This window comes from Equus asinus, chromosome 4, assembly GCF_041296235.1.
Source record: "Equus asinus isolate D_3611 breed Donkey chromosome 4, EquAss-T2T_v2, whole genome shotgun sequence".
Classification (NCBI taxonomy): domain Eukaryota; kingdom Metazoa; phylum Chordata; class Mammalia; order Perissodactyla; family Equidae; genus Equus; species Equus asinus.
Genome location: NC_091793.1, coordinates 24,511,550 through 24,652,520, shown reverse-complemented (window position 1 = coordinate 24,652,520; position 140,971 = coordinate 24,511,550). Strand labels below are relative to the sequence as shown.

The 140,971-nt window shown below is 50.0% G+C and overlaps 1 protein-coding gene across 3 annotated transcripts; it reads right to left on the bottom strand.

Annotated features, from left to right (window-relative positions):
* Positions 1 to 31,084: 31,084 nt before the first annotated feature.
* Positions 31,085 to 122,188, bottom strand: MYH9 (myosin heavy chain 9). 3 transcript variants are annotated; one of them, XM_044780369.2, is made up of 41 exons: positions 121,960 to 122,188; positions 92,086 to 92,437; positions 86,912 to 87,068; positions 73,342 to 73,369; positions 72,460 to 72,553; positions 68,272 to 68,364; positions 67,671 to 67,734; positions 67,042 to 67,140; positions 66,474 to 66,617; positions 65,506 to 65,601; positions 64,498 to 64,616; positions 62,920 to 63,072; positions 61,754 to 61,927; positions 60,236 to 60,409; positions 57,894 to 58,008; positions 55,553 to 55,746; positions 55,068 to 55,189; positions 54,212 to 54,281; positions 52,192 to 52,352; positions 51,147 to 51,255; positions 50,296 to 50,427; positions 49,405 to 49,611; positions 48,781 to 48,918; positions 47,663 to 47,786; positions 45,525 to 45,696; positions 44,508 to 44,720; positions 43,993 to 44,137; positions 42,488 to 42,694; positions 42,175 to 42,279; positions 41,774 to 41,926; positions 40,310 to 40,558; positions 38,953 to 39,165; positions 38,600 to 38,812; positions 38,101 to 38,262; positions 36,920 to 37,048; positions 35,862 to 35,950; positions 35,639 to 35,762; positions 35,101 to 35,309; positions 34,401 to 34,509; positions 34,140 to 34,312; positions 31,085 to 32,636 (listed from the first exon to the last, which is right to left on the bottom strand). In XM_044780369.2, exons 2-41 carry the CDS (start codon positions 92,416 to 92,418, stop codon positions 32,519 to 32,521), a joined length of 5,883 nt encoding a protein of 1,960 aa, XP_044636304.1. In that variant the 5' UTR covers positions 92,419 to 92,437; positions 121,960 to 122,188; the 3' UTR covers positions 31,085 to 32,518. The 3 variants fall into 3 exon arrangements, with proteins under 3 accessions (XP_044636304.1, XP_070363048.1, XP_070363049.1); XM_070506947.1 differs by lacking the exon at positions 121,960 to 122,188 and adding an exon at positions 121,429 to 121,580; XM_070506948.1 differs by lacking the exon at positions 121,960 to 122,188 and adding an exon at positions 106,487 to 106,605.
* Positions 122,189 to 140,971: the final 18,783 nt, after the last annotated feature.

Below are 140,971 nucleotides of genomic sequence, written 5' to 3'. Positions count from 1 at the left end.
GAGAGAACGCTGCTGATTTCTGCCCCCGCCGATTTCTGCTTGGTGACAGATCATTTTCTCTCCGAATGGAAGACTTTTGTAGGAAGGCCAGTGTCATGGCCACTCAGAAAGTCTGAAAACAGAAAGCGAGTCCTGTTCCTGCTCGGTTCCTGTGCAGAGCAGCCCCCATGGACGGAGGGCGGAGTGTGAGCCAGCACTGTGCTGGCACCTTCCAGTCTTTCCTATTTAATTCTCACCTCAGCTCTAGGAGTTATCAACTCTACTTTACAGATAAAGAAACTGAGGGAAAGGTCCCCCACTGTAAGTCATGCGGCTGGATTGCTGTTGGACTTTCCTGCTTTGGCCCAGGCAGAAGGGGCTGGGAGGGGGCCTGGACCACAGAGGCCACCCTGACCCTCCCATTGGGGCCTGCTTCTTCCTGGGCAAATGTCCATGGGGCATCATGGCCACGTCCCCGCCAGCCTTTGAGGGAGGACAGAAGAGTGCTGGGTATCAGGACACACACTGCAGTGTGTTCTGATAATCACCCCATAAAGTGGGCCAGGAATGTGGCCTGATTGTGCACATGAGGAAGCCGAGGTGAGGGGAGAGGCTGTGGATTAAACCCAGAGACTCAGGGGAGGAGCCAAGACTCAAACTTTGACCTTTGACAATTATTGAAAGGTATTTTTTTGTCCACTTCTGCTTGTTTAAATTTGTTTCGTGTTGTTATTTCTGTAACTTCCCTTCTTGATTCTTCTCCCTTTCACTCTCATGACTGCTTGACAGCCCAACACAACCACTGGGAGATGCAGAACTCAAGCCCGCACACGAGCTGTGGCCCTGTTATCGTAAGGACCCTCTGTTGAGAATGCAGAACGGACCCCAGATGGACATTTGTGGACTCATTGAGCACACTCTTATGGTGGAAGAGACAGGATGGGGGCTGCAGGCTCAAATTGGGGTGAAAATAAGGTGGCTTTTGTCTCCAGGGACATGAGCTGGCACCCCTTTTGGAGATTCTAAAGACCTAGTGACTGTAAAATAGTGACCCCAATATCACAAGAAGGGTCACCCAGTATGACTGCAGCTCCAGAGTCAGGGTCTTGGCCAAAATCCTTGGTCAATAAGCAATTTCAGCCCACTCTGAAGGCAATACCCAATCAGTGGGAAAGTAACCCAGAAATTGCTTAGGAAGGTGTCTGGCAAATGCCACCAGCATCACCTGGTGAAGCTGGAAGAGTCAGCAGCCAGAGGTACAGGGCCACCACCCTCACCCCACCCCTGACCCACCCAGTCTCTCTCCATCCCATGGGGAGGTGTGCATGGCTCAGACAAGCTGGACATTGTAAGCTGTGTGTTCCAGATTAGGGACCCCAACTCCTTGTTGTCTTCCCTTTGTATAGGGACAGTGGGAGGGGGAAGGGAGCTTGAAGCTGAGCATGTGACAATGGGGACTTCTGAAGTCGTCACAGTGGCTAGTGGAGACAGACATCCTAGGACTGCGAGCACAGGGCAATTGCACTCCATGCAGACAGCACCTGGGGACCTCATGGGATGTGGACGGGGAGCCACTGGTGTCGACCACTCATTGCCAGTCTGCCAGCATCATCCAGTGGACAATCCTATTGTCCTTTCAGGTGGTAAAATTGGGCCCTGAGTGAGTAACAACCTCAGGAAGGCTTAGAACTAAGTATAAAGATGAGAAAGTCAAACCTGTAATCTTAATACTTTTATATCAAGACAAACGTTTTCATTTTAAATGTACAGGTATTCCTCGCCTTCAGAAAAGTTCGCTTTTATGAAAGATGTAGATTAGTATGGTAACTGCTTTTTTTGTTAAAAGCAAAAATCCAGGGAAGTGGCATAATGCGAAATTTTTGAAGGTGGGGGATACTCCTGTTTGAGCCATTTCTGCTTATGAAAGACCTCATAGGAGCGCTCTACTTTCGGATAGTGGGGGAAAGCTGTAGATATAACGTTTAAGAGAATTGGACACATTCTCGGAGTTAACACAGCTTGGATTCCAATTTAAAACAGGTAGTTAAGTAATTGATGTAGATTAATGATTTTAAGTTGAAAGGCACTCTACTAAATACTAAGGGTGTTGCAAACAAGCTCCAGCCCAGAGAGGGAGCGGCCTCAAGTTCAGCAGATCCCGAAACAGGAGGGGTGAGGAGTGGCAGGTTGCGGTGAAGAGGGGGCTGTGAGAGCCACACCAGCAGACGTCTCTGGGGCATGTGCCAGGGGCACCACCAACCTTTAACCCCCTCACCGTCAGGACACCAAGGAGATTCTTGTATGGTGTCACTGTTGTGCTAAAGTATGGCCTTAAAAATAACAGCATCTAGCCACTATGGAAAACAGTGTGACAGTTCCCAAAAAATTAAGTATAGAATTAACATATGATCCAACAATTCCACCTCGGGGTATATACTCAAAAGAATTGTAAATAGGGTCTCAAAGAGATGTTTGTTCACCTGTGTTCACAGCAGCATTATTCCCAATAGCCAAAAGGTAGAAGCAACCCAAGCATCCATCTATGGATGAATGGATAAGAAAAACGTGGAGTATACACATAAGGGAATATTCTTCAGCCTCAAAAAGGATGGAAATCCTGACACATGTTACAATGTGGATGAACCTTGAAGACATTATGCTCAGTGAAATAAGCCAGTACAAAAAGACCAATACTGTAGGATCCACTTCTATGAGGCACCAGGAGTAGTTGGAATCATAGAGGCAGAGAGTAGCCCGGTGGCGCCAGAGTCTGGGGGAGGAGGATGGGGAGTCAGCTTACTGGGTGCAGAGTTTCAGTTTTGCAAGATGAAAAGAGCTACAGAGATGGATGGTGGTGAGGGCTGCGCAACATTATAAATGTATTCAACCCCACTGACTGTAGGCTTAAAAATGGTAAATTTTACATTACTTATATTTTATCACAATACAAACTTTAAAAATACATTCTAAAAAGCCCAATCTTGGGCCAGCCCCATGGCCGAGTGGTTAAGTTCATGCCCTCCGCTTCAGCAGCCCAGGGTTTCGCCAGTTCAGATCCTGGGCGCAGACATGGTACCGCTCATCAGGCCATGCTGAGGAGGTGTCCCACATGCCACAACTAGAAGGACCCACAGCTAAAAATATACAACTATGTACCAGGAGGCTTTGGAGAGAAAAAGGAAAAATTAAATTAAACAAAAAAACCCCAATCTTTGTGAAAAAACAGCACCTGAGCCCTTCATATTTTGCAAGGCATTTTCACCCACATAATCATATAGGTTACAACAGCCCGGTGATGAAAACACTCATGGTCCCTGCTTCACAAATCAGAAACTAGTGTTCAGATGAGGTGAAATGACTTGGCCCCCAGTGTGGGGAAGCGGGGCTGGCCTCTCTGATTTTTGTTTTGTTTTGTTTTCTGCATCATGCCATTTCCCCAGAGGGAGAGAAATCGTTAAAACCCTCATGTATTCTAAATATCTAATTTTCTTCCCTAAATTCTCTGTCTTGGCTTGAGGTGGGTCACAAAACTTCAAATACCACTAGAGTTGGCTGCTCAAGTCTCACCTGGACTATGAGGTGAGCCGGCGACCTGAGTCCCTGGTGGCTTAGGGAGCCAATCTGGCTGAACCCATGATGACTGCCTGCTACCAGTGCCATGTGTCAACACGCTCCTGAAACAGCTTCCCTCCTCCAGGGGGTCTGAAAAGCTGCCTTGAGATGCTTCCATCACAGAGCGCTGCAGATGAAATTCTGCTTCCTCCAGGCCTCCCGCTCTTCCACAAGCTGGGGGAATCTGGGGCTTATCAGCTGCAGAAGACTTGTACTTCTCAAACAGCCACATAGGGGATCAGCCCCACCTTTCAAAGCCTCAAAGAATTGGGTGTGCCCATGCCCGGGGCCAGCCCTACTCAGCTGCAATCCTGAGAGAGCTGACAAGAGCCTTCCAGGCCAGAGGTCTACAGCAACTGTAAGCCCCTGAGCCTAGCAAACCACCATGCTGGGGCCTACTCACTTAACAGGAAAACTACAACAGAAATGTGCTATTAGACATTACAGCCAGCTGTCCTGGGGTCCCCAGACTTGATAAAGTGACTGAAGGGTCCATAGCAGCCACACCTAGCTGAGCATTACAACCAACTGGCCAGGTGTACAGCCTAGACTCCCTGGGCAACTCCAGCAAAAATAACCCTGCCACAATAGAAGGATACATGCAGCCAACACAGGGGGAACTCCTTCAACATTAGGAACTGGTGACAAGAGGGAAGCACACTGTTGGGCCTCATAAATCTTCTATTACATAAGGCCATCTCTCCAAGATTGAGAGATGTGGTTGACCTACTTAATACATAGACATAAGCACAGAGAAAGAGGCAAAATGAGGAGGCAAAGGAATACACGCCAAGTAAAGGGAATAGGAAAAACTCTAGAAAAAGAACTAAATGAAACAGAAATAGGGGCTGGCCCCGTGGCCAAGTGGTTAAGTTCGCGCGCTCCGCTGCAGGTGGTCCAGTGTTTCGTTGGTTTGAATCCTGGGCACGGACATGGCACTGCTCATCAAACCATGCTGAGGCAGCGTCCCACATGCCACAACTAGAAGGACCCACAACTAAAAATACACAACTGTGTACCAGGGAGCTTTGCGGAGAAAAAAGGAAAAAATAAAATCTTAAAAAAAAAAAAAAGAAACAGAAATAAATAATCTACCTGACAAAGAGTTCAAACAAAAAGTCATAAAGATGCTCACTAATCTTGAGAGAAGAGTGGATGAACTCAGTGAGAACTTCAACAAAGAATTGGAAAATATAAAAAAGAGCCGATAAGAAATGCAGAAAGAATACAATACTGGAAATGAAAAATTCACTAGAGGGACTCAATAGCAGAGTAGATGATACAGAATAAGAGATCAGTGAGCTGGAGGAAAGACTAGAGGAAATCACCCAAGCTGAACAGATAAAAGAAAAAAAATTTTTAAAGAATGAGAACAGTCAAAGAGACCTCTGGGACAACATAAAGCACACTAACATTCGTATTATAGGTGTCCCACAAGGAGAAAAAAGAAACAAAGTGACAGAGAATCTATTTGAAGAAACAATAGCCAAAAACTTTCCTAACCTGAGGAAGGAAACAGACATCCAGGTACAGGAATCACAGAGAACACCAAGCAAGATAAACTCAAAGGGGCCCACACCAAGACATATTATAATTAAAATGTCAAGAATTAAAGATAAAGAGACAATTCTAAAAGTTACAAGAGAAAGGCAACAAGGAAGGAAAGGAAACATACAAAGGAAATCCCATAAGGCTATCAGCTGACTTCTCAGCAGAAACCTTACAGGCTAGAAGGGAGTGGCATTATAAAGTGCTGAAAGGAAGAACACTCTAGAATATAGGTAGGTGGAATGCTCTACCCAGCAAGGTTATCATTCAGAATGGAAGTAGAGATAAAGAGGTTTCCAGAAAAGCAAAAATTAAAGTTTATCACCAGGAAAACAGTCTTACAAGAAATGTTAAAGGGACTTATTTAAGTGGGAAAGAAAAGACCATAAATAGGATTAAGAAAATTTTCAAAAAAAAAGCAATAAAGTCACTAGTAATGGCAAAAATACAGTAAAGGTAGCAGATCAACCACTTATGAAGATAATATGAAGGTCAAAAGACAAAAATACTAAAACTACCTATTTCTGTGATAAGAGGGTAACAGATAAGAGGGTAACAGTAACACACACAAAAAGAGGCTAGATATGATGTCAAAAACATAAAATGTAGGAGGAGGGGAGTAAAAGAGTAGAACTTTTAGAAAGAGGTCAAACTAAAGAGACCATCACCTTAATATAGATTGCTATATATGTAGGTTATTAGATATTAACCTCATGGTGATCACAAACCAGAAGCCTATAATAAATAAACAAAAAGTTAAGAGAAAGGAATCCAAACATAATACTAAAGAAAGCCATCAAAACACAAGTGAAGAGAGTAAGAGAAGAGAGGAACTACTAAAACACCCAGAAAAAAGTAACAAAATGGCAGTACATATGTACTTATCAATAGCTACTTTAAATGTCAATGGACTAAATGTTCCAATCAAAAGGCATTGGCCGATTGTATAAAAAACCAAGACACATATATATGCCACATACAAGAGACACACTTAAGACCTAAAGACACTCACAAACTGAAAGTGAAGGGATGGAAAAAGATACTCCATGCAAATGGCAATGAAAAGAAAGTTGGGGTAGCAATAGTTAGACAAAACAGAGAAAAGTCTATCAGGCAAAACAGGTCAGACAAAAGAAGGGCACTACACAATGAGAGGGAACAATCCGACAAGAGGATATAACATGGAAATATCTATGCATCCAACATAGGAGCACCTAAATATATAAAGCAATTATTAACAGACAAAAAAGGAGAAATAGACAGTAATACAATAATAGTAGGGGACTTTAAAACTCCACTTACATCAATGGATAGATCATCCAAACAAAAGATCAATAAGGAAACATTGGCCTTAAATGACACATTAGACCAGATGGACTTAGTAGATGTGTACAGCACATTCCATCAAAAAACAGCAGAACACACATTCTTTTCAAATGCACGTGAAACATTCCCTAGGATTGATCACATAGTAGGCCACAAAACAAGTCTCAATAAATTTGAGAAGATTGAAATAATACCAAGCATCTTTTCTGCCCACAGTGGTATGAAACTAGAAATCAGCTATAGGGAGAAAATCAGAAAGGCCACAAGTGTGTGGAGATTAAACAAGATGTCACTGAACAGTGATTGGGTCAATGAAGAAATCAAAGGAGAAATAAAAAAATACCTGGAGACAAAAGAAAATGAAAATATGACATGCCAAATTTATGGGATTCAACAAAAGTGGTTCTAAGAGGGAAGTTTATAGCAATACATGCCTGCCTCAACAAACAAGAAAAATCTCAAATAAACAATCTAACAGTGCACCAAAAGTAACTAGAAAAAGAAGAACAAAGCAAGCCTAAAATCATTAGAAGGAAGAAAATAATAAAAATCAGAGCAGAAATAAATGAAATAGAGACTAAAAAAAAAATAGAAACAATCAACAAAACCAAGAGCTTGTTCTTTGAAAAGATAAATAAAATTGACAAACCTTTAGCTAGACTCACCAAGAAGAAAAGAGAGAAGGCTCAAATAAAGAATATCAGAAATGAAAGAGGAGAAATTACAATGAACACCTCAGAAATACAAAAGATTACAAGAGAATACTATGAAAAACTATATGCCAACAAATTGGACAATCTAGAAGAAATGGATAAATTCTTGGATCATACAAACTTCCAAAAATGAATCAAGAAGAAATAGAGAATTTGAATACACCAATCACCAGTAAAGAGATTGAAACAGTAATGAAAAACCTCCCAAAAATAAAAGTTCAGTACCAGACGGCTTCCATGGTGAATTCTACCAAACATTCAAAGAACACTTAGTACCTAGCCTTCTCAAACTCTTCCAAAAAATTGAAGAGGAGGGGAAGCTTCCCAACTCACTCTATGAAGCCAACATTACCCTGATACCAAAACCAGACAAGGACATCACACAAAAAAGAAAATTACAGGCCAATAACACTGATGAACATCAATGCAAAAATCCTCAACAAAATACTAGCAAATCAAATACAACAATACATTAAAAAGATCATACACCATGATCAAGTGGACTTTATTCCAGGGATGCAGGAATGGTTCAACATCTGCAAATCAATAAACATGATACACAACACTAAAAAAATGAAGCAGAAAAATTACATGATCATCTCAATAGATGCAGAGAAAACATTTGACAGGATACAGCATCCATTTATGATAAAAATTCTGAATAAAATGGGTACAGAAGGAAAGTACCTCAACATAATAAAGGCCATATATGACAAACCCACAGCTAACATCATTCTCAATGGAGAAAACTGAAAGCCATCCCTCTAAGAATAGGAACAAGACCAGGAGGCCCCTTCCCCACTCTTATTTAACATCGTATTGGAAGTCTTAGCCAGAGTAATCAAGAAAAATAAATAAAAGGGATCCAAATTGGAAAGGATGAAGTGAAACTGTCACTATTTGCAAGTGACATGATTTTATACACAGAAAACCATCAAGAATCTACTAAAAAACTTTTAGAAATAATAAATGAATATGGTAAAGTTGCAGGATACAAAATCAACATACAAAAATCAATTGTGTTTCAATACACTAACAACGAAGTAGCAGAAAGAGAAGTTAATAATACAACCCCATTTACAATTGCAACAAAAAGAATAAAATACCTAGGAATAAATTTAACCAAGAGGTGAAAGACCTCTACACTGAAAACTATGAAACATTGTTGAAAGAAACTGAAGAAGATACAAAGAAATGGAAAGATATTCTATGCTCTTGGATTGGAAGAATTAACATTGTTAAAATGTCCATACCTCCTAAAGCAATCTACAGATTCAACGCAATCCCTATCAAAGTTCCAACAACATTTTTCACAGAAATAGAACAAAGAATCCTAAAATGTACATGAAACAACAAAAGACCCCAAATAGCCAAAAGGATCCTGAGAAAAAAGACAAAAGCTGGAGGTATCAAGCTCTGTGATTTCAAAATATACTACAAAGCTATAGTAACCAAAACAGCATGGTACTGGCACAAAAAAGAGACACTTAGATCAATGGAACAGAGTCGAGAGCCCAAAAAGAAATCCACATATCTGTGGACAGCTAATTTTCGGCACAGGAGCCAAGAAGATACAATGGAGAAAGGAATGTCTCTTCAATAAATGATGTTGGGAAAACTGGACAGCTACATGCAAAAAATGAAAGTAGATCATTATCTTACACCATACACAAAAGTTAACTCAAAATGGATCAAAGATTTTAATGTAAGACCTGAAACCATGAAACTTCTAGAAGAAAATATAGGCAGTACGTTCTTTGACATCGGTCTTAGCAGCATATTTTCAAATACTATGTCTGACAGGGCAAGGGAAACAATGGAAAAAATAAACAAATGGGACTACTTCAAACTGAAAAGCTTCTGTGCAGCAAAGGAAACCATCAACAAAACAAAAAGACACCCAACAACTGGGAGAAGATATTTGCACACCATGTATCTGATAAGGGGTTAATATCCGAAATATACAAAAAACTCATACATCTCAACAACAAAAAAACTAACAACCCAATTAAAAAATGGGCAAAACATCTGAACAGACATTTCTTCAAAGAAGATATACAGATAGCTAACAGACATATGAAAAGACGTTCAACATCATTAACTATCAGGGAAATGCAAATCAAAACTACAGTGAGGGACCACCTCACTCCCGTCAGAACGGCTATAATTAACAAGATAGGAAACAATAAGTGTTGGAGAGGATGTGGAGAGAAGGGAACCCTCATCCACTGCTGGTGGGAGTGCAAATTGGTGCAGTCACTATGGAAAACAGTATGGAGATTCCTCAAAATATTAAGAATAGATCTACCATATGATCCAGCTATTCCACTGCTGGGTATTTATCCAAAGAACATCATAATATGACTGTGTAAAGATACATGCACCTCTATGTTCATTGCAGCATTATTCACAATAGCCAAGACTTGGAAGGAACCTAGGTGCCCATCAACAGACAAATGGATAAAGAAGATGTGGTATATACACACAATGGAATACTACTCAGCCATAAGAAATGATGAAATCCAGCCATTTGTGACAACATGGATGGACCTTGAGGGTATTATGCTAAGTGAAAGAAGTCAGAGGGAGAAAGTCACATACCATATGATCTCACTCATAAGTAGAAGATAAAAACAACAACAAACAATCACATAGAGACAGAGATTGGATTGATGGTTACCAGAGGGGAAGAGCGGAGGGAGGAGGGTGATTAGGCACATGTGTGTGGTGATGGACTGTAATTAGTCTTTGGGTGTGAACATGACAAAATCTACGCAGAAATCAAAATATAATGAGGACACCCAAAATTTATATAATGTTATAAACCAATGTTATCACAATACAAAAATAAATTTAAAAAAACCAGGAAATTGACATTGACACAACTAACTACATTACAGATCTTACTCATATTTTACCAGTTTTTTGCACACACTCATTTTTATGTCTTTATGACAGTCCTAAAATATTTTATCACATGTACAGATTCATAGAACTATCCTGAAAATCAGCATACAGACTGTCGTGTCACCGCAGAGGAACACCCTCATGCTAACCCTTTAGGGTCATACCTTCCCATGACCTCCCTAACCTGTGGTATCCACTTATCTGGGCTCCATCTCTATAATTTTGGCATTTTGAGAATATTTTATAATTGAAATCATGCAGTATGTAACACTTTAAGACTGCCTTTTTAAAAATTCACTCAGCATAATGCCCTTGAGATGCATCCAGGTAGCTGCGTATATCAATAGTGTTTTCCTTTTTGGGCTGAGTAATCCTAGACTCCTAACGAGAGAGGAGTTTGGAGGCCCCTCCTGACTGTGCCAAGATGCCCTCCAGAGCCCCCGAATGTTGTTCCCCTCCAGGAACCAGCAGCTCCAGGCATGACGCCTGTTACATGTCACTTTGCTTTCTGCAGGAAGACACCTGGGTGTGGCTGCCTCCCCTCTGCTCTGTCCTTCCTCCATCTGGGCCCCCCCCCCCCAGCCCCTTTTCAGAATACACTCTCTGAACCTCTTTCCCATTCTTGCTTTCAGCTTCTTATTTTTAAAATAACATTTTAAAAAATTGAGATATACATCACATAACATGAAATTCACCATTTTAAGGTGGTTTTAGTATATTCATTATGTTGTTCAAGCATCACCACTACCTGATTCCAGAACATTTCTATCAACCTCAAAGATAAACTCACACCTATGAGCAGTCAGTCCCAATCCTCCTCCACATTTGACCTGGTCCTATGACCCCTTCATTCTCATTTCTTTCCATCTATTACACCTGTGAGGTGTGAGTGTTACCAGGTAGGCAGAGGGATGGGGGCAGCAGTCCTTTAGGTCTTCTGATAAAAGAGCAGACTGGGATTATTTGGAACTGAGTTTGGAAACCTGAAGTTGTTACTCATTCATGGGCCACAGTGTAGGGATCACCTGGAGGGGTGGCCACTCAGGGGCAGGATCCTGGGAGAAGTCAATGTCAAAGCCAAAGACCATCCAAGCAATGGTCAACCCAAAGGGGCTGGACAGAGAGGCAGAGTGCAGGAAGAATGAGGAGACTTGAAGCCAAGGGAAGGAGATGAAGCCTAGAGATAGTCATCTGGATTAGTTAGGATATTGATGCTGAGCTGCTGTAACAAAGAGTCACAAATCACTAATATATTGACTCAAACAACACAGAAGACATTTATTTCAGATGTTAAAGTCCAAGCTGCTGGCCAGTTTGGGAGGTAGTTGGCTTTGCTTCCAAAAGTTGACCAGAAGTCCAGTCTGATGTTTCTCTGCCGTCCCCAGGGAGTTGTTTTCTTCCACGTGGAAGCTGGCTCTCATCCCGACATTCCAGCCCAAAAGAAGGACAAAGGAGGACGTGGAGCACAAGAATGTCCCCTTTAAGGACATTACCTAGAAGTTGCACATATCATTCCCCTCACCTCCAATTAGCCAGAATGTAGTAATGAGGCCACAGGGAGCTCCAAGGGAGGCTGGGGAGCCATGTACCCAGCTAAAACTCAATCGTTTCTATGATCAAAAACAAGGAGGATAAAAATGGTTAAGACAGTCAACTTTATCTTATGTATAGTTTACTACAATAAGAAAAAAGTAAAAAAAAAAAAAACAAACAAAAAAACAAAGAAGGGAGGAATGAAACTTTGGGGACAATCATCAGTCTCTTCCATAATTACTAATCCAGAAGAGCCAAGGTGTCTCTTGGAAGAAAAGTAAAATAAAATATTACCTGATCACTATTCAAAAACTATTTTCAAAAAATATGATAAGTGTAACATTTGGTCATCATCCTTCTAGACTTATCTCCACTGTGGTAGTTTTAAAAACTTCAACAGGAAACTAAAACCTTTTTATTTTCCCAACAATCACCTTACCAGGGAGCAAAGTTCATTGACAAGACCCCTGCCTCATCTTCTTTCTCTTTAAATATCATGTTGGCATGTAGAGGGGAGATGCTGTGACATAGCACCAGATGTGATCTCTCTTACTTTTTATATATATTTTTAAATCCCTTGATGAGGCCTCTTTGAGTGTTTCACCCAAGGCCTCTCACATCCCAAGAAGATCACAACAAGAAAATGAAGATAGAAATTTTTCACTTTTGTTTTCACAACCATAGTCTGGGTGCAAGATTTGCAATTATTTGGAAAAACAAGCAAGTAGGCAGAATTACAGATGAGGATGTCTCTAACACCACCAATCAAATTGTTAAAGGAGAAAAGCCACAGAAAGAAAACTCCAAATTCTGTGCATAATCTCTACTCCAGTGTCTGGCTGATCCTGACCGCTACATGCATTAGGCAGACTAAAAGCAGTCTGAAATGAGATGTTAGCTGCCGCTCATCACAGACAAAAGACATTTGCAATTTAGGTTTAACCAAGTTCATTGCCTGCTAATGAAAAGAAAAAAAGACCATCATTGGAGGAACATAAAAGAATCCATAGTCTCTTCAATGTAAATTGATAATGTCCAGGATACAATAAAAAATTACTTGACAAAGAAAGAGCAAGGAAAATGTAACCCATCCTCAAAAGGAAAGACCATCAACAGAGGCCAATGCTAAAATGATGCAGATGTCGTAATGTACAAAGGAAAACTTAAAGGCAGTTATTATAACTATGCTTGATGAGGTAAGGAAAAATGCCCTGGTATGAAGAGGAAGGAATCTCAGCAGAGGAACAGAAAATACAAAAAGGAAGCAAAAGAAAATTTTAGAACTGAAATACAGAGTATCTGAAATTAAAACCCGGGGACATCAGAATGATGTCAGTGTCATGGCAGAGTAAGTTGTTCCCTTAGTCTCTCTCCTTTAAGTTACAACTAAATGGACATTCATTAACCAGCAGAGGATTCCTTCATAGCACAACAGGATGTCTGAGAGATACATGCAGCTGTAGACCTCAAGGTGAGGGGACTGGATCCCCAGGGAGCAGTGGAACTAGTGAGAACACCTCTCCCCCACCCCAGCAGCAGTGAGTCAGGTCCCAGATCCTCACACAGCAGCTGGTGTGACTGTAAGAGGAGGCAGGGAGACCTCGGCCTGCACAAACGCTTTCAGAGTTGCAGCCCAGCCCACAAGTGTCCCCACTGTGCTGTAGCAGCCTGCTGGTAATAACGCTCTACACTGAGTGGCAGTGGCTTAGTCCCTGCAAAGGTGCTTGACTGCTGAGCACAGTGATGGCTAGAATGCATCCCGCCCACTCAGAAGGCACTTTTACCTGTGGAGCACAGCAGCCCGCAGGATCCACTGAGTGACATCTCAGCCCCCATGAGGGGGTCACTCGCTCCCAGCACAGCATAGGCAAGAAGGTGTCCTGCAACTCAGAAAGTGCCCCTGCCTGTGGAGCACAGCAACCTGTAGGATCCACTGAGTGGTGGTTCAGCCCCCACATAGCTGCTCCTCCCACCTAGAGTGCCACAACTCAGTTCGTTCACTGCTGAGCACAGAGGCTTCATATATGGTGCCCGACCCACCCTCCCAGTGCAGAGGCCCCGCCCACATGAGATCAACATGCATAGCAGCTGTGGCCAGCCCAGGCAAACACAGAACAGCCCTACCCGCACGATTTCCAGCAGATGGGGCAGGGTCACAAAACACAGCTCCTGCTCCCCCACGGTGGTGGCAGGTGGAATCTGTGACCTGATATTGCCACAAATGCACCAACAAAGGATCAATTCACCAAAACCACGAAGAACCACAGCAATGCTTCAGAGCAGAAGGAAAATGACAAGTCTCCAGAAGCCAATCCTGAAGTCACAAAAATTTACAATCTAAAAATTCTTCAAGAAATATCCAACTCAATCAGGAAAGATGATGTGAGGATTATAGATATTCCAAAGAGAGAAAAGAGGGAGAAAGGAGAAGAGACCTAGTTCAAAGAAATAATAGCTGACAATTTCACAAACCTGGGGAAAGACCTGGACTTACAAGTACATGAAGCCAATAGAACTTCTAATTACATCAATGTGAAAAGATCTTCTCCAAGGCATATAATATTAAAACTGGCAAAAGTCAATGACAAAGAAAAAATATTAAGGGCAGCAAGGCAGAAGAAAATAACCTACAAAGGAACCCCTGTCAGGCTTTCAGCAGATTTCTCAGCAGAAAACTTAGAGGCTAGGAGAGAATGGAATGATATATTCCAAATACTGAAAGACAAAAACTTTCAGCCAAGAATACTCTATCCAGAGAAATTATCCATCAGATATGATGGAGAAACAAAAGATTTCCAAGATTAAAAAAAAAAAAACTGAGGGAGTTCATCACCACTAGACCTCCCTTACAAGAAATGATGAAGGAAGCCCTCCCTACCTGAAATAAAAAAAGCAAAGGTTTACAAAGCTTTGAACAAGGAGGTAACTAGACAGACAAAATCAGAAAATTGCGGCTCTCTTTCAGAACAGGTTATCAAACCATTAATTATAACATAAGATAAACAGAAGGAAAGCAGGGGACAGCCCTGTGGCCAAGTGATTAAGTTTGTGTGCTCTGCTTCAGCAGCCTAGGGTTTCACTGGTTCTGATCCTGAGCCCGGACATGGCACCGTTCATCAAGCCATGCTAAGGTGGCAACCCACATAGCACAACCGGAGGTACTCACAACTAGAATATACGACTATGTACTGGGGGGCTTTGGGGAGGAGAAGACGGGGGAAAAAAGGAAGATTGAGAACAGTTGTTAGATCAGGTGCCAATCTTTAAAAAAAAGAGAAAGAAGAAAAGCATCAAAAGTAACTATAAACACTTCTATTTAGTCACAAACTCACAACACAGAAAAGAACAATTTGTGACAACAATTACTCAGAAGGGGAAAAGGAAAGGAGTGGAACATGATTAGGCTGAGGAAGCTAAGAGGCTGTCAGAAAATGGACTATCTCATCTATCAGATCCTTTATACAAACCTCACGGTAACCACTAAACAAAGAAACAGAATAGAGCCACAAATCATAAATAAAGAGAAAACAATAATAGAAAACCGCCAACTAAACGACAGTCAGAAATATAAAGGAAGAGAAACAAGGGAAATATGGAACAACTGGAAACAAGAGATTAAATGGCAGTACTAAGCCCTCATATATCAATAATTACTATAAATGTAGATGGATTTAACTCTCCAATCAAAAGACACAGAGTGGCTGGATGGATTAAAAAACAAGACCCAACAATATGCTGCCTCCAGGAAACAGATCTCAGTTCTAAAGACAAACACAGGCTCAGAGTGAAGGGATGGAAGACAATACTCCAAGCTAATGACAAACAACAACAACAAATAAATGGAGGTGTCATGATACTTATATCAGACAAAGTAGACTTCAAGGTAAAAAAGACAATGAGAGACAAAGAGGGGCAGTAAATAATCATAAAAGACACATTCCATCAAGAGGAAATAACACTTATGAACTTATATGCACCTAACACAGGAGAACCAAATTTTATATAGCAACTATTAACAGACCTAAAGGGAGAAATTAACAGCAACATGATATTAGTAGGGGACCTTAACAACAAACTTACAGCAATGAATAGATCATCCAGACAGAATATCAACAAGGAAACAGTGGCCATAATTATATGAAAGACTAGACCAGATGGATTCAATAGATCTATACAGAACATTCCATCTTGAAACAGCAGAATACACATTCTTCTCAAGTACACATGGAACACTCTCAAAGATAGACCATGTGTTGGGAACCATGGCAAGCCTCAATAAATTTAAGAAGATTAAAATCATGTCAAGCATCTTTTCCAACCACAATGCTATGAAACCAGAAATTGACTACAAGAAAAACTGGGAAACCCACAAATACGTGGGGACCAGACAACATGCTACTGAACAACTATTGGATCAAGGAAGAAATCAAAGGAGAAATTTAAAAATACTTGGAGACACATGAAAATAAACATAACATACCAACTCTTATGAGATGTAGGAAAAGTGGTTCTAAGAAGGAAGTTTAGAGCAGTACAGGCCCACCTCAAGAAACAAGAAAAATCTCATATAAGTAATGTTAAACTACAACTAACAGAACTAGAAGAAGAAGAAAGCACGAAGTCAGTAGAAGGAGGTAAATAATAACATTTAGAGCAGAAACAAATGAAATAGAGACTAAAAAACAGTAGAAAAGATCAACAAAACTAAGAACTGGATCTTTGAGGAGATAAACAAAATTGACAAACCCTTAGCAAGACTCGCTAAGAAAAAAGAGAGAAGGCTCAAATAAGTAAAATTAGAAATGAACAGAGAGATTAAAGTGAATTTTGCAGAAGTACAAGAGACTATAAGAGAATACTATGAAAAACTATATGCCAACAAATTGGAGAACCTAGAAGAAATGGATAAATTTTTAGACTCATATAACCTACCAAAACTGAATCAAGAAGAAATAAAGAATCTGAATAGACCAATGACAAGTCAATAGATTGAAACAGTAATCAAAAATCTCCCAAAATACAAAAGCCCAGGACCAGATGGCTTCTCTGGAGAATTCCACGAAAGATTCAAAGAAGATCTAACACCTATCCTTCTCTAACTATCCAAAAAATTGAAGAACACGGAACACTTCCTAACGCATTCTATGAGGCCAACGTCACTCTGATACCAAAATCAGGCAAGGATAGCACAAAAAAGGAAAATTACAGGCCAATATCACTGATGAACATAGATGCAAAAATCCTCAACAAACTATTGGCAAACTGAAAATATCAATACATTAAAAGGATCATACACCATGATCAAGTTGGATATATTCCAGGGAGGCAGGGATGATTCAACATCCATGAATCAATGTGATACTCCACATTAAAAAAAAGGAGGAATAAAAATCACATGATCATCTCAATAGATGCAGAGAAAGCATTTGATAAGATCCAACATCCATTTATGAAAAGAACTCTCAATAAAATGGGTATAGAAGGAAAATACCTCAACATAATAAGAGCCATATATGACAAGCCCACAGCCAACATCATACTTAATGGTGAAACACCAAAAGCCATGACCCTGAGAACAGAAACAAGACAAGGGTGCCCACTCTCACCACTCCTATTCATCATACTACTAGATATTTGGTCAGAGCCATTAGGCAAGAAAAAGAAATAAAAGGAATCCTGTTTGTAGACAACATTATTCTATATATAGAACATCTAAAGAATCCATCAGAAAACTATTGGAAACAATCAACAACTACAGCAAAGTTGGAGGGTACAAAATCAAGTTACAAAAATCAGCTGCATTTCTATACACTAATAATGCAGTAGCAGAAAGAGAAATCAAGAATATAATCCCATTTAGAATTGTAACAAAAAGAATAAAATATCTAGGAATAAATCTAACCAAAGAGGTGAAAGACCTATACATTGAAAACTAAAGACATTATTGAAAGAAATCAAAAAAGATATAAAGGAATGGAAAGACATTCCATGCTCATGGGTTGGAAGCATAAACGTAGTTAAAATGTCCTTACTTCCTAAAGCAATCTACAGATTCAATGCAATCCCAATCCCAATGACATTGTTCACAGAAATAGAACAAAGAATCCTAAAATTTGTATGGAACAACAAAAGACCCCGAATAGCCAAAGCAAGCCTGAGGAAAAATAACAAACCTGGAGGCATCACAATCCTTGACTTAAAAATATACTACAGAGCTATAGTAATTAAAACAGCATGATCCTGGTACAAAAACAGACACACAGTTCAATAGAATAAAATCAAAAGCCCAGAAATAAAACCACACATCTATTGTCAGTTAATCTTCAAAGGAACCGAGAACACACAATGGAGAAAGGAAAGTCTCTTCAATAAATCATGTTGGACAACTGGACAGCCACTTGCAAAAGAATGAAAGTAGACTATGATCTTACAGCATACACAAAAATTAATTCAAAGTGGGTTAAAGACTTAAATGTAAGACTTGAAACCATGAAACTCCCAGAAGAAACTATAGGTAGTACATTCTTTGACATCTGTCTTAGCAGCATCTTTTCAAATACCATGTCTACTCATGCAAGGAAAACAAAAGAAAAAATAAACAAATGAGACTACATCAGAGTAAAAATCTTCTGCAAGTGAAAGGAAACTATGAACAAAACGAAAAGACAACCCACCAACTGGGAGAAAATATTTGCAAATCATATATCTGACAAGGGGTTAATTTCCAAAATATACAAATAACTCATACAACTCAATGACAAAAAATCAAACAACCTGATCAAAAAATGGGCCAGAGGACATGAACAGACATTTTTCCAAAGAAATTATACAGATGGCCAACAGGCACATGAAAGATGTTTAACATCACTAATTATTAGGGAAATGCAAAATAAAACTACAATGAGATATCACCAAACACCTATCAGAATGCCTATAATTACCAAGACAAAAAATAGAAAATGTTGAGGAGGGTGTGGGGAGAGGGGAACCCACACACTACGGGAATGCCCCGATGGAGAACAGTATGGAGATTTCTCAAAGAATTAAAAGTAGAAACACCATACGACCCAGCCATCCAGTACTGGGTCTTTATGCAAAGAACCTGAAAAAAACAACCCAAGGAGATTTATGCACCCCTTTCTTCATTGCAGTGTTATTCATAATAATCAAGATATGGAAGCAATCCAAGTGCCCATCAAGTGACAAATGGATAAAGAAGACATGGTATATACAATGGAATAGTACTCAGCTCTATAAAAAAGACAAAATCGTCCCATTTGCAACAACATGGATGGACTTTGAGGGCATTATGTTAAGTGACATAAGCCAGACAGAGAAAGATGAACACCATATGCCTTCACTCATATGTGGAAGATAAACAAACACACGAATATAGAGAACAGATTAGTGGTGACCAGAGGGGAAGAAGGTGGGGGTGTTGCCAAAGGGGTAAATGGGCACATATATATAATGATGGATAAAAACTAGAATATTGGTGGCAAGCATGGTGCTGTCTATACAGAAACTAATATATATAATAATGTATGCCTGAAATTATGCAATGTTATAAATCAATATGATCTCCATAAAATAACTGGAAAAAAATTGATAACATTTAAAAAGCTACAGAAAGAAAGAAATTAAAAACTGGAATGTTTGGGAGTGACGTCAGCATCACGGCAGTGAAGGTCACTGAGAAATCTTCTTCCTCCCATATACAACGAAAAAAATCCCGTACTCCAAGAGAGGACATCCAAACTCAACACAATAAATGTCAGAGAGATCCACGCAGCCATATGATGGAGAGTAGAGAGGCTGCAGCCCCCCTCAGAGGAGCTGGAACCGGGCAAGAGAAATCTTTGCTCCCTCCCCTAAAGACTGCAATGGGGACCCCAGAAATCCTCCAAGAGGGAAGGAATGGGGGAGGGGATGGTCATTCAGGGGAACTTAAAGGACTGCCTAGGGCCCTCGCAGCCTAGAGGGAAGCCCTCTATTGAGCTGAAAGCTTTCACAGCGGATGACCTCTTCAAGCCAACACCCCAGGAGAGCAGAGGGAGAAAGCCCCGAGAACACGCAGAAGAAAGCACCCTTCCCCCACCCGCCCAGCAGGGCTCCAGCCCCTAGGATTTCAGCCGAAATCAGAGGGCTCAGAATATGGGCTCTTGACCCCCACCCAGTGGTGATAAATGGTAACTGCAACCTAATAACACAAGATGTGAGAAAAACAGAGCCTCTAGCAACATCAAACACTATATTAGATCTCCAGACCAGAAAGAAAATGACAAGTACCCAGAAATCAGTCCTGAGGACGCAGAAGTATGTAATCTAAATGACAAAGAATTCAAAACAGCTATCATCAAAAAACTTAATGAGGTAAAAGAGTGTGTAGAGAAACAGTTCAATGAGTTCAGGAGCTACTTCACAAAAGAGATTGAAACTACAAAGAAGAATCAAGCAGAAATATTAGAGATGAAAGACACAGGGAAGAAATAAAACAAAATGTGGATTCCCTGAATGCTCAAGCAGACACCGTAGAGGAGCGTATCAGCATAATGGAAGCCAGACGTGTTGAAATGCTCCAGACAGAGGAGGAGAGAAAACTAGGACTAAAAAGAAATGAAGAAAGTCTCTGAGAAATATCTGACCCAACAGGAAATGCAACATAAGAATTATAGGTATTCAAGAAGGAGAAGAGAAGGAGAAGGGAGTAGAAAGGTTGTTCAAAGAAATAATAGCAGAGAACTTCCCAAACCTAGGGAAATCCATATGGAAGAGACTGCCAGATCTCCTAAATATGTCAATATAAAAAGACCTACTGCAAGGCATACAGTAGTAAAACTGGCAAAACTGAATGACAAAGGAAGAATATGCAGGGCAGCAAGGCAGAAGAAAATAACCTACAAAGGAACTGCCATCAGGCTTTCAACAGATTTCTCTGCAGAAAGCTTACAGGCTGGGAGAGGCTGGAATGACATATTCAAATCATTGAAGGACAAAAACTTTCAGCCAAGAATACTCTATCCAGTGAAAATATCCTTCAGGTATGATGGAGAAATAAAAACTTTCCCAGACAAGCATAAGTTAAGGGAGTTAGTTTGTTGCCACAAGACCCCCACTACGAGAAATCCTCAAGAAGGACGTCATACCAGAAAAAAAAAAGGGAGAAAAGAGTTACAAAGTGTGGAGTTAGGAGTTAAATAGACAGACAGAATCAGAGCAGGATAGCAAATACTCATGTATAGCATTAAAGACAAAGGGAAGGAAAACATCAAAAACAAAGATAATCTCGTCATTTTAACCACAAACTCATAACACAAGATGGAATAATATGTGAGAAAAACAACTTAGGAGCAGAAGAGGAAAGGGACTGAATCAGTTTAGTCTAAGGAAATTAGAGACCATCAGAAAAGGGACTTTCTTATCCGCGAGATCTTGAATACAAACCTCAGGGTAACCACTAAACAAAAAAAGCAGAACAGAAACACGAATAATAAATAAGAAGAAAACAAATAAACATGTTAAAAACTACACAACTCGATTGGTAGACCAAAATACACAGGACGAGAAACAAAGGAAATGCAAGAGAACTGGAAAACGAGTGATAAAAGGGCAGCATTAAGCCCTCATATATCGATAATCACACTAAACGTAAATGGATTGAATTCTCCAATAAAAAGACAGAGTGGTGAGATGGATTGAAGAACAAGACCCAACAACATGCTGCCTCCAGGAAACACATCTCAGCGCCAATGATAAACACAGGCTGAGAGTGAAGGGATGGAAGATGATACTGCAAGCTAATGGCAGACAAAAGAAAGCAGGTGTTGCAATACTTATATCAGACAAAGTAGACTTCAAGATAAGACAGGTAAAGAGAGACAAACAGGAGCAGTATATAATGATCAAAGGGACAGTCCAACAAGAAGAAGTAACACTTATAAGTATCTATGCACCCAACACAGGAGCACCAAACTACATAAAGCAACTATTAACAAGCCTAAAAGGAGACATTAATAATAACACAATAATAGTAGGGGACCTCAACACTTCATTTACATCAATGGATAGATCATCCAAACAGAAAATCAACAAGGAAACAGTGGAATTAAATGAAAACCTAGACCAGATGGGCTTAACAGACATATATAGAACACTCCATCCAAAAACAGCAGAATACACATTCTTCTCAAGTACTCATGGAACGTTCTCAAGAACAGACCATATGTTGGGAAACAAGGCAGGCCTCAATAAATTTAAGAAGATTGAAATAATAATGAGCATCTTTCCTGATCACAATGCTATAAAGCTAGAAATTAATTACAAGAAAAGAGCTGAGAAAAGGACAAAGATTTGGAGACTAAACAACATGCTATTGAATGAGCAATGGATCATTGAAGACATTAAATACTCACTATTAAAGGAGAAATACAAAAATATCTGGAGACAAATGAAAATGAAAACATACCATACCAACTCATATGGGATGCAGCAAAAGCCTTATTAAGAGGGAAATTAATGACAATACAGGCTCACCTTAACAAACAAGAAAAAACCCAAATAAGCAATCTCAAACTACACCTAACTGAATTAGAAAAAGAAGAACAAACAAAGCCCAAAGTCAGCAGAAGGAGAGAAATAATAAAAATCAGAGCAGAAATTAATGCTATTGAAACAAAAAAAGGCAATAGAAAGGATCAATGAAACAAAGAGCTGGTTCTTTGAGAAGATAAATAAAATTGACAAATCCCTAGCCAGACTTACAAAGAAAAAAGAGAGAAAGCTCAGATAAATAAAATTAGAAATGAAAGAGGAGAAATAACAATGGATACCACAGAAATACAACAGATTATAAGAGAATACTATGAAAAACTATATGCCAACAAAATGGATAATCTAGAGGAAATGGATAAATTCTTAGACTCTTACAACCTCCCAAAGCTGAATCAAGAAGAAATAGATAATCTGAATAGACCAATCACAAGGAAAGAGATTGAAACAGTAATCAAAAGCATCCCAGAGAAGAAAAGCCCAGGACCAGATGGCTTCCCTGGGGAATTCTACCAAACTTTCACAGAGGATTTAATACCTATCCTTCTCAAGCTATTCCAAAAAGTTAGGGAAGATGGAACACTTTCTAACACATTCTACAAGGTCAACATCACTCTGATACCAAAGCCTGACAAGGACAACACAAAAAGGAAAACTACAGGCCAATATCGCTGATAAACATAAATGCAAAAATCCTCAACAAAATATTGGCAATCCAAATACAGGAATATATCAAAAGGATCATGATCAAGTGGGATTCATACCAGGGACACAGGGATGGTTCAACATCCGCAAATCAATCAATGTGATACACCATATTAACAAAATGAGGAATAAAAACCACATGATCATCTCAATAGATGCAGAGAAAGCATTTGACAAGATCCAATAGCCATTTATGATAAAAACCCTTAAGAAAATGTAGATAGAAGGAATCTATCTCAACATAATAGAGGCCATTTATGAGAAACCCACAGCCCACATTATACTCAATGGGGAAAAACTGAACACCATCCCCCTGAGAACAGGAACAGGACAAGGATGCCCTCTATCACCACTCTTATGGAGGTTTTGGCCAGAGCAATTAGGCAAGAGAAAGGAATAAAAGAAATCCAAATAGGGAGTGAAGAAGTGAAACTCTCACTGTTTGCAGATGACATGATCTTATATATAGAAATCTCTAAAGAATCCATTGGAAAACTATTAGAAATAATTAGCAACTACAGTAAAGTTGCAGGGTACAAAATCAATTTACAAAAATCAGTTGCTTTTCTATACTTTAATAACGAACTTACAGAAAGAGAACTCAAGAATACATTCATTTTACAATCACAACAAAAAGAATAAAATACCTAGGAATAAATTTGACAAGGAGGCAAAGGACTTATACAATGAAAACTGTAAGACATTATTGAAAGATATAGACAATGACGTAAAGAGATGGAAAGAGATTCCATGCACGTGGACTGGAAGAATAAACATAGTTAAAATGTTCATACTGCCCAAAGCAATCTACAGGTTCAGTGCAATCGCAATCAGAATCCCAATGACATTCTTCATGGAAATAGAACAAAGAATCCTAAAATTCATGTGGGGCAACCAAAGACCCCGAATTGCTAATGCAATCCTGACAAAAAAGAACAAAGCTGGAGGCATCACAATCCCTGACTTCATAATGTGTTACAAAGCCATAGTGATCAAAACAGCATGGTACTGGGACAAAAACAGGCACACAGATCAACGGAACAGAACTGAAAGCCTAGAAATAAAACTGTACATCTACGGACAGCTAATCTTCGACAAAGGTGCCAAGAACATACAACGGAGAAAAGACAGTCTCTTCAATAAATGGTGTTGGGAAAACTGGACAACCACATGCAAAAGAATGAAAGTAGGGGCTGGCTCAGTGGCTCAGCAGTTAAGTTCGCATGTTCAGCTTCGGCTGCCTGGGGTTGCCAGTTTGGATCCCGGGTGTGGACATGGCACCACTTGGCAAGCCATGCTGTGGTAGGCGTCCAACATATAAAGTAGAGGAAGATGGGTACGGATGTTAGCTCAGGGCCAGTCTTCCTCAGCAAAAAGAGGAGAATTGGCAGCAGTTAGCTCAGGGTTAATCTTCCTCAAAAAAAAAAGGAATGAAAGTAGACCGTTATCTCACGCCATACACAAAAATAAACTCAAAATCGATCAAAGACTTGAAGATAAGTCCTGAAACCATAAAACTTCTGGAAGATAATATAAATAGTACACTCTTTGACATTGAACTTAAAGGGATCTTTTCGAATACCATATCTTCTCAGACAAGGGAAACAAAAGAAAAAATAACCAAGTGTGAGTTCATCAGACTAAAGCGCTTCTGCAAGGCAAAAGAAATGAAGATCAAAACCAAAATACAACCCACCAATTGGGAGAAAATTTTTGCAAATCATATGTCTGATAAGGGGTTAATCTCCATAATATATAAGTACCTCATAATACATAAGGAACTGTTTTGTTTTGAACAAGAAAAAAACAAACCGCCCAATCAAAAAATGGGCAGAGGACATGAACAGACATTTCTCCAAAGAAGATACACAGATGGCCAATAAACATATGAAAAGATGTTCAACATCACTAATCATCAGGGAAATGCAAATCAAAACTACACTAAGATACCACCTTACACCTGTTAAAATGGCTATAATCACTAAGACTAAAAATAACATGTTGGAGAGGATATGGAGAGAAGGGAACCCTCATACACTGCTGGTGGGAATGCAAACTGGTGCGGCCACTATGGAAAACAGCATGGAGATTCCTCAAAAAACTAAAAACAGAACTACCCTATGACCCAGCTCTCCCACTACTGGGTATCTACCCAAATGACTTGAAATCAGCAATCCAAAATGACATATGCACCCCTATGCTGATTGCAGCACTATTCACAATAGCCAAGACATGGAAGCAACCCAAGTGCCCATCGACTGATGAATGGATAAAGAAGATGTGGTATATATATACAATGGAATACTACTCAGCCATAAAAACGACAAATTCACCCCATTTGCAACAACACAGAAAGACCTGGAGGGAAATAAACGAAGTGAAATAAATCAGACTGAGAAAGACAAACATCAGATGATTTCACTCATATGTGGAATATGAACAAAGACATGGACAAAGAAAACAGTTAAGTGATTACCAAGGGAAGGGGGGTGGAGGGTGGACACAGGGGGTGAAGGGGAGCACCTATGCGGTGACAGACAAGAAATAATGTACAACTGAAATTTCACAATGATGTAAACTATTAGGAACTAAAAAAAAAAAAAAAGATAAATTTCTCCTAAACTACTAGGAAAGGAAAAAATAAAGGAAGGCATGGGACAAATTCTAAATGTAAAAAGTAAGTACATCTACAGAAAGTTTGTAGAAGTAAAAACTCTGAAAAAAGAGTTTTATGTATGGTCAAGCTGTCTAAGATTAAAATAAATTCAATTAAATAAATGAGTTGATATCAAAAGTAAGTTAAAAACTTTAAAATTTGGCTTGCTCTCTGCTAAAAGGATAATGTTCATTTTTTTTTTTTAAGATTTTATTTTTTTCCTTTTTCTCCCCAAAGTCCCCCAGTGCATAGTCACATACTCCTCATTGTGGGTCCCTCTAGCTGGGGCACGTGGGATGCTGCCTCAGCGTGGTTCGATGAGCCGTGCCATGTCCGCACCCAGGACTGGAACCAATGAAACACTGGGCCGCCTGCAGCAGAGCGCGCGAACCCAACCACTCGGCCATGGGGCCAGCCCCTAAAAGGATAATCTTCTTGAACTTTCGGTTTACACAGATTACAAAAGCCTATTTTTTTCTTTACTTTTGAGTGAGTCTACTTAAAAGACAGAAAATCTATGTTTTGTTAAAATAATTTCCTACGCTTAAAGAGACTGAGAAGTCTATCGTGGTTTTCTTTTTTTAGGCTGTTTCACTCTCTCTGTTTGACATGTCCTGTTGTCACCTGGATTGAACGGATAACCAAACATTATTTTCTATTGGACCAAGTGTTTTAAAACCTTTTGATATTTTTTGATAAATTTCCCCAAGGTTCATATCCTAAGTAAAGTCTTTCTTTTTCAGGGTTTCCAGTAAGGTCCTGGGGACTTCTCAAAGAATTTGTTCTTTCTTTCTATAAAGAGGGAGATATTAAATTAGTTAGGCTTATTTGGTGTGTTGTTACATTTAAAACTTATCAGATAAATGATAATAAACCTTCCTAGGTTATATTATGTGGGTAAATATTAATATAAGTTGTTCTTGATACCTGCTTCCTATCTCAGAGTGCTCCAGATATCTGTAGGAGACTCCCAAAATTGACAATAGGGCCTGCTGCCAGTTCTGCACAGTTAGTGGAGGCACCCTTCAGGGTGTTCAACACCCGAGATATGACAGAAGAAATGAAAGACGACCAAAGGGGCAGAGGCAAGCTACTCTTCTCACAGTGGCCCTCCAGTCTGCTCCAGTTAACCTGAGGGAGAAGAAAATGTCACGGGTGAGTGACCCTGGCCCCCAGCATGGGACCAGAAGGCCACCACTGAAGTTGGGGCCTAATCAATGTGCATACTGCAGACAGGAAGGACATTAGAAATGGACCCATCTAGACCAACCCCAGGGAGGGAAGGGATCGGACAAGACCAAGCCATGGCTACTTCCCATGACTACAGATGAGATGGGACGGGGCCGTGGGGCTCCCCGGTTGGCTCCAGGCAACCAAATCCTTATCTCCCCTGACGAGCCCTGGGTGACCTTAGCAGTGGGAAGAGAGCATGTTGAATTTTTGCTCAAGACTGGACCCACATTCTCAGGGTTGAAAACCCAAAAGAGAGACCTTTCTAAAAGAAAATGTGACATAAAAGGGGTATCAGGGAAAGGATAGACCAAAAGGTTTCTGGAGCCCTTAACCTATGAAACCATACCTGTAAGAATGGAATTCAAGTAGAGAGACCACTGGCCTCCGGTAAAAATAATATCCCCTAAAAAAAGAAGCCATGAGAGGAATCCTTCCTGTGATTGACAAACTTTTAAAACAAGGATTAATCAGGCCATGCAGACCCCCATACAACACTCCCATTTTACCCCTTAAAAAGCCGGGAACAGGGAAATAGATTTGTTCAAGACCTTAGGGCTGTCAATGAAAAAGTCTGAGACATACACACATCTTGTAATCCTTACACCCAGCTGGCTCATCTCCCTGGGGATAGCCTGTTTTATACAATGCTAGATTTAAAAGATGCTCTCTTTGGCATGCCACTGGACCCCAAATCCCAGGAGACTTTTGCCTTTAAATGAGAGGACCCAGACTCCCACCAGAAACAACAGTACTTCTGGACTGTCTTACCTGAAGAATTGTAAAACTCCTTGACAATTTTGGGGGAAATCTTGGGCCAAGATTTAAGGCACTTAAAATTAAAACAGTGTGTTACAGTATGTGTTTGACATCCTAATGGCCAGTCCTTCTAAAGAAATCACTAATGAGAACCCTATTAAACTTCTTTGTCAGTAAGGGATATAACGTGTCTAAGGGAGAAGTGCAGATATCTAGAGACGGTAAAGTATTAGGGGTTTATTATTTCAAACGGACAGCGCAGCCTTCCTCGAGAGAGAAAATAGTGATATATGGACTTGCTCCGCCAAGAGCACATAGGCAGCTACGAGGATTCTTGGGGATGGCTGGCTTCTGCCACATGTGGATCCCTAATTTTGGGTTGATTGCTAAGCTTCTCTATGACAAATTACAGGGGCCAGAAACGAATCTCTTTGAGTGGGATAAGCTGTATGACCAAGATTTTGATAAGCTTAAAAACTTACTAATGGAAACACCTGCACTGGTCTTACCAGATCTGAGAAACCATTTGACCTATACATTCATGAAAGACAAGGATGAGCTCTTGGGCCGGCCCCGTGGCCAAGTGGTTAAGTTCACGGGCTCTGCTGCGGCAGCCCAGGATTTCTCCAGTTCCAATCCTGGGTGTGGACATGGCGCCACTCATCAAGCCACACTGAGGCAGCATCCCACATGCCACAACTAGAAGGATCCACAAGTAAAAATATACAACTACGTACCAGGGGGCTTTGGGGAGAAAAAGGAAAAAAATAAAATCTTGAAAAAAAAGGATTAGCTCTAGGAGTATTAACCCAAATGTTGGGAGCCTTGAAAAAGAGTGGCAGCCTATTTCTCAAAGCAGCTAGACATCACGGCGAAAAGATGGTCCCCATAGTTGGGGGCTGTAGCTGCCACCTGCCTATTAATCAAGAATATGAACACCTTGGAGCCATGCCTGGTGACCCACAGACTTACCTTAGGCTAATGCGGGAAAAACTCCACTCCTCTACCGGCCCCTATGTCAATGCCCGGACTCGGAGGGAAGTAGTCACGGAAGGTGGACCTTCGCCCCACGCCGCTCAAGAATGACGAGCAGGATAAAACTAGAGGAGGGTTCTCTCACCAGCCATAAACCCTAACCTGCTTTTCTTCTCTTGCCTAAGCTCCAACCATTTTTTTCTTGTCTGTTTGACCTAATTCTCTTGTCTGGTTAAAAGGTGCAAATGTTCCTTTCTCTGACAACTTTGGGGTCTTGAGCTTATGCCGTTTCAGCTGTGTTCCAGGAAGAAACTCTAAATGACAACCACCCTGGACCAACCACTCTGAACCAGCCCAGACGGATCCAGACCACAAACACAAGAATGACACCTGCACAGACAGAGAGTTGTACTAAAGAAACCTGTCCTCATTAACATTGTAAATTCTCCTCCTCTGGGAAAGGCAAAGCAACCATTTTTAGATTATGTGATGTATGTAACAGCATGTTTTCAAACCATGCATGTGTGAGCTTATGCCTACCTCTACATGCAATCATGAAACTTCCCCTTTGAAGATTCATTCCCTCCCCCAAATAAAGGTACCCGCCTCCCATGTTTGGGGAGCTATAGCTTTGTGAAATTATTCCGTGATCTCCATTGCCTTCATTGCATGCTGCAAATAAAATTTCTGCTTTGTGTGACCACTTCTGGTGCAGTTCGATTAGCTTGCCAAGAGGAGGACTCCCATCGGTCCAGTAACAAGAGAAGCAGAGATGCAGGATGAAAGAGACATAGAGTCTGTAGCATCTGAGCAAATCAGAGAACAGCTCTCAACCTCAGGCTGCCCACTCTCTAGATCCCAGTTTTGGGAGGAAACAGCAGCAAATGCTGTGGCTGTCGCCTGGCTCCCTGAGAGGCCCTGTGTCCTAAAAATGCACTCCCATTTCCCTCCACTGGCTTGGCTGGGTTTCTGCTCCTTGCAGCCAAAGCTTCTTTCCAAATCACAGGTCTCTCCTAGCCTGCCTCACCTTCCCAGGAGGATGGATCTTTCTGTGCTGCCAGACTCTTCTTGGGTTTGAAGGCGAGGTGAGCCTGAGGCAGAGCATGTGGTGTGGGTTACTGGGTAGAGTGAAGGGAATTTAGGGTTCTCAGGAGCCTCTGGGGGTCAGAGACGAACAAGGAAGGGAGATGGGAGGTGGAGAGACAGAGGCGCCACAGGGCCCTGTGGACATCAGGACTGACCAAGAGCCGCGGGGATGTCTAACACCCAGATCCATGTGGTTTGTGTGGGGAGATAAATCCCCCTCCACCCAAGTCTTCTGGGTACCTGCACTGCCTGGGAAATCCTGTGTCTGCTAGGGTGGGATTGATGGGAAGCGGCTGAAATGCACACCCAAGCACGGAGCATATGTGGAAGCAAGAGCGTCCAAACCCGGTGCTGACTGAGCAGAAGCGGGAGCTCGGAGCCAGCTGGCAGTGCCAGGAGGCTGGAAGACCACCTGAGGATGCTCAGAAACCTTGGGGAGGGAGCTCCACACTCGTCACCTAATCCTCCTGACACCACATGTGGCAGTGACTGTTACTCCCATTTACACTGCGAGTCTCAGGCCCGGGTCACCAGGAGGGAGCAGAGCTGGCACTCAAACTTGAGGCCACCTGAGCCCAGCCCTTAAAGGTGAACCATAGTGAGGAATAAGCCCAGAGAAGCAACATCCCTTGTTCAAAGTCACAAGAAAGTGGTGGAGCTGGAACCCAACCCAGGAGCATCCGATGTGACAACAAACGTGGACCAATTTTGTAGCCCGAAAACTCCAATGACACTGAAAGGCAGAAGCACCCAGAGCCCTCCAGGGCCTGGCCCCCACCTACCTCTCACGTCATCACCCGCTGCTCCTTTTCCCGGGGCCAGAAGTGCACCTGCTCAGAGCTGGAAGGGTCGGCTGAGGGAGGCCCAGGGAGTGCTCTGTTTAGAAGCACGCAGCTTTCCTCAGCAACCGTGCTGGCACGCAGGCCTGCTGCTTGAGTCCACGCCATCTATCAAGTGGGTGCCACATCCCTTCCCTAAGGAAAGCTTCTCCCCCTCGCCCGCATCCTGCAGCTGCAGAGACATCTGTCTTCATTGCCCAGGGCCTCGCAAGGGGCCTGGTTCATGCTCAGCCTTTGTTAACAGAACGAACAAAGCTCTGGCCTTTCCAGGGAGAGCCTCCTGTCTGATACCCACAGGCCTGGGCACTGCCTCCCTCTTCCCCACTGACACAGCACTTGGGACAAACCTCTGCAGGGCAGGCCTTGCGTTGTTTGCCGATGAAGGAAGTCAGCACCTGGGCCACGTGTCTAGCCCCACAGAGCAGGTGCTCAATAACCGAAACGATCCAAGGTTTACATAGACACTCTTGGCATCCTTGAATCTGGCCCAGCCTGCCTTTCTCACCTTTTCTGTGTGACTACCATCCTCCACCAAAGCCTGTGCCTCAGCTGTGCAGCACTATTGGAAGCTTCCAGAAGATGCACAAAGTAGGTGCCTGCTACAGAAGCAAACACAGCCCCTCCCCAGGCCACCGTCTCCAGCAGACAGACACCACCACAGGCACGGCTCGTAGCACATGGTACTCTTTATTGTGACGCTCAGTGGAAACATCTGTAAACCAGCTTACTGTAGTGGTGACAGCTGCGACACATGCTAAGGCACTTTCATTATATAAAAAAAGGGATGGGGTGGGAGCTCCATTCACTCCTTTGTGACAGCAACTGGGACCTGAATTCAGAGCTTTTTAGGCATATGTAGCTTTTATATATCTTCATGATTTGTTGAGAGTTTCTTTTTAAAAAAAAAAATGCTTTCTTTGCCATAAGTAAGTCTAAATGCAGCATATACAAAACAGGAATGCAGGTAAATTCAGCAACCAGTGTAGACCAGTGTAGGACAAGCTACTCTCTTCTAAACACGGTTCCAAAGGAAAGGCAGTGATAAAGACCTGGAATTTTATCATTTATTACAAGAAGGGGAGAAAAAAAGAAAACTTTTTTCCTTTCAAAAACACCTGCGCAGATGGCGGATTTTTAAACTACAGAGTCAACGGTGCAGATCAACTACCCTCGGGCCCCAGTCCTAGAGTAGGTTCAAGGTCATGTGGGAGGGCCACTGGCCCTTTCTGATGCTCTGGCTGTCAGACTTGGGACAAGTCCCTTAACCATTAAATATATTTGGTCCCCAAGAGTGTTGGGAGAAGCCACTGCTGGCCTTTCCAGCTTGGCCCCAGGCCCTGTCTGCTTGGCCCAAAGGCCTCGCGGTGCAGGGCGGGCTGCCCTCAGCAAAGGAGGGACGGGGCCATCATTGCACTTGAGACGGCTGAGAAGCAGGAAGGGGACCATGGCACTGCCCACAGGTGCGGGGAGGAATTCCCCTCCCTCCCCGCCCCAGGATTCTGTGCCCTGCACAGAGGTGGGATCCCTGGGCCTGCTCTTTCCAGACCACCCAGAGCCCACAGGAGTGGAGGGCCGAAGGGGCAGAGGGTGTGAGGTCACCGCGTGTGATTGCCAACAGCAAAGAAGGGGGAGGGGGAGCTGGTGGCGGAGGCAGGAGAAGGTGACGACTCTTCTGGGGTGTCGGGCTATGGAAAACTCCTTAGTCTCAAGAAAAATAGATTCGTAGAAAACTCTCTTGCCCATCCCCGGTGGCCTGCCCTCCTTGCCTCACCATCTTGTGCTTTTTGGCAAGAGAGGGCCGAAGATCCTGCTGGTCACTCTGTTCCTGGGCAGGAGCCCAGGACCCTGACTCTTTGGTATCAGATTCTGGGGGTGGGAGGGGAGCAGTAGGGGCTGCAGCAGGGGAAGCCAAACGCCCTCAACAAGGCCTGGGGGGCGTGCAGGGACGTGCAGGCCTGAGGTCCCCTGGCCTACGGGGATGGGGTGGGGGTCACGGTCACAGCAGTCCCAAGAGGGTGGAGGGGGTGCTGCAGGGCTAGGAAGGGGAGGCGGAGTCGTCCGTCGGTCGGTCGGTCCATCCGTCTCAGGCAGCAGGCAAGAGGTTACTCGGCAGCTTTGGCCTCAGCCCCGTCGGCCTTGCCGTCCATCTCCTCGTCGGAGCCGTCGCCTGTACCTTTCCGGGCCATCCGGCGGGGCACGACAAACGGCAGGTCCCCACGCCTGGGGGCAGAGGCAGAGGGTCAGCAGGGCCGGCCAGCGTGGCCGCAGTCAGCTCACACATCTCGAAGGATCCTGAGAGGGAAACCTGGCACCTCATCCCCATGGGGAGAAGTGGTGCGGGCCCTGGGAGCCCCAGGCTCCAGGTGGGACCAGACGCTCTCAGGGAGCAGGTGATTAAAGCTGCCTGCTTTACCCAAACAGCAGCAAAATCCATCAGGGAACCTGGGCTGATTCAAAGGGGAAAAGGCACAAGAGGAGATGGAGTCGCCTTCCACAAAAAGCCACCCTCTGCTGAAACTTAGTACAAAACAGGTGAAACCAGGTGGACAAAGACGGGCATCTTGTGCCAATCACACGTAAGAAAACTGATACTAAACACCGATAGAATGTCTGCATCGTTGCTTTTATGCTTAAAAAAAAAAAGGATTGCTGGGGCCGGCCCCGTGGCCAAGTGGTTGGGTTCACATGCTCTGCTGCAGCGGCCCAGGGTTTCGCCGGTTCAGATCCTGGGTGCGGACATGGCACCGCTCATCAGGCCACATGGAGGCGGCGTCCTGCATGCCACAGCTAGATGGACCCACAACTAAAAATATACAACTGTGTCCTGAGGGAATTTCGGGAGATAAAGCAGAAAAAAAAAAAAGATTGGCAACAGTTGTTAGCTCAGGTGCCAATCTTTAAAAAAATAAAACGGATTGCTGTAAACTATTATGACCTCGATTAACAAAAAAAAAAAAGGACCACTAGGTAGGGCCAGCCTGGTGGCAAAGCAGTTAAGTTTGCATGCTCTGCTTTGGCAGCCTGTGGTTCACGGGTTCAGATCCTGGGCACGGACCTACACAATGCTCATCAAGCCATGCTGTGGCAGCATCCTATGTACTAAACAGAGAAAGATTGGCACAAATGTTAGCTCAGGGCCAATCTTCCTTACAGAAAAAAAAAAAAAGACTGCTGTGAAAAGGAGGTAAGAAATGAGAATCTTGGAGAAAAGGACCCTCTGCCTCAACCATTTAACATTTCCTGAATGGTAACACTCCCTTGAGAAATGCAAGAAGGCCTTTCGTTGGTACAGGCACGGTGAGATGACGCCAGGATCCATCACTGATGTTTACGAGGCACCAAATACGTGCCAGGGACTTGCCGGGTTGCCTCAAGCCACTTCTAGTACAAAAAACCCAGCACAGAAATGTTCTCATCAGGTTGAGAGCAGCCACAGGGACGGACCTTTCAGATAGGACGGGAGTAAATTACCCACGGTTTACTGTCTGTTCAGAAGGCTGGCCCACAGCCCGGGAGGCAAGAAGAACCCAGGAAGCGGCAGGTCACCCTCTGACCAGCACTTTCTCATCATCAAGCTCCTTGCTCGTTGACATCTAGTCGATAACCAAACCCAGTCTACAGGAGCGTAATATTCTGCACTGTGCTTTTCAGAACAAACTACCTTTTCAAAGGAGAATCACGTGAAGGAGCCGGGGGAGACAGCGAGCGGGGCCACAGGCTCACCTGAGCTTGTTCTTGAGCGAGCTGACCTCGCGGTTCATGGCGTCGGCGGTCTCGGTGGCGTCCTCCAGCTCGCGCTGCAGTTTCCGGCGGGAGGCGTTGGCCCGCTGGGCCTCCTCCTCAGCCTCCTCCAGCTGCCGCTTGAGCTGCTTCAGGCGGGTGGACGCCTTGTCGACCTGCGGAGACGTGGGACCAATGGCCCCAGTTAGGAGCTCTGGACGCATGGGGCCCACCCGGCCCGTGCTGCCCTGCCCTCGAACACACCTGGTCCTTGTACTGCTCCGCGTTCCTCCGCTCATCATCCACCTGCAGCAGCACGTCCTTCAGCTTCTTCTCGGCCCGACGCACCTGCTTGCAGGCTGCCTGGCGCTCCCTGCGAGGCAGACACAGCGGCTCAGGGAGACACCTTCCTTCAGAGGGTCTGGCCAGCAGACCGCAACCTGGACCTCCCATTCCGGGGGCCTCATGGTATTTGCCCCATAGGGAGGCCTTGAGGCTAAGGAGGACCATCTTTACTGAACACCCGCTGTGTGCTCTGTCTCTTAGAGGGGCGCTGTGATCACCCCAGTTCACAGATGAGGAAACTGGGGCGAAGGGAAGGGGTACATGTCAAAGAGCATACAAGTAGGTAGGAAAAGGGAAAATTGAGATTTGGGGCCCTGTGGGACCCCCATTATCTCCAAAGAAGTCTAGGTCTTCCTGAGCCCACAGATCAGCTATCCAGCTGGGCGGGAACCCCCGCCTCTCTGATTGAGGCCTCAGAGACAGTCATCAAAACCCTCAACTTTAGAGGTGGGCCATGGGCTCCGATTCACACTCCACGGGGCCCCAGCAAAGCGAATGAGGCTGGAGGAAAACAGCTTCTGGGACTCAAGGACAGAAAGCTGGATCCTGACCGGGACCCAGGGACAGGACGGCAGAGGGATCTGCAGACTGCTGCAGGTGACGGGCAAGGGGCACCTACTTGGTCTCGTTGTCCAGCTGCTCCTCCAGCTGTGCGATCTTGGCCTCCAGGGCGGTGATGGAGGCCTTGTACTTGGACTTGACGGTGCCCTCCATCTCCTGCAGCTTGACCTTGAGCTCCTTGTTCTGGCGCTCCAGCTGCTGCCGTGCGTTCTCGTTCTTCTGGGCATGGCTGCGCTCGAGGTTCAGGTCGGTGTTGATCTGGTCGATCTGTGGGAAGAAGGGCTGGGTGACCTCAAGGAAAGCCAGGGGCCCTGGCTAAGGGCAGAGCGGGGAAGCTGGGTCCTGCAGAGCCCATGCTAACTCCAGGCCCCCCAGAAAGGGAGCTACCCAATAGCATGAGTCCAGAAACTTCTTAACATCTGAGAGAAACCACTGGGAGACCTTTACAGGGGCCAGAACATTCTCCCCTAAGCACTCAGGGAGCAGGTGGCTTCCGCCAGCTGCTGTCTGTGGGGCCTGCTTCACTGGGGGGAGCTCAGGACTGCAGCCAGGAGCTACAGGGCAGAAGGAATGCGCAGGCAGTCCTGGCCGCCCACCTGCAGGTTGGCCTTCTTCAGCCGGTCGTTCACGAGCTCCGTGTTGCCCTGCTCCTCCTCCAGCTCCTCCTCCAGCTGGGCGATGCGGGCCTCCAGACGCCGCTTCTCCTCCAGTGCCAGGGCTCTGGGTGGGGGCAGGGAGATGTGAGAAGGGGCCAGTCCCAGAGGGGGGGCCCGCCCCGGCCCACCTCCTCGCCAGATGAACTGCTGCCCCGAGGCTCACCCTTTGCCACTGCTGTTGGCAATCTCGTCGGCCAGCTCGTCCCGCTCCTGCTGGGCCTGGCGCTTGGCACGCTCAGCAGCTGCCAGTTCCTGCCATGAGAACCCAGAATGTGACCCGCAGGGGCAGCCCACAACCCTGGAAGCCCACTTCTTCCATTCCGGGTCCTCTGCAGTGCTGTCCTCCCCGAGCCCCTGGCCCTCTCCGCTCAAACCCCTTCTCAGGCCTCCTCCTCCATGAAGGCCTTTCTGATGAGCCCCCCTGGCTCACAGGGCTAATTCCCCTCTCTGAGGTCAAAGCTTAAGCACCACATGTTTACAAACACCCCGTGTCTATGTGCTAGGAACCGAGCTAGGTGCCGGGATATTAGAGATAAAGAAACCATCCTGGCCTGACAGAGGATGCTGGTCCCTCTGCATTCTGGGTAGACCAGAAGCTGGGAGAGACGAGACAGAGATGTGAGTTCAGGCCAGAGCATGAGGGATCTGAGAGCCACGCGGAGGGTGAGGCAGCCTCGACAGAGACCCACATGTGACCGTGGAGGGAGGAATCACCCCAGACCCAGGCAGCAGAGCACAGGCAGGCAGGCAGGAGCGGGGGAGGCCTGGATGTCTGGCTCAGACAGGAACAGAACCCGCGGACCAGTCACCTCTCTCTGTAGGAGACCGCTTGGAGACCCTAGGGCACGCTTCCATGACATGCCTCGTGTGGGGGACAAGGGGATGCTGGGTGCACGAGCATCAGGGATGGACGCCCCTCACCAGGTCTACTTCACAGCAGGAGGTGGGGACACCACAAAGCCTCGTTTCATGTAAGGGAGCTGGCTGCCAATGGTGACGATTTAATTCACACACACATTTAAACGCACCAGGGAACCCTAAAACCTCGTGAAACCCTGCAGGGAACTGTTACAAAGCAAGAACCACCCCCAACTCACACCGGGATTCTGGCTAGTTTGTTTCCAGCCCTGCCTGGGAGCTCGAGCCGGCCAGGGGGAAGCCCTGGGCTGCCCCTGCTGGCCAGAGGGCAGCGCCCCCGAGCACCCCACAGCCCTGGCCCACCTCCTGCAGCTGCATCATCTCGGCCTCCATGCTCTTCAGCTTCTTCTCGTTCTCCTTGGCCTGCGCCAGGATCTCCTCGCGGGAGGCACGCGTGTCCTCCAGCTCGCGCATGTAGTCCTTCATCTGGGCCTGGGGGGAGGAGAGGCGTGGTGCCACCACCCCAGCCACCACCCGTGTCTGCCCTCCACCCCTCAGAGGGACACCCGCCAACTGAACTTAGCTGTAAGAGGGCAAAATCATAACGAAAGACAAATGTCTCTTTATCCTACACCATTTTTACACTCTTGATGGTTAGGATTTACAGAGCATGCTTCCGGCAGGGCTCGTGACTGTGTACACATCAGCCAAGTTTCCTTTCGTTTCTGACTTTCTACAACTTCCTGTTGACTTGAATCATTCCCAGCGCACACCCACTCCTCTGCCAGGTTAGTTCCTGACTATATGGCAGGAACACGTTCCCTTTGGAATTTTCCTGGAATATGTTTTAACCCTAAAGATCCTTGTCAAATAGTGTTTTTTTCTTTTGCAGACAAAGCCCACGTTGGGAGTCCCCATGTCAAAGGGTACGTCTCTTGCTGGGACACGACCAGATGGTACCAGGTGGAACGGCCACCAGCCACCAGGGCATCTCTGCCCTGTGACCTCGCCAACCACAGATGTTTCCATTCATTCTCATTGTTGCTGGTGTCCTGGGTATGATGCAGCATCTCAGAGCTGTTTTTAATCTGTGTTCTCCAATTATTGGCAAAGCGAAAATTTCCCAAGTACGTGTCCCGCGCTCTGGGCTGCTTCTCTGAACCATCAGCTCAGAACCTTCCAGCATCACCCAGTAAGGCGGGACTGGGTCAGACCCGGGTCACATCTGGTTTATTCAGGAAATGTGCCAACAGTGACTGTCTTCCCTAACTCCACTGGACATCGCGGTTTATGGTCATTTCTTTGTTTCAATGGACTCAGTCACTGACCTTATTCTAAGTTTGCTTTCAGACTACTTTCTTCCACTCAACCTCGGGACCTGAGTCTCCATCTGTGAGATGGGGCTAAGGCACCCAAGACCCTCCTTGGAAACGGGAAGGCGGCAGTTCCCAGCATCCACCGGCCACCCCACTGGCGTCCCAGCCCTGTGCTGAGCCCAGCACTGCCGTCTGCAGCCAGATCCGGTTTGGTCCGGCCTGCCTCACCTGCAGCTTCCGCAGCTGTTTGATGGCTTCGTCTCGGTTCTTGTTGGCAGTGTCGATGTGGGCCTCCAGGTCCTTCAGGTCCATCTCCAGCTTCTTCCGAGCGGCCACAGCCAGCGAGCGCTGCTTCTTCTCATCCTCCAGCTCTGCCTCCATCTCCCGCACCTGGGGAAGGTGCCAACAGCTTGGGAGGCTGGACCCACACACAGACCCTGCTCCAGCTCTGAGCTCAGGCAGGCTTGGTCCACTCCAGTGGGATCCATGAGGCCTCCAGGGACTAATGAGGATTACTGACAGTAAAAACCCTGATAGAGTGAGTCACTGACTGCCCCCCTGGACAGAAGACTGGAACGTAAGGACATGGAAGAAATGGTCAAGAAGCCTGCCACACCCAGGTAGAGGAAGGAGAGCAAGGAAGCCTGCCAGAAACCAGGGTGGTCCCTGCCCGCCTCTGCCCGCAGATGGAGGTGGCCCTGTCCGGGGCAGGGAGGGCTGTCCGCACCTGTCTGACCAGCTGCTTCTTCTTCTCCTCACTCTGCTCGTCGCGGCCCTGCAGGTCCCGCTCGAACTGGGCCTTCATGGCCTGCAGGTTCACCTCCAGCCGCAGCTTGGCGTCCTCGGTGGCCTGCAGCTCATCCTCCAGCTCCTCCAGCTGGGTCTTCATCTCCTCCACCTGCTGCTCCAGGGCCCGCTTGGACTTCTCCAGCTCGTGGACCTGCCACCCGAGGGAACCCGAGTCAGGAGCAGAGAGATGAGGGGTCCCAAGGTCCAGGCCTCCGTGCCCACTCACTCCCTGATCCTCCATGATGTCCCCACCGGGCTCCCTCCCGAGCACCAGCCGGGCTCCACACTCACACTCTTGCCGACGTCGTCCTTGGAGCTCATGAGATCCTCCATCTCCGTGCGGAACTGCTTGTTGAGCCGCTCCAGCTCCGCCTTCTGCTCCATGGCTTCCTCCAGGGCCCGGGCCAGCGACAGCGCCTTGGTCTCCTTCTCACGCGCCTCCGCCTCGGCCCGGTCACGCTCCTCGGCATACTTGGCGGAGATGGTCTTCTCCTCGGCCAGGAGCTGGGATAGGTGGGCACCATGAGGCTCAAGCAACGGGCTCTTAGAAAGCACTCAGAGCCTGCTGACCTCAGGCAGGCAGAGCATCCGGACCAAACTCCCTGAGGAATAAGGGTCCCAGGTGCTGGGTATGGGGGGGGGGGCGGGGCACGGACACCAAGAGGAGCAAGCACAAGGTGGCTGAGGGGGCGCCCAGAGGGTGTCCAGGCTGACAAGTGCTATCCAGCACATCCTTCATAACCAGATGAAGGCAGAGGTCACCTCTTTCACCACACTTTATAGTCTTTGTCTTTATCACTTAATAATAATGATCCTTTATGATACAGTGCCCCTTCTGTGAGAACCCACAGGAGACGTCACCATCAGAATCTGGAAAGGCTTTGGTTTTCCTAAATGACTGGCTGGTACTTGCCTTGAAAAGAATGTGAATCTGGCTGCTTAGAAGCCCAAAGCCCATTTGTGGCCCTCCTCTAAAGTCAGCTTAAATGCCCCTGGCATCCATCCTCTGAGCAGCCCACCTTCAGCTGGATCTTACTTTCCCACTTTCCACTCCCTTTGCACCAATACCTCATTTATTCCACAGACCTATTTCCGAAAGGACCAGACATTAAATGCTTTAGACTCTGCAGGCCATGGTCTCTGTAGCAAGGACTCAAGTCTGCTGCGACGGCACAGCCAGCCAGAGCCGACAGCTAACGAAGGAATGGAGCTGAGGCCTGCACGTCTGTGTCCACACCCGGCAGTGGCTGCACATGGCCAGTGTGCTGACCCTTGATTTATTCTATCTTTCTACCCCACTCCTGTGTCTCTATAAGCTGCCTCAGATCTTTCAGAATGAAGAAGAGATATGAACACGTAAATAAAAATCAAAATGATAATAAAATAGGTTTGTGACAAAAAATTTGAAAAATATAAGAATCCAGAAAGGGGGAAGCTCGCTTGTATACCTAACATATGAAGATGCCCTGTTCCAAGCACTTTCTTTCCAGGCCCCTCAACGAGCAGGAAACTGAGAGGCACTTCTGAGCGGCTGGCCCCTCGAGGCCTCCTCCCCAGCTGGGTGAGGAGGTGGTGCCAGGAGTGGCCTTTGCCTGAGGCCATGGCATCTTTGGAACAGAGGAAACGAGGTCCAGGCCGACACACACACCTGGTCGAACTTCTTCTGCTTCTTCTCCAGGTTGGAGACACTCTGCCGCTGGTGGTCCAAGTCCACGAGCAGGTCATCTAGCTCCTGCTGCAGCCGGGTCTTGGTCTTCTCCAGCTTGTCGTAGGCGGCCACCTTCTCTTCGTAGCGCTGGGTCAGCCCCTCCAGGTCCTTCTGGAGCTTCCTCTTGGCTTCTTCTGCAGTCTCCAGGCACCCGACACCGTCCTCCACCTTCTTCTTCATGTCGCTCACCTGGACAGGAGCAAGGAGTGAAGAGACACGCAGGATGGCAGCTGTCCAGGTAACGGGCCTACTACCCCGTGAACGGAGGGCCAGGGAGCCCACCCAGTTATGGAGACCTCCCTCTTCCACTGGGGCGAGAGAAATGGCGTTTCGGCAGAGGGCACCCGCCTAGCCTAGCGTGTGGAACCCAGGGGAAGGCCGACCCTGGAAGCTAACCCCCACAGGTCAGCTTTGGAAGGTCTCTCAGTAGTGACTTGCGAAGCCTCTTGTTTCACAAAGACTGGGGCCCACAGAGGGGAGCCTCCTCCATTTCCCTCCCCAGGCAGCAGGGCTGGGGCCCTGTCAGGAGGTTTGTCTGCTGGAGGCAGGAGGACCACAGGCACCCATCCTGCAGCCCCTCCCTGCACCTGGACATAGAGCTGCCACCACGTGCACGTGCTGGCTCCCCCACCCAGACTGGGGAACACCCTGCGCACCCACCCCAAGCTGCTGCGGATCTTCTGGCCTGGAACAGCGAAGTCCCAAGACAAGAACTAGAACAGGGCTCTTGGTCTATTTCTGGCCGTGGACCCTCTGATAGTCTAGAGAAGACTAGGGACTCCTCCTCATAATAACATTTTATCATTACTAACATTAATATTTTTAATATTTATATTAATTTTAACATATTAACACATTAATATTGATAACTTAGTATTAACAATATTAATGAAGTCAGATGTACAGTAAACTAACATAGGCAACAGCAGCTGCCAGGTATGTTTTAAGCTCTGGTCCAGCAGCCCATGTGCTTCCTTATCAGCACATCGAACGGCAGGCTCCTAAGTGGTGAGGAGCGATGACATCCCCACGGCCCCGCCACACCTCGGACGTGGTGTTTCTAAAGACCAAGGCCACGGGCACTGCAGCTGCCACGTGGCCTGCGTTCACAAAGGACAGAAATGCTCAATGTCGGCTAGAGGTCAGTGAAAGAAAGATGTTCTATCTCCTCCACCCAAGTTCACGGACCCCTGGATTCTATCTGGGGGCCCCAGGCTTGAGCCCTGGTCTGGAGAGAGAGGGCAGGAGCTTCCCGAGAAAGGGCGCCCAGCTCGGGGCAGGGGTGTGCCTCCAGCATCCAGGAGGGCACCCTGCTGGAAGCTCCTCAGCCTGCAGAATCCAACCACAGTTTCCCTGAGCCGCCTGGGCGGCCTGGGGCATCTCGTGGGGGAGCCCACATCGAACCTGGGCATGGAGGGTGGCAATCTGCTTCTCGAGGTTCCGCTTGGCCTCCTCCTCCTCCTCCAGCTGCTCCTTGAACGAGTTCTTCTCGTCCTCCATCTGCTTCAGCTTGGTGCTCAGGCTTAGCTTCTGCCGGTTCTCCTCCTGCAGCAGCTCCTACTCCGAGGACAAGAGGGATGCAGGGGCTCAGAAGGCGCAGCATCAGGACCAGTCCCTCTGATTCAGGGGACAGCCAGTAAAGACCTGGTGGGGAGCTGGAAGGACCCAGAGACCCCGTGGAAGCAGGGGAGGATGGGTAATCAGATGAGCTCTGTGGTGGAAGCAGAGGCCTGGCAGCTAAAGCCATGTGGGCACAGGGTCCTCCCAGGAAAGGTCCACCTGCAGGGACCCATTGCCACACTTACCTGCGTGTCCTGCAGCTGGGACTCCAGAGCAGAGAAATCCTTGGTGAGCTTGCTGGACTTGCTGTCAGATTGGGTGAGAAGACCTGTCACGTTGTCCAGCTCAACCTGCACAGGGACAGGAGAGAAGAGGATGATGAGCTCGACCATGGCTGCTCTGGCCCCACCTCGGCTCTTCCAGGCAAAGCTGGGCCTGAGTCACAGGCTGAACCCTGAAGGCCTCACTGAGGAGCCAGTGTGAGGCGAGAGAGAAAACGTGGCCGAGGAGCTGCTGAAGGGACCACCGCCCAGGCCCGGGTCCCAGCAGGGGCCTTACCTGCAGCTTGGAGATCTTGTCGGCCAGCTCCGTGCGCACTCGCTCTCCCTCGTTGAACTTCACCTGCAGCTCCTGCAGCTGCGCCTCCACCCGCTTGCGCTTGTGCTCTGAGTCTCCCTTGCCCTGCAGCAGGGCCTTCACCTCGTTGGCCAGCTCCCCCCGCTCGTTCTCCAGGGTCTGCTTGGCCTTCTCGAGGTTGGCCTTCACCTGGTGGGGAAGAAAGCCAGACATGAAGGGGCATCCCTGACAAGACGCTGGTCTTTCCAACATCGTTGGGAGAGATGGCGGATCCAGAATCCACTGCCTCTGCAGCAAGGAGGAGGTGGGGCAAGTTCAGGGGACAGCATGTTAGCAAGAGGCTTGCACCCCGAAGCCCCGGCTGACCCGTGCTCACTGCTCACCTGTGTGTGGCACCTAGCACATGTCCTCTCCTCAAAGGACCTCGGCTTCCCCACATCTAAACCAAGCCCCGCCCAGCATCGCTCGCTGGGTAGTGATCGCTCGAGTCTAAGGTGTTATCAGTGCTGATATTATGATTTTAGCGCTAATATTATAGAATGAGGGAAATCAACTGTTCATAGTTAGACTTCCAGTAAAGCCTCTTTGAAATTTGATGTTCACAGAAATACTGTAAAGTTCTTCCAAAACCTATAAAGCGGTGTTTACAGAATAAAAGTGATCATTCTATTCTAGTCCGCACCGAGCCGGCCACAGGGTCATGGGCAAGGTCAAGGGTGAACTGGACCCTGTATGAATGTGAAGGGGTGCTGGGTAAAAACAGCCACAGGACAAGGAAAGGGTTCAACCTGCGCAGAACCGGGTGGAAGCTGAAGGGAGACGGATGGACAAGGCACGTTCCTAAGAATATTGTATAGGCTGCCATGAGGAAGAGCCTGACTTCTCGGGCTGCCACCAAGAGTGGCTACAAGCTGGACGCCACAGGAGGCAAGACCTGTCCTGCTAAGGAACTGACCAGCCACCAGCTGCCCAGCCAAGAAACCAGCTGGGATTACCATCCCAAGGGTTTTCACACGAAGACTCCAGTTGACCACTTGTTGGGGGTGTTCTAGAGAGGACCCAGCTTCAGAAAAGGGACCATAAGGCCTCTGAAAGGCAGTTTCAGGGTCACGCCAATTCCTTAGAGCTTTCTGGTCTGGCAGGGTATTGACTAGTACAAATGATAACAATTCTTGAACAATTCTTGAGCCCTTTCTATCACAGTGTTTACACGTTCTCAGCTCTCTCATATTAGCATATGAGACAGACCTATCATCAGCCTCCTTTACAGATGGGGAAACTGAGGCACAGAGGTACCCATCTGCCCAAGTCACACAGCTGCTAAGGGCTGGAGCCTGGACTCTGACACAGGCAGTCTGGCGCTGGAGCCGCTCAGCTCTGCACGGCTGGCCCAGAGAGGCAGACGTTCTCCAGGAGGGCCCCTGCCCTGAGAGCTGCCCCCACTCACAATGGTGGAGTGTCACAGAGCCAGTCCCCAGCTCACGCACCCGCTTCGTCTGCTCCAGCTGCTCCGCCAGCTCCTCCACGGCCTGCGAGTGCTTCTGCCTCATCTCCTGGATCTGGGCCTCGTGGGTCTTGGCCTCCTCCTCAAGGGTCTTCTTCAGGATGTTCACTTCCTGTTCACGTTTGGACCTGGAGAGAAACGTCCTCAGAATGGAGGCTGGGGACCTTGGAGCGATGCGGCCCCCGGGGCTCTTCCCTGGCTGCAAAGAGGGGCCAGCAAGGGCAGTGGCCGCCTGGCAGCCTTTCTGACCACTGGCCTCCCTCCTCAGCTGTGCATCCGATAGCCCAGGCTCAAAAGACACACTTTGTAGAAGCTTCTGTACCCTTTCGGCCTTAAAGCCCGCCCTTGCCTCACCCAAACTCCAAGCTGTCTGGTACACGATAAGGCCATCGGCTTGTGTGCAGAGGCCTGGGGTCCACCCCTCCCAGGCCACTGTCTCCCTTTCCCTGCATCCCCACCAGAATCCTCAGTGACTTGGCTGTTGGTCCCATGGCACACCTGAGCTCCTGCTGGGCAGCGGTGGAATCCAGAGTGTCCTCCAACTCTGTTTTCAGAGCCTCCAGCTCTTCCCCGAGGTCCCGTTTCTGCTTCTCAGCTTTATTCCTAGAAGCACGCTCAGATTCCAGATCTTCCTGGAGTTCAGAAATCTGAGATTCCAGCTCCCGGATCTTCTTTAGGGCCATGTTCTTCTGGGCGGCTTCTTCCTCCACTCTACCAAAGAGACCAACAACGTCAGGATAAGACCGTTTTCACCTTCAGAGAACAGAATTTGCAGAAGAGGCTTTGAAGAAGTGCAGCCAAAGCCACTTCTGGCAGTCATAATCATTGCCCTTAGGAGCTCCCCTCAGCAAAAACAATATCTATTTGAGGCATCCAGAAGATTTAAGGGTAACACCACTTTGAGAATTGGAAAACATCAGAGAAGAATCACTTCATTTTCCAAATTAAGATTCAGTGCTTTAAACATAAAAAATAATTCAAATGTTAAGTTTTAAAAAAAGGGAAATAAAACGCTACAACCCATAATGACTGCAACTAAGTAAAAATACAAACGTGCTGTGGACTTAGTGATAATGATGTGTCAGTGCAGGTTCATCAGTTGTAACAGGTGCCACTCGGGTGGAAGATGTTGACAGCAGGGGAGGCTGTGAGTGTGGGGACAGAGGATTTATGGGAATTCTCTGCACTGTCTGCTCAATTTTGCTGTGAATCTGAAACTGCTAAAAGATAGTCTGGTTTTTTTCCCAAAAAGCATGGCTGTAGCTATGAAATTAAAAAAGGAAAAGGAAAGGAGAGGATTGTTGTGGTTGGGTGACAGAGTGGTGGGTGTCTTTTTTTGACAAATGACAAAGAAGCCTTAGACTGTGCCTTTACCAAACAGGAAGTGTTTTGCAGTGAAATGGCTTCCAAGACAACAGCAGAGCGAATGCTCACAGCTCACTAATGTACCAAGAAGCACAGGAGGAAGCTGGCATCAGGCTGGCACTGGCCACGGGCTGATGCTCTGACTCTCACCTGGCCAGGGCAGCCTGGAGCTCCTCCTCTTTCTTAGCCAGTTGCATCTTGAGCTCGGCAATCTGAGCCTGGAGCTCGGCGATCTGGTCGTTGAGGTCTGTGGAGTCTCCCTCCAGCTTCCGGCGGGTCTTTTCCAGCTCCTGACGCTGCTTCTCCTCTCTTCGGAGGCGCTCTGAGAAAGGAGGACGAGGAGATGCCAAAAGAGCCCTCAGTGGCCACAGACTTTTCTTTGTTTTTAATTCTTACATAAAATATCAAACGTTTGTTATAAATCATGTCAGATTTAAAGGATCATGATACAGACTTTCATACCCAACTCTAGATGATGAAGAAGGACATCACCATGAGCAGCCACGTCCTGTGTCTCTCCAACCCTGCCCGCTGACCTTCTGTGCCAGGGGACCTACTTTCCTAAAGTTTGTGTTCATAATTCCCTTGCTTTCCTTTAAGGCTGCACCATGTGTGTCTCCCTAAAAAATGCAATGTTTAGCTTTGCGTGAATCTCAACTTATATAAGGGACCAGTCTTGTATGAATTCTACAGAGACAGCAGAACAGGGTCAGGGTCCAGGATCTGGCTTTACAATTCTGCTATGACATCACTTAGGTAAGCTCCTGAACATTCCTGCGCCTCATCTGAATAACAAGGACAAAGGACAACCTACTCCGTTAGGTTGTTGTGAGGCTCAAATGCGTTAATATCTGAGAGCACTGAGAAAGGTGCCTGGCCCAGTGTGTGCTCAGTAAGGGGTAGCGACTTTTATTCCTTGACCGGCCCTTGTCGCTCGATATTGATGATCTCGAGATTTAGCAAGTTAAACGTCATTGGAACTGATCCACTAGGACTTCCGTTTCTTATTCCATGATGTGAATACACCACAACTTATCTATCTGTCCTACAGCTGCAGGCACTTGGGTTGTGTTCGCTGTGTGCGCTCGTGAACAACGCTGCGGTGAGCATCTTGCCCATGACTCCCAGTGCACGGGGATGAGAGCACTGGGTCACAGATACACAGAGCTTCAACCTCAGGAGGCAACGCCAGATTGTTCTCCAAAGCTTTCTACCGAGTGTGTGTGTATTCTGACTGTTCTCCATCTTTTTTGACACTTGTTAGCATCAACATTTACGTTTGCCCCTTCAGGGGGTGTCACTCCTAGAACTCCGGAACGATTGAGTCTTTCAGACTATTCCCAAGGGAGGGAGGGAGCCTGTGGGAAGAGATCTCTGTGTCAGGATGTCCCTACCCTTGACGACCTGACTCACCTCATCCTGTCCACATGTGAGGGGGTAGGGGGCGCTGTGAAACCAAGCTGGGAAAATCCACCCAGTGGATTTTCATCAGCCTGGATGGTTGTGGCCCTGCGTTCGGTGGGCATAGACAACTGCCCTGGACACACTGGGCTGCCCCACGTCTCTGCAGGAGGAGCAGTGGTTTCTGGCACAAGCTCTGAGCAGCCACTGAGTTCTGGCCCTTCTCCTCCTCCCCCAGAGTCCACTCCTCTCAAGGCCCAGCGGGGAGGGGCCGTCAGGCAGCCATAGACCTGTGCTCCTACCCCATCCTCCTCACTGCCACAGATCCCCGGGGTACGGGGGGACTGTCACCCTGCCCCAAGTTAAGCAATGGCCTCTCACAGTATCTGTCTAGCATTTTATAGTACCCGTGGTGTGTCCGCACACGTTATTTAGTTTAGTCCTTACAAACACCCTTTCACCATGTCTTAGAGGTGAGAGAAACTGGAGCTCACAGAGATTAAGTAACAGGTGCAACATGACACAGCCAGTAAGTGGCAGACTGAGGGTCACACCCACAGCCTCTTAGGAAGTCCCAGAGCTTGTGAAACACATGGTGCAAAGAGAGAAATGCCAAGCTGTCCTCTGAACATGCTTCACTTGGAGCAACGTCACTCCCCCAAATGTAAGTGCCAGTGCTTGGCGGCCCAGAGTCCCTTAGGGACTGGCCTCTGTCCCCCAGGCCTTAAGGGCAGTGGCTGGGTGCTGGACGCTCTGAGCCTCGCCTGTCAGAGCGAGCGTGAGACCCACCAGGCACGCCTGCTGCTGGCAGTGAGGCCCAGGCTAGCCCCGGAGCTGTGGTCCCCTGGGGTTCCCGTGTCAGACGGTGCCCGTCCACCCCCTCTCACCCTCCAGGTCAGTGATCATGGCCTCGTGCTTGTTCTTGAGCTTGGCCAGGCTCTTCGATTTCTCCTCCTCTTCTGTGAGGTTGGTGGTAAACTCGGCTATTCTGTCTTCCAGCAACTTCTTCTCCTGGGGGTGGAGGGTGGGTCAGACTCAGTGTTAGTTGAGCACAGAACGCTTTAGCTCCCTTCAAAGCCTGACTTGCCCAGAGACTAAGGCTGAATGGAGGGACAGGCCCTTAAATGCTTGATTCATTAGGATTCTCAAGATCAAAGGGGCACCTCTGACAGGTCACTAGCTCCCCTGAAACCGCTGGATCAGCTTCCTGATCTTCCTCCCTGGACCTGTGTCCCCCATTTGGGCTTCCAGGTGGCAGCTAGTGTCAGTGAGGGAACATAGGCATGAGGGTGCCACCTTCTCCATGCAGTGCCCTTGTTCACCAAGTGGGCTCTGAACCCCTGCTCTCCTCATTTTCTGCGTTGTGTGGCTACCACTGGTGTCCCAATCAGTATGGTCCCCCTACAGCCACCATAATAAACAGGTCCATCACTCAGCATGAGCATCTTGCTCCCTTCATTAGAGTCCCAGGCAAGCATCCTGCTGTTTCAGGCCCCACCCCACCCTCTGGGGACTGAGGACAGTGTTCTGACCCTGTCCTTCCTTCTCCTCTAGCACGAGTCCCAGGTTTTATCTGCTTGCTGGCAGATGCTGACAGAGCTCCAGCTCGGTTCTCAGAAGAAACAGCGGCCACCTCAGAGACAGCTGGAGGGGCAGCTGCACAGAGCCACCGAGCCACCACGGTGCCCACACCCCCCAGTGACTGATGTGCAACGCCACACGGGGCTCCATGCTACAGACGCTTGGGTCTCAAAGCTTGTGAAGAGCTCTACTGAGGAGAAACATCAAACCCTTCCCTCGGGCCCCACTCAGTCATGAGAAACATCCCTTCAAACACAACCCTGGCCCCAAAGGCCAGGAGAGACCCATGAGGAAGACCCGCTACTGAGCAGAAGCCACAGCGCTGCCGTCGGAGAGGCGGGCAGCCGCGGCCCTGCACTGAGCCACACGCCCCCCCGTGGCCACGGCCCAGCTCTGCCCTCCCTCGGCAGGCCCCGGGCGTCACCTTGGCCAGTTTGCAGTTCTGGTCTTCCAAGATGATCTGGTCCTCCTCCAGCTTCTTCAGCTTGGCCTCGGTGGTCACCTTCTCCAGCTGCAGTTTCTGGCGGGCACTCTCCTCCTCCTCCAGCTGCTCCTCCAGTTCCTACCACGGAGCCAGGGAGAGCGTGAGGGCTGCGGGGCCCCCGAGCCCGGGGCAGGGCTGAGACGCGGCCTGACCCCCACCTGAGACAACATATTGAAAACTGGGATACAGGAACAAGAACGCCACTCTAGCTATGTGGTCGCCTGTTCTGAGGGGTTTCCTTAGCAAGTTTCCCGCTGCTGACAAGGGCAGAAAGCAGAGCTGACGGCCCACGCTCCTCAGACCAGCCCGAGCGAGGACAGAGGGAGGGAAATGAAATTGGCTTCGATGCTCAACTGGGCAGCACTCAGAGATGGAGTCACACAGGAGAAAGCCTCTCAAAGGCTGCCCCCGGGGGACAAGAGGGCAAGGAGCTGGCCTGCAGTGGCTTCTGAGCTCTGCGTTCCCTCCAGGTTTTGTCAGTGGCCCTCCCCGCGCCCAGCCCCCCCGACCCCAGGTCTGGAGTCCAGCCCCGCCCACCCCCACCACCACGGGGAAGCGGGGCACCTGGATGTTCTGTTGCATTTTCTTCTTCTCTGCCTGCAGATGCTGGCAGCGCTCCTCCTCCTCCTCCACCCTGGCCTCCAGGTCGTGGCAAATCTCCTCCAGCTCCTGCTTCTTGGCCGTCAAGCGAGCCCGGAGCTCCTCAGCCTCGGCACACAGTTCTGTTTCTGCCTGGAGCTGCTCCTGCAGCTGCAGCTTCTCTGCCATGAGCTGCAAGGAAAACGCAGAAAATGCAAGCTCTGCGCAACCTCCTCGAGCCACTCCAGGACAGATGCTCTCCAGTTCAGGTTTCCAGAGGGAGAGACCCAGGCTGATACGACCAGTTTCCATCTTGAGAATGCTCAAGCTCCCAGGCACTTTTTTTTTTTTTTTTTTTTTTTTGCTGAGGAAGATTCACCCCGTGCTAATACCTGTACCACTCTTCCTCTGTTTTGAATGTGGGTCACCACCACAGCATGGCCACCTACGAGTGGTATAGGTCCACACCGGGGAACTGAACCCAGCGTGCCAAAAAGGAGCACACCAAACTTAATCACAAGGCCACTGGGCTGGCCCCCTCAGGCACTTTCTGAACATTATGTCCCTCTGTCCTTCACTGCTACTCCAGGAGCTGCATACACTGATCCCCAGGAAACAGGCTCAGAGAGATTAAATACTGGAGCTGGGCCTGAACCCAACACTCATGAGCTTCCTATCCCATCAGGCAGCCTCCTTACATCACATCCCTATGTGATAACACCAAATGGGGCCTACAGAGACTAACACTGTTCCTGCAGTTAAAGGTAAAAACATCTCCTCAAACTCCACACACGCCTTGCCTACTGATGGCCAGCAGGCGGCAGCACTGGGAGCAGCTGTGCTAGCTGGGGGAGCGGGGCCGGCTCAGACGCCCACCTGGGACTGCAGCGTCTCCATCTCCGTGAGCCTGTTCTCAGCAGCCAGCTGCTTCTCTCGGACCTTCACCAGCTCCTCCTCCTTGGCGATCATCTCCTCCTCCTGTCGGCTCACCTGCAGCAGCGGCTTGACCTAGCAGAGGAGATGGAGGCTGAAGACGCCTGTCCCAGCCAACAGCCACGAGGCCTTCCCTCCACCTGTGGAAACGCAGCTCACGAGAGCCAGGGGCAAATAGGCACGCTGTGCGGAGGAGGTGCTAACGGTACAAGCTTTCCAGAAATCAATGTAGTGCGTGCCACAATTCCATCTCAGGGAAAACATCCCTACGTACATGAAGATGTTCACAAGAGCATTTCTTTAATAGTGAAAAATTAAGAATGAGATAAAGATCCATCGCTGGAAAAGTAGCCAGATAAATTATGAAATATCTCCAGGGAACAGCATGCTGACTTTTTAAAAAAATGATGCTTATGAAGGCATTTTAAATGGAAAATGCAAAATGTAAGACTGTTTATACAAGTCGGAGCTCCGCTATGTAAGAATGTATATGGCTTACACAGTGGAGATTTAAAGGGAGTGAAAAAAAGAGAGTAGGGATAAGTATTGAAACATCTACTTGATGCTGGCTCGCGGTTGAAGGAATCACGGGCGAATTTTTATTTTCTTTTTTATGGTTTTTTGTGAGTCTTAACTTTTTACAACTGCCACAAATTATTTATTACAAACGAAAGCAGGTTGAACCACTCTGATAACTGCGGGGTTTTTAAAGGCTGGGCGGGCCCGTCCAGCGGTGCGCAGACTCCGACCGACCGCCCCGCGTCTTCCCGGGCCTGCCCACCCGCGGGACCCACCTTGGTGAAGAGCCTCCACCACTGCCAGTTGCGCAGCTTGAGGTAGGCGGCGCAGTTCCGCTGCAGGACCTTCATGGCCGTCAGCTGCTGCTGCCGCTTGGCGAAGGCCCTGTGGGGCGAGGGGAAGTTAAGGCCAGGGCAGACCCCCGAGCGCACGGCCCCAAGCGTGCCCCGGGCGCTCTTCCGGGGGGAACCCACCCTGCCTGGGGCCCCGCTGGACAGAAGCGTAGGGAAGGAGGCTGGCCTCGGGGTGAGTCCCGTGGGTGACCTTGCAGAGGGTGACGAGGGCCCAGGTCACCAGACCACCCCCTCCTTCACTAAGGGGCGAGCGAGTTCGTGGTTTAGTTGTGAACTATATAGAACCAACGAAACCTGATCGCTGGTCATAAGTCCACCTGTTGACTTCAGCTTCCCACCCTCATGCCACCCACTGAGGGCTTTGTCTGGTGGGAGAATGTCAGCAACTGACGTCCTGCAAAAGGTGGGCTATAAGGTGTCGGCAGGAGGGCTTCTGAATAAAGGCAGGCTCCGTTTGTCCCACAACCATGGACCCAAGCTCCACCCCGCAGCGTTCATAGCTTGCTTGTGCTGGAACACACATCCCCGAGCACAGATACAGGGCCTCAGGGGACTAACGTGCAGCTGCCACATGCACTGTCCTGCAGCAGGTGCGCCCCTGACTCTCGAAGGGGCTGCTCTGGACTCAAAGCCTCCTCCTCTGGGAGCATGGGGAACTGTGGAGATAGCCAGGCTCTGGTTGTCACCCCCACACAAGGGACACAGTGAGGAACACTGGTGAGCAGGAGCTTTGAGGGCAGGCAAATTTAAGCACAGTCACCCCCTTCCTACCCGGTCACTGTAAACCTCAGGCAGACATCCAGGAAACAGAGGAGCAGGGAGAGCGACATGGGCCTCCCTCGGGCAGACACCTGACCAGCATTAGTGCCCCAGCCCACAGCTTCCTAAGTGTTCTTATGCAATGGGAGAGCTCAGAGGGCCTGAGCGTGGGGCAGGCTGGGTGGGGACGGTGTCTCCAGGGACTCACTTTCTGGCCAGGTAGCCCCTGCAGCAGGCCTGGAAGCCGATGATGACGTCAGTGATCTTCAGGTCCCGCTCCTCCTCCAGATGGGCCAGCACCCCAGCCCGGAAGAAGACCTTGCTCTGGCCGATGCGGTACAGGTTGCTGTCCAGCTCCAAGGCTTTGATCTAGACAGTGGAAAGCAGGCCATTTACTGCGTGCCACCACGTGGCTCTCGCAGCCATGCCCGGAACCTGCCTCAGCCGGGTGAAGGGCCTGGAGACGCGGTTCAGTCCTGGAGAGGCTGTCAGCCAGCTGCTGCTTCTCGGCGGGCTGCCTTTTACCCGGTGCCAGAGAGAGTGGGGCTCAGGGGGATGCTGGGAAGAGGGACAAGTGGGTGCCAGCACGGGGCAGGGTGACAAGTCAGACTTGCAGAGAAACACAGAACCTTGGCATTCAAGGGACTTTAAGTGTCCTCTCTTCCTTCCACCTCCCACCTCTGAATACTGGAATCACGTTCTCAACGCCCAGTTGGGCCACCTTCTGACCAGAGGTTGCTGAGCGTCGTCATCATCATCTTCGCTAACATCAGCACACACTCCAGATCAGGACAGGCCCAGAATCGAACACTAACTAGGGGACCCCGGGCCTTAACCTCTAGGAGCCCACATTGCCTCAGCTGTAAAATGGGAATCATGTTTTCTTTAATTAAAAAAAGTTAAACAAAGCAAATAATAGTGCCTCTTCCATAGTGGAGCCGTGGGAATTGAACAAGGGGACGCACGGAAAGTGCTCAGCGCAGGGTCAAGCAGGTGATGAGCGCTGAGTATATCTAAGCCGTCATCATTATTACTGAGCAGCATCAGTCTTCCCTTGTGAAGCCCAAGGACGAGGGCATGCGTGGCTGGCTGTCTGGCTGTCTGGCTGTCTGTCTGTCTGTCTGTCTGTCTGTCTGCCAGCCTGGGAGAGAAGGGATTTAGAACAAGCTCCCAAAAGGCAGAGGCTTGAATAGGTAGGTGGGATCTGGGGGACCCCCGGCGCCCACAAATGGCCTTGGCAGACCTGGAAGAGGCCCCAGGAGGAGAGGGGAGGGAGGTGGAGCCAACATGAGCATCTCCCCTCCCTGCAGAGCAGAGCCGGGTGGGGGATCTGCCTGTGTCTGAAGGAGGGACACCCCTCACCTGGCCAGCAACCAGCCTGGAGAAAGTGTGGCCTAGACAGCAGCTGGAGGCACACCTCCGTCCTCCACGCCTCCTCTCCCATCACTTCCTCTCCCACCAGCTGATAAGCATCGGCAAGTGGGGAACTGCATCTTCTCCCTCCTCTTTCCCAGCCTCAATCTCCTATCACTTAACGCAGTGCTCTGCACATACTCAGTGCTGAATTTTTTTCTTCCCTCTTCTCTTTCCTCCCACCAGCCCAGCCTCTCTCCTGACTCTTTGGAAAGAATGCAAAGTAAAGAAAACCAGGGGAAGTGGCTGCTTCTCTTGGACCCATCAGAAACAAGACGATGCCTGCAGAGCAGAAAAGTGACCAGGGTGGGATACAGCCCTAGCTCGGCCACTGAGGCACCGCAGGGCCTTCATTCATTCAAGCAGAGTTCGGAGCACCCCCTGCACGCCAAGCACTGCTCGAGAGCTGGGGGAAGAGGGGAAAGTTCCAGAAGCATGGACTCTGGGGCTTTGGGCCAGCCACAGTGTGCTGGGACTGCTGCCCTCGTGGAGCACTGCCCTGCCGACCACACTGGGCAAGAAGATCGAAGGAGACGTGAGCAAAAAATGTGCCCCAAAGGAGAGAGACTGTCTCACCTCAGAGCCCTGCCATGTGGCAGCTCTAGTCTCCCCACCACCTGGTCCCACACGCCATCCCTGAACATCCGAGGGCTGGGAAGGCTGCCACTCAGGGTGCCCAGCAGAAGCAGAACTGGCACACCGGAGGGACAACAGGGCTCAGGCACCATCCAGCCACACAGGCACCGGCCAGGTGGGTGCACACCAGCCAAAGGTCCAGCCAACCAGAGGGAGGCGGAGACGGCAGCTCCACTCACCATGAGCACACAGGCCTGCTTGCCGTCCATGAAGCCCTTGGGAATGGAATTTGGTGTCAGGATCTCGTATCTGAGGAAGAAAAGAGAAGCCAGGTCAATTTACCCCTTGTCTCAATTCTTCGGGGCTTAGAACATACTGAGAGATGAGGATCATCCTGACAATGTAGCAGACGTAAAATTCTTCCCACAAAGCGTCCTAAGGAAGGAATGCACTCAGCAAATCCCGCCCTGCTCTTTCCCTAGGCTGAACGACACAGAAAGGCTCAGAGTTTTCCATAAAGCGAATGGAAACTCACATTGGACTGTTTCATCACTCAAGCGGGAGCTTTAGTTGGGCTTACTAATTGCTAATTGCCCAGTATCTGCATCTGTAACCCCAGAAGGCCATGCTCATCTCTTCTCGAGCTGCTGCAGGGAACTGCTAATAAACAGGATGGTCTAAGTGGAGGCAGCTTCATGATAGCAATTGGCATTAAGCACAGTCATTAGGCAAAGAGGACAGTGTCACTAATGACCCTCCGTGCACACACAGCAAGAAGCTGCAGTGTTCTGTGACTTCCGTCTCCATAAAGCTCCTTTAACACCCAAGTCTCTGGCTGATCCGTTTTTAATTTCTTTTCATAGCTCCTCAGCCTGCAGCAAACAGCCCCAGGCCCCCACAATCACTAGGAGTGAAAGCCAACAAGACAACTTTCGTTTCAGTAACAAAATAGGGATATCCCTTCTCACGTAGAGGGTAGCACGGAGAAGGACCGTGTAAGGAGCTGGCCAGACCTCGGCTCTACCTCACTGAAGGCCCCTCTGCGGAGCAGCAGGCCCCCAGGCCGGGAGAGGCGGGCTGCAGGCCCTGACTCACCTCTGCCGGAACTCCTGGAAGACCACTCGGTTGGGGAAGCCTTGGCGGCAGATCCGGATGCCCTCAAGGACCCCATTGCAGCGCAGCTGGTCAAGCACCAGATGGGGGTCCAGTTTGCCAGCCTAGGGAAGAAAGCACACGTATGTGGCCTTGGTTCTGTGCCGAGGTACTGACGGAGAAAGGTCGGACGGGCCCCTCCAGACTCAACAAGGCAAAAGACCCAGGAGTCACTGCAGCCCACGGGTTCTGACAGCTAAGTTACAGGATCCAGGTCTGGCAGAGATGACGTCACCAAGTGGGAGAGCCGGCTGCAAACTAGCCTTTCTCCTAACAGCACTGTGAGCCCGCACAGGGGCTTCACCACAGGTTCTGTGTGTGCCGTGCAGGGAGGAACCGTTTCTGCTCGGGTAGGCAGACAAGGGCTCAATGTCCTGCACGTGTGCCCTGGCCAGGCCACGCCACGCCACGCCGCCAAGAAGCCTCACCTTCTTCTCATGGTTGGGGATGATACAGCGGACGAAGTTGGGGTTGGTGTTCCTCAGCGTGGCCATCAGCTTGGCCAGCTGCTCCTTGTAGAGCTGCCCCACGGTGCGGAACATGCCCTTCCGTGTCTTGAAGGCCCCGGGCAGCGCCGTCTCTGACATGCCGGCCACCTGGTCCAGGCCGATGATGCGGTCCACTGCAGAGACCACACAGGAGCACATCAATACCCAGCAGTCCCAGCGGGGGTGGAGAGGCAGGAAGGAGACAGACATGTGGACAGAAAGAGGTGAGACTACAGAACAGCGGGACCCCTTCTGCTTGGAGTCCACACGCAGGGCTAAGATTCTCTCTAAATGCTGAGCACACTGGCCCTTGTGAGTAGGAAGCAGAAAGGGGGAAACTGCAGAGCCACGAAGCCTTGTCTCTCTTGGGGAGCGGTCCTTCAGTAACTCTGTCCACGTCACCTTTCTTCAGCCCTCTCTGGAACCTCCTACTGCCAAGAGACACCATAAAGCTGATAACGTATTCTGGAATAGTGAGCCTCACTATCCACTAGCCTGGCTCTGAGGAGGAACTAAACGACTCACAGGATCCCGTAGTCCTGTGGTCCCAGATGGAAAAAAAAACAGTGTCCTGAATTCACACTGACCTTGACCTAAGAGCCCAGGGTTAGGAGTCAGAGGGTGGGGGCTCTAAAGCTACTCTGCATCGCCCACAAGACTCTGGGTGACTCCCTATCTGGAACCCTCCCGCACAGAACTCTCTAAATCAGGGACCCAGGCATCGCCTGGTGGTGTGAGAAGTAGAGAGTTCCGAAGATTCACAGCGACAATGATTATTCCAAAGTCTGGGGACCCCTCCACGCTCCCGCGTCTCGCCTTGTCTCCTACTCACGGGTCTTTACCATCTAAAGCAGCCCTCCGAGGAAGCAGCCCTGTCACGGGCTCGTGCGCAAGGCAATGAGATGAACTACTTTCTCCAATGCGAGAACACAAGAGCCAACCCACCCAACCAAGCGGCCAGCAATTGAGGTCAGTTTTAAGTGAGGGCCAATATTATTAAATTTGAAGGCTTCCACGGCTGGATGCAGAAGTTAAGAATTCTGTGACAAAGTCTGTTTCCTATTCCTTTGTGGCCAGATTTCTACTATTTATTTGAAGACAGCAAAAAGGACAGTTGCTCAAGACAGAAGCCAGCAGTGAGGATGGACCTGATGAACCAGTCAACAATAAGTGACAGGCATCTTTGACCTCATGCAGCCACCACAGGGCCCATCTTACTGGCCACCAAAGGTTTCCTGGGAGTGGGTGGCTTGGGCAGGCCACTCAGTTTGCCCAGAGGAAGGTCAAACATGTCCTGTAATAACTAGTCGTTTCATGTGAGAGTGTCCCGCCCCCTGGAGGTGCAGCCCAGAGGGAGCAGGCGTTTGTTGAGCGACTGGTGAATGAATGCACAAATGCCATTTTAGCTTTCAGGTGCACATACACACGGCTGCGTGCACACACCTAAACCACATGCTGAGGCAGCGGCAGCCACTCGAGCAGTAAGACGCCACCTTTATGAGGTGGAGCTCTGAAGACGTACTGGAGTTTTAAACAATCCTTCCTTTTAACATCTACAACTTGAAATCCCCAAATATCCAAACACAGACTCCCATTTGCCCGTTTTTCTACCGGAGGCCTGTGATGGGTATGCGGGGAGGAGCCCGCCCACAAGCTCAGGGCCAGACAGGGAAAGGGGCACAGGCAGGCAGGAAGAGCCAACGGGCAAGGAAAACCAAGCAGAAGCGTTTGGCGCACAGCCCTGGATGCACCACACACGAGGACGGCACTCCAGCAGCCAGTCACCTGGTTCTAGGTGGAGAATAGGAAAGCGTTGATAGAAATAGGCTCTCTGAGTGCTCTGCATCTCTGCAACAGAGAGGTTAAAGCAAAACCCAGGCAGAGGGAAAAGAGAAACGACAGAAACAGGGAGAGGGAACAACTGGAGCTGCCGGCCTCCCACGGAGAGGACAGAAGTGCAGGAGGGCGCGGGGACGGGACACCTGGGTGGCAAGGCTTTGGGCCAGCAGCCGTGTAATTCCCACGTGTGGGAAGCGCCAGGGCCGTCTGCGACCCACAAAGCCCAGAGCGGCGCTCTGCCCAAGAGCATCCTCAAGGACGCTCAAGGGCGGCCTCAGCCTCGTGGCTCGAGGAGACCACTCTCAAGGGAGCTACTGCAGATGGAAACCACCTGGCCTGTGTCAGGTGGGGACATGCCTTATTCTGCAGCTGAGCCACTGCAAAGGTGGGAAGAGCCCGGCCGCAGCCACTGGAGGCAAGGGGCAGAGGGCAAAGAGCGTACCATCCTTCCACAGCTCCGAGACGAACTTGTCGGAGGACTGGTGCAGAAGCGTGGCGATGTTGTCGTTCAGGGGGTCCATGTTCTTCATCAGCCACTCATCAGCTTTGTAATCCACCTGGAGGAGGCAGAGAGTCCCGAATCACAGGCTGCTCTGGGGATGCAAGCTGTCACAACCTCTCTGAGGACAACCTTACCACACATGTGGAGAATTCAAAAATCATGAACAGGGGCCGGCCCTGTGGCCGAGTGGTTAAGTTCACGCGCTGCGCTTCGGCGGGCCAGTGTTTTGCTAGTTCAAATCCTGGGTGCGGACATGGCACCGCTCATGAGGCCATGCTGAGGAGGCGTCCCATGTGCCACAACTAGAAGGACCCACAACTAAAATATACAACTATGTACTGGGGCCTTTGGGGAGAAAAAGGAATAATAAAATCTTTAAAAAAAAATCATGAACACCCCTTGACTCGGTTTTTCCATCCCTAAGAATCAAATGATGAGTGACAAGGGCAACGGGGCATCAACAAGATGTTCTCTGCAGCGTCATGCAGAAGAACAAAAAATTCAAAAAAACCATGAAAACAACCAGCAACAGGGGATGGGCCACGAAAATTATGTTGTGGCTACACAATAGAGTATTTTATTTCTAGGGTTTTTTTAGGTAATATGAACACAAAGAAAAAACCCTGGAAGGACATACACCAAAATGTGATATTTCTTTTTAGTAATAGAACAAGTAAGTAATTTTTGCTTTTTCTTTGTCTTTTCAGGATGCCCAACTTTTCTCGGAGGCTGTATTATTCTTATCTTTTCTCGGAGGCTGTATTATTCTTATCTTTTCTCGGAGGCTGTATTATTCTTATCTTTTTTGAAATACGTTTCAACTAACACAAGTCACGTATTACATCTCCAGCACAAAGGACCCAGAACAATACAAACAGAGCAGCAGGCCACCCTGCCTGCCGCTTCCTAACCCACGTCACTGCCCAGAGGTGACCTCTGACCTCAGGCCAGTGGTCCTCACGTGCACGGCTGTTGATGATGACACGTGTGACATTGGCTCCTGTTTCCCTAGGAGCAGAGTTACCTCCTGGGCAACGACAAAACCCCAGAGACAGTGTCTTGGCCGTCTGGTCACCTGGGCACAGGCAGCAGGCTCCTCCTGTCAGCTGCAGCAGCCCAGCCCAGGCGCAGAGGCACACCGCCAGTCTCACCCTTCAGGCCCCTGACGGGCCCAGTTTTTGGCATTTTACACAGTACTGCAATAGCAGCCCTCCTGTGAGCGTCTCTGGGCACGTGCGTTTCTAACGAAGCAGACGTGGAGATGCTGGCTCAGGTGATGCGACCTTAGGTAACTATAGAAACCGCTTATTTTTCTGTTTTCTCAAATGGGTAAAGTCAAGAGTTGTGCAGCAGCCTCAGGAGCCAGATGAGCTAGCAGGAGAAGCCAAGCAGTGGCGGCCACATGAAGGAGCAGCGGGCGAGGACCGCGTGTGGCTCAGGAGCAGCGCTGTGAAAGATCATGGCTCTGCTTGCCGACTGTCACTGGCGAGGAGCCTGGCCCAGCCCATCTAATCACACGATTGAGCTGTGATCAGCTGTGAACACTTCATGCAGGGGACACAACTGGCTGAGAAAAGCCAGCTTTGGTCTAAGCACAGACCTCAACGGACTAGAGACATCCCTGTTCGGTTAGGTTTAAGCCCGAGGAACAAGCAAACTGAAAGATGCACATGTGCCAGTGAAGTATGAGGGTAGTTCTGCCTTGACTGGCCGGTAGCCTTGGCATGACGAAGCTGTCACCTACAGTGGTGGCTTTCAACCAGGGCAACTGTGCCCCTCAAATAGGAGACGTTTGGAGACGTGCAAAGACATTTCTGAGCTGTGCAAGTGCTGGGTTTCGCAAGCTCATTTAAAACACATAACCCTGTGTGGTGGTGGCCACCTCCATTTTCCAGATGAGGCAATCAAGCCTCAGAGAGGTTAAGTAACTGACCAAAAGTCACACAGTGGCAAAGTTCTAATTCAAATTCTAGAGCCCAGACCTTTAGCACCAATCCCACTTCCACGCCTGGAAAATGCACCTAATAATAATACACAACATCACAGCAGCCTGAGCACCTCACAGGAATGCTGCAGGCTGCTAAGGAAATGTCACACACGACTGTCTTTTGCAAGGTGGGAGAGTTGTGTGAATGCTGATTACTGCCACCAGGCTCCTAACTGGATGAGTGACAGGATGAGAATGCTGTGCTCCTGACCCCCGTCATGGTCTTAGAATTGTCTCCCCCTCTCTCGAGAAGGTCCGGCCAGCCGGCATCTCCCTGCGTGTGTGCTCTCCTCACCTTGCCAGCATAGTGGATGATGCAGAAGTCAGCTTTGTCCTTCAGCTGCTTGGGCTTCTGGAACTTGGGGTGGGTGCCCTGCTCCTGCATCACCTTCTCCACGAAGCTCTTGTCGGTGGCTTTGGGGAACCAGCACTCCTCGTCCAGCAGAGCCAGGATGCCAGGGGGGCCTGCCTGGAGGAGGCACAGCATCACACGGGTGAGCGTGACACGGGAACCCACCATCAGCCCCGCCCTCACAAGAAGCCAAAGCCTGGTTTTCAGAGCCCCAGAATCTCACGAGAACATGGGCAGCATTTCCCCCCATAGAAGGGAAAAACAGCAGCATTACCAAAAGCACTCCATTTATGAGTTCTAGATTAAAAAGAAACTTCTGGGGTCTAGGCTACAGCCCACACCTTAACCCGAGGATCCAGCACAGGGGTTCTCCAACTTCAGTGCACTGGAATTCATCTGATGGGCTCCATGGACCACGCAGGCCCTCTGACCCATGTGCCACGAGGCTGCCCTCAACAGATGCCCCTCACACTCTGTGTCTGCACAACTCTGTAGTGCCATGTGACACTTAGGACAAGCCCCTGGAGGAAGAGAAAGCGCCCCAGAGCCCCAAGGGTCTTCTGTACACTGAGTTTATAAGAAAGCAGACTGAGACATGGTGGAGACTGGCTGACAAGACTTGCAGCCAGATGGGTTCTTGTTCATTGGAAAACTCAACTGCTTAACAAAACCTCATCACAAAAGTAAACTGTTTCACCTCAGGATTAAGGATCGTTTCAGCTCTAGGCCCCTTGAGCAATACTTTCAAAAGGCACCGAGTTCTTCCTAGGCCTTCTGATTAATTAGCATTTCAATGTGACTCTGATGGACATTTTCTCAAGGAGGTCAGGATTCTGGGAAGACCTGGGAAGATCTAACTCTAATGAAGAGATAACCCGGAAACAGAAACAGCTCAGGCTCCATGAAAGAGCACACCCCCCAAACCTGAAGCACAAACGGGCGACCCAAACCGAGCCTGTCACCCAGCAAGAGCTTTCAGTGTGAACTCATGGAAAAGGGGGAGGGCTCTCCATCCACCGACAGCCGAGGCTGCGGGACAGATGCCCCAGTGCCATGTTAGCCCTAAGAGAGGACAGACATGCGCCAAGGTCAACACTCAGCATGAGGGTCTGCACACTTCTACGTACAGAGAAAGCGTCTGGGGAGAGGATCTGACTCATAAAAGGAGGCCTGTTTCTTTAAGTGGAAGAAGGGCTTGTCGAGGCCGCCCCTCAGGTAGACGCTGGGTGGTCTTCTGGGACTGACTGGGGCACCAGCCACATCCCCACCTGGTCGGAGGCTGGTGACGCTCCCAGGCACCAGATCTAAGTTCCCCGGGCTTATTCCTCTAGGTGACACCATCAGGGAGAGGAACTGGACACCCCCACAACCAACAGGCAGTGGCAGGGGAGGGGTGGGTCCCCGGAGGAGACGAGCAACGAGCGAGAATCCAAGTCTGAGGGCTGAGTGGGGGCGGCTTACTGGCTTCTCGATGAGGTCGATGCAGGGCTGCAGGTCGAGGCCAAAGTCGATGAAGTTCCACTCGATGCCCTCGCGCTGGTACTCCTCCTGCTCCAGGATGAACATGGTGTGGTTGAAGAGCTGCTGCAGCTTCTCGTTGGTGTAGTTGATGCAGAGCTGCTCGAAGGAGTTGAGCTGCGAGGGGGAAAAACAGCATCAGAGAGATGCCCACCCTCCCGACACGAGGCCCACCGGCCCCTCAGGAAGGAACAGGATGGATATTTGAGAGGGACCTCCCTAGGCACCTCGCTGCTGCCTCCTGGGGAGCCTGCACAGTTAGAGGCTTCATCATCCCCAGAAGCAGGAGGCCTCACTTTTGGGGGTCCATGGACCTCTTTAACAGTTTGCTAAAGCCCCTCTCAGAGTAACATTTTAAAATGCATAAAATAGATTACAAAGGAAAGAAGTTACATTGAAATAGAATTATCAAAATAGTATGACATTGTAATACATTGTGCCTCTTTATTAACAAGTTCAAGTCCTAGGATTAATAACTTCCAAGTTTTGAAGCAGAGATGAGTGTAAATGACATTGCAACATCTCTGCACCAACTGCTGTGAAATGAAAACAGCTGATTTCCACTGGTGACGTCACAAGGACTTCTAATGCTATGTGGCTTCTGTAGTGTGCTCAACTCACAACTGGAAAAAAACGCGTCATTTCAATGAGAGGCTAGTGGAAAATAAAGAGGTAATTTCCCCCCCCCGACCCCCCACGAAGTTGACGGTTCCTCTGAAATCTGCCACGGACCCCAGGTTAGGAACCCCCAATCTACTGTAATCATCGGTTTTTCCTACCAGACCTCAAAGTCTTTATGGGCGAGGACAATGTCTTGTCACAACGCTCAATAAACATTTGCTGGAAGAATAAATCAACAGAAAGCATGTGCCCAGGAAGCCTCCAGAACACCATCTCAAAGGCCCCATTCTCTCCAGCGTCTCTCACTGGGAATGGGCATGCCTGGTTAAGCTTAAAATACACCCAAGTGACATCTCCTGTCACCATGCAAGGAAGGAGATAGCCAACTCGGATTGCCATGGGACCACCGGAAAGAAGATTCCTAGCCCAAGAAGAAGGTGGCCAAGAGGCTAAGGAGGTGGAGAAGAGGGCATGAGGCAGAAGCTCACATCGAAGATCTCGAAGCCGGCAATGTCCAGGATCCCGATGAAGGAGGCGCCCTGCCTCTTGGTCTTGTCCAGAGCCTTGTTGATGCGCAGCACCAGCCAGCGGAACATGCGTTCGTAGGTGGCCTTGGCCAGGGCCTCAATGGCGAAGTCAGCCTGGGGGCGACACCCAGGAGACAGAGTGTCAGATCCAAGTAGCCTTCAAATCTTGTACCCTTTGCCCCAGTCATTTCACCTGCAGGGCCCTCCCCCAGAGAAACAGCCGTAAAGGTGAGAAAAAAGCGTTGTGCACAAATACGTTCATTGCAATGTCATTTAAAATGATGACAAGTTGAAACAACCTACATATCCAACAATACAGGAATAGGAAACTTAGACATTTGCAAAGATCTTTCTACACTAAATGGGGACATACTGAAGTATACAAAGAAATGACAAGATGTCTGAGATTCACTTCAGATAACGCGGCAGAGCTGGGGGTAGATAAGATTAACCACGAGCCGAGACAGGCCATGTATTAGCAACTCCTGCAGCTGCCTGTGTGACAGGCACACGGGGCTCATGACACTAGTCTATTCTGTGACTATTTGAAAAGTTGCACTAATAAAAAGCCAGGGTGACAACTAAGTTTAAAAAAAAAAAGAAAAAGCCTTGCAGGAAATGAAGAGCTGCCCAACAATTGTCTCTGGGCAGCACTGTGGCCACTTTTTCCTCCTCTAGACTTCTCTGTATTTTCTGAATCTTAAAGTGTTCCGGGAGTGTTCTCCTAACAAAAAAATAAAGGTTCTTTAATTATGAGGGAAATGAACAATTGGTAACAACTATGCACACTGTCTGCTGAAAATGAAGTGCTTGGCTTGCTGGGATGGGTCTCACAGAATGACCCGTGGGCTGTCAGCCACCAGCGTGAGGTACTGTGGACGGAACCCTCTAGAAAAAGGACTCACCAATGCAAACTTCAAACTATTTTTGAGAGATGGCAGTAGCACCTTAAAAATGCCCATTGTCACGACAGAAATGAGGAACTGCCAACAGAGGGGAGAGGCGGTCCTGGCCGGGAGAGACGTCTGCTCCCAGGGGAGGCGGGCACATTCGTGGGGCACAGCTGAGGGAAAGACTCCTGCTCGTCTGTCACCACAGGCAGCAAGACAGCAGGTGGCGAAGAGACAGCCGCTTGGCATGGGCTCCAAAGACGGGGGATGCCACCGCCACCGTGGCACCAGAATGAGTCATGCTATAGAGACCTTGAGTTCTCGCTTCAGTTTATACCAGAACAGGACCTGCCCGTGTCCTTGTCAACCAATCAGTCTAAATATCGACTCAATGCAAAGATGCACAACGCAGCCTAAAGAGGCTCTACATCCAGATGGCCCTTCCTAGGTGAGTGGCCTTGGCCAGGCCACCAAAATTCTCTGCGGCCAGCTTCTCGTGCTCTCAGTAGGGATGAGCACCGCTCTGCTCTTCAAGCTGCTGCGAGGACTGAACCCACTCAGAGTGCCCAACACAGCCGACGGCCCAGAGCAGGCCTCACACTGACCCTCGAGGAGGAGGCGGCCCCACTCCCCCGGCCCGCTGGCATACCTGTTCCTTAGTCTGCGCCTTCTGGACGTAATCCCGTCCCACCTTGATGCGCGGGGTGAGGATTCCTCTGGTGAAATCAGTCACGTTGATCCCCAGGAGGTGGGACACTTTTTGGGCAGCTAACATTTTTCAAAGAGTAAGGAGAGGAGAGGTAAAAAAGTTGTAATTAAACCCAAGAGAGCCAGTCCCTCTGCTCAACCTGGGAGCAGAGGAAGAAAGTTGTAGTAACTGAGCATCACTGCCAGGACGACCAGCTCGGGCCCTTCTCCAGCAGGGCACAGAACACCAAGCTCCCCTTAGACCCAGTGGCTGTGTGCAGGCCAGTGGGAATGGCAGCCTTCACACCCTCCGGCCACAAGAAGCAGGGAGGCACGAGTCCTGACTAGGGGCCTGGTATCAGTTCCTCTGCACAGACCTGGCCACATCCTGAGTGTGAAAATAGGTCCAGGCCACAAACAGGACTGAGAGGAGACAGTCCCACCCCAGTGCTAGCGGACAGAACAGCACAGATCCCACAAGAACATCTCCTACGATCTACACATCCCCCAGTTAAATTTTTTCAAAAGGCCCTAAGAAAGGCATGTGGAGGCTATTAAAAGTGGTCGTTTACACGAGCCAAGGAAATAACAGTGGTCGAGGGAGACGCAGTGTTTCACGGTCCTAATGCATTCATGGGCAAAGTACCCATGGAGTTGGAGCAACAGCAGAAATCACTGTTTTACTAACTGAGACAACTGGTTTGGTCTCAGGAAAAAATGAGGAAAACCCTGGTCCATAAGATCACGGGATTTTCTAACTCATTCTGATGCTCACTCTGTGAAGCAGAAGGAGAGTCAGGTTTGTGTGTGTTTTATAAAAAAAAAAAAATAGAGAGCAATAGCCAGCTATAAACAGACATAAAACGACAAAGAGAGGAGTATCTGGAATTTGTACAAGACCCCCTCTCCTGAGCCAGTCCAAGCACAGGCACTTGCCCCGTGCTTCAGGGGAGAGGACCACGAGTGTTACCTGTGTTGTCGGGCATCGACGCCTGGTCGGTGTTGCGCTCCTTCTTGAAGACGATGTTGCCGAGCTGAAGAACCCCCGAGATGACCCGCAGCAAGCCTTAGGGTGCGATCAAAGGCAGCTCAGAACCAGGCAGGGGCTGGAGGAAGTCCCTGAGTGCGGTGGTCACTCCCTCAAGGGCCAAGCAGGGACACTAGGGTACCAGGCCTTGGTCTAACCCACGTGGCAGGCCCAGCCGCCCCACAGGGCTCACTCCCTCCCTGCTGGCGAGGTTCTGTCTCCAGGGCCTCTGGCCGACCTCGGCTTGGCCAGCCCTATGCTTGGGTACAAGCTATGTAACACTCCCCCCAGCACTTCTAAATCTGGACCAAGGACATGCCTCCAGCCTAGGGGCCCACTGTCTGTTTTTATAAATAAAGTTTTATTGGAAGACAGCCATGGCTCATCCATTTACATATTGTCTGTGGCCGAGTGAAGGGGGCTCCAACCCTTAACGCACTCTCCTCAGCCCCCAATCTTTCTAAAATGAAGCCTCAAAGCCCTCTTCCCCCTCTTTCTGGGAAACGAGAAGACACGGGCATGTTCCACACTGCTATTCATTCTGGGCTTCCCCAATGCAAGGAACACAGCCCCAGCCCCTTCCCACTCTGCCAAGACAAAGTGGAATATTCCACTTTCAGCAAATGGCAAGGACTGTAGCCGTGGACTCAGACCCTGGGCAGTGAAGCACCTGTCCTTTGTTCCCCTCTGCGAAAATGCCTGTGGTACCACCGGGAATGAATAACCCTGAACTCAAACCTGAGGTAGCATTTCCCACACACTCATGGCTTCCCCGCGCCTCTGCCGGACTCCCTAAGAGTCAGAGCCACAGGAAGCTCTGCCCAGGCCCAGCAGCTGCCCCGATGCCCCAAGGGCGTGGTGACCAGTCTCCCGCCTCTCCTCCCTCACCCACAGGAGGGCCAGCTCTGTACCCATTTGCTCCTCTTCTGGGATGCCCATAATCCTCATGGCCTCCATGGTCTCCTGGAACATGTCTTTGTCCTGCTGCCCAGGGATGGTGACGTGCCCATTGGACAGGAAGCGGTATTTGTTGTACGGCTCCAACAGCAGGTCAGCTGCAAGGGGTGGAGAGCAAGGGCGGGTCAGTGAGGTGTTGAAACCAGACACTCCAGTCAACGCTGTGGCCTCAAAGGTCTGGGAGACTGGGAAGCACCCCTAAGCCCTGCGATACCCCAGAAACAGTGAAGTAGCCAGGAATGCTGACTCTCCTCAGCACGCGAGAGTGACACGCACAGGGCCCATGAGAGCCTCAGGGCCTCATGACCCACAGCTGCACACGCAACCCGCCCTGACTTTTCCCTGGCGCAGCCAGAAACAGGGGGCTGAGTCCTCAGGATGGCTGGACAACAGAAGTCATTTTCACTTCTCCTCCCCAACCCAAGGCTGGAGTTTTCATTTCCCAAGTGGAGTGTGTGGCCCGATGGCACGGGAGCCCCGGTGGTGCGCAGCCCCACGTCAGGCTGGGGGTCCATCACTCACTCTTCAGGTGTTCCCCAGCCCCGGACAGGAGATAGTAGAAGATGTGGAAGGTGCGCTCCTCCTTGGCCTGGCGGATGGCCCGGGATTTCTCCAGAAGATCTTTGCAAACATTGAGGAACTGTGCAAGCTGGACGGAGGCAACCCTCCACGCTCCCCATCCCCATCAAAGGGAACTGAACTCCGCCAGGCAGGAAGAACAGCTCAAAACGGCAACACTCTCCTGGCTCCATCTTTCAAGGTGTGCAGCTCGTCCAACCAGCTCCCACTCCCAAGGGCCTCGTCTATTTAAAGGGGGCCCCCTTCTCATGAGAATGGACATGAGCATGTCTCCCTAGCACAGGCTGTAACACGGGTGTGGGGGAGAAATGGGGCAGCAGCCACCCCAACTCCGGCCCTGTGGGAACCACACTGGCCCACCTTCAGGCGTTCCATCCCATTCCAAGCAGAACTTTATCCTGCCAGTAACCTAGCTCTGCTTGTCCTGGGACTCTTCCGGGTGCCACAGATGTGGTGTCCTAACAGGCCCATAAAGGGGAAACTGCAGGAATCAGGGAGCAGCCTCTTCTCCAACAAGGTCACTTCCCTCCCCTCTAGTCCCAGATTCTCACTACAATTAAGCACAAGGATACAAGTCTCAATATTGGCTCCAACGATGTAGCCATTGACATCAAAGTTGATGCGAATGAATTTGCCCTAAAGGAAGACAAGGAAGAGATTAGAGGCCCCATATCCTCTAGCCCCCACCTCCAGCTGGCACAGCTTAGAGGGAGAAAACCAAAAGCCTGCCCGTGGTGGTGATCAGGGGCCCCGCACTCCACACTGCACGGGCACTCAGGACTCAGAAGCGCCACACCACTAAAAGCCTGGAGCCAGGACCCGCTCCAGTGGTGGCCAAGTTCCTCCACAGAAGGAAAGGAGGGAAGCAGGGATCTACAAGTGTTCCTCATGGCTGGATTTGGCCTGCGTTCTAACAATGGGACGATGAGGGTGACCCGCAGGCACCCCCCACTCCCTCGCTGGCTTTTTGCCTCCGGGGCTAAGGAAGCCACTTCTGCAGGTGCACATCAACCGGAGTGCGACCCAGCGACTCCACGCAAGAGGCCCAGGAAGCAGCAAGTCTGAGGCTTCCCCACTTCTGGGGTGAGAGCACCCAGGTGGACAGCGACAGGAGCTGGAGCTGCGGGGAGGAGACCCTGACCCCCGAGCTGGGTCGTGACGGCTGCTACTCACAAATCGTGAGGAGTTGTCGTTTTTCACGGTCTTGGCATTCCCGAAGGCCTCCAGGATGGGGTTGGCCTGCAGCAGCTGCCGCTCCAGCTCGCCCTGGAAAGGAACCCGGGGGTGCAGTGAAGGCCAGGCAGCGGGCTGCCGAACCTACGCCGCCAGGTGGACGGGATGGTGGCAGAGCCATGTCTACACAGCCAACACGTCAGAGCAGAGGCTTCTGGATGGGCTCCGGCCACACCAGCCTCAGTCACTGTGTCACTTAAAAGTGACCTTCCCACCAGGTCTCTGGAAACCTTGACTGGTTTGAACTTACTTTCACAGACTGACCAACCAGCGTCCCTAGAAAGGGAAAGCGGGAGACTCCCCCAGCTCTGGGAACCTGGCACAACTGCCCAGGTCAACCCTGGAGGATGCGGGGTTGGAAAGCAGCACAGGAACCAAGAGACGCAGAGCCACACGGTCCCAGCCCAGGGGCACCGGCCTCCCTCTCCCCTCCTTGTCTCCAATCCCCACCCAACACCATTTTTTTTCCCCTTTTCATAGGACAAGCAGAGAGGGACCCAGATCCACAAAAGACACCAGCTCATCTGCTCCGTGTCCGAGTCAACACTACGTTCACTTTCCTTGCTGGTCCCCTGACCTGTGCACTGCCCCCCCCCAACCTTGCTCCCAGCACATTAGGTATCTGAGCATGGGATCAACAATGCCCATTGTGGGTTCTAACTGTTTACTGATAACACCAACAAATCCTACTGTGGTCTCATGACGCTTTGTGGTTGACAAAACACACCCTTATGCCTTCCCCTGGATCCTCATGATCCCCAGGGTGGGCAAAACCGAGTAGCCCCATTTCACAGAAGAAAAAACTGAGGTTGAGGGATGGGGAACGCTGTGCCTGAGGTCATCCAGCTCCCAGCCAGCAAATCGGGTATTCGAACTCTAGTTCCACCTACGAGCTGTCAGTCACGGCTCCATCTCCCGCCCTGCCCCACCTGGGGGCTCCACCCTGTCGGGCGAGAGCAATGGTGGAAGCAGCCATCGCCCTCCCAGCCAGCCAGATAATAACTGACACTGAGGGAAACATGGATCTCATTCACCTTAATACCCAGATACCCTCTCGGGGGAAAGAACATCACACAAGGGCCAGGCAGGGTTTGTATTTATTAGCAAGGCTGGAGTCGGGCCAGGATTTTACAGGAATGAAGGCTGCCTGTGAGTGATGAAAAGGAAAACTGGTGGCAGCAGGCGCCCCCAGGAGAGTCGTGAACCACAGCCTTCCAGGCACACCTGCCATAGGGCGAGCCTGTCTGCAGGGCACCGAGGATGCTCTGGAGTCTGGCCAAGCCAGGGCTGGAAGCCTACCAGAGACGGGAAGGGGCCCGGCAGACCCTCCTCTGCCGGCCATCCTTGGCCAGGGTTCCTCCAGGGCTGGGGAGCCTTTTGTTCTCAGACCATACATATAAGTGAAGGAGGGTCAGCGGAGCCAGGTCAGGGGGCAGAGGTCAAACCCCTAGAGCACTCATTGCATGTGTGCTTGGCACCAGCGGTCACAGACCAGGGCTGCCATCCCCCGGGCTCGGGCAGGGCCTGGGAAGTCAGCCAAGGCAGCCCGCGGAGGCAGACTTGGATGGCGCTGCTCCCCACCCACTAGAACGTTCCTCTCAAAGCACAGGCCAGGCTGCCAGGCTGGCCGAGCCACTCCCGTTCCGTTCCTGCAGACGGATGGGAGCGTGGCCCCCGCCAGAGCCTGCCCCGGCTCAGAGGCAAAGCCAGGCCTCTGTTTAGGATCCACACGCTGTTGCTGTGGAACGTGGGACCGCTGGGCCAACTCGGGAGCTCCCTGCTGACAACGGCGACGGCCAACCTATGGGTTTTTCTTTATTGATGTCTAATTGGGCCAAGAGACTTTTATTTTTCAATGAAATTTGCATTCTATGAAATTATGAGGCTCTTGTAGGCAGCGCATGCTCATAAAAGTTTGGAATTACCCATCCGGTTTCTGAAGGGCTTCACGGGGTGGTGTTCCTGCCAGTGGGCTCCAACTAGTGCATAAAAAACAGAGGGAGGAAGAGGAGGAGGGGTCAAAGGTCACTGCTCAGACTATGAAGTCCATTTGGGACGGTCCCTCACCCAGGCTCCGCTTTACTGACATCCAGGCCTGGCCAAAGCCTGGCCTCCCCCAGCAAAGTGAGGTCCGGGACGTCCCAGTGGGCAGTCTCGGGATGAGCAGTGGGGTCACTGCCAGCTCACTCTCTCCCGGAGTATGCCTCAACAGGCCTCAGAGTATGAGAGCCGCAAACCAAGTTCAAGAGCGTCTCAAGCCCCAGATACGTGCGCAAAGTCACTGTACAGGTTTCAGGCAAGGAAATCCATCAACCTGGTCAACGGCCTTGACAACTGAGGGCCTGAGCAGTAACTGGAAGCCGAAGGCAACCTCATCAATCACTCTGGTTGGACGGAGTCAGAGACAGGTTGCCCATCTCACACGCAGCCTGAGAAAGAGGATGTGACAAGCAAGCTCCCACTTATCACTCCCCCGCAGGCCGTCTTCTCCAAGCGCCCGGGGCTGCCTGCCCCTCTGCAGCTGGAGCCCCAGACGTAAGGCACATGGGTCTACATTCCTGCTCTGTAACTGTGGTCCTGTCTCCCGTCCTCAGGGCAGACTCCAAGGTCACCCTCAAGAGACCCAGGCGCATACTAGGCATTCAATAAATAGTTGGGAAATGGATCTTAGTGCAAATCCAGAGATGGAAAACCACAGCCAGAGAACTCCTAACCTCACAGCCCTGTTTTTAAAATAGGCATCCTAAAAAGAATGGAAAATGGGGGGTGGAGAGAGGGAGCAAAAGAAACTTTATGCTAAATATAACTCCTGACACCCTGTGGAAAAAGATTCAGAGTGTCTTGAGAAGTCTGGCACATGAAAAGTTACTTTTGGTTCGATTCCAGAAGACTGTGCTCATTAGCACATTCTGCAGGACACACCCCAGGTCTGCATGCAAAGAGACACACTACTACTTACTTATATACGCTGCACACAGCTCCCCAGCAAAGGGGAGCCACCAGACGGCGCAGTTCCCCTGGTGGCTTGAGGGGACACCACGGACACTTAGATTTCACAGAGAAGTTTAAGAGTGTGTGCTTGAGAGAAAGAGAGAGAGTACCACACGGGCATGCTTAAGACCGGTCACCCCCGACTCTGGGAAAGGCCAATGTGGGGCCTTCCAGGAACTGCTTCTGACTGGCACAGTGGTGGCAGGCGATGGGGCTGGCCATCTCCATCTGGTCTGGAACACTGAGCATGTGCGGCTCCGGGAGAACAGAGTCCCGTTCCACTGCACCTCACTCAGGGTTCCGCACAGGGCATTAGAGCCGTCATGCTCATGGGGGATTCTGGGCATGACCGGATTTTCTGAGAACAGCTAGGTGATGAGGCCGGACCCATTCCGCAGGAGCTGTCATTTCAGAGTGCACGAGAGGTCACTGTGTATCACACCCAGCCCGCCCCTCCTCCAGAGACAGTCAGTGAGCCGAGGCTACGAGAACAGTTCTAGCTGCAGAAAGTGACAACGGTGTGGAGTGAAAAGCTGCTTAGAAAAAAATACGTAATTCAAGGGCACACGATGGGCAGAACACGCATTCCTGGTGCAGAACGTGCAGTAAACGTGCAGCTCACCTAGAGAGGACGCTGCTGCGCTCGACCATAATCCATCAAGAGGGAGAGGGGAGAAAAAGGGAAGTGAGACGACTTTCCAGCTGCCCTTTCTCTCTTCGCTGGGCGCTGTCCACCCAGAGGCATTTCAACAGCAGGGAAAAGCAGCAGGGACTCAACGGCCTGCTCGAGACCCTTCAAGTCTCCATTATCTTGAGAACCAAGTTTTGGAATCTCTCTTCCGTCCTCAGAGGAGGACACCACGCAGCAATTAGCTGCCAAATGCCAGGAGTACTCTACACCGGACCCTGGGTGGTCTCCAGCTTCCAGAGCAAATCAGAAGGGCAGGAGGCAAAGGGAGAAATGGGCTGGCTATCACCAGACCCACTCCCAAGACGGCCAAGCTGCAGCCTCAAGACAAGTGGGTCCAGCCTCTGCTCTGTTCCCCAAAACACTCTCATTTTAAGCCGAACCACGAATCATTAAACGCTCTTCCTCTGGAAGACGAGGCAGGTCGTGGAGGGGAGGCCCGCACTCACCTGGTCTTTCTTGCTCTTGTGTGAGGAGGCCACGTGAGCCAGATACTGAATGACTTTCTTGGTGTTCTCTGTCTTGCCAGCTCCAGACTCACCCCTACCAAGAGACCAAGGACGTTCTCAGGGGAGAGGTGGCCAAATCCTTGAAGTCTGTCCCCTCCCACTGGACACTCTACGGCCTACCACGCTGTTGGGCGCCAATGAGGGACCCAACAGCTGGTGGCAGAAAAGGGGACAGGCAAATGAATGCTACGTTCTGGAATCCTCGCTCAGGCCATTTCCCATGGCCCTCCAGAGGCCTGACAAAAGTAAACTTATATCCACTGCCTGCCCTGGTCACTTGGCAGCCTTCGCATCCAAATGTCTTAGGAACCAGTTTTAGGCAGCTGTTGACTCAGGGGTCAAAGGCACTTAAACACGCTCCTTCGAAACTTGCCTTGAAGGAATGTTCTGTCCCATTAACTCCCTCGGCAATGGGGTTTATTTATCTCCTCGTTAAGTTCAAAGGATGAGGGGAGAAGCCTCACTGTTTACTTCAACTCAGGTAAAGAAAGCCACTGCTCAGAGCCAGAAGGAATGTTCCAGAGGGGCGAGTTCCCAACTGAGCTGTGTTGAGAAGAAGCTAGCTCTTCCTCTCTGCTATAAACCCCACCCACTGCCCACCCGTTGCCCTGAGGAAGGCGCTTAAATCTTTGGCAGGAAATAAAGCTCATCGTGCTGTGGGACCACTGAGCAGCCAAGATATCACTGTAAGGCCCGTGCCCTGGGGAAGGGGCGGGGCTTGAACTGGGAATGGCACTCATGAACCCGGTTTTGGCAGGAGTCGCCAAGAGAAGAACAGGTCAGGGGTGACACAGGCCCCACCACCCACACAGAGACACTTACGTGCACAAAATGGACTGGTCCTCTCGATCTGAAATGAATGAGACATCCGGTTAACTCGAATCAGATACAAAAAGCTCCCCTGCTGGCTTCCGAAGAGCTGCCCACTTCCTGGGAGCCCAGAGCCTCTAACGCAGCACTGCCGTTGTGGGGGGCCCTGCACGCCGGCCCACACACAGACCCCATGCCTCCCTCGGAGGAGGGACATTCTCAGGTGGCCGTGCCACAGGGCAGCAGCTACCACCTCCAGGAGCACAGACGGCCCACCCGCAATACCCGCCTCCAGACACTAGAAACACTTCGGTCTCTCCCACCTCTGAGAAGGCTCCCAAGAGCTACCCTGCTGAGCACTAGGGTGGGGCCTGCCCCATATGTTGGTAACTAGGGGTGGAGGCTGTTAGAAGTAAGGTCCGTGCCAGGTTTTTTAAATACTGTCCCCGTTTAAGTAAGGAGCACGGGTTAAGAGGCTGGGTGAGGGGTGGGGTAGACAAGGCTGGCTTTGCGATGGGACCACCCTGGGGAAGATGCTGCCTCAGGCACGAGGTGCGTGAGACCCTGGCCATGTGCCTGGAGCCCCGGCCTCCTCCTGTGATGCGGGATAACAGTATACGTGTCAATAACATGCATGAAAGCCAATAGTGTGGTGTCTGGCACAGGGAAAATGCTCACTAATGTCAGTTTAGAGGCAGCTCGGAAAGAACAGAAACTCACTGGAATGACAGCTTCTGACTAGTTTCTGTGACATCTTGGGTCTCCAGACCTAGGTGTCAGGAACATTCCAACTATCCTGAGCCCTGAGAACTGCTCAGCACATAAGGACATAAACAACGCCCTGCCTTTGGGTGCGGGAGGAGCAGCAACGCCCGCACTTTGAAAGCTAAGTTTGATGGAAATGTGCTAAGACATTCGGGGCTGACCCGGTTCAGGGCTGGCTGTCCAATTTTCAGCAAAAGCTGACACTAACAAACTAATTTGTTTCCTTTTCACCCCCCTTCATGTAACACCCCCACCCCCTTGAAGTCAAATCAGCCTGAACACAGGACCAAGTCTCAGTTTCCTTATCCATAAAGTAAGTGGGATTAGTTTGAAAAACAGAAACAACACACGAATGGAATGGTGTGGTACTCTGAAGAGAATGAACTCCACAAAAGGCTGCTGTCTGTTTATTTCGCCATGACGAAGTCAGGTGACAGGTTGGTAGTGGCACTGTCAGGGCAGCGGGAGTACTAGTTGAGGAGTAGTAGAGGGTAGTAGTTAGTAGTACTGGCACAGGACAGAGACCGACGTTGGTGATCTAGAAGGACACATTGAGGGCTCCCACTGCCCAGCCAGGGCCCTGCAGGACGGGGCCCCGGGAGAGCGACCACGGCTCCCCGTGTGCATGGCGAGGAGGCGGACCTAGCCCTTCATTACTAGCACACCCTGCACTGCTAAGCAGCAGCCTCCTCGCAGGGTGAGCCAGCGCGCCTGACCTCAGCGGCACACGGGCTGGGCATGATGAGCAGCTCTTCTCCTGTCTGCAGGTCACTCGGAAGGGAAAGAGGGCGTCCAGGCGGAAAGAAGCAAAATTAACCCTCATGCCCATCACAAAGGGAGCCGCCCCTGCCACTCTGCACCTTCCCCTTCAGGCCCCTAAGAAGCGCCCGCAGTGTGGAGCTGGGAGGAACTGGGCCACTCACAGCCTTCTCAGTACCACGGAACCACCCACAGCGGCCCCCGAGGCCAGCCTGGCTCCCTTGTCTTGATTTGCCCCAAAGAGGGTCCTTTGAGGCTGTGCGGCTGACAGCAGAGCCTCTATGAGACAGCCGGGAAGGCAGAGGGAAGTAGGCAGTGGGGACTAAAGGCTGGGAAGACACAGCAGTTTCCATCGCCCGCCCCTAAGAACGGTGTGGGGACCGCTAAGGGTCTGGAACAAACCCAGCTGTGATCCAGGCCCCGGCCTCCCCCACTGCCCCTCCCGGGCGGCCCAGCCACAGCATGTTTAGTCAACGCTCCACAAGCAGGCAAGATGGTACCTGCGCGTGTTGGCAGGTCATGAGGCAGCAGCGGGCCAACGTTACCATAAAAGGAAACATTCCCATCCCTTCCAGAAGGAACCGTTTTCCCAGAGCTGTCCAGGCCCGGTCCCCGGGATGGCTGGAATTCCTCTAATTGTGTGAGGAGGAGTCAGATGCTGAGCTGCTGAACAACAGGAAGCAGAGGCCCCCAAACACACACACATGCAGGCAGAGACACACGTACATACAGGGACGTGGACCCAGCTGCAAGTGGACGGGTGCACACAGGTACGTGCACACAGACACACACATGCACACACAGAGGCCTGCACACACTCCAAATTGCAAAATTGCACACCCAGAGTCACTGTAACCTCCATCACCCCACCATCCCCAGCTCCCCCCTCCTCTGACCTTTCACCTCCAGTTCCTGAAGCCCAGTTACCACTGTCAACAAGCCCAAAAGGAAACACTCTGACACTTTCATTCCACCCTTTAAAGGCTCTAATTCACTGTGCCAGAACATTCATTTGGGCAAACTCTTTTGCAGAGGAAAACGATGGGAGGCCTTTCTCATTTCCTCAACTCTTGTCCCCACCACCTGGCGCCCCACATCCGCCTGCCTGCAGTGAGTGACACCATGGCCCCTCACATCGGAAAAGGTCTCTTCAATTCCTGCACCAGGTCTGGGGCTGTCATCTTGTGGCCTCACAGTAACCTCAGGTGGTAGATAAGGCAGGCACTGTCCCTGTTTTGCACAAGCTCCTCACAGCAGTTTTGGTTTGTTCCTGAGCTCAGAAGCAGCTCTTCTGGGCAGTGGGATGGTTAGAATTCTCAGCAACCAGTTGGCCCTCCGCCTGCCTCAGTTTACTCCGCCAGACCCCCAGTGCATCCTGGTGGGGACCCTCCTTAACACTCACTCCATAAGCCCCTCCCACACGGTCATCTCCATGGATGCTCCAGAGCAGTCCAGCCCACCCCGTTTGTTTTGGCTCAAGTCCTTATTCGGGCCTATATGGACTGAAGGCTTATTTGAAAACGCCCTTCCTTCCTCCACACCAGAGGAGACAGATAGACAGACAGACAGGAATCCTATGGCCCAGTACCAGTGGAGTGCACCCACCAGAGACAGTTCTGTTCTGGGAAACAGGCCCCGTTGTGGGAAATGGGCCCAGCTCTGGGATGAAGGCTAGCCTGACACAGGCCCCTAAACTCCTCCTGCCCCGCCCCTAACTCGGGGGTGGGGGCGGGGGGGCAGAGACAGGATTAGGAACCTCTCTGCAGTGGTTTTCGAATCTTCCAAGCAGTAGCAGCCTTCCCTCAGATAAAATCTTCCCGAATGCCCGTATGAAGAACAGGAGACGAAAAGCTGAGCTGCGTGGGCAGCGGAGGTGGGGTTCCTCCGAGCACACTTTAACCACAACCGGCAGGCGTCTGGAGCAGCGGCGGCAAAGGCTGCGTGTGCTCGAGCCTGGGCTCCAGGCTCCACGCTGCACTTCCCCTCGGGATGCCGGGTCCCGTGACCTCCCGGGCAACAGAGGGCAGGGCCTGGCCAGCAGGGCTGCTCCAAGGACTGAACGAAGCGGGTACCTACAGCCCGTGGTCCGGCACAGGCGCTCAGAGACACCGTCCTTCATAACCCCGAGCCTCTGCACGCCCGCCCCTCCAAGCTCTCCACTGCATGCCCTCCTCGGAATAACAAGAGGAAAGGTTTTAAGTTACATATTCAGTGATGAGGCCACTCACTCTCCTGATTTTATTCAAACCCAAATGCCCCAAGGCCTTTAGGAGCTGATGCAGGTTTCCAACTGGACAGGTGTCTCCAGCCTGCTCAGATGGTCCAGACTCCAGTGGGCGGAAGGGAAACCTGACTGCAGGTATTCACCCCGGGTACAGACTTCTGCCGGGGGCCTTATCGCTCACTTCCTCTATGAGAGGAGTTGTCGATTCTTGTCCATAAAAGGCGAAAGGCTCACACAGCAGTGACATCAGCCTCGACAGGAAGTAGAGGAGGAAGAGAACGGACTTGGTTCACCAACAGCCGCTGCCTGGGCCTGACTCATCGCCCGCTCACCAAGATAACGTCTCCCCGAGGTCGGCAGAGCTACGCTCTCTGGGGTACACCTGGAAGAGTGCCCTGCCCACAGGACCAGGCTTCAGGTCAAGCAGGTTTCTTGAGAACTAAGATATGGATATGGGCCAAGAAAAATGAAAGCAAAGGGCAGTCCAGGTTGGGCGACATGCCTGCATGGGGGAGACATGATGGATGTCATGACAAATGGGCCTGAAACTTTCCACCACCAAGGGGTCTGCCTTTCATGAAAACTGCAGAGCAGACCCCTGGGACGCTCACTGTGTGAAGGCCGGCTCTGTGCCGCCTGGGAGGGAAAGTCTCAGGCTGTCCAGGGCAAACTCTTGGACATCAGAGTTAGTTCTCCCAAGACCTTCTGGTGAACAGCATCAGGGTCTCAATGGGCCAAAATGCAAAGCATTTCACCAAGTATAAGATGCGGAGAGACCTGTGGGCTCATGCTCAGAACTTAGGGGCTGGGAAGGCCCTAGAGAGCATCTGGTTCAATCGTCTCTGTCTAGAGGTCAGGACACCAAGTCCTGAGAAGCCCAATGACTTCATCAAAGTCACACAAGCTGAGCCAAGAACCCAGGCCTCTGGATGCTAGTTCTTCCCCATGGAGAGCTCCTAGAAGGGGATCACTTTGTGCCACCAGCAGTCCTGCCTCAGCACTGCAAAGAAAGGGCCATCCACACTCATAATAAAGTGCCACATGGGGTCCTGCGAGCAGCCTGTTACTTTCTCCAAAGCCAGCCCAATTCACGAGCTTGGGTTACAAGTGCTTGGGAAGCAGAGGTGAGAAAAAGCAGGTGCAAAATAATGCTTCACATTAGCTGAGGCTGCAGACTGATGCCGAGCCTTGGGGCCCTTGTGTCACCAAGCCTCTGGCAGCCTGCCTGGCAGTCAGCCAACAAGAAGGAAGGCCCCGGCAGTGGCTCCCAAGCACACAATGTGGTCATCAGCAATGTTTTTCCAAGGCACGGAGGTAGGACCAGACCAAGGAGATGCTTGCTCAGCAGCAACCCAAGCCAGAAGTCTGTTGGACTTGACCCAGTGCCTCCACCCACACACTCCCTCAGGTAGGGCTGTGGTCTGAACCCTGCTGAGGAGGCCCAAGTCCCCAGTTACAGGAGGCAGAGAACGGGCAGCCCTCCAAAACCAGGCACCCTTGATAGTCAGAAAGAAGCCCAAGGGACTGCTCTTAACTTTCATCATGTGAGAGGACAAGCCAGGCCCCAAACAAGCCCTCTCTTGGCCAAAATGCATCCGGTAGTTCACACAGGTGAGCTCCTAGCACACAGGCAAACCTGCCAGAAGCCACTGCTAGTCGTTCATCCACCTTTCCCATGGGCGGGGCTGGGAGCAGGAATGTTCCCCACACAGGGCTGCTGCTGAGGCAGCTCCCATGTTTGTCAGGGTGGAGGGAAATTCAAAAGCCACATGTGATACTGATGGCCCACAGCAAATGCCACCAGGACACTGGGAGGGACCCGACACTCCCAAGTCAGTTCTTCCTTGCTCTTAAACAATATTTTCCTTGGGGAAAAGGAAAGACAGGTAGGGGGTGCCGTGGCTGAGTCCCGTACAGAGAGGATGAGGCATGGATCACAGCTCTGGAGACAGCTGGGCTCTCAGGGAGGGAGAAAGGGGAGGACGGAGGGAAGGACAAGAGGACACAAACAGGGAATGAGATGGACACCGCGAGGCAAAGCTCAGGACAAACTTGGCTCCAAGAAGGAGCACAAACAGTCCTGCAAAGAGGACAACGGGCTTTGTGAAACAACACAGTGATGCATTCAGCCCAACCTGGAGAGCACCAGGAGCATCAGTGCTAGGAAGTGAACAGTCATGGCACATGAAGATGCTTCCTGAAGAAGCTGGAGGCTCTGCCGCCTTGGAGAAGGGGCAATCAAATGAAAGGAATGGTGTGCTGGCAACTTTTAGGCCAGAATTTCTCTCCTGGAGCATGGCTTCCACCCTTGGCTTTCAGCTTAGACCTCTGCCCTCTTGTATTTGTGGACTGGCTCATGTGGAAGAGACAAGCTCTTCCTCCAGAGTCACAAAGCCTGGTGGGAATGACATCCTGAACCCAAATCAACACTGTCCATTTGCCAGAACACCATGGGTCCTCAGAGTTTATTACAAAGGTCAACACTGGGCCAACAGCCTTGGTCAAGACTAAAGGAATTTTACAGAAGCCACTTGTGGAATCCTGACTTTTATGCCTAGAGACTTTCAGCTGTGTTATCTCTCTTTAGGGAATTAGTTTTGTTCTCCTCTGATAGTTTAATTCCAGAAACCAGGCAGGGGAAAGAAAGCAACCTTCTTCTCCAAATGCACCAACGTTCAGCCCTGACATCCTGAAACACAGCTCTACTGGAGTCTCAGAGTCAGAACTGGAGAAAACAGGAAAAACGGGCTGGTAAGCAGCGATCACCAGGCAGGAGAGAAGAACGTGTCCAGGGAGGTTAAAAGCACAAAGCAGCTGGGTCATTAGAGACTCTGCAGGTAAGTTCTTGTGTTTGCTTTGGGGGGGCTGTGACAGAGAAACTGGGCCAGGTTTTCAAACACCCCCAAGGTTTCCGGTTCCAAGAGGGCACTCCTTTCTTATCTCCCACTTCAGCCAGCCCGGAGCAAAGCACAGTGGGCCTGTTGGCTTGGATTAAAAACAAAACAAAACAGCAAGCTTAGAGCTGAATCCTTGGAAAGGACTGTTAACCACAGATTCCTCTTCTAGAAGGAACATTTTACAGAAATGAGACTGACAGGCATGACCACACTGTAATTAGGCAGCCTCATTCCAGGGGCTGGGCTTTCCTTCTGGGGGCATCACAAAGCAGCCTCCTGGGATCAGCCACAGGAAAGCACCCCCTGATCCGGGCTCGGTGTTTGGGTGGTGGGCCCAGGGCTGCTTGTCACAGCACCTCTCTGCTTCCCACCAGTACATCAAGAGAGGACCGCCCCAGTGCCGCACGCACGACGTTCTCCTGGAGCTCTACCGAGGCCACGTCAACCAGAGGCCTCGTGCTGCCTGCTCCGGGTCCGTGGACTAGACCGGGCAAGTTGGAGACGGCATCTGCCAGCGCACGCCTGTGTGTTATGTGGTCGCTGCAGGGAAGGCAGCTTTGACAAGTCACTTCCTGTGTGTGCTTCTGCCGAGAGCCTGAACTCTCGGAGGATGCTCTTTGAGATTAAGAAACCTGCCTGGAGGAAGCCTCTGGTTATCACCTTCCTTAAGCCAGTGGGATCGCGGATGGAAGGAATGTGCGATGTGCAGGTTTACACTGAAGGCAGGGACAGTTCAGTCAAGAAAGTGAATTTCCAGACTCCTAATGCTACCTTCTAGAGGGCACTTGCGGCTGGCCCCGTGGCCTAGTGGTTAAGTTCGGTGCACTACACTTTGGCAGCCTGGGTTCAGTTCCCGGGTGCACAGCTACAACATCTGTCAGCAGCCAGGCTGTGGAGGCGTCCCACATACAAAATAGAGGAAGACTGGCACAGATGTCAGCTCAGGGTGAATCTTCCTCAAACATACAGAGGAGGATTGGCAACAGATGTTAGCTTAGGGCCAATCTTCCTTGGCAAAAAAATAAATAAATAATTATAAAGGGCACTCATCACAGAGCAGGCATCGTACATACTGCACCCTGTTTAATTCTTACAATAACCCTGCCAAGAGGCAGATGAGAAAACGAAGGCCCAGGTCGAGTAAGTAGACTTGCTGGACCATGGTCACTGTCAGGAAGTGACAGAGCCAGACTCCCACTGAAACCTAGTCCAAAACCCAGGCTTCTTCTCCACACCAAGTTTCTTGTTCACAAGGCAAGTTTCTCCCTAAAGCTAAGGCCAAGAGAGGCCCAGCAGACTCTTCGTGGTGACTCCTACAGAAGTGCTCTGTCATTTATCAAAGCCCCCCTCTCTACCCCAGCACCCTCAAAGCTAAATGAGGTGGCCTCCCGCTATGAGCTGGACTCTCACTCTCCTCCTGAAGTTGACTTACCTGCCTCTCACAACCTCCTCCAGGCAGGACCATGGCTTGTCTTTCTACTCTAGCACACAGTAGGCACTTGGCTGGCACAGGGGGTAATGATGCGTGGGCACAGAGCCTGCCCCCGCGGGGTGAGCCACACAGGACACACGGGCCCGGCTCAGACCTCCCTGCAGACAGCGGGGCCCCCATGCACAGATGCTGGCAGAGCCTGCACCTCCTGGCCTGCACATTCCTGCTTAAGCGGAGTCATCACATCTGTGGCTTCCTCAGCCGCCGTCCTGGTGAGTCTGTTCAAAGTCACACTTTCCCATACCCTCAAAGCACTTCCCTAACAGTGCTTCTCCTCAGAAAGACCCTGGAAAGCAGACAGCTCCAAAGGAGCAACCACCACTGGGGCAGGAAGAACGTGAGAGAGGAGAGGAGGGCCTGTTGCCCGAAACCAGCAAGCTAGAGAGGAGAATTCCTCCAAACACCAGCCAGAGAGTGAGGGGCCACAGTGCCCCTGGGGTGGGCCCCAGGACGGGAATCGGGAATCTGGTTTCTGGGGCGGACTCTCTGCGGGCCTTTGGACGAGTCAGTTAACACTCCTGGGCCTGCCCTGCACCTGAGTTAGAAGGGTCATACTCAGACGGGAAGCGAGCACAAAATTTCTACCCTTCACTGTTCACCCAAAAGGGTTAACCAACCCCTGAGAGGAATGTGGACACTCACTGGGCACTCTGAGCAACCGCTCAGTGACCGACCGCTTCTGCTGCAGCCTCTGCTGAGAAGCAGAGGTGGGATTAGCACAGAGCAGAGGGTTAAATAGTTCTCGGATTAGGGTAGGCCTGGAATGAAAGCAGACCCTGCTGCCACTCCCCCAGAAATGCTGGGAGCTCATTAAAATACCATAAAGTCACTGAAAGTGAACCAAACCTGGCATTCCAACTAATTAACATAGAAGAGGGTTTTTTTCCTACTCTTACTGGGGAGATTCCTGGGCTCCAGTCAAATTCTTCCACTGGCCAGTTCTCCTGTAAGAATCCACGCTGTTACCCACTGAGAGAGACCCCGGAAGGCCTGGCCCCAAAGGAAGCCAGGAGCGCCATTTCCCAACCCAGTGGCGCCTTGACGCTGTGCTGCTTCTGTCCAATTCCACAGGCAGCCCCTTGTACCTGCCTTGGGAGACGGCCCTCTTCCCCATCGGGGCCCACGTCTGCCTAGTGAGGGGCAACAACAGGAGTTACGCTCTCTCATCCTCCCGGCCTCAGACACTTCCAAGCCTTCAGCACTCTTCTGAGGAATGGTTCAACCCAAGGCAGGAAGACCCATTAATGGCTGTGACAACAAATCAACCAAATGGGAAAGCCAGGGTTAGGAGGGTGAACCAACCACGTCACCGCAACTTTAATTAAACCGAAGGCTGAGGATTAAAACAAACAGAACAGTGCCGGGCGCGTCTGGGCTGCGCTGTAACCACTTATTGACACATCCCTGCCAGTCTTTCCACAGGATCCGAACTCCACAGGATTCCGACCACCCCAGGCCTCAGCGGCCACACCTTCCTCCAAACTTCCAAGACACCTGCCACCTGCTGCAGTGGTGCCGGCACCAGGGGTGGGTGGCAACTTGTCTTATTATATGGCTGCAAGTACAGATCTGTGTACAGACACGTCTGGTCTCTCCACCTGGGCTGTCAGCGCCTCCAGTGCCAGATAACATACTAAACCACACGGTATTCCAGCACTTTCCACTCCCTTCTCCATGACCTCATCCAGGGCGCCATATGCTGCCGTGTCCCATCCTGAGCCCATGGCAGACAGCACTAACCTATCCCAGCATTCCTTGGCATTGAGTCCCAGATCCCTGCTAGTACAGGGCTGGGCAAGCCACTACTGATCAATGGGAGTCAATCTCAGAGGAAACCAACCTGCAACACTTAGTCCAGTGGTTCTCAAGTGGGGGCGACTTTGCCCCACAGGAAACATTTGGTAGCAACGTCTGGGGACATTTTCGATGGTCACAACCAGAGAGGGATGGTGTCACTGGCATCTAGTGGGTAGAGGTCAGGATGCTGCTAAATATCTTACAATGCACAGGACAAGCCCTGCCTCCACCCCCAAAAACAGAGAATTACCTGGCCCCAAATGTCAATCGTGCCAAGTTTGAGAAACCCTGGCTTAGCCTGACAAATAGGTAGAGGAACCATACAATTTATCATCCACACTGGGATGCTTCTAAAAGTGAAAGAGGACACGACGAACACTAACTGCAGGCAGCAGGCAGAAACCAGGACTTACAGGCAAACCAGAGCACTGAGAGATGAAAGACGGAGGGAGGCCCCAAGGAAGGGTCCAAGAGCTCATCTCATGGAAGTCCCCAGACAAAGCCAGCAACTACCCTATTTGGAAGAATAAATGATAGCATGTCATAAGCCACAGCCAGCTCAGAGAGGAAGTCTTTTTCTAGTTCTTGTTTAAAGAAAAGGCAGAAAAGGAACTATGTGGCTACCTCTTTTAAGATGTGAGTGACAGAGAACAAACCTGTTTTGCCCCAAAGCCAAGGGGGCAGCATGTGCTAAGACATGTTCTCCAAAAGAGAGGAGCCAATTTTACCCAAGTTTCCCCTGTCAATTCCTGACTTAGGGCAAGAACCAGAGGCTCCTCTCAGGAACTTTCTTTCCTGGTGAACCATCTTGTCATAACAGGAGCAACTTCTGTTAATTAACTTCTTCCCTACCCCAAGAACAAGAAACCTATTGCTAACTGTTTTGCAGGTCAACTGTGTATGAGGAGAGGGAACTTGAAAATGTCCTCAGTCGGTCACCATGGGGGCTGAACAGCCACAGCAAGTCCAACACGACGCAGAAGCGAATGAAAACCTCCAGATTGAGAGTTAGAAGTATGTGGACCCAGCACCTGCACAGACTGTTAAAAGCAAGCACCAACACCTCAGGTTCCCTGTGCCCACAAACATATTTCCTACCCCTGGTCTCCAAAAGATCCAAAAGATGAAAACACCCACCCATTTGCACTCATAATTCGGGGCGGCTCCTCGGTTCCCATCACGGCCATTCCGTTACAGACAAGACTTCTCGGTCAACACAAAGGGGAAGCTCCAGCTCTCTGCAGATTCCCTTTTTTTTTTCCAATTATCTCCAAACCTATAATTGCTGACTTCTGCCCCTCAAATTTTTTTATTGTTGAACAAATAAAAATTGGATGAATCTCTTTGGGAAGGAGCCCCACAAGTTGTCTGGAAAGGCTAGAAGACCAGTTCCAAGGACTCCAACTCTTGGCACCATGCTTTGCATCATTACATCATTCTTGTCAGAATGGTTTGCCCACAAGTGAAAAAGCCCACTTCCTAGAAAACGGCTCAGATCCAGGATCCCAGTGTGGGAACATGCCCTAATTCAGCAGTGCAGAGCTCAAGAAGACTCCAGGGCGCACTTCTTGAACTTGCATGAGGCTGATGAAGACAGCCAGGAGAAAACTGACCCATAACCCCTAGAGACACAGACTCAGGCTCTTCTGTAATCTCACAGAACGTTCTTCCAGCAGACTGTTCAAGTTAGCACTTTGAAACAGGCATCCTGCTTTAAAACTAAAGGGCTGGCTTCCTCAAGGGATTTTGAAAGACATGAACCTAGGCCAAACTTGCACATTCTACATAATTCCTCAAGCTTGGAACCGAAACACCTTGCTCACAGTACAGTGTGCAGGGCACAAGACAGTCCCACATGTTGCCATTTTAAACCTCTCAACTAAGGATAAAGTTGTAAATATAGCAGATTCATTACCATCGCTGCCTAGATTAACTACAAAGTTTAAAGAAAAAAAGGATGCATGTGCAATAGGACACGAAAAACCACTATCAACACAAGATAGGAGAATACAGCCCTGCCTGAAAGCCAACTGGGCGTGACTCAGAATGACATGAAACGCACCATATGCCAGGCACCTGGCTCAGCTCTGAGACTATAAAGGCGACGTGGGCCCTGTCCACGTCTAGGAGAGAAAAACAAATGTGTAAAACCCCTAAGTCAAATAAACCAATGCAAGTGTAGCCCAGATCTCCTGCCTGGATGGCAGTAACGCTTCAGCTGTGTCTTTAACAACAGGAGAGGGACTTGCCAGGTACGGCAGGCAGATGGAGCAGGTGTGGCGGTTTGAAACAGAAAAGATCTATCAGAGAAATGTCAGGATTTCCATGTGGCAGGGAAGTTGGAGCGGGAGGCAGGAGGCCAACTACAAAGGACACTGTATGCCTCCAGAGGGGTTAAGTGTTATCTTTGGGGCAATGAGGAGCCTTTTCAAGATTTCACATCAGGGGGATTGATCAGATTTGCATTCTAGAAAGATGACCCTCTGAAAGCACAGAGGGAGGGCTCTATTGAGAGCAAAGGTCAAGAGGTCCCAGAAATAGTAAAGGCAAAAAATTGTGGAGGCCTGAACTAAGGCCAGGGCCACAGGACAGGACGGGGAAGAGGATCAGAAATATTAACAGAGATAAAACCTACAGAAAGCACTGACTGACTGGGAAAGAGGGGTGAGGGACAGAGGAGAGTGCAAGATAAGCCAGGTTCCAGGCCTCGGTGACTGGGTGGATGGCGAAATGGCAGCTGGGAGCAACTGGCTGGCAGCAATCAGGCGACAGTGGCAGCCGTCAGCCAGAAAGTGAGAACAAAGCTACTCAAGTGGATGAGGCCATCGTCCAGAGGAATACTCCGAGGGAGCAGACAAGACCTTGAGGAGCACCGACATGCAGGGACAGGGGAAGTCCCAGGAGAGAACCACGTAGATGGGAACGGCAGAGACCAGGGAACCAGAGAAATAGTCGTGGGAAGGAAGGGGTTTCAAAAGGGAGTGGTCAAGAGTGTCCAACCCCAAGAGAGGTTAAGTAAGAGAACAACTCACGCTACTACAGATTTAGCAACACAGCAGGGAGGGTGACCTTTGTCAGACAGTCTGCAGAAGTGGTGGGGCCAGTCGAGCAGGGCCAGAAGCGTGACCAGGAAGTGAAGAATGGAAGCGGTGAGCAGGGATACTTCCGCTAAACAGCTCTGCTGTGATGGGACAGAGAGAAGCTGGAGAGGGGTGCAGAATCCAGGACAGACTTTGTGTCTGTTATGTAAAAGACGGTCAGAACTCAAGCACGTTCCTAGACTGGGGGGAAGCGAGACAGAGGTGAAAAACAAGGAGGAAAGAGAGTAAGCGGTAGAAGAAGGGGTCTGGAAGAGAGCAGAGGACTGGCATGGGAGCTCTTGACAAGAATCAGAAATTGGGAAAATAATTAGGAAACATATTTTTTAAAGCTTCTAGAACATTCTATCAACATATAAACATCTCCTTTGATAGTCACTGGTCTTGGCTCTCACACATCGGCTTACAGAGCTCCACGATGCCCCATCACCAGTGCCATCAACACCGACCCAGCCACTCGATCCCTTTGGCACTGACCATGAAGGAGCACCTGCAAAGGTGTCAACGAGGCTGCAAGCAGACCCAGCCCCGAGGAGGCCACAGCACCCACCTTGCATCATACTCCTGTAGGCGGTGTCTGTGATGGCATAGATGTGGGGGGGCATCTCGTGCCTCTTCTTGCCCTTGTACATTTCCACAATCTCTTCGGAGTAGATGGGCAGGTTCTTATAAGGATTGATGACCACACAGAACAGCCCTGAATAGGTCTAAAGAAAAGAGTGACAAACAGGAATGGGTTAGGAAGTCTGACTCTCAACGGCATGTAAACCTTGTGGCAAAGTATCTGCTGCCTCCAAGGCCCCCGAGTCAGCGGGATGTGAAAGCACCCCCTGGAGCCCCCCACTCTCTGTGCCCCACTCTGGCAGACCTGCCACAGGGGTGGGGGCACAGGCACCATCTCTGCTCTTTTAGCGAGGGTCCTCGCTTGACTGCACAACTGCTGCCAGTTTTGCATGCCGACCAGTGCGTGCATCAGGCGAGATCCACGGCAAGTTCACGGACAGCAGAAGTCCAGGAACAAAACTCGGATCCAAGGACAATAAGAGATGTGTTTGTCCACGAGAGACACACAGAGAAAAGGATTCAGCTGCACAAGCAAACTGTGGAAACACAAATTACTCTACCCGAAGGACTCGCAGAGCTGCTCAAGCCGAAACGTTTCCCGCACTGGGAAAAACTCACTGCACTCCTCAAACATTCAGATCTTTTGTGGGCTAGTAGATCACTCACCGATACCTCTCTCCCTGGAATTCTCTAGAGAGAGTCACATGAAAATCTCTAAAAAACTTAAAGACAACTTGCACGTCCCCTGTGAGCCTTCTCCAAGACTCAGGTCTTCTCTGAAGGGGGCCCAATTAGTCCACACTCTTCATACGAGGCATCCAAAAGTACACCCAATGTTCCAAGTCTGATCTGACCAGGTTCAAACCAGATCCCAGAGGCAGATGTGCTGAGTTCCAACCCCATCAAGGACAGGTTTCTTAACCTCTCTCTCCCTCCATCTCCCAGCCTATAAAACAGGGCCAGGCAGACATCCACGCCTCATTAAGAGGTTATGAGGATGGCACGGCACCCAGCTGTGGAGAGGACTCCCAGGAGGTCAGGAGAGCGGTTCCCAGTGGCAGGCCCACACAGACCTGCCTCTCCTCAGTGTCTTAAGGTAAATCCACATTAACTTGTGACTACTAATTCTTTTTCTAACAATTTTCCTGCTATCTTTTCTTCCACGATCCCTCTCTCCACCAAAAACAAAAATACACTCCTGGTAGCTGAGTGAGACTCCCAAGACCACCCAGGTGACCGGAGCTCATCAGCTAGGGGGACGCAGCTCTCTTTTAGCAGCTGGAGCAACCCAAGCAGCCTCTTCCTAGGAAATTGCGCCGCAGACCCAGAAGAAGGTTGGCGAAGGGAGACCAGCACGGCAGGATGCACACACACCTGCAGCCCTGACTGTTGAGTGACAGCTGAAGGTCATGAGGCTAATGACAGAGCTGGGAACAGACCCAAGTGTCACACCACCCAGCACAGACCTCCCTGGTGGTAGAGGCCAGTTCTCTGAGCTCCTCAAATCTTTTTGTTTTCCTTGTTACAAACAGCCTTCACCTCACTGTCCGTGGTTTCGCCCCTCGATCCAACAGCATCCAACACCTGAGGGGCTGTGCTAGGTGTCAACCCAACCCCTTCCACCGCGCCAAAAAACAAGGATGGCTCTTGTGGCTGAACCCAAAGACAGGGTCCACAGAGGAACCAGTTGTGAGGCAAAGGTCTTCCCAGCACTGGCCAAGGGCTACAGCACTTGGACTTTCCAAACACAAGTTAGACTGAAAGCAGAACCCGGGAGGGACACACCAACCAAACGCTGGCCTGCATGCAAAGGAGCAGCTGAGTCTGGAAATGAACAGGCGTGTTTGGCTGCCTCTTCTGTTGGGAGGAGGGGACGCAGGGCCCTTGCTTTCCTTTCTTCCCGGGATAATCAGTCATTTGTCTGCCCTCCAACTACTCCCTTCACAAGACACCAGGGAAGCTCTAAAGCAAAGGCGTCCACACATGGTGTTGACAACCTGGGGCCCGGGGATTACAGGAAGACTCCTGGTCTTCCCTCCATGTGACTGTTGGGTGGGGACAAGATAGAAGGCCAGGGAGCAGCAAGGTTACCCCAGGAGCACAGAAACAATCCAGCTTTGTTCCCGGCATCTAAGAAAACCTACACTCTAGGAAATCCAGGCTGATCAAAGCAAAGGCCACATGGCCCCACGTTTAGGGTGTGCCACACAGCCAGGTGTTTAGAAACAGCTAGTGGTGAGAGCAGAAGGGGACTAGGGGGTATGAGTCTTTCTGACAGCTGGGTGGGCAGATGGTCCTGTGGAGGGTTCCAGGGGGCCTCCAAGTGCGCTGGGCTAATACCATCAAATCAGTGGATGTGACCAGACTACGCCCGCGGAACCGGTGCCACAGCTCAGGTGGGAGGGATGGGACTCGACCGTGAGCCACTCTCATTGGACACTCGTGGAGGCGCAGACGCTGAGCAAGTGGCTTTGCTCCCACACGGCCACACCAGGGAGCTGCTCCATTCTCGGGCCACAGAGGCTCTTTGTGTCCAACCGCCCTGCATCCCAGGGCCTCACCCCCCGCAGAAAGAGACAGAGCAGCTGTGGCACAGGATCAGCCACGCCGCCCACAACGCTGCGCACACAGGCTGAGCAAAGCCTCCCAGGTCGCAATCTGGAACGGCGTGCGCAGAGGTGGACTGCGAGTGAGGCCGCCCCTGCCCCGGCAGCCCCACCGAGTGGCTTTGATCTCCCCGCAGCTCAGCACCTGCTGGGGTCTCCACTTGGGCAATTGCAGAGACAATCAGTTTCCCTTCTGGTGACGACGCTCAGGAGGAAGCTGGTCTGAGGCAGGAGGAACTGCACTGCACACAGGAGGTGACAGAACGGGACTGACGCCTCCAGCCCGAGCGTTCTAGAGAAAAAGCTCAGGGCCTACCCACCAAGCCCACCTACAGAGCAAAACCAAAGCTTCCGAGAAAAGATGAAGCAACTAACGTGGAAGGCACTGTGATGACCAGTATTCCCCTTTGCAGGAGGTAAGACCGTCTGCAGCCAGCTGATAGAGGCACAGGCAGGCCGCCAGACTCGCTCCAGGCTGTTAAGTCTCTAACAGGACCCAGGTGGAACAGCGACACCAGCAGAGGGCCGAGCAGAGGGCCAGGCTACCTTCACCGGTAGCAAATGGCAGCAGGAGAGTCCGGGCCTGGCCGTGAGCCAGGTGCTTCATGCAGTCCTCACGGATCCTCACAGACGAGGAAGCGAGGCCCCATGCAGCCGTGCCGCATGGTCAGGAAGGGGCAAGTGCTGGGATTCGAACCGGGTCCTGGAGGCTCCAACTCCCAGGCCTTTATCGCTCTGCTTTACTGAGCAGAGGCCATTTCTTGGTGGCACAGCAGAGTGGGTGTAACATAAGCTATCGAGCTGCCAAAGGGAGGGTCCCGCTGCCGGACAATTGGACAGTGGCTTCCTGCGGACAGGCAATACTTCCTTAAAGGCCCTTTGTTTTTCTGCAGGTCACTAATTCTGCATTTCAGTGGTCAACACCCCTAAGGACAGGGGCCTTTAATTTGGTCCACACAACATTCTCGCCAAGAAACAGAGAGAGAACTGGGCTGACAGTCAGGAAACCCAAGTTCCAGTCTCAGCTCTGCCAACACCTAGCTGTGTGACCTTGCATAAGTCTCTTGCCCTCTCTGGGCCTCAATTCTTCCCACTTGTCCTGTTAGAAGGTTGGGCTAAGCTGGTCTATACAGAAGGACTTTTCCAGGTAGACAGTTCTGTGTATCTCCTTATTGACTAATCAGGCTGATCCTCAAAGGGTGGTCATCAATGGCAGGAAACGAGGACCTTGTTATCAGGGACAGATTTAGTAATCAGCAAGCTAATGCAGTCCTGGCAGATACTCTGGCCCAGTCAAGACTTCTGGATAATCCAGAACGGCCCGTGGCTCAACAGAGGGATGCGGCACATTGCAGAGCACTCAGAAGTGCCAGACCAGGGGGTGAGGGAAGGATCCTATGGAAATGTGTGCTGACGTCACCCTAAAACTCTATAGAAAAGAAAGTGGCTGGCCCTGAGGGAGCCGCTCACCATCCCTGTAACAGGATGAGCCCGGCCCCTCCTTTTATTACACATGACCAGGGCAAACCCCTCGGTCCAAGACTTGGTCTTCCCATCTCTAGAATGAGGGTTGTGATAATCTCGAGATGTGTTCCTCCTCCAGTGCAAACAGATTTTGAGAACTGTTTTATTCAGTTCCAAGACCACAAAGGCCAAGGCGAATATAACAGCACACTTAAAGCCAGAGCTATTTTAGGACTAGGAAGAACCAGATATTTCTTCCCAACTGAGGTCGAAACCAGAGGAAATTAACTGAATAGAAGAAATTGGGATCGACATTAGAAAGCTTTGTGACCCCAGGGCCGTAAGAGCTTGGAGCCCATGACCAAGAGGATGGGTGAGTGATCGCCTCTCCATGTGTTCTAAAGCAGTGAGGAGCCATCTTTGCGCAAATGTAGCGCTGCTAGAAAGAGGAAAGAGAAAAGTCTGCTCCTTATCCTTTGCTTGCTCTGGGCCTTTGAACATGCTGCTCTCTGGACTCTAAGCCTGGCATGGAACCAGTCTAACGTGTTGGATGGACTAGTGATTCAAGTCCTACTCTTGAAGGTTCATCTCTGCTCCAAGCACACTCCCCAGGGAAGTAAGCGACACCAACAGGCCTCTATAAAGAACAGGATGGCGGAGATACCAAAAAAGAGAGTGGGCAAAGGGGTGAGAGCGGAGGGGACCAGGTGGTGCAGGGGGAACAAGGTGGGAAACCAGAACACGGTGTTCCTATCTTTGAGAAGGAACTGACCACGCTGGGCTGATCCCTCCCTTCTCCACCAAGACTGAGGACCAATGCCAGCAGGTGGGCACACCCTAGACATGTCATGGTCTTCTCACTGCTGTTGGTGTCAAACAGGCTTCCTTACTGTGTTTTGGCTACACAGAGAAGAGACAAAACCAACGCTATGAGAACAGTCCATTAGGACGTTCAGATGCCAAACTTGAAGGATGTCACCCCAGCATTCCTTAAAGTCCTCTTCTGCCTCAGAGAGCCAGGGCATGGGCATGGGAGGGGGACGGGACAGACCTGGAACCTCCCGCCTCAGAGCCCTCGCGCCCCACTTACGTAGATGAGCCCTGAGTAGTAGCGCTCCTTGAGGTTGTGCAAGACCGAGGCTTCGTTGAGGCACGTGAGCTCCGCCATGTCCTCCACCTTGGAGAACTTGGGCGGGTTCATCTTCTGGATGTCATCCTTGTTCACTTTCACCTTCTTCCCATTCTCCACCAGCTCCACGATGGCCTCCTCGCCCACCTCTTCCTTGAGGCTGGCGGGCTCAAAGCCACTCTTCTCGGAAGGCACCCATACCAGCTTCTTGGCAGCCCAGTCGGCCTGGGCCAGTGGGTTATTGATGAAGTTTTTGTCCACATAGAGATACTTATCAGCAGCTTGCTGCGCCATGGTGACTTACAGCCAGGACCTAAGGGAGAAAAAAGGACAAAACATCAGATAGCACTACATCAGCCACACGAGCATCGCAAACATCCACCTCTTCTCTTTGCCAAGTGTATAGCATCACGGTACAGTACAACTCTAGAGAACCAGGCTGCACAATTTGCCGGAATTTTCCCATTCTCCACTTTTAGAAAGAAAGATGCACATGGCTGGAAAAAACAAGCTGTTATCAGGAATTCTGGAAGACATAAGGTGTATGGGTAAGGCATATCTCAGGAGCAATACACAATCCAACAAATCTATAAACAACTATTGTGCCAAATGATGAGTGTAAGAACCTCAAAGACAGATGCAATTATAGTCACTAAGCTACAGCTGCTAAGGCAGGAAAGCGACCACACAATTTAAGGGGACTTCCAACAAAAACAGGTTTCCAATTAGCCCAAAAGGCAACTGACTACAACGGCACATGGTGGAAGTTTCCAGCTGCAGAAACTTTTTTTATTTCACAGAGTCAACCAAGAAAAGAAAATAAAACACCATGTTTCCAGCAGATTTTAATTCCATCTTGATAATACAGCCGAAAGACATAGGGCGCGAAGAAAAGAAGTCAGGCTCCAGGCAACCTCATGGAGAGGGAGGCCAGGCTTCCCTTCTGGGGCACGGATGTCAAAGGGCCAGCCTCATAAATGATGGGCCAGGAGAACCTGAGTATATGAATGTTTGCTTTTTTTAAAACTCATCTGCGAAACAAAGATGATGAAATAATAATCCCTTACATCTGTGTGGTTTTATAGTTTATGAAAGGCTTTCACACAGGTTTCACTATCTCGAAAGATCTTCATCACAACTCTGTAAGGTGGGTAATGGCACGTGTTATTATCCCGTTTCACAGATGAGGAAACAGAAGCTCCCTGGAGCTAAGTCCAGAGTCGCCAGGGAAGGACTCCAAACTCCTGGTCCCCTGGCCTTCCTGCAGCATCACCACAGTGCTTAATCCTGCTCCAAGGCTCAGGCTGGGGTCAGCTGAGACGACAGCTGCCTTGAGTGAACGGGAATCAGGGCTTAGAAACCCAAACATAGCCAGCCCACGGCCACCAGCGGAACAACCCAGAAGCTCACTGCCTAGCTCACGATACAGGAAGGCTTTTTCCTTTGTGAGAGCAAGGGCCCCTCCTCAAGGAAGCCAAGAGGACCCCAAATCCGGAGTCACAAGGGCCTTCATGCTTCCAGATTCCAACAACGACTTGGATGCCAAGGAGGCTGGAGGCTTGGGTAGGAGCAACAAAAGGCAAAGTCTGGGCTGCCCAGGCCTTCTTATCTGGGCTCGTTAAATGGTTTCCAGATCAAGGCTGAGGGGCTCCCCTGGACTCACTCCAGGAGAGGCTGTTTTCCAGGAAATCTGCTCCCTGCCCCCACAACAGGGCAAAGGCAAGTCCAAGGAGCAGAGCCTGGCAGCCTCCCCATCTCCCTCAGCCGGTGGCTTTGTTTACATTCCCAGCACAAGCAAACCCTGGCAGACCCTCTCGGGGGACAGGGCCACCATCCACCTGCAAGGTCCACCCCTTGAGAGAAGGCAGGGCCCAAGAGTCAGGCAGCAGCAGACAGGGCAGGAATGGGACGGTGGCAGAGCACCTGGCTGGCCCTCGTCTTCCGTGTGGGTCTGGGGGCCAGGCAGGTGGCAGGGCCCTGGGCACCGCCAGCTTACTTCCGGCTGTCCTCACTTCTGCACTGGCCAGTCCATTCAAGCAAATCAAAGGCTTCCCTCTGCCAGCGTAAGTACCAGCTGTCCTCTGTCGCTCTGCCATACATCTGACCACTGGCCAGTGGGCCTCCCCCGAGTCCCGCCACCCAGGTTCCAGAAACCAGTCTCCCCATCGTGGCACTGCCCTGCTCAAGAATGTGCAGTGATCACAGGGCACGGGGCCTCACGGGCTGCTGGTTCTGTCTTTCTGCAGACTCCAAACCCATCAATACACAAAAAGGAGTTCCCTTGAACCCTGTCCCCCAAAATCCTAAGTCTGCTGCTGATTAGGAGTTCCAGTGGCCCAGCCCAGGGAAGACACTCGAAGATGTTGCATGACCTTCACAAGGTCAGCCCCAGAGGAGGAGGGAAGGGGGCACTCATTAAGTACTACTGCCATCATCACACTCAGTTTATTTATAACCTCACTTAACCAGCAATCACCCTAAAAAAGAGCTTTTATCATTCCCATGTATAAATGAGGAAACAGGCTCAGAGAGGGCAGGTCACTTGCCCAGGGTCGCCCAGCCCAGTCATGGCACTAGGTTCTAACCCAGATCCTCCTGGCCCCCGGGCCTGGGCTCTTCCCAGCACACTTGTGCCTGGGGTCTGGCAGGAGTCAGGCTAGCACCAGAGCTGGGCTGAGTTGACGTGGGGAGTACGGGGGAGTGCATTCCATGGCATTCAACAAACATTTACTGAGCGTTAGCAGGCAGGTGGGGAGGCTGAGAGTGAGCCTTCCTGGGGTGGACCACGTGGCCCGTCATAAAGCAGAGCACGGTAAAAGTCTACATTCTCACTCCCTTGGCTGCTGTCAACACCAAGTAGCCCATGAGTGATGGCAGAAGACCTGGCCCTCAACAAACTCCACTTCATCCCAGCAACTCCAACCCTGGTGGGACCAGCCGCAAAGGACATGGCAGCCTGGCCTCATGGCAACACATGGGCTCCCTGCAGGCTCAGGCCCTCGGCACTCAGCCTACCCTGGGAACCCCATACACCGCTCAGCCCTTTCCTCAGTGGGTCTGCGCTGGAGGGGGAAAACTCCACCAGACCCACCACCCTCGGCTCCTCACTTGGGGTTTGCGGGGGGAGGCAGTTACAGGCCAGCGCTGTCTACCCCTGATGGCTGGCAGAGGCCTGGAGGCCAAGCCATACTTCTGTAAGACAGAGGGGCACAGTGCGTCCCCTCAGAGCTGGACCGACACAGAGGGCTGCACCCGCTGCCTCCAGGCATGCCTAGGCCCCCATGAACGGTGGGCTTAAGAGTCTCGCTCCAAGCAGACTTTTTCATTAGACACAGCTGGGCCCTGCTGGGCCAGGCCAAGGACAGAGCTATTTGGTTTCAGCAGCTCTGCTGGAACGCTGTGGGTGAGCAGCAGTGCCAAGATCAATACAGGGGCTAAGCTGGTGGGGAGGGCCGCCGAGGTCACCATGAACAATGGGCTTTCTATGAAGGCCTCCCACCTGGCCACGACAGGAACATCCGTTCCATGACTGGGGGGCCACAGGGCTGCAGCTGAGCTCCCGTCTCCACCTGCGTCAGGAAGCGGCTCCTGCGCCCAGCGGCTGCTGACTCATGCAAGGCAGCTGCTGACTCATGTATGCCCGGTAGGGAAGGCGGCTACGCAGACAGGTTAACAGGTGACCGCTCACCTCTGGGGACGCAGGTGGAGTGAGCCGCCGCTGTCAAGGGCTGTTAGGAATGAAATGAGAGGCTCTAGAGAACAGACACTAGGGGGGCAGTCTACTAAACACGGCAGCCACTTCTCCCAGCCCTGTCCTGGGACCACATCTTTTTTGAAACAGCCTCTTTGAAACTTCTTGTTAAACTGTACGTAATATAAAGGTTTTCAAAATGAAACAAAAACACCCCCCTAAATTCCTGACACTCTCCCCACAGAAATCAGTTTCCTCTTTTTTTTAATGGTCCCTTCTACTTCTGATTCATAGAAACACTTGATTTTTAACTATTACAGGGAGATCATGGAGTTTCACATTTTGCATTTTCCCTACTTATTATGACCATTTCCCCACAGGACCATAGCTTGCTTGTTGATCATTTTTATCCAAATGCTTCACTTTACAGGTAATGATGCAGAGGCTCTGAGAGGGACGTAACTCCACTCAGTCGCAAAGCTGGGCGAGTGAGGACTCGAACGAACCCAGGACTCCTCACTCCAAGGTCTCGTTGTTGGTCGCTTTTAATGGCTGCATAATATTCCAAAGAGTTGTGGGATTTTTTTTTTTTTAAACGGCCACTTACTAGGTTTTTTCCTCTTATTTAGTGGACCACCTTGAGATCAATTCCCAGAAGTGGAGTTACTGGAGCAAAGGGTCATCCAGAAATTTTTATGGCCCTGAGATGTATTAGGAAAATGTTTTCCCAAAGGGCTGGCCGGTGTGCACGGCCCTTGAGCAGGGTACCCATGCCAGCACTGAGAACACTGTCTGCAGGAAGGAGCTCGGTGGCTCAGATTAGGGAACCTCAGGAGGCCCTGGGAATCTGCAGGAGTCAGCAGGCCAGCAAGGAGTTAAAGAGGAAGAAGGCAGCTCTCCCCCATTGGAGATCATATCCCGAGGCCAGCCCTTCCCATGCCGGCTTCCTGCGGCTGCCAGTCCAACTCCAAGAAACCCAAGTAGTTGCCTTTTTAGGCCATAATCGAGAGGATGCAACCAGAGGCTAAATTAGGACTCTCAGGAAATGATGAAACTGAAAGTAAAGAGCTTGACCAAAAACCTCTGCTTTCAACCCAAAATGTAATTCCTCGATTATCTACCTTCTCCCCTTTCCCTCGAACATCCATTTGGACTTTTTACTCCTTCCTGTCTTCCCAAGGAATCCTCTCCCTCCCTCTCTCCTTCCCTCCCTCCAGTTGGTTCTCTTTTTACTTACTTATGTACTTGTTTGGAAAAGAAACTGCTAGCCCCTTAAAGACAGAATTTATTCTACTAGGAAAAATCACCAGTGCAAACACTGAGCTTTTCCATTCCTAGACAACTAGGATTTATATAAAGTCTTCCCTGGGCCAAGTCCTAGGCTTGGAACTTTCATTGAAGTCATCCCAACTCATCTTAAAGCTCCCACGTACCAAGGGCCTGCTAATACGCTCCATTTTCTCACTCAATTTCATAAGGTATATATATCATCATTTTACAGGTGAGGGAAATGAGGCTCAGAGGGGTCACAAAACCCAGGTTCAAACTCAGACCCACTCGGCCTCAACGCCCTGCTCAGTGTCCACTTGAACTGCCTTACCCTGAGCTCTCGGGAGCCGGGAGCCGTGCGGAGAAAATAACTAAGAACCTCCCCCGACCCCGGTTAAGCAAACCAGTAAGACAGACACAAATAATGCCAACTCGAAGCCGCAAACCCCATCTCCTTGTGCTGGTTTGTACAAGGGACTCCACACTTCCAACGCAAGTCACTAGCTAAAGATCAGAAGGAGAGAGGTGTGACCTCGGGCAAAGCTTTTAAATTCTCTGAGCCGAGGTTCCGGTTCAGAGACCTAGGTGGCCTCGACCCAGACACGAGAGCCCCGTTCCAGCTTAATCATTGATGTACACAGGCAACCTCCTCTGACTGCGTTTTCATCCCCAATTCTATCCCAGGGAACACAGATGAACATGTCCCTTCTCTTTGTCCTTACAGCCACTGCTCTTGAGTTAAATGAAACTATCAAGGTGCCTGAATTCCACTGTCAAGGAAGGTTCTGTGAAAGCAGTTGCTGAAATGATACAGAAACTTTCAAACCCATTAGATTTACTTATTCAGTCAACTAATACGTACTGAGGATCTATGTGCAAAAATATCATGACAAAGGTGTAAAGGACCCAAGGAGTTTATAATGTGTGGGATGACATGATACCCTAGTTCAAGGGCCAGTCTGGGATTGTACAGAGCATAGAGTGGTCAAAAAGCAAGCTCCTTGGTTTTCTTCTGTCCCGTTCACGACTGCACCCAACACCAAACACGGCAGCTGCCCAACAGATAGATTTGCCACATGGGTGAAGAAGGAGCACTTGCCGTGTGACCTTGGGCACGCGCCACCTCTCTGGCTCAAGTGTAAATGCAGATAATATTTCATGCCACCTTCTCTATCTCGCAAGGCTGTTTAATTCAACGTAGACTCATTAAATGTACGTAACAAGGAGACAGGACAGCTGTCGCTGTGGAACCTTCACCGCAGAGGGGAAGACCGTGTCAACAACCAGCTCTAACACAAGGCTCAGTGAAGGAAGACAGAGGAACAAGCGACTTGCTGTAGCGACAGAGAGAAAGGGGTAATTCAATGGAAAACTTGGAAGCTCAGGGCAGAGTTTCATGGAGATGACAGTAAGCTGGGTAGAATATTAATGGGGGAGAGAAGAGATGGTAGAAAAGGATCCCAAGCCAAGGGAGCAGAGGGTGCAGTCTCTCGTGAACCATAAAATACCACGATCAGTTGAGACAGGGTTTCTCAACCTGAGCTCCAGGAACACTGGGACCAGAGAAGTCTATGTTGTGGGCGGCTGTCCTGTGCATTGCAGGATATTTAGCATCTCTGACCTCCACCCACTCATTAGATGACAGTTGCACTCGGTCCCCAGTTGTGACAGCCAAAAATGTCTCCGGACACTGCCAAAGGTGGGGGTTGGGGGGCAAACTCGCTCCCAGGTGAGAACCACTGATTTAAAGGGTTAGTAGGAGCAGATGTGGCACAGATGCCAGACCCCTTCTTGGCAAGAACTCTCTCAACTCTGAAGTGCAGAAGCCCGGTCTCCTTAAAAGAGAAGTCCTCAGAGCAAAACGATTCCCAGGGCCCAAACAAGGATCATCATGGATGATGCTGTCACCAAGGAGTGACTGTCCCTTATAATACACCGTATTTTAAGGGATCTGACCAGAACTCACTTACTGGACTGGACTGTAAAGATTCCTAAATGCCCAATAAAAAAGAAAAATCAGGCAAAGGAGGCTGCCTTGCCTCTGCAGGCAGGGCATGAACCTCCTGAGCCTCCAACACACAGCTCAGCCAGTGATTCATAAGCCAAGTCCACCAGCATGGAGAGGTCCAGGTGGTTAATGGAGAACAAGCAGCAGCCATGCTGGGGGAGGGGAGGGGAGGGAGCGCTCCCGTGGCTGTCTCAGCTCACCCACCGCGCAGGAAATTCCAGCAAATGCTATTTATTGAACAGTTTTGGCAAACCACGATTAGACCCAAGGATGATACCCAGATGAATGTTTCCACCCAGAACCCTCCCCCATGCCCCTTCATATATGCCCGAGTGCCCACCAGATGGATGTCTCCACCTGAGGGACCCACAAGCACCACCACTCTTGAGCTCCCTCCGCGCTCCTCTCCCCAAATCTGCACTCTCTACTGGGTCTCCATCTCTGAGAAAGACACAATCCACCTGGTCACCCAAGATGATCACCGGAAACTCCTCCCTGGGCCATTAGCAAGCGCTGTGCCAACCCCACCGCCGGCGCCCCACTTCAGTCCAGGCCTGCGTCTCCTCCTTTCCAGGCTGCACAGCTGCCTCCTTACTAACCTTCTCCTAAGCCTCCTACCACCTTCAAACCCATCACCCTAGCTGCCTTCAGGATGACTCAGCAGCTCCATTTCTATTCATGCTACTTCCTATTTTATTGAAATCACTCGCCAGCTCAAAACAGCTCAATGCGCCACGCCACCTCCAGAAGAAAATCAAATCATCTCTGCAGGTGAGGAGGCCCTTTGTGACCCCACCCATGAACCTCCCCTAGTGCTCCTGGCCTTCCTCTCCCCCGTCCTTCCTCGCTGCCCCAGTGACAGTCACCCCCAACTCCTCATAATCAATTCCTGTGCATGTCCCACTCTGCTCACGCTCCAGGCCTTCGAAGAAGCCAGTGTCCTCTGCACCAGGAAACCCTCTCTCAAATCTCAGCGCAAACGCTCCCTCCTCTGTAAGGTTCTCCCTGATTGCTGCAAAAAGACTCCCCATGCCTCCCTCCCCTCTGTGCTCTGTGGTGTCTCAGTGACAAACAGCTGAACGGTCACGATTTGCAGTTTTATGTGAGGACAGGGACTGGGTCTCATTCATCTCGACTTCAAATGTCTAGCCCAAAGCCTGACCCAGAGCAAGTGCTCAGCTGAAGTGTCCTGAATGAAGGAAGGAGGCACAGGGCAAGGCTGAGGAAGGAGGAGTAAGGGGAAGATTCCTAAGAGCCTGGAAACCCCCGTGAGCTGCGCACAGAGGGACAGAGTTAAAGAGCCGCAATGAACAAGGAGACCCAAGCTGAAAGCACACACAAGGGTCACACCACCTAATGTGCTACACAATCCAGACCATTTATGGACTAATTTTTATATCCCCAAAACAAGAAGGGAAAGAAGGCATATTGGGGCTTTCAAACTACAAAGAGGGATAGAAGTAAAGATAATTTATTGGTCCCCAGGAAGCTCTGCACAAGGTTGAATAAACCATCTCAGTTTTCTGAAACCATCTCAGTTTTCTGGAACCTTCTAGCACCCCTTGATTAACCAAGGTGGAGACAGCTAACATTTACCACCAGACACACCAGAAATGACCTTGGCTGGCGTGGGCTCTGCTCACTGAGATCCAGAAAAAGGCGGCCCTGCCTGCCTCTCCTGGAGCACTCGGTCTGTATGTGCTAAGCAAGTGCTGCCGACACCCATCTTTGGAACCAGCTCAGAACAGAGATGAACTTGGACAAACCCCCCCACCCCCGTTCCCCTCCACCCCCACCCCCCAAACCCCCCTCCACCATGTGGAGCACCACCGATTCTGCAAATCCCAAGATAAATGTTTGTAATGCAAACATTGTGATGGGATGGAGTGGAACGAGTGCAAATTTGGAGTCAGAAAGACCCAGCTTTGAATCCCCCACTCCCCAGATTCCTGTGATCTTGAGGCTAACACCTCAATTTCCTAACTTTAGAATAAGAAAAAAAACACTATGGGAGCAGTTGCAACTCAAGTTCCCAGCAAAGAATCCGCCACTTAATAGGAACTCCCCTCCCAATCCCTCTATCTTGTCCTTCTGACCTAATTAATCCTAATCCCTCCTAGAATACCTGGGGCTGTGAAAAGCTTCCAGAAGACTGGTGACTCTCTCTGCAGGTTACACCAGTCCACAGAGGATGCGGCACAGCAGGAGACTCCCAACCACAGGAATTTGCAGGAGGGAAGCGGTTTCGTGGCCGAGGAAGGCTAGAAACCCGCAGTCAGGACACACACGGAAGGTTCTGAGAAGCCATAAGTAAGGAAACCTGTTTCACTTCGTCCAATCAGGCTTAGGGCCCGGGAACACCCTACAGGAAAAGCATCTCTGGATGCTGGCCTGGGAAATGCTTGTCTGGTGGGATGTGCACAGGGCCTGTGGCAGAAGAGCCAGATTGGAGTCTGGCTTATCGTGACCAGCTGAATGACCCTGCAGATGGATGTCACCTGCTCAGTTGACGCTGCTATCAGGCTCAAACAAGATAATGGCCTCCAGGAGCCTCCCTGTATAAACACCAGGACTATTAGAGCACTGATCTACAGGGAGCAGTCAGCCACTCTGCCACCAGGGCCCACCTCACAGCAGCCCCCCACCCTAAGGTGCTCACTCTCCCCAGGCCCAGAGGCCACAAGCTGCCGAGGACTGGGAGGAGGGGCCCCTTGCCTCCCCACCTCAGGAATGCTGTTTGCTTACAGAAGAAGCTGGGGCTTGTTTCCATTAGCAGAATTCCAACCCAAGCCTCTGCTGATGCTTAAGCAGATAAGAAAACCAGACCAGAGACAGGCCAGTGAGGAATTTAGCACCAGAGAGCCAGAACCCACCCCCTTTGCCCATCCCTCCTCAGAGGCCATGGAGGGACTTCCCAGGACTCCTGAGAGTCCCAGGGAACACTGAGAAATGCTCACGTTTGCCTGACTGCAGGAGGCGGGGCCTGGGGTAATTTTGACTTTCCCTTGCACCCAGGAAACCCAGACCATCAAAAACGACACCAGAATTTTGTGCATAGATCCCCTCTTTCTATGTGTGTATGGCATATGAGACGCAGAAGCTGGAGATGAGGCTGGAGGAATAAATAAGCCCAGTAACTCGCCCAGCAGCTCAGCCAGGATCTTATCAGCCATAGTGAGCTATGTGGACTTTATTCTAGGGACAAGAGGAGGCCACCACAAGAGGTAGGAGGTGGGGGGGAGGGTGACATCATCGGATTTGTATTTTAAAGAGATCATCCTCCCTGACCTCAGTTTAAGGTGGTGAGGTCAGCAGTTAGAAAGTACCATGGACTAGCCAGGAGGGGCTTCCAATCAGAGAGAGGGGAAAAGAGTTCCATGAGGAGACTAGGGAGAAAGTGATTAACTGCCACAAGAGAGGGACAAATGAGGCAAGATTTCATCCTCTGATCTACTACCCCAAACAGCCAGGCTCAGGGAGAATCCTGGGAATCAATGCCCCACCGCGGTCGTTTCCTCCTAAGTGAGAAGCCAGCCAACATCTCAGGAACTCTCTGGTCAGTGTCCAAAGGGTCTTGGGCATAGATCTCATGTACCATGTGTCACGCAGACCCAAGTGCCCAACTGGGTCTCCTCCACGAAGTACCACCCTTGTCCTCAGGGCCACAGATACATGGCTTTGGGCATAGAAACTACTTCTTGATGAATGAATCAATCAACTGGTCAATCAGGTCAGAAAGCAGTTAGAACTTGAAGACAATCCTGCGATTCAAGAACTCCGCCATGCAGAATGACAGCCCATGGCACCTGGAGAGCAAGATCCCCATGGCCTTCAGACCCCAACCAACTCCTTCCACCACCGCCTCCCAACTCTCCTTCCAGCCCCATCTCTCTTGTCCTCTGAGACACAGGGGACAGAAACCAGAACCACTGCTTCTCTGCCTGTCTCACCGTGGTGCCTAGAACTCCTTGAAGCCAGGGACTGTCCCCTCATTCCTTACTCAGGTGCTGCCCAAGCCCAGGGTCTGCCTAGAGAGGGTCCTCAACCAACGCTTGTTGAAGTGAAGTGTTAAAATGCTCAGGTTTACCACTCACATCGTGCCTCCTGGGAACCTGGCTGTCCAAGAGAATAGCCTTCCAAAGGTAACCCTCCTCGCCACCCAGGTCTAATGTCCAGAGGAGGAGTGACGGAGGCACATGAGCAATAGGTTAAGCAGCTGCCACTCAATGGTAAGAGGCCACCGCTGGATCTGCACTCAGTCATGCACACTGGACCCTCGACTTTGCTTTAATTGCTTCAATATTTGCACAGTGAGATCACACATGTGCCTCACCTACTTGGTAATAAGCTTGCACTCGGCCGCCCGGGAGAAACTGCAAAGAGGAGCAAGTCTTCTCAGATCTGGGGGCGTCACCCCCTCCCAAACTGCGAGGCGCTGATTATCCCCGCAGAAGCGCTCCCAGGTCTGACGAGGGTGACAGAACTGTTTGGCTGCCCTCCCGATGGGAACTGTGCACTGAACACGCCGACCCTGCCCTCTCGCAGACAGCATCTCCCCAGCTTCCCACGCACCAGGGGCAACCTGAACCCTCGGATTCCTGCAGCGAAGCCGTTCCTTCCCTTCAGTTCTCTTGATAGGAGGGGTTTCCTCTCCCCAAGCATGCAAGCGCAGTTTGCTGAAATCCAACACAGAAAAACAACCGTACTGAAGAGATCTAATTATACAGCCACTGTATCGATGGGTACACTGAGTACAGCATGCTGGTTTCCTGAGTCCACATCATGACAGCTGAGAAACCCAACTCGGGATCAGAAACGAAAGATGATTTCTGAAGACCACTCAGCCCAGAAGCCACCAGGTCTTCAGCAGCTTGTTGTTCCCTGAGTGATGTTTAAATAAAACAAAAAACAAAAGCCTCAATAGCGGAACCACTTCCACGGACAGCCATCCTGACCCCATTCTGGCTGAGCTGAGAGCTTGTTCAGGCCTTGATGGGTCCCAGTCACTGCTGGGTCCCCGTCACCCAGCATATGCAGGTGCTGAATAAAACCTGATGAACTCAAGTAATGGCGAAGGTTCCAGTCTCCCAAAGGGTCCAAACTCCAGGGATCGAGTCCAATGGACTCTTGACCACTCATTCTTAAAGCGCCAAACGTTAAGCCCAATAATCTTCCATTTTATTTTCCAAACATAAGCGACTCTCATGTGGCTCATTTCCCCTTTCGGAGGCAAGGCAGCAAAGGCCTCCGAATGGGCCAAGGCTTCTCTGTGGCCATCCAGGATCCTCTCACCCACCCTTCCAGCCAAGTCTGACGTCCACTAATCTTCATTAGTGTTTCGAAGAGACACGTGACCGGCCAGCGGTCAACAACAATCTTCCTGGATTGATCAAAAGGTCATTTGAGTCAACTCTGATAATAAGCTTCATCCCTGAAAGGAGAGAGACCTTCCAAATGGTGATAACTTATTCATGACCTTTACAGAAGGCAGATTAGAAAGACCCAGACTCAGGAGGCAGCCAGACTGGCCGTGGAATTCCAGACCCATCACTAATGAACAGAACAAACTGTGCCAGGCTGACTTGGCCCCTGGGCCTCAGTTTCTCCATTTGTAAAATGGAGGTACCACCAGCTAACCCCCAGGACAGCTGGGCGAGCAGCGCAGCCCCCAGCAGTCTAGCTGATGGCCCGTGTCTACAATGTAGTCAGAGCACTGCTCAACTCACAGAACTATTGTGAGGATCAAAATGAGCTAATGGGGGCAGAACCGTGCTTGGTGGTACCCCGGGCCAGTCAGCTCCCCTCCCCCACCATCTTTGCCTCTTCTCTCAAGAAGTCTGTGTCGCCACTGAGCTCATAATGAGTCAGTCACAAGCGCTGCCCTCACACAACCCACTTCAGGGGTTTGAAGTCACATCCTGCCCAGCCTAACTTAACATGATTTATTCCACCCCAGGAATGCAGCTCATTTCCCAGAATTTTGTAAAGAACTTTAAAGAGTTTGATCTTGCAAGGGGCTCCGTTTACAGGCTCAGCGGGAGTGGTGGGGGAGACCCAGCTCAGCTCAGATGCGTAGGGGGAACCACACAATCAGGCTGAAAGAGGCCCCCCAGAGCAGCCCATTCCGAGGGTGCCAACATTCTTTTTTATCTCAAGCCACAGTAAAAGAAAAAAGAAAATTAAAAACTTTTAACACAAATACACTCAAACATCAAACAAAATCTTCATGAAATGACATATACATGCATGCTATGCACTCTGATATTTTCCATTTGAATCCATTTTATTTCATTTCTAAAAATTCTGGTTGCCACCTACTACAGTCATTTCACAACCCACCAATAAGTCTGAACTGACAGTATGAAAAACACCCATTTGACTCAACCGTCACTGGGTAAGCAAGGCTCAGAGCACTCCAGCAACTTGCCCAAGATCACACAGCGAGTTAGGCCAAGCAGAAGCTCAAGTCCAAAACCAAAGCAAGGCTCTATGGGGGATCAAACCTCAGGTAGGTAAGACCTGGGTAGCAAGCCAGTCACCTACTCCCCTGCTCCCCACCCTCCCCCATAAAAGAGAGACCCAGAGGCTCTGGGAGGTGAGGCAACCTGTCTGGATACGGGGGCTTCAGAAGGATCCTTTGAGGGCCAGTGTCCAAGTAGAAGACCAAAGGACAGACGGAAGAGCCCAGTTTCTGCAGGATCCAGAATAACAGATCGAACCCGCTAAAACCAAACATCACCACACAAAGCTGCAGCCCAGCCCCACACTGAAGAGACGCCCGGAAGCGATGTGATACCAAAGGCTTCCTATAAGAAAGACCGCATGAGAGAGGAAGGCCACTGTCCTGCGAGATGAGATCAGGGAAGCGGCGCTCCACACACATATGTGTATCCCGGGGCGGCATGACCCAACCCTACAATGAACAGACCCTCCTGCCTGGTAATAGCCTGACTGCACATACACACACGTACACAAGCACGTGTGCACACACACGCTCTATAAACAGGAAACCCGAAGTTCCCATCTCTCTGACCAGTGGTTAACACTTCCAGCCATTAAGGCCCCTGCGAGAATCGGCTGAAGACTGTGAGCCCTGGCACACCATCTCAGGGGGCTCATAGAGACCCTCAAGTGCAGCCCATGGACTTTCACAAGCTCAAAGGCAAAGGGGCCCTGGAGCGGCTCCTTCCCCACGGGGGCAACATGAGAGGATGCTCTTGCTCCCTCACCCTGCAGAGGTCTAGGAGCACGGCTGCAGGCAGCAGGCCCAGCAGCAAGAGGCTGCGCGGGAAGGGGAGGATTCGGGATGGCGAGGGCAGGAGGCCGCTGCTCTGGATCACCCTGGACTGTGGGAATGAGAAATCCAAAACTGAACAGCCAACTGCCTCTCCTACCTTTTCACCTCTCAGGCCTGTTCTCCACTGAGCCAGCCCTGGGCACATGGGCTGCAGCAGGGCAGAACCGAGCTCTCCAGAGAAGCCAGCGTGGACAAGCAGCATCCCAGCACCTTTGGCCTCCCTGGAGAAAATGACCCAAATACGAGGCACAGAGTGAGGATAAAACCCACTTATTCCACGCTTTATAGAAAAATTAAATTTTTCCTAGAGCAGGCTGTGGCAGCACCCTCGTCTGCAAGGCTGGCCAGCCCACTGTCCTTGAGCAGGGAGCCTGGCCACAGGGATGACCTCACCACGTCTTTCACCAGAAACCTGGCTGCGGCTTATTTTACCCCCCGCCAGGCATCGCTCCTTTGCCAGAGCTGGTCTGGCTCCACGGAGGCCAAGGCTGAAGCTGCACATGAGAGAAGGGAGCGGCCCGGCCCCAGAGAGCTGCCAGGTTCCGGCCACACCACCCTACCTGGGGCCGAGCCCCGCTCCAACCCCAGAGACATGTGTGCACACGCATGGACACGTGCACACACTGGCATGTAGACGGACATGTGCACACTGGCATGTATACAGACGTGCACATACAGGCATGTGCATACACAGACACGTATATACAGCCGTGCAGGCATGGACATGTATACACAGACGTGCACACACAGGCTTGTACACACATGAACACATGCACACATGGATGGGCACATGAACAGACATGGGCACACACACTCCCCAGAGGATACTCCAGAGTCAGGCCACCCTGGCTATGAGCGCTGGAGTCTCCACTCCCTGCGTGAGGGAACCTGGGAACATCCCTAAGCTTTCTGAACCTCCCTCCTCATGAGCATAACAGGAATCGCAAAGCCCACCTCAGAGAACAGTGCAGACAATTAGATGATAACCACTAACACTTAGTTCTGGGTGCTTTTCACAGGAGGCCTCGCTAGCCCACTCAACCCTGTGGGGAGGCTCCATTGGTGGCCTGTTCTGCAGATGAGGAAACTGAAGTGCAGAATGCTTACGCCACTTGCCCAAGAGCACACGGGCAGCAGCCGTTGGTGTCTTGTACTCTAGACGTCTCACTCTAACCAGCTGCGGCCTCTGAGCATGCCGTGAGGCAGCAAATGCACAGAGCATCCAGCAAGGTTCGTAGGAGGACCTGGTCAACAGCAGGGAGAGATGGTCAGGAAGAAGAAAGATGAGACTGACCCATGGTCTTCCCTATTACCCAGAACCAGCTGACTCGGGATTTCTCTTCCAAACTCCTTCTAACCTGAGTTCTCTTAGATAAGAGCATTGGGAAGGGTGGGGGCATTATCTCCCCACCCCTCCCAGCTGTCCCCAGCAATCCCGCTGATGAGGCAGGAATTAATGCGCCTGTAGTCGTGGTGACTCTTGACCACAACCAATTTGGAATGTCCCAGGTCCAGAGCACAAAGCCCCAGAAGAGCCTTGAGTCCTGCCCCAGCCCCTGATCTTAGCTCAGGTCCACAATGGAGTATCACATTCCTCAGATTCTTGTCTGAAAGCCAGAAGGGGGGAGGGCGAGAGTCCACTATTTCAACCTAAGGATCATTAAAGCCTGGGACTTGTTTTAAAGGGGAAGAGAGCCATCCTTTTGCAGGCTCTCTTTAATACGCTGGTCTGCCCCAGGTGTGTGATACTGGGGAGCTCTGAACACACAAAGGCTTTTACAACCGCAACAGCCCTGGCCCAATGTCCCCACTTTGAAGACACCAAGGCTCCAAGGACTAAAGCTAGTAATTGGCAGGGACGGCCGCTGCCAGATCTTCAGCCTCTGCCTCAGAGGCCACTGTCTGTTCCTTCCTGTCAGACCCGAGGTTTAAAGTGCTAGTCAGAGAGTCAGCAGCGCTAACTGCAGGTAGGCTTGGAAGAAGGCGTGGAGACAGTCGGAGACGAGAAGTCACAGTACTGATGGGGACTTGTGAACTCCACAGTGCTCAGTGGCGAGTAATTAATCCCATAATAAGGCATTTTTCATGAGCACTTGGCGAGACACAGCCACCTCCTCCTCACCCTGGCAAAGGCAGGAACAGTTGGTGGGCGGAGCTGGGCAGAAGGCAGGCTGAGAACAGCACGCCGGTGGGCGAGGAGGTGGCCAGGAGGAGGCGGCTCTGGAAGGCTGAGGGAGAAGAGTGAACGTTTCCTGCAGGAACCAGGCAGCCCAGAACTCACACTCCCGGTCACCCACCCCCACCCACAGTCCAGGGATGGAACGGGAGGGCTGCATCTTACGCCTGGCCCCATAAGCCAGCGGGGCACTGGACCTCAACCATCACTGCTTTAAGGCTGCATGCAAAAGCATGCAAGTCTACACACCCCCAACTTCTCAGACATTATCCCCAGGATGGGTTAAGTGGGATGAGACAGAGAGGCAACGGAAGCAGATACGAAAAATAATCGGCCTGAAAATTAGAGAAGCGGAGAGAGGAGCTGAGGTCTCTCGCTCACTACCTGGGGCTGGTCACGCAGGCTCTTTGAGTCTCGATCTTCCCAGCTATAAGATGGGGACATCAGCACTGCCACCCTCCTGGGATTGAGACACTTTGACTGCAAAAACCTGAGTGTGACTTCAAATTTTACAGTAATAGAAAAAATAGATTAAAATAGGTTTTTAAAAATAGATAATCTACTATAAAATAGATTATTAAAATAGACGTATTTATACAGTCATGTGCCACATAACGACATTTTGGTCAACGACGGACCGCACAGACAACGGTGGTGTCATAAGATCAGCACCACGCAGCCTGGATGCAGAGTAGGCCATTCCATCTGGGTGTGTGTGAGTGCACTCGGTGATGCTCCCCCAGCAACACCATCGCCTAACGATGCATTTTTCAGAACCTGCCCTCGTCGTAAAACGACACAGGACTGGAATAGGGAGCCTGGCACTGTGCTGAACAAACTGTGTATAAATAAAACCGATAAACCATAAAGCTAAACTTGATGGAGCACCCAAATCCACTGGGGTAGTTCTCATTTTCCTCATTCCACAAACAAGGAAAACAGGCACAGAAAGGTTGCGTAACTCACCCAAGGTCAAAGAGCCAGCCCGTGGCAGAACCAGGATTAGGACAGGGCTGCCTCCAGAGCCCCTGCCATTTACATAAGAACCAGACACACACAGCACAGTGGTTAAGCCTCAGAACCCAAAGAAATAAAGCATCCTACCCAGGTCACACAGAGCTATGGGACGGTGCCTGCTGAACCAGGGTCTGCCCGACCGACACTCAGGAGCGACACTATGACCCGTTTCCGAAGCTTCACTAAGTGCCTACCATGGGCAAGGTTCCAGAGGCAGCACCTCCAACAGGGACGGTGGGGCCAGCAAGCAGGCCAGTGCAGAGAAGCGCCGAGACATCCCCCGGCAATGGGAGTTTAAGTTGACAGCCCAGCACCAGTCTTGTACAAGTGTTACTGCTTGCTTGTGTAAAAACAGTGTTTACGGCTCATCAGAGGGGAAAAGCCACCTCCAAGAACACTCGGTCCACAAGGACTGGGCGGGGGGTGCGATCGCCCCTGTGAGGAAGTCAGAGGGACTCGAAACTAAAGTGACTAAAGTGCCTGGATCAGAAGGGGACCTGGGGAGCAGAGAGGATGAAGGCGGGACGGAAGGGAAAGGCGCTCCGATGAAGCAAGAGCAGGCGGGGGGCAGGAGAGGGCATGGAACGGACATTTCGTGGGGATCCACCATGAACCAGACACTGTGCTGAGTGCCTTCCAAGCTTCAGCTACCCAAAGGACACCAGGAGATGGGTTCTATTAGCCGTTATTTTACAGACAAGGAAATGGGCTCAAAGCTGTTAAAGGAAAACCGAGAAAGTAGAGAAAAGCCCGGGAGGGCTCGTCCCTCACACCTGGAGGAACCCGTAGCCAGTCCCTGGAGTGGACGGGCCTCTGCTGACGCACACCCTCTGCTCCCTTCTCCCCTGTTATGGGCCGAACTGTGTCCCCAAAATTCACACATTGAAGCCTTAACCCTCAGGACCTCAGATGTCACTATATTTGGAGACAGGGCCTTTAAAGAGGTAAATAACTTAAAACGACACATTAGGGTGGGCCCCAATCCAGTAAGACTGGTGTCCTCATAGGGGGAGGAAGATTAGATGGCAGGGATGCCCATGTACAGAGGACGAACCAGCGCAGCGCAGAGGGAGCAGGAGGGCGGCCATCTGCAAGCCCAGGAGAGAGACCCTGCCCGCACCTTGATCTTGGACTTGCAGCCTCCAGAACCGTGAGAAGTAAATTTCTGTGGTTTAGGCCCCCCAGGCTGCAGGACCCGATACAGGCCTCACCTGGCCGTCGCTGTCCACAGCACGGACCACCAGCCCCACCCGTGAGCTTGTCTGCCCGCCTGCCGTCTGGGTCTCCCACCAGAACGTGCACTGCAAGGACTGTGTCTGCTTTATGCAATCACGTAACCCCAGCACCTCCGGGTCCCCAGAGCAGAGCCAACAGTTGATACCTATTTCATGAACACACAAACTCAGTGAAAATGGGATGGAAACCCAGCGGCTGCTTCCAAAGGCACCCACGCCACGGCCTCCTTCTGCTTTATCTAATTCCCTCTTCTGCACCCACCTCTCCCTCCTCCAGTGTAAGAAATGGTACATAATTCAAAATAAATTCAAAGATAATCCCCAGCCTATAATCACCACCAAACAGTAGTGTAAACAAGGTGACAGGAGATACACAGAAAACAAACACATAGGTCCCTGCCTCAACCACAGGAACATTCTATTAAAATCTACTAAGCGCTGAAATCCCCGTGTTTAGCCTTATTACCAATTTTAAGTCAATTTGGAAAGAACACAGCTAGGTTAAGGTTTAGAGTTGGCTTTTGGTTTTTTGAGCATGTGTTCAATGGGGCACTGAGGAGCACGACAGAGCTCTCCTAGCCACACCTCAGCCCTGAGCAGCCTGGTACTCACCCCAATCCCCACTGCAGGCTGGAGAGGGGACTCGAGGAGGTCAATAAACCTGAAACCCGGGCAGGACCTTCCGTGGAAGCGTCCCAGTGACCAGGTCTAGGGCCCACCCCCCAGCCCTCTCATTCCCTCAGTGGGTGAGAACAAGCGACTTCTCTCCTGCTCTCTAGGAAGACAGTGGGATTCAGGTCAGGCTCCCTTAAGGCCGGAGCTGAGGCTGGGGGGACAGGGACAGTGGCGGGCTGGAAAGAGGAAAGAACACGAACAAGGGAGCCATGGATCCGGAATGAAAGAAAACTCCAGAACAAAGATATTGCATTCCAGTTGCTGGATCCTTGATCGCCCCTCTTCTCCCCTCATGCCCAGCCCAGCTCACCCCCAAATAACTCCCTTACTAATGTTGTAAACGTCCATCTGCTCAAAAGGACTCAGCCCCTAGGATTCTGAAACTTCCTCTTTACAACCAAACTAAACTGTTGCAACTTGTTGCTACAATTTAGTACCTTGCCCCAGAGGCAGGAGCCACAGCAGAACAAGCCTTTGCCAAGGACTTGGGACGTTTCAGAGACTACCCCACCCCTGCTGCCCACCCCCCCGCTAGCTGCCTCCATGCTCGCTCACAGAGGGGTCTCTCTCAGTAGGGCCGGGGGCTATTTCCCCAGCCTCCCTGTGGACAAGGTCCCTCAGAGCCTTGACCCCTCACTTCCAGCATATTTTCTGGCCCAGGCCTCAAAACTGCAAAAACCACTGGGGTGGGGAGGTAAGGGAGGTCTTCCTCCAATGAACCCAGAAAGATCTCCCAGGTCCATGTTCCTAAGCTTTCTCACCACTGATGACAAAGTGGTTTTTACCTGTTTTCCATCTACTCAAATTGGGTGTCTGAGCTGCCACTTTCTCCTGGGCTGACCTCTCTCACAACTCCAACGTGAAGGGATTTTTCTCTGGGTCTGGACTGCGAGCCCCTGGAGGGCAGGGCCTGTGACATCTCACTCATCTACACCCTAAGCACCTAGCAGTTTCTGCCCTAGAGCAGATACACAGCATATTCTTGCTGAATGAACAAATTTCCAAAGGAGTCAATAAAACCCATGGAACTTTCTGGCAATAGAAATAATAGTTCTTCCTCTCCATGGACCATAACACAGCCATTAAAATAATAAATGTGAAGACTGTTGCAACAGAGGAAATTTTATATTATAGGACTGAGTAAGGCAGAACACACAACAGTGTCTGCTCTGCATACAATTTTGTAAAATAACGTGTGAATATGAACACAAAACCCAGAAAGATGCAAACGGGGAAGGGGGAGGGGCAAATCTGCTTCTTGTGAGCTTTGTTATTACATTGCTTGTGATATAAACAACCCCTCTCTCTTTTTTTTTTCCACTTTAAAAATGGAATCTATTCTAGACAATTATGTCTCTCTCAACACTCCATGAAAAGTCTCATCCCCAGGCCTTCAGCTGGGAACGGCATGCTGAGCACAGAACCAGCGGCCCAGGCAGAATTCCCAGCAGGCAGCCAGGGGTTAAGGACCTGGGTGGAATCCTGCACTCCCACATTTCCCAGGAAATGGCCCAGGGAAGTGGACCTTAATGGACCACTTGGGCTATGTAAGGGGCTGCGAGAGGGGCTGCAGCTACGAAGAAGGAGAGGCAACCTTTTACCAGCTTGGGCTGACTCACAGGGCCTTGGCTCCCTGAATTACCCATGAACAGAGCTCCACCCAAGCCTGAGCAACTGAACAAGGTCCCAGCCCTGCTCCCTGGACATGCCATGCCATATCCCTGCCTTGCAGTCAGCTCGGACGCCGCCCCCTCCAGGAAGCCTTCTCAGAGGCCCCTGTATCCCCAGCACTCTGTATCTGGCAAGAAACCATCAGTTCTAGAAACAGGGGCCCCGCTTCCTTCACCTCCATATTCCCAGCACCCAGCCCAGTGCCCAGCACATAGAGTAAGCTCTCAGGAGTGGTTACTGAATGACGATGGACAGATGGACAAACAAAGGAAGGAAGGAAAGCAAGTTTGCAGGTGGGCTGACCTCAAGAAGAGCACACTGGTCAAGATGGCAGTGGGTCCTGTGGCTGGCTCCCCAGTGACGCCCAGCCAGGGCCCAGCCAACAGCAGTTAGAAACAGCAGCTCAGATTTACGCTGCCCCGCCACAGGCTTTTCACCTGCCCTCCCTCAGGACCAACCACACACATCTGAAAAATGGTCAGTTGAGGTTAAAGGTGAAGTCAGTAGCCAAGCCAACACCATCGAACTGGCAACCTCACTCTGAGCAGCCAGCCGCACCATGGAACGGAGGCCCCACTCTGGCCAGCCCAGAGCTCGGCTCCTGTTGGTAACTCTCGGCCGCTGGTGAGGGAGGAGGCCTCGGGGACCAGTCCAAGCCCTCACCGTCAACTGAGGAAAGGCAAGCCGAGGAGTGAAGGGCACTGACAAGGTCACACGGGGGGCTAGTGTCACAGCGCCCAAGTTTGAGTCCCTGCTCAGTCTCATCTGTAAAACGAAGCTGATTTTCTAGCTCACAGGAATGAGTAAGACTCAAATGAGACAATTCATGGAAAGGCACAGTGCCTGGCTCATGGCAAGTGCTCAACAAAATCTTACTATTATTAGCAGAGCTGGGACTTCAACCCAGACACCCTGATTCGAGGCCAATGGCCTGGCCCCAAGCCTCTTCCTTCCTTGCCCACCTTCCCCATCTTCCTTCCCCCTCCCAGGCGACTCTAGCCTGCAGGAAGCTGGCTCAAGATGCTCAGAATCCCCAGGTGCTCAGGGTGGCATGGGCCTGCCTATGTGGCAAGTCTCTCTCTCAGTGTCCCAGCTCGCTATTCAAGGGTAGGGCTCCCGAGGACAGGGACGGGCTCTCTGTCCTCCATCCCCACTGAAGCCCCAGCAAGCCCTGCACCGTGCAGGCCATGCAGCAGGAGCCCAAGGAGTCTTCAATGATTGACTCGTCAATACCCTTACGCCCAATAGTTGGCTCTTAAATATTAAAAAATAGACAAAAACCTTAACGTGGCTTCCTGCCCCACCTTTCTCACCCCAGAGAGTTCCAGACAAGTACCTAGGATCTGTGTTTTGTAAAATGGAGAGATCACTAAGGGGCATTCTGAAGCCCTGGCTGCCTGGGCCTCCACGTCCCCAGGCTTACAGTGACACCTAAAGCCACTGGGGCAACAAGGACGAGGAGCGGATTCTGCACCAGGCACCGGGTAAGAAGCTGGGATCGAGAGAGGGGCTCCTGCCTCTGACCTCCAGGTCCTCACAGTGCAGTGGGGTCGAAAATCATCCCCCGTCATTCCAGCCCAGTTAGAGTAAGGCACCCAAAAGGTTCCAAACGCCTCATCTTTCTGTTTATCAGACAGGAAGCTGCCTTCTCCAGCCCACTGACTTAACGCAAACACAGGAAACACGGCGGCTTTGAACACATACCACTCTAAACAGAGGTGCCCCTACTGCTCTGGAACAGCCTTTGCTTAAACACTTACACCAGCTCAGAACAGCATAACAAGCCGAACTGTACTGTGTGGTGGGAAGGATGCAAAGGTTCCAGGCCTTGACAACCTCAGCATCCAAGCCCAGGAAATCTGGCAGGTTCCTCACTCATCGCAGCCACCACCCCTTGTTATCAAGGAGCAGGTTTGTGGGACAAATTTAAAATCCTGAACATGTACTTCCCACCACCTGAGGACAGAGGATGTTGATGCTAACGTGAAAAAAGGACAAAGAGGAAGCAGAGGAGGACTGGACCACTCTACGAATATTTATGATCCTCACAACAAGCCTAAGAAGCAGGCAAGTCCAGGTTGCAGATGGGGAAACCGAGGCTCTGGTCAGTAGGAGCGAAAGCGAGGATCTGGTCCCAGCTTCGCCTGACCCCAAAGCCCTTGTTTTGTTCCCTCCACCGTCAGTTTCACATTGAAAATACAACAAATCAATCACCCAAGACATTAAAGGACTTAAAATTACTAGAAATCAGGACTGGCCACAGGACAGAGGAAAGCCAGTGTGGCTCTCTGAACGGGGCCCCTGCTGCCTGGCACCACCCCATGTGAAATATTGATTTTTGAGCTGTGGGAACTTTCGGCCCAAGCGGCCCTGTCCAACTGGAAGAAGTTCAGAGAAACCCCAAACACTTCCCACCCCGTTTCTTAACCCTGGTGCTCCTCCCCCACCAAAAAAGAGCAAGATTCAGGGTGTGGGAGAATAGGCTCTTGAGGAAAGATGAAAGGAGCTGAGTACGTGTTGCTTGGCTCAACAGTGCAGAAAGCGAGGAAGGGGCCGATATCAGTTCACAAACACTTAAATGAGGCCATGTGACTTTGAGAGAGGCACTGGGGTTGAGTGAGACCGGGGGCAAAGCCTTCTGCCATCAACCCACAGAATGAGCTTGGGCAAATCACCCCTTTTCTAACTAGGGGGGAGCAATCAAATTGTCCCTGAGAGGCTTTGCAGCGCAGGCATTCTATACTACTAAGCGAATTCAGTAGACACGATTGTACTGTTGCTGATTTTTCTTTTAAGCAGGGCATCATTTAGAGTTAAAATGAAAGGAAAAGAAAACCTAAGATGAAGGTTCCCAAAATGTAAATGTCATGGAGGAGAGAGAGGAACCTCCCCCAGGGGTCCCTTGTTCCTCTGGGTGGTACAAGGGCCACAGAGACCAGACACCTCTGTCTGAGAGGCACCAGGGAAGCGACCTTAAGGTGGGGGAGGGGCAGCCACACCTTCAACTTCCCTACAGGCCGCAACCCAACCTGCCCCACCTGCGCTGGCAGGAAGCCACACCCTTCACCGGCAACTTCCAGAAGGCCCCACAAAGCTCCCCCCAGACCCAGCGGGAGGGCTCCTGGTGAGGAGCCAGAAGGGCTGGAGATGAAGAGAGGTGCTGAAGGCACAGGCTGGGGGGAAACTCCCAAGATGGCCTCGCCCTCAGCCAAAGGCCAGCTACGAGCCTTTTCTGGGCCCACCTGCCCAGGCCCAGCTGTGCTGTGTCCCATCCTGGGTGCTGAATCACCTCAGGCTTGAGGAGGGAGTCAGCACAATGGGGGCCTGAGAAATTCCACCAGGAGCCTGCCTAAGTTACTTTTTAAAGAGACACACATCAGATGCAAGAGGACAGCTCCCTCCTGCTTCCCAAATATTCGGTGCCATCAAAGCACAAGGGGTAGGTGGGGTAGAGGGGGCAGACACAGGCTGGCATCCAGCCCTCAAACCATCCCCATGTGGTAGCAGGCCCATTTTAGACCCAGGCTCATTTTGTGTGCTCTGGTGTGACTCATGCCATTCCTTCAGGAGGCCCGGAGGCTGCCTGGCAGGGACTCGGGCCTGCCTGAGAGCCTGAAGTGAAGGGGTCTCCCACCAGCTTAACCACAGAGAAGAGCCACCTCAGCGGGGAGCAGAGCTGGCGGCTTCTCCAGCACCAGATTGTGCAAGGCTATGATGGTCCTCCCTGGGGAGGGGATCAGGGCCCTCCAATTCAAAACACCCTTCTGATTACATTTTCTCAAGAATTTCGGCTTTTCCACTAATATTAATACATAAAAACCACAGGCCAGATGCCTGAGGGACAGCTGGGGATGGAGCAGGAAGGGGGGCACACTAGTGGTTCAATGACCCCAAGTTTAAAAAAGAGGACCCAAGAGAAGAAAGGCCTGGTTTAGCCTTCTGGTCAGGAGGGGCTCCCCAGGAAACGCCATCGTATGATTTGGAGCCAGGGGGATTGTGGGAAACCTGGCAAAAGGGAATCCCAAAATACTTTCCAGACACATCCTGCGGCTTCCTTTTCTCATACAGCAAAGAAAAAGCAATCATCTACCATTTTCCAGAATACAAGGGAGTAGACCAGAGCAGACATTTGTTTAAGGAGTTACTCTGGTGATAATATGATGTCATGGAGAAGAAACCAACCCAAAATGTTCCAACCACAAGAGCAAGTCAGTCCATTTTACGCTCCTGCCTCCTTCCTTGCACACAGTAAGCACTCAATACGAAATCTGGAACCTGGAGCAATGCATTCTACAATTGAGACCTACAAGATTGGCCAGATGACTTATTTTTATAGATAATAAAACTAAGAAAATTTAAAATTTTTTTATTATTTAAGGGCAAAAAAGCATTTAGCGAAAAGTAACGCTCAGCCCCCACTCCTGCTTCCTGGGCTCTTTCTAGAGGCAACCCCCATTCCCAGGGTCTCAGCATCTTTCCACACACAGAGCCAAGCTGACATACCAGCATTCATACAAAAGGGAGCACCACATATACTACTTGGCAGCTGGTTTTTTCCCTTACAATATATCTTGGAGAGCATGCCTTATCAGGACATATAGATCAGCCTCATTTTTGTAAGGGCTACAAAGATTCCCAATGTACCACTGTGCCATGATTGATCTGACCCCTTTGATGGATGGTTATCTTGTTTCCTGTCTTTCTCCATGACAATGCTGCCAAGAATATCCTCGGACATTTCCTTCTGCACATCTGAGTTTATCTGCGGGGTGAATTCCTAGAAATCAGTCAGAAGGACTCTGCTTTGACAGGCACCACCAAACTGCCTTCTAAAAAGAGACTTGTTACAACTGATACTCCCATCAGTAGGATCTGAGAGTGCCTAAGAAACTGGGGCATCTACCAAAATCAAACATTCCCCAGCCAGAGCCAGAGCTGGAAGCCATGGCTCCAGCCACTCAAGTCCAGCGTTCCTTCCACGTCACCCCTTGGCCATCTCCTAGATCACAGGAAACCACGTTTTGGAACTAAAACTGCAGTTAGTTTGTGCACCTTCTGCCCGGGCCAGGGCCCTCAAACGAGCCTTCTCAGCACAAGCTCACCGCTAAGAGCATCCAAAGCATCAGCAGACGGGCCCCAGAACTACTGTGTTGTTACCACTTGGGCTTCACAGCCCACGAGCACTGCACACCCACAAACACCCCTTTTTAGAAGTAGAAAGAGCACTGAGCCAGGAGCTGGGAAAACCATCTACCCCCCCACTGCTTCCCCACCTGACAACTCAGGGAGTTAACGCTGATAGTTTATATAATTTTTTTTTTTTGAGGAAGATTAGCGCTGAGCTAACATCTGCTGCCAATTCTCCTCTTTTTGCTGAAGAAGCCTGGCCCTGAGCTAACATCCGTGCCCATCTTCCTCTACTTTATATGTGGGACGCCTGCCACAGCATGGCTTGCCAAGCGGTGCCATGTCCACACCCGGGATCTGAAGCGGCGAACCTCGAGCCGCCAAAGCAGAACGCGTGCACTTAATCGCTGCACCACCAGGCCCTATATAATCTTCTTAAAACTTACATAGCCACCATCCAGCAAGCCCTTCCCAGACCTCCTTTCTTTTAGTTCTCACATCTAACCTTGCAGGGTAGGTACCCTGATTCCCATATTACAGATGAGCACACTGAGGCTGGGAGGTTACGTGACTTTCCTAAGGTCATAAAGCTTAGTAAGTGGCATAGTCAGGCTTTGAACTCTGCCTAGCTCCTAAGCTCACACCCCATTATTCCCATCTCTAAGCATGGGATTCTGTAGATCACAGAGCACCGCTTCCCAGGGAGCAGCCAGGGCTCCACTCTGTTGTCACCACAGGACTCGAGCTCAGGGGCTCAGCACACCAAGGGTTAAGGCCGAGAGAGTCTCGGGCTGCACAAAGGGAAAATGCACTTCCTGCCCCTGCGGGCAGAGATGCTGTTTTATGCTCAGCAAATTAGGACGTTTGTTTAATTAAGACGACACACAGATTTTTGTTATTCTAAATATTTTTGGAACATGATGCTTGGGAGGAAGCTGTCAAGGCATGGATTTTATCTTTCCTTTGCTTCGGGTATCTCTTTCTCCCCCTCCAAGAGAAGGGTAAGGCCAGGCTCAGAGGAAAACAACAGCCAACTCCTCCTCTCCTTTTGAAATAAAGATGTCAAGCTGGTAAGGGCTGTCTTAAGTACTTTATTGAAGGATTAGCTAGAAGAGGAAGTGAAGAAAGCCCAGCTCGCAGGGCTTCTAGCAATAACCTACCAGGCTACGTAACAATGCTGCATTTTTTGAGTGTGCTTTTCTCCTTTTAAAAGCTGACAGATCCTTGTTTTGTTTTTCTCTGGAGCAAGAACAGGCAAAAGGCAGGCTGTGATTAACATGCGTCCTTCAGCCTGCCAGACGGAAGTTGTCCCATCTTCAACCCTTAGGTTAAAAAGTTTAAAAATAAAAAACAGAAAACCAGGGCCCTGACCCTCTCTTTCCTCTCCCCTTATGTGCACTTTGGACAAGCAGCCCCCCAGAATGCACCTCTCCGGCTGCCCTTCCCCAAACAGAGCCTGCCAATCCGGGCACCTGGACCTGCCCACAGGCACTGCCAGGACTTGCTGAATGTGGCGAAGAGCTTTCCGGCGTCACTCCGCAGCCACCTGGGGGGCACAGTGGCTCTCAAATTACACTGAGCAATCTCTTGATGCTTTTAATTACCCTTCAGTTAACCACTAAATGAGTCCTCACTTTCCGACACTGAATGCTTGCCTCAGTTTGCCAAACCTGCACTGTGCTCCTTCCTGGAGGCAGCTTCCCTCCTCGCCCCAGACACAAGGGGCCCCTCTCGGAATTCCTCGAGTCCTTTGTCTGTGGCATGCTTGGGACACTCATCACAGGCTGCCATTGTATTTCAGTCATTCGGCCACTAATTTCCCCTTGAGGACTGTGAACTCCCCTCCTGGACGAGGCCTCTGGGATCTCCCAAAAATGGGCTGGCTCCCTGCTCCCAATCCCCATGACTCACAGTACCTTTCTGGGGTCTCTGTCATCTTTGCCTCACATTAGAGTCATCTACAGATTTGTCTCAGCCCTGCCCTAGGTGCCAGAGGGCAGGGCCAGGACTTACTCAACCTGACACCCCCCCCCCCCCACTCCACCACCACCTGGCAGAGTCCCTGGCAAAGAGAAGCCAGTTAAATATTTGCTCGATTACACATCTGTGTCCCCTCCCCCCACCCCTAGCAGCCTTGTACATAAATTGACTAATATTAATCGAGTGTTTGTCTAAACAGGCCTTAAAGCAGCCTTCCTCCTTACCAAAAAGGGAATAAACCACCCAGCGAGTTTATCAGGCCAGGCTCCGACGGTGGAGTCACAAATGGCCACAGTGTTGCAGAAAGGAGCTAAGCCTCTCTTCCCCCTTCAACGTTACTCAACAGTTACTTTGGAATCCTGTTAAACGCAGGAAAGGATGCAGTGAACCAAGAAGTGGCTGGGCCTCTCAACTGTCCAGCCGAGAGGGCAGCTTGTCTCCAGGACCTGGGACTTCCCAGGAACCTTTTCCCCACACCGGCTGGGTGGAGCCGCAGACAGCAGCCACCCTGCCCCCACCTCAAGACAGCCAGGAACCTAGTCCTGGAGGATACTCCATTTCTGAACCTAGTCCTGGAGGGTACTCCGTTTCTGTTGGAGACAACAGGGGTCTCTGGAGGGACGGCAGCGGGGTGCAGTCTTGCCCTGGGCGTGGCCCCAGGACAGCATGGGGAGAGGACCCCTGCACAGGAAGTGGGGGTGGGGGGGATAGAAAACCGGGGATGTGGCCCAGACAGGAACGATGCAACAGCCCAGTCCCGGTCCTAAAGGAGCGGAGCCCAGCTCCCCGGCCCCGGCCCGCTGGGTGGCCCGCAGGTGCGGCGGAATCAGGTGCGCGCGCGGGCCGCGCAGACGTCCGCGGACATTCCCGGGCCTCGCTCTCCCGGGAAGCAGAAGTCAAAAGACAAAGGTTGAGGGGCTGCGGGGGAGGGGGTCGTCTTGCCGGCCTCGCGGCCCGGGCCCCGCCGGGTCCCCCTTCCCCGTGCACCGGCCGCGCCTCTCCGCGTCCCCTCCGCCGCCCACCGCTCGCAGCCGGGTGAATGAGGAAGTCGGGAGCGCAGGGCGGAAACCGAGCCGAGCGCAATGTCTGCTGCAGGACCGTCCGACTCTGAGTCAGGACGCCCTGACAGCTGCCAAACGGTCCCCGCCTGCCCGTTACCTCCGTTTCAGAGACGCCAGGAAACTTCCAAAGGAGCCGCTGCACCGAGCCCCCCACCTTACCCTCACCCGTTCGGCGGCGTCCACGGGACAGAGGCTCCCCGGAGGGGGTTAAAAAGTTTGCCCAACTTGGGCACTGGGCGAGGCGAGGGCGGGGCGCGCGCCCGGCAGCAGGGGGAGGTCGAGGCTCCGGGTGCCCCGCTGGGAGCGCGCCGGCCGAGGGCGGGGGGATGGAGGGTTTCCGGGGAGCGCCCGGCCCCGAAGCCTTCCTCCGCTCCCCGAGGCCCTGCTTCCCGCGGCGCCGTCCCCGAGCGTCCGCGCGGGGGTCCCGGGGCGCCGAGGGAAAGATGCGGTGCCCCGGCCCGGGCCCGCCGCGTTCGCGCCCGCCCACGCTGCTCGCCGGCCGTGCGGAGGCCGAGAACCACACGCTGGCCTTCTCGCCCCAGACGCCGCGCGTCCCGTCGCCGCCGCCGCCACGCCCGCCCGCGCGCCCGCCTGCTCGGGGCGGGACCGGCCGGTGGGGCTAGCTCACCTGAACCTGGATCTGCCCCGGCGAACAGGCGCTGCTTCTCCCGAGAGGGCTTGCTCGAGCGCTCGAGCGACGGCGGAGTGGGGCGAGCGCGCGAGGCAGGAGCTGCAGCAGGTCAGCCTCGCTCAGGCTTCCGTGTCCTGCCCAGGAACCGCGGTGATCTGCGCGCCTCACCGCACCCAGCTCCGCTCCTCGCCGCCTTCCCGCCCCGCCCTCGAAGCCGCGCGCCCATTCCCAGCCCGGCGCCGGCTCCGGGGAGGAGCCAGGAGAGATGACCCCGCCCCCAGCTGTCTCATCCACTCCGGCCCGCGCCTCGTCTTGATGGACAGATCCCTTGGCCTGTGGGAAGTGGATGGGCGGAGCCTCTGGGGGCCAGAGGGGTGGGGATTTACCCTCCCCATCCGCCCCCACCTCCGCCCTCTCCACCTTCCCCCGCGCTTCCTAGGCGGGAGCCCCGCCCCCCAGGGCGGGCCCAACGAACAGCCAGGTTTCAGGAGGAGGATTGACATGGAGAGAGTCCAATCAGGAGGAGGAGGTTCTCGCGGAGGGCTCCGGGCCGGGCTTTTGGTGCACCGCCTGGGCCGGGGCGAGGCCGGGCGGGAGCAGACTGGGAAGGTCCGGGATCGACACCCCGCCCCGGGAGCTGTTTTCCTGTCCCACCCAAGTCATCCCAGAAGAAGAGATATTAAGTACCATATATGGGAAAAGTGCTATTTTACATAATTATGATGGCCTGTGGGGGCGGACATGAACTCAGCCCCGGAGCCGTTGTGCGCGCCCTGAGTTCGATTTCTGACGCTGTCCTCAGAGTGGGCATGCTGCCGTCCTTCGGCCTCCGGACCTTTGCTCGGATGGGTTCCCTCTGCCTGGAGCGCCCTTCCGAGCCGCTACCTCCACGTGGTTGACTCGCACGCTTCCTTTCAGAGATTTGTTACAAAATGTTTTCTTGGTTTTTTTTTGTTGTTTGATTGCTGGCCGCTACAAGAGGATAAAACATTTTTTTAAAGATTTTTTACACTTATCTTTCAATCCATCTGGAATTTATTTTTATTTTGGAGTGAGGAAGAAATCTAATATAATTTTTGTAGTAGCCAGGTGTGTCCACACACCATTTTCTCCACTGATTTCAGGTACCACCGTCATCACCTTTTGAACTCGTATATGTGCTTAGATCTGTTTCTGAGCTGTATCCGTTGATCTTTCTGTGTGTTCCTGTGCCAGTTCCACAATACTTTCATGCTGATAGCTTTATAATACATTTTCTATCCAAGAGGGCAAATTTCTCATTACTCTTTCCTTTTGGAATGTGCTTCCTATCATGACTATTCTTCCAAATGAACTTCTGAAAAAGTTTATGATCAAAAGAACACTGGAAAAAAGATTTTTCAACTCTGTGACAAAGAATTACTATCAACAGTATATAAAAGGCTCTTTTCGGCCCATAAGAAAAACCCCAAATACTCCAAAATAAAAATGACCAAAAAAAGAAACAGGCAATTAAAAAAGAAATATAAATGGCCAATAATTATGAAAGAAGCAATCAGAAATGCAAACAAAACAACATAGGACACCATTTTTCACCTATCAAATTAAAAAAAGAGGGGCCTACCTCATGGCCTAGAAGTTAAGTTCATGTGTGGGGCACCTGGGGTTCGAGGGTTTGGACCCAGCTGTGGACCTATGCACAGCTCACCAAGCCAGGCTGTGGCCGTGTCCCACATACAAAGTAGAGGAAGATTGGCAAAGATATTAGCTCAGGGACAATCTTCCTCAAGCAAAAAGAGGAAGATTGGCAACAAGTGTTTGCTCAGGGCCAATCTTCCTCAAGAAAAAAAGAATAAAAATGCCCACTGTTGGCTAGGTTTAAACATACAGATAGAAAAGTAAATTGATCAATCCTCCCTAAGAATTCATCATAAAAAAAAATTGGAAGCGTGCACAGATATGGGTTAAAAACTTCTTTGCAACATTGTTTATAGTCATTAAATATTAGAAATAAATGTACAATGAAAGAGATTGATTGAATAAATTTTGATACATCCATATGCTGAAAAATACCCAGAAAGTCACTGAAATTTTTATGTAAATTTGTATTTACTGATTTAAAACATACGGAGGAAGAGCAAATTATTGAATGCTGTTACGGCAGGATTTCATTTCTTTTTGTGCAATGTTTGTGTGTGGGGGTGCCTGATGTGTGTGTGTGTGTGTGTACATGTGTGTTTCAGAGAGAGAAAATGAGGTTTAAAAGGCATCATATCAAAGTGTAAATAGAGGTTATAGCTTGGTAGAAGCATTGTGATTGATTTTTTCTTTTGCTTATCTGTATTTCTAACACATATATCACTTGCATAATTTTTTCAAAAATAGAAGAAAAAGACTCACTTCAAGGTCACCTCTTCCAAAATCTTCCCTGACACTCCAGGCCAGTTAGGTGGCCCTCCTCTGTGCTCCCACATCGTCTTATGTTTGTCTCTCTCATAGCACTTACACCTTAGATTTTAATTGTCCATTTACTTGCTATTTCTTCTGCTGAGGCTAGAAGCTGCCTAGGGGCAGATAGCAGCTGTGCCTTCTTTGTCTTTGTGGACCCAGAATTAACACAAGGCTTGGCTTAAAATGGTCCTGAGTGAATGCTTGAGCAGGACTCTGAGAGCATCTATTTCCTTATCTGTAAAATGTTTATAATCACTGGGCCTTGCCCAACCCACAGGACTGTTGAGAAGAACACTTGAGATGTGGACCTGAAAACTACGAAGCAGTGTGCACTTACAGAAGAGCATTATTGATAATGATCGTTTCCATTTTCCTCACACCCGTGGATTCCTAGCACCACCCTCTCCAGGAAGTGGAGGTCACTAAGAAATTGGAAGGCCTCATTCCACCAGACTCTGAATTCTCTCCTCCGGACCCACCAGCCTAGATGCTTCCCCAACTAAGGAAGCCGTCCCACTTGCTGTCCAACCTAACCCCTCCTCTAGGTCCCAAGAACCTACACCATTGACAGTGTCGACTCTTGTAATAGTTTAGAAAGAGTTTCATCTCTTTTGTTTGAGTATTGAAATAGTATCATGGTTGGTGTAGAAAATACTAAAAAGAAAGAAAATAAAAATCACTCGCAACCTTACTACCACAATATAGCAACTATTAACAAACCTTGTTACTTCCTTCAAATCTCTATATACACACACACATATTTAAAATAAAATTGAGAGGTCCACATTATATGGTCACCTGATTTATTACAAAGGTACCACTACAGATAAGTGGGAAAAGATGGCCATTTTAATAAATGGTGCTAGGTCAATTGCATATCCACACGTGGAAACGTGAATCTTGACTTCTACCCTCACAGCATTGCCAGAAATAGTTTGGGATGGATCAGAGACCTAAATGTGAAAAGTAAACAGTAAAACTTCTCGAAGGAAGCGTAGGAGAATATCTTCATGACCTTGAAGCAGGCAAAATTTCTTAAAGACACAAAAAGTATAAACCGTAGGAAAAGATTGTTAAATTGAACTTCATTAAAATTGAGAACTTCTGTTCATCAAAAGACGTGTTTAAGAGAGTGAAAAATCAAACCACAGACTGGGAAAAAATATTTACAATGCATGTATATAACAAAGGACGTGTAGCCAGAATTTATCAAGAATATCTGTGTTGGGGCTGGCCCCGTGGCCGAGTGGTTAAGTTCGTGCACTCCGCTGCAGGCGTCCCAGTGTTTCGTTGGTTCGAATCCTGGGCGCGGACATGGCACTGCTCATCAAACCACGCTGAGGCAGCGTCCCACATGCCACAACTAGAAGGACCCACAACGAAGAATGTACAACTATGTACTGGGGGGCTTTGGGGAGAAAAAGGAAAAAATAAAATCTTAAAAAAAAAAAAAGAGAATATCTGTGTCAAGAAAAAACTGACAACCCAATTTTTTTAACAGGCAAAGATTTGAATGGGCCCTACATAAAAGAGGGTATCTAATTAGCCAGTAAGAAAATGACAAAGTGCTAAACATCATTAGTTATTGCAGAATGCAAATTAAAACCACGAGACAGCACTATCCCCAACCAGAATGACTGAAATTAAGACACCAAGTGTTGGCAAGGGTGGGGAGCGACTGCAACTCTCATAAATTGCTTGTGGGAGTGTAAGTTTCTACAACCACTTTGGGAAAGCGTTTGGCTGTATCTACTAAAGTTGAATACATGTGTAGACCCTACGATCCAGCAATTCCACTCTTAAGGATGTACCCAACAGAAATGAGTGCTTAGGCCCAAGAAAGGCATGTACAGAAATGTTCATAGCAGCTTAACATAGCCAAAAACTGAGAGGAGAAAAGTTTAGCAATGGTAACATAGATTAATTGAGTGTGTTCACATAATGGACTACTATACAGAAATAAAAAGGAACAAATAAGTGTTACATGCAAAAAACACAATGACTCAAATGTCTGTGAACTGATTAACGGGTAAATGAAATGTGGCATATTTCTACCATGGCATATTATTCAGCAACAAAAAGGAATGCTGCAACATACGTGCTACATAATACACACTACAACATGGATGACCCTTAAAAACATTATGCTAACGAAAAGGAGCCAGTCACAAAAGGTCACGTATCGTATAATTTTGTGTATGTGAAATGTCCACAATAGGCAAATCAATAGAGACAGAGAATAGACTAGTGGTTGCCAGGGGCTGGTGAGGGGAAAGACTAAGAAGTTACTGGTAATGGGTATAAGGGGTTTTTTTGAGGCAACGAAAATGTTCTGAAATTACCTACTGCGGATGGTTGCACGACTCTGTGAATATACCAAAAGAAACACTCAGTCATATACTTTAAAAGGATGAACTTTATTGCCTGTGACTTATATTTCAATTAAGCTGTTATTTTTTGTTTTTAATGAATGGATCTCACAGACATATTGTTGAGTGAAAGAGTTTAGATACAAAAAAAAAGTAGGTACTGTATGATTCCTTTTATATGAAGTTCTAAAACAGGCAAAATCAATCTCTACTGACAGAGCCAGAGTGGAGGTTCCCTTTGAGGAGAGTCAGTGAATGGGAGGGGGCCCAAGCGAATGTTCTGGAGTACTGGAATATGCTATATGTTGATCTGGTTGGTGGTTACACTGGGTCTATACATGTAAAATTCAGTGACTTGTCCACTTGAGATTTGTGTGCTGTACTGGGCTGTGTGCTGTAAATTATACTTGAATAGAAAAGGAAAATAATAAAATTCATGCAAAATGTAAACAATTGGTGAAGATGGATGAAGGGTATGAGAGTCCTTTCTACCATTCTTGCAATTTTCTATTAGTTTGTCATTACGTAAAATTAAAAGTTACAAGGAAAGAAGGAAAATTCAAATCATACTGGATATATGGTTTTGTTATGCCTGCTTATTATTTTTCTCTTCAACATCTTGGCAGCTCATCTGCCTATAAACATATACTTTAGATTTCCTTGTCTTAAAAACAAACCAGGGAGGCCGGCCCTGTGGCCGAGTGGTTAAGTTTGCACACTCCGCTTCGGCAGCCCAGGGTTTCACTGGTTTGGATCCTGGGTGCAGACATGGTACCGCTCATCAGGCCATGCTGAGGCAGCATCCCACACAGCACAACCAGAGGGACCTACGACTGGAATAGACAACTATGGACTGGGGAGCTTTGGGGAGAAGAAGAAGAAGAAAAAAAAAGATTGGCAACAGATGTTAGCTCAGGGGCCAATCTTTAAAAAAAGAAAAGAGAAGAAAAACAAACCAGAAAAAGGACGGTTATCCAAAATATACAAAGGACTTTTAAAACTCTACAATAAGAAAACAAACAACATGGTTCAAAAACGGGCCAAAGACCTTAAAAGACACCTCACCAAAGAAGATATACAGAGGGCAAATAAGCACATGAAAAGATGCTACACATCATATGTTATTAGAGAAATGCAAATTAAAACAACAATGAGACACCACTACACACCTATTAGAATGGCCAAAATCCAGAACACTGACAACACCAAATGCTGAGGAGGATGTGGGAGCAACAGGAACTCTTGCCGATTGCTGGTAGGAATGCAAAGCCACTTTAGAAGACAGCTTGGCCGCTTCTTACAAGACTAAACATACTTTTACCATAGGACCCAGCAATGGCGCTCCTTGGTATTTGCCCAAACGAGTTGAAAACTTATGTCTACACAAAAACCTCCACACAGATGTTTATAGCAGCTTTATTCATAGCTGCCCAAACTTGGAAGCCACCAACATGTCCTTCAGTGGGTGAATGGATAAGTAAACTATCCTAGCCAGACAATGAAATATTAGCACTAAACAGCATCAACTGAGGAAAAAATCACTACAATTTATATAGCAGGTATTTATTTGGGCAGTTAGAATTGCAATTTGGGAGGCCCAATTCAGGTAGAAACCTAAATCATTTTCCCATTACAGGACAGGGGCTTAGGGTTTTTATGGGAAAAGGGGAGGAAGGGGTGAGTTGTACTAAAGAAGAATTCACTCATGCAAGATGAGGTAAGGCTAGGCTTGTACTTTGTTACACTGCCTTGAGATCCAGTCATCGTGCTTCATTGATTGGTTAGCGATTCGGTCATCAGCAAAGTCCAGTTTCATCGGTCCTTACAAACAGGCTATTCTTGTGCTTACTGACTTCTTGGAATGTTGGTGGTTTACTCCAATTTGGAAGATAAAGAAAACAAGACGTGCAAGGGCAATTCCTCTGAACTGGCTACTCCGGCTCTGTTTTAATATGGGTCCACTCATGGCATCTTTCACAAAAGAAATGAGCTATCAAGCCATGGAAAAACGTGGTGGAAGCTTAAGTGCATATTACTAAGTGATAGATGCCAATCTGAAAAGGCTGCATATTGTATGATTCCAGCTATATGACATTCTGGAAAAGGTAACACTATGGAGACAATAAAAAGATCAGTGGTTGCCAGGGGTTGTGGGGAAGGGAACGCTGAGAAGGCAAATCTAGAGGATTTTTAGGGCAGTGGAACTACTCCGTAGGATACCATGATGGCGCACATTCTCCCCTCCCTCTCATCACCACATTTCTCCAGGGTCACGGGTCTGCATCACACCCTCACCTTTGGCCCTTACCTCTCTCTGAAACTGTTCCTCAGGAGTCAGCAAGCTGAATGCCTCACTCAGGTCTTGCCTTCCTAGACAGCATTTAAAATGGCTCAACATCCCCTCCGCCCAACACAGGCTTTCTAGAAATTTCCCAGAGAGACTGGTCACCTCCCTTTGCTGATTGCTCCCTAGCCCCACACCCAGCGTGAACATGGAGCTGGAACGCACAGGTTTGGGCTGCATCTGTTTGTTAAAGGTGGTGTTTCTTCTAATTGGTTGGTGCTTGTGTTACATCCGTTGTTAAAGATTTTTAATGGCATGTCTACCAGAGGCTCACATTTATTGAGTGATTGACCATGTGGCGGGCACTGTGCTCCGGGCTTTGTGTAAGCTTTATCTCATTTCACCCTCACAAGGACACCGCAAGGTTAGACATGAATATTATCCCCATTTTACAGAGGTGGAAGCTGAGGTTCAGAGAAGTTAAACAACTCGACAAGTTTGCACTTCTGCTAAGTGGTGAAGCCAGAGCAAGGCCCATGTCTGTGGAACTTCAGGGCGTGTGGCCAATACTGCATCTCGGAGCCCACTATTTTCATCTCTCTTCTCTGCTTCTCCCTTCTGGGTCTGTACCCTCTTTCTTGGGCTTCTAAACCACTCCCCCACTTTCAACTATGTATCCCTGTGAGTGAATTCAAAATTCCTATCTCCAACCCCAGCCTCATCCTGACATCGTCTCTTTTTTTTCAGTTTGTTTTTCTTGTGATAAAACGCATACGTAACACAAAATTTACCACCTTAACTATTTTTAAGTGTACAGTTTCGTGGTATTAATAACACTCCTATTGTTGTGCAACCATTAGCACCATCGATCTCCAAAATTCTTTTCATCTTGCAAAACTGAAACTCTATACCCATTAAGTAATAACTCTTCATCCTCTTCTCTCACCTAACCCCAGCTGGTGGAAAACCACCGTTCCACTTTCTGTCTCTGTGAGTTTGACAACTCCAGGTCCCTCACTTGTATAAGGAGAATCACACAGTATTTGTCTTTTTGTGACTGGTTGATTTCGCTTAGCATGATGTCCTCAAGTTTCATCCATGTTGTAGCATGTGTCAGAATTTCCTTCTTTTCCAGGCTGATTGATATTCTGTGGTGTGTATGTACCACATTTTGCTTATCCATTCATCTGCTGAGGGACACTGTTTTTTTTTTCACATTTTAGCTATTGTGGCTAATATTGCTAGGAACATGGGTGTACAAATATCTCTTCTGTTTTTGATTCTTTTGGGTATAGTTCAGAACTGGAATTGTTGGGTCACGTGTTAATTCTATTTTTAATTTTTGGGGGAATTTCCATACTGTTTTCCCAGCAGCTATACCATTTTATATTCCCATCGACAGTACACAAGGGTTCCAATTTCTCCTTCACTGACACTTACTTTCTTTTTTTTCTTAAAAAAAACTATTGTCAACAAAGGAGATATGTACAACAAGAAAATAGGTGAAAATTTTCTGTTTTTTTGATAGTAGCCATCCTAATGGGCATGAGGTAATATCTTATTGTGGTTTTGATTTGCATTTCCCTAATAATTAGTAGTGTTAAGCATCTCCTCATGGGGCCAGCCCCATAGCCGAGTGGTTAAGTTTGCGCGCTCCACTTCGGCTGCCCAGGGTTTCGCTGGTTCAGATCCTGGGTGCGGACATGGAATTTGCTTGCCAGGCCATGCTGAGGTAGCGTCCCACACAGCACAACCAGAGGCACTCACAACTAGAATATACAACCATGTACTGGGGGGCTTTGGGGAGAAGAAAAAGAAGAAAAAAGATTGGCAACAGATATTAGCTCAGGCGCCAGTCTTTAAAACAAAACAAAACAAAATATCTTTTCATGTGCTTATTGGCCATTTGTATTTCTTCTTTGGAGAAATGTCTATTCAAGTCCTTTGCCCATTTTTGAATTGGTTTGTTTGGGTTTTTTTGTTGTTGAGTTTTAGGAATTCTCTATACTTTCTGGATGTTAATCTTATCAGATGAATGACTTACAAGTATTTTCTCCCATCCTGTGGGTTGCCTTTCTACTCTGTGTATAGCGTATTCTGATGCACAGAGCTTTAAATTTTCATGAAGTCCAATTTGCCTATTTTTTCTTTTACTGCATGTGCCTTTCAGTCTTTTTTTAATCCACATAATTTTTTAAATTCTAAAACAACACATTCTAGACTAGACGTGGAATATCTTTGGAAGGATGTACACCGAGTGAGTAACACCGGGCGTTCTTAGAAGAACGGGGTGGCTGAGAAACAGGTGCAGGAGAATTTTCACTGAAAAAACCTTCTATGCCTCTTAAATTTAGATTCATGTGAATGTCTTAGGTATTTAAATAAATCAAATTTAAATATGAAAACATGCTACCAATTAAAATATAGATATAAAATAATACACACTCATTTTTTTGTTATAAAATATTTAAAAAGCATAAACAAAAATCTAAATCACCGAGAGTTTTATTACCTAGGATTCTCTGTGAGTTTGCCTATTGTTCAGTGTCTAATGATGAACTCCCACCGTCCTGGTTCTTGCCAAACCTGTCTGCATGCCTGACTTGCAGCTCTGCTCACATTTCCAGCCTCTCCAGGCCAACCAGGCTCAAACCCAGAGGCCTCCCTTGTCCGCCCTCTTCCCTGGCTCTGGGAGCCTTCTCTCCTCTTACCACCATCTCAGCCAGTCTTCCTTTCCTTTTTCTGGCCCTCCTCACACTCTGGCACCTACCCTCCCCTCCTCCCCTCCAGTCCACGACCTTGGCCTCCCACAGAGCCCTCCCCCACTGCCTCTTCCCACTTCCAACCCTATTTTCCACATCCCAAGATGGATCTTTCTGAAGCCCAGCTATGAGCATCAATCAGCTCAGCACAGACTTACTGAGCTCTTGTCACGTGCCGGGCATGGTCCTAAGCACACACTTTGCACACACTTTGCCTTATGACCTGCTCATCTCAGTCCTTTGATGTGGGTACGATTATTCTCCCCCATTTCACAGAAGAGGAAACGGAGGCTCAGAGGAGTTAAGTAGTTTGCCCGAGACTGTACTAGAGCTCTCAGGTTCTAACAACATTAGGATTATGATTGCTTCATGACTCTCGACAACCCAATTTTTATCATGACTCTTTTCTCCTCACTTACAGAGGAGCAAACTGAAGCACAGATCGTTAAGTAACTTGATCCCAGTCATTGGGCTAACAGGAGGTGAGGTGGGCATTTGAACCCAGATACGTTGGATTCAAAAATCCCAAACCGCTGCACTCTCTCAGTAGACTTGGCCCCAGCCCTCAAAGAGCCTGGAGTACATCTTGCCTTTCTCTGGCCCAAGAACCCTTCCAGTGCTTTCTGTGTAAAGCCCAACTCCTAGCCTGGCATCCTGGGCCCCACGCAATGGCCTCCAACCTCGTGGTAAGCCCTGTCTCTCCCTGGTCCTCTGCAGGGCCCTTTCCCCAAGCAGCAGCAGCTCACAGTGCTCTGAACCTGCCCATTCTACCAATTTGCCACTGTCACACCATTGCTTTCATACCTTTTCTGACCATCCTGCACCCTGGACTCCTACCCATCCTTCAAAACCCAGATGCCCACTCAAAAGTGACTTGTCCCTGTGGTTGACTGTGACATGTGTGCATCTCTCTGACAGCACTTCCCTCCTTCCGGTGTGAGTCTATCATGTGCTGCCTGGGTCACAATCCAGAGTCTGCCGCCTACTGACCCTGTCTGTGCCTGAGTGTCCTCATTTGTAAAATGGGGATGATGATAGTCCTTGCAAAATTGGGTTGTTGTAAGAATGAAGTGACTTAATATCCACCAAGCATCGACAACAATCAGCACAGAGTGAGTGCCAGAAGTGTTTGCTATTATCATGGTGATTATGCATCCTCCTATCTTACCTCCTCTAGAAGGTTCCGTTTTCATTCTCCCAATATTTCCTGAGGACTTTGCCAGGTGCTGGGATTCCGTGATTGACAATCTGCAGTTTCTGCTCTGACGACGTTCACACAGGTATGAACAGGAGAGCCTGGTAAGTGCTGCAAAGTCGTAAGCAACACAGCATGCTGTAGGCGCAGGAGGGGCGCGTCTAGGTGAAGGGGGAGGAGAAGCTCATTCCAGGCAGGAAAAACTGGGCGCAAGGCCAGCAGGGAGAAGACGCAGACGGTGCAGGACTCTGAGCAGCTCAGTGTGGGTGTGGGGGAGTGTCAAGGAGGGGTTGGAAGGGGCAAGGGGGTCCTGGGACCAGCAGCCTCACCTGGGAGCTCGTTAGAACTGCAGGGTCTCAGGACCCAGCCCAGACCACTGGGGCCAAGTCTGCATGTTAACAAGCCCCCCCACCCAGGCGGTTCACATCATCTTAAAGTGTGACAAACACTGGGCTTGATCAGGAGGTGTCCCGTCCTCCCGCTGAGGAGTTTCCACTCCACTGGACATTAGAATCCCTAGGGAGAGCTGCATCAGTATCTCAGGCCGTGGGTCCCGAGCACCCAGATTTTATAAATTTGTTATTCATTCAGCAAAGGATTACTGAGCCCATGACCATGGCTTCTCCTTCCCTGGAATGGCACTCAGGGCCCCTCTCCCATCAGCACGCACTCCAACATTGCTCCGTGCATCTAGTGCAATGGCTCCCATGCCCAACTTACAACATTTTCTGTCTAGGGCCCACCCTGCTCTCTGTGCCATCGCTTCTCGAGCCTTTGAGTGTGGTAGCTCCTTCAGGAGGCTGTCAGATCCTCCCACCTGGTCCGGATGCCCTCCTCCACTCCCACAGCACCCTCATGCCCTCAGCTCGTCTGGCTGCAGATGAGGAGCCAGGAGCTTCCTAAGGGCAGATGGGTGCCTTGTTAGCACTCGAAACCCCAGGACCTGGCATGGTTCACTGTTTATAGAGTGAGTGAACAAATAAATAAGTAAATAAAAATCACAGTAAGAATATATGTGAAAGCACTGCACCAATGCTAGATAATACAATATTTATTTGTGTCTGCCTCATGGTGTCTAACCACAGATGGCTGGGGAATAAATAACTTTCTTCTGTTTTTTTTAAAAGCTTTATTGAGATATAATTCACAGTTCGCTCATTTAAATTGTACAATTCAGTGGTTTCTAGTATATTCACAGAGTTGTGCAACCATCACCGCTATTTAATTCCAGACCATTTTCATCACTCCAAGGAAACCCCGTATCTATCAGCAATCACTCGCCATTGCCCCCAGCCTCCTCCTCCAGCCCCGGGTAACCACTAACCGATTGTCTGTCTCCACAGATTTGCCTATTCTGGATTATCATATAAAAGGAATCATACAATATGTGGCCTTTCGTATCTGGCTTGTTCCACTTAGCATGAGTTTTCAACATTCATCTATGTTGTAGCCTGTATCATACGTCATTCCTTTCTGTTGCTGAGTAATATTTCATTGTATGGATATGCCACATTTTGTTCACCCGTTCATCAGATGACAATAACCAACCTTCAAGCAGGTACATAGCATTTAGCTTTTGTCACGGCATTTTTCATGCCACCTCACTTCATCTTGATGTTCTTTGAGGAGTGCTGTGTTTATCCCTATGTGGCAGATGAGTAAACTGAGGCTAGAAGGAGCAGTTGTGACTTGCTAGAGATCACAGGCTATTAAACGGCAGAGTCTTAGCTCGAAGCCCTTTCCTCTGAGCCATTCTGCCTCCCTCCCCAATCCAGTTCATGTCATGTGACTCTTTTCCCCTCGTAAACTCACTCCCCGTGGCATCCCCCGTGAGGCCGGCCTTGCATACGCAGAGCTTTGGGTGTATGCTCAGGGACGGTGTTAAGCCTTTAACGGATCTGGATTTATAAGCCAAAGTTCTCCCCTCCTTCCAGCCTCAGTGTAGACAGGCCATTTCTGCATCCCGGATGTGAGTGGGTGAGGGTGCTGCTGAAAGGAGACGGTGCTCAAGGGGTCCTTCACCTTGCCATCGACCCTGCAGAAAAGGGGCCTCTGCCACCTGCCCCAGGGCCACCCAGACCTTCCTGTGCCCACTTCCTTCTGCTTACCACACCCCTTCCTCTCCAACCACAGAGAGCTTTAAACACACTTCTTGTCACACTTGTCACACAGGGACACAATTATTTCTCTACATGTCTGCTCCAGCAAACCTGAGAGCCATGCATGTGAAGGGTCTTAATTGTCTTTGTATCATAGGACCTGACACTTAATAGGAACTCAGCTAGTATTGGTGGGAGGAATGGATCATCTCGCGTTCTAATAGTAGTGCCTACCACCGATTGCATACTTACCACAGGACATTGTATCCTGACAACAACCCTGTGATGTGGGGTTTCATCCCCTTTTTACAGAAGAAGAGCTGGAGGCTCAGAAAAGTAAAGTTTGCAAGCCAAGTCCTCATAGACAGTAAGAGACAGAGCCGGGACTTGAATCTAGCCCAAATCGTCTCCCAATATGATGCTCTTTACCACCAGTGGGCCCCTCTTAGGGGAAGTGTGAATTTAGAATCAAACATTTGAAAGTGGATGACTCAAATAAAGCAAAAAGGCAAGAGCCGTCTCTGATGGCCTAGGGGTTAAAGCTTGGTGCTCTCTGCTTCGGTGGCCGTTCCCAGCCACAGGCCTACAACGCTCCTCTGTCAATAGCTATGCTTGGTGGTGGCTCACACAGAAGAATTAGAAGGACTTACAACTGGGATGTACAACTGTGTACTGGGGCTTTGGGGAGGGGAAAAAAAGAGAGGAAGATTGGCAAGAGATGTTAGCTCAGGGTGACTCTTTCCCATCAAAAAAAAAAAAAGCATTTACTATAGCCACAGAGCCTTTAAAAAAAAAAAACAAGGTTGACCAAAGCTTCTCAAACTCTACTCGCCTAGGATCTCTGTTATTAGATCGCATTTCAGGTCTCAAGAGAGAAAACTAGCTCAGAGAGGTTAAGTGACTACCAAAAAGGCACAGCTCAGTGGGAGGACCAGCTTAAGGGCAGGCCTGCTCGTTTGCAAGGGCAGACTGGCTTCAGTACATCATGGTCGCTGTGTATTTGTTCCACCTTGCCTAGCTCGAGTGGAAGTCTCGGTTTCCACTGAGAAGTTTCCTTAAAAGGAAATGAATAAGTGCAAATAGTGGAGAAATTGGAGCCCTCCTACACTGCTTATGGGATTGTAAAAAGGTGCAGCCACTTTGGAAAACAATGTGGCAGTTCCTCAAGGTACTAAACATAGAGTTACCATCTGACCCAGAAATTCCACTCCTGGGTGCATATGCAAGGGAAAGGAAAACATATGTCCGCATGAAAACTTATACATGCATGTAGATGCATGTTCATGCAGCACTGTTGACAATGGCCAAAAAAGGAGAACAACTCCCATGTCCGTGACCCAACAAGTGGGTGAACAAAATGTGGCATATCCATACGATGGGACGTTATGTGACAATAAAAGGGAAGGGAGTTCTGATGGCTGTTACAACACCATGAACCTTGAAAACATCATGCTAAGTGAAAGAGGCCAGCGACAAAAGGCTACATGCTGTATGATTCCATTTATATGAAATGTCCAGAATAGGCAAATCTCTGGAGACAGAAAGCAGATGAGTGGTTGCCAGGGGCTGAGAGGAGAAGGGATGGGGAGTGACTGCTAATGGGCATGGGGTTTCTTTCGGGGATGACGAAAATGTTCTGGAATTAGATAGTGGTGACAGTTGCACAACTCTGTGACTGTGAGAAAAACCACTGAGTTGTACCCTTTAAAAGGCTAAATTTTATAGTGTTTGAACTGTATATCCATAAAGCTGTTATAAAAAGAATAAAAATGGCTTGAACTTTGCCTTTTCCAGCTCCATAGAAGCAGGTGTTTGAAGGTAAGAACCACTGGCCAGGGCATTCATCCCCCGCCCATGCTGTGCGAAAGAGCACGGCCCCCTCCCAGTGTGCCCAGCATGGTACCCGCAGCCGCGCCTGGCGTGGTCGACTTGGTCTGAGGGTGGCCCTCCACCTCTCCTCCTTCATGGGCGCATTTTTAACGTTTGGCCTCCTATTACTTCTGTGTGGCAAAGGACGTTATGGTCACGAGGTATCCTTTGCCGGGAGGTCAGGCCACATGGTTTGAAGTCCATTCCAACGTGGGGAAGCCGTCTTAGCAGCCCAGCCCTGCCCAGCTGGGTGGTGATGGAGTCAGGGTGACATCACAGGATTTCAGCGATTTGGAGCAAATGCAACTTGACCCCCCAGCGCAAAGCAGCTGAGTTATAAAGGCAAGCACCCCAGATCTGGCTCCCAGACACCCTGGTTGGAATCTCAGCTCTAGCACCTACTAGATGGCTGCTTCAAGCAGTGTCTTAACCCCCTGGAGCCTCCATTTGCTCACCTGCAAAAATGAGGGGGATGGTTCCTTCCTCGGAGGACACTGAGAGAATCCTGGCTACTCCAGCTGTAGTCCATGGAACTCAGCAGCTTCAGCATCCCCTGGGAGCTTGTCAGAAATGCCCAATCTCAGGCCCCACCCCGGCCTGCCAAATCAGAATCTGCATTTGAACGTCATGGCCCGGGGATTCACGTACACAGTAAAGTTTGGGAAGCACTGGTGAGAATTAACTGAGATTATGTAGGTGAAAACCTGGCACACAATAGGTACCACACACATGGATGTTAGGGTGTTTTATTATTAAATAGAAAGAGGGCTGCTCTGGGGTCCTAACTCTGCCACTTCCTCGTTGTGTGAGCTTAACTTTTTTTTTTTTGAGGAAGACTGGCCCTGAGCTAACATCCATGCCCATCTTCCTCTGCTTTACAAGCAGGACGCCTGCCACAGCATGGCTTTTGCCAAGCGGTGCCACATCCGCACCCGGGATCTGAACCGGCGAACCCCGGGCCGCGGAGAAGCAGAACGTTCGAGCTTAACCACTGCGCCACCGGGCCAGTCCCTGTGTGAGTTTAAGTTAGTCACTTGCCCATGCTGGGCCTCGGTGTTTCCATGCCCCGTCCGTCTAACAAGATTGTTTTGATGAGGCTCATCTGATAAAGTGTGTGGGGAAGCGCTTTCCAAACTCAGAGGTGCCTGTGTGTACGTGGTTATCTCAGCCAGTGTGGAGAAAGAGTGACTTGTGAGATTCTGGAGATAAGAGAAGGTTCGTCATTGGCTGAGGCATCCGACGGAGGGGCAGAGCCCCCGGCAAGCAGAGAAGAGCGACTGAGGAAGCTCTGCTCTTGCCCAAGAGAAGCCTGTCCACCTCGGAGTGGAGACAAAACCACAAGCGCCATTGGGCAAGAAAGGGAGGTGACAGCAAACGCGAGGCGGAGGGCGACAGCTGGGCACCTCCTCGGAAGCAGAGGGCGAAGGTATGGAGATGCTGGAAGCAGGAATGCAGGGCACACAGGCGGCCCTCCTGGAAACGCCCATGTCTGGATTTAAGGCGGTGTTGACGGGGCTGGAAATGTGTCCTCTGCTTACCGGCCCTCCATCGCGGCTTCCCACGGCCTTCAGGAGGAAAGTGGCAGCGGAGGTTTCCGTAGCTCTTAGGACGTGCCAGGCATTTTCTGAGGACATGGCCATCTGTTCCCTCCTGTATTGCTCACGGCAGCCCTATGAGGCGGGTCTCTTTAATCTCCCCTATTACAAACGAGGCCACTGAAGCACAGAGGGCTTGGGTGACTTGCTCAGTATCACAGAGCTAACAAGTGGCAGAGCCAGGCTTCAAGCCCAGGACATCTTACTCCAGGGCCCCTTTCTTAGCAACTCTCTACTGCTTTGGGTTTTTTTTTCTTCCATTACGACTTTAATTTTTTAGAGCAGTTTTGGGTTCACAGAAAAAGTGAGGAGAAAGTACAGAGATTTCTCATATACCCCTTGCCCCCACACCGCCATTATCAACATCCTCACCTGAGCGGTACGTATGTTACAATTGAGGGATCTACTTGACACACCATAGTCACCCAAAGTGACTGCGTGATTCGGGCTTCACTGTTGGTGGCGTGCATTCATTCTATGGGTTTGGGCAAACGTATAATGACGTGTATCCATCACTATAGTATCACAGAGAGTAGTTTCATTGCCCTAAAAATCCTCTGTGCTTCATCTGTTCATCCCTCTCCTGACCCCAACCCCTGCCAACCACTGAACTTTTTACTGTCTCCATAGTTTTGCCTTTTCCAGAATGTCATACTGTTGGAAATAAACAGAATGCAGCCTTTTCAGACGGGCTTCTTTCACGTAGTAATAAGCATTTAAGCTTCCTCTACATCTTGTCATGGCTTGATGGCTCAATACTTTTTAGCGCTGAATAATATTCCGTTGTCTGGATATACCACAATCTATCCATTCACCTGCTGAAGGATATCTTGGTTGCTTCCATGTTTTGGCAATCATGAACAAAGCTGCTGTAAACATTTGTGTGTAGGTTTTTGTACGGACATAAATTTTCACTTCTATGGGAGATGGAGATGGTTGGTTGGAGGGTGGCCTGAGAGCCACGTAGCAGAGGCACCAGGGCCCCACGTGGTCTTAAATCATCATCATCAACATCACAGTAATAAGAACCACCAATCCAGCAGTCCTTGCTGATAGCATCCATCCAGCATGGAGGTCTGAGGGCCCAGGGTCGCTGAGCAATTCCAGAGGTGTTCCCTGATTAATTACCTTCCAAAAGCAACCTTCAACGCAAACTGCTGCATGCCAGACGTGCTTTAGCCACGGCAGTGTCCAAAGCGGTGTTTTTAGAGTTTTTGTTTCTTACCTCCAACCCACTGTAAGAAATGTATTTTATAATACAAACACTCTCACCTAAATGAAACAGATTTCCCCCAAATACTCTGACATAATCTTTTTTTTTAAGCTATTTTTTTTGGTGAGGAAGATTGGCCTTGAGCTGACATTTGTTGCCACTCTTTCTCTCTCTTTTTTTTTCCCTTCCCAAAGCCCCAGGATATAGTTGTATATTCTAGTTGTAAGTCCTTCTAGTTCTTCCAAGTGGAACGCTCCCACAGCATGGCTTGATGAGCAGTGCTGGGTCTGCGCCCAGGATCCGAACTAGCGAACCCCGGGCCGCTAAAGCAGAGCACACGAACTTACCACTTGGCCACCAGGCCAGCCCCTGATATCTTCTAATGTATTTCATTTTTTTAAAAACTGGTCATGATATTGACTTCATGGCACATTGATGGAATTCTGTTGTCTCTACAGCTTTTAGCAAGTTACTGATCCTCTAGAAACCATCAGGGGTACCTCAACATGTTGTTTCGTGTAGTGAGTAAGATAAAGTATGTGAAAAGTTTAACACAGGATCTTGTTCACAGTTCGAGATAAGAAACAGTGGCTTAATATTATGGTCCCTACAATATGCCAGCAAGGGGAGCATTACCCTACTGATAGGGTAGAAACTGAGGCTCGAGGAGATGAAGCAGCTCCTAAGGTCACCCACACAAGGGCCAAAACCAGGACTGAACCCAGAATCAGGTTCTCTTTCCCGCAATTCCGTGTTCTTCCACAGAAGCCTAACCTGCTGGGTGTGGCTTCCAAAGGTTTTACTACTGGTGCCAGCTCAGTCACCTGGATAGAGACCAGGTTCGCCGCTCCTGGAGAATGTAAGAAGCTGCCCCCACTCTCTCCTGGACCGGTGACCATCTTCTCTCCCCATCTCCATTGTCCAGTTTAATTCAGTGTCCATTTGCTTGGCCCTGACTGGACACACGGCTAGCCCCTCTCTCTCAGCCTGGAACGCTCCAGGGACAGCATGGCGCCCTCCGTGCCTTCATTCAGGTCGCTCCTAAAATGTCACCTCTGCATAAACATCCCTAAAGCCCTAACCCAAATGAGGACCAACACGCCTCCCTAGGGAGCCCCTTTCCCCTGCTTTAGTTTACTTCATGTGTGTGTCCCCGCCTGGCAAATCACGCACCGTGCTGGTTTATCCACTTA

Coding starts and splice junctions, on each gene's coding strand:
- MYH9 (XM_044780369.2), bottom strand. CDS start 92,418: ATGGCGCAGCAAGCTGCTGATAAGTATCTCTATGTGGACAAAAACTTC. Junction 66,618..67,041: donor GGCTGGGGAACACCTGAAGA/GTGAGTGATGGA, acceptor CACCCCTTGCAG/CTGACCTGCTGTTGGAGCCG. Junction 38,813..38,952: donor AGGACGACGTCGGCAAGAGT/GTGAGTGTGGAG, acceptor CTCGGGTGGCAG/GTCCACGAGCTGGAGAAGTC.